A 144,179-nucleotide genomic window follows, 5' to 3' on the forward strand; every position below is an offset into this window, starting at 1 on the left:
AGGCAGCCCTTGCCCACACTGTGTAGGCGGTTTGCAAACCACTTAGAACAGGACGACCTACGACTCCTCCACTTCCCACTCCCTGGCAGTGCCACTGGCTCCTTTCCCGCTCCCAGGTGGATACCTCTCAGAGCCCACCTCTCCCAGCACCTGGCACCCCACCAGTTCAGCCAGCTCAGGGAACCCCTCCCCTCTACCTAGAATCGCCCTCCCTGCCTGCAGGCCAGTCATACTTAGCCTAGTCAGAGATGCTCAGGCCAATCTGGAAAACAGCTAGCAAACCTCTTAACCCAACTGACCCCACAGCCAGGAGGATGGGCAGCTTCAGATTGCTCAGCCTCCAACCATTAGGGGACTGTTCCAACCATTAGGGGACTGGACCGGGCCAGCAGGTGGGGGCCCTGACATGATGACTCAGAGGTCCCCAGGCCTCGATGAACCCAAGCTGGACCTTTCCACTAGGCCAGTCCAGGCGTTGGAGCCCGGCTCCTCTGACTAGGGGAGACTGAGGGCAGAGAGGCCAGCTTATCAGCTTCCATGGTCAGACTCTGCCACAGCAAAGCTGGCTTTCAGATAACAATGGAGGAGATAGGCAGAGGCAGAGAGAGGCTGACAGAGTCCACAGGGGAAGAGAAGGCAGAGAGAGACTGAAAGTCAGAGACTGGGGGTTGGGGAGAAACAAAGTGGGGAGGAACGGGCAAGAGAGAAAGGGAAAGAGGGCACACAGGCAGGGTGGCTGTACACGTTCCACACTGGCAAGGCTTAGGAGTTGCAATTTGGTTAGTGGGGGACTTGGGGTTTTTCAATTTTCTTTTAGGTTGAATGTTTGGGCCAGCTCCATGGGTCACACCACACCTGGGCCTAACGACCTGGAAATATCAAAGAGTGCTGGCTGCCCCCTCAGCTGAGCCCGTTCTGCTCCCCTCAACTCCGGGGGAGGGTGCATGTGTTTGGAGCCAAGGCAGAGAGGCTGGAGGGGCGGAAAGGAGAGGTATCCCCCTGGGAGCGGGACAGGAGCTCCGAACGGCTTCGGTCCCCAGTGGTTCTATTACACAGCTCCAAGAGAACAGGAGACTTCACGTTCCGTGACTCCCTGTTCAAAAGTAAGTTTCTACCCAGTTTTTTCACACTCTGAAGTAGAAGGTAATAACAGTAGGACTCCAGGACTTCAGGCTGCACCCTGACCCCACTCCTCCATTTAGCAGCCTCAGCCTCTCCTAGTACCTCAGTTTCCCCATGCCTGCTCTGCCTTCCACCATTGCCACCACCTTCAGAATTGTCATGAGAATCCAACAAAGTGAATGTATATGAAACACTTGCCACACCATCAGGCCATATGTGAATGTCCAGGGTGATTATCACCATCGCTGGAACCTCTCCAGGTCCAAAGAAGCCGCATGCCCTGCAAGCAAGCGTGCGGATTGGATTGACTTTGAACAACACCATTTCAAAAGCACTCGGCCACCTGGCACTGTTTTCAGGCACCCAGCTGGGAAATAAGTGACCATAAATCTTTTTCTAGAGGCAGCCTGGCTCTGCGCACTAACACACAAAGTGGCATACACTTCCACCGACAATTACATCTCGACAAGACAAGTGAAAAAAAAAAAAAAAAAGTCTGGTAGGTGTGTTTGTGCTCTGGCTCCTCTAGGCAGGCAGGCCAAGTCTGTGAAGTGGTGTCCCTGTCTGCAGACTTCGCCCTGCCCGCCCCGCCCCTCCCCCTTCCCGGCTCTTGCCTTTCCCCGGCCTGTGCTCCTGCAGCCATTTCTTGTCACCGCTGAACAATAGGCCTTGCTAGCAGCTGGCAGCTTGACCGCCCTGCCCAGGGAGGGGAAGGAGGGAGGAAGGGAGGGAGGCCCCCAGGCGGGCTGTGGGCTGGGGCAGCCAGCCTGCTGCAAGGAGGTTCCCAGCTTCAGGGACAATGCCAGCGTGTTGCCTCCTGGGTCGTGCACACGGCTGCGCCATACCAGAAGCCCCAAAGGCTGGCACTGGAAACCTTAGAGCAGCCCTCAAAGAGAGCCAGGATCTCAAGCATATAGCGTGTATGTAGTCCTTCCTCATTTTGCCACTGAGCCAGCTAGTCCCCGAGAGGGATAGTGACTTGACCTAGAGTCGCTCAGAGCCAGGATGAGAGAACCTAGGGGGTATTTGGCCCTATAGGGCTCTCCCAACTCCTGGCTCACTGTGGCCCCACTGGGACATCTTCCTCCACTTGTCCCTCAGGGTAATGCCTGTGTTCTGAGAGGGATCCACACACCCATAAAGAAGAGGAGACATGAAAAGACTTGTCCAGGGTCAGGCAAGTGAAAGAGGTAAAGCTTGGATTGGGACACAGTCTCCTGACTTTCTCAACTTGCTCAGCCTCCAGGTATCAGCTTGCCTATGGAGCCCTATGACACCAGGAGCAATGACAGGTGAAAACAAGAGAGTGTGCTGACGTGATCGTAAGAGTCAGCCTGCCCCACAGCCCCAGCTGTGTGACCTTTGGGAAGCTGCTTAAGCTCTCTGAACCTGGACTCCCTCCTCTGTAAAGTAGGGGTGGTAAGATAAACATCAAAGGGCTGGGGCAAAGAGTTCATGGGATCATGCACACCAACACTTAGCAGTGCCTGGCACATGTGAATTGCTCAGCAAGTAGTAACCCTGGGGACTATTATTACTGATTCCTTTCCAGGAAGAGCAAAAGGATATTAAAAGTAAAGATGTAAGGGACACTAGGTTGTCACACAAACTCAGAACACAGTGTCTTTAGTAGATAAATAGTTGACTACCATGACAGGAAGTGTGGTGTTAGGAAATGGTGCCCCGACAAAACATGCCTTCAGCATTAAGATGCCTCAGCTTTACTTTAAAGCCCAACCAACCTGAAACACCATTTTCACCTTGCCCACTTCTTCTTTGTTTTAATGTCCTAGAGCTGTTCTAAGTGCTTTAAATGTATATAGACTTAATCCCCACCATTGCATAAAATCAGCTCAATCTTACCCCCATTTTATAGATTGAAAAGTTAAGGCACAGAGAGGTTTGGGAACTTGCCCTTGGTTACAGGATATAAATGGTGGAGCCAGCATTCGAACTCAGGCGGTCTGGCTGCAGAGCAAACTCTGAACCTCAAAACTATAAACTGTGTCTTTCCTTAGATGATAATCACCTCTCCTCTCTGTCTCAGCTTTCACATTTATAAAATGGGGGCCTTTGACCAGAAGATCCATGTCTCAGCCTCCTCCCAGGTCTTAAGTTCTCTGAAGATGTGCACACTGGTGTGACTTTTCTGACTACTCTGCTCTCTCTGGCCTTTGCACCCTCACTCATCTTCTCTCATGCCCTAGAGGGTTTTTTTTTTTTTATTTTAATTCAACAAATGTTTTGAGTGCCTGTTATATGCTAGGCGCAGTTGCAGGTAAGAGGATAAACAGTCATGACATACATTTTTATTGCATTGTCAGCATTTTCAAAAAGATTTAGGAACTGTGACTTTATCTTGTCCTCACAAGCACAGAGAGACTGAGCAAGTCGCCAAAGTTTTATGTCGAATTAATAGCAGATGCTCATAGTCCAGAGACAAACCACTCTACTGAGCAACAGACTCTTATTTCTAGCTGCTTAATGAGTATCTCCACTGGGATGTCTGGAAAAACTCATCCTGTTCTCCCCGTATTAGTTTGCTAGGGCTGCTGTAACGATCTGAGTGGCTTAAACCAGTGGTCTCTAACCTTTTTGGCACCAGAGACCGGTGCTCCTATGAGAATCTAATGCCTGATGATCTGAGGTGGAGCTGAGGAGGTGATGCTAGTGCTGGGGAGCGGCTGCAAGTACAGAGGAAGCTTCACCCACTCTCCTGCTGCTCACCTCCTGCTGTGTGGTCCGGTTCCTAACAGGCGACAGACTGGTACTGGTACCTGGGAGTTGGGGACCCCTGGCTTAAACAACGGAAATTTATTGTTCTGGAGGCTACAAGTCAGAGCTGAAGGTGTCAGCAGAGCTGGTTCCTTCTGAGGGCTGTGAATGTTCCTTGCTGCTCTCCTAGATCTCTGCCTTCATCTTCGCAGGCTATTCTCCCTGTGTACTTGTCTGTGTTGAAATCTTGTCATTTTTTTTAAAGGACACTAGTCATATTAGATTAAGGTGCACCCTAATAACTTCATTTCAATTTGATTATCTCTGTAAAGACCCTATATCCAAATTAATGTCACATTCTGAGGCATTGGGGCTCAGGACTTACACAAGTCATCCCATGACACCTTTCCAACACCCCTACCCCTGATATTCCATTGCTGATTGAATGGAACCGTCACTTCCCAGGTCCCTCTTAACCAGGCCATTCCTTCACCAGCTGGTGTGATGGCCCAGAATCACCTGGGCGAGGCGAGGCTGGCTCCCATGAACCCATAAAAGATGGCCAAGCTGCCAAGGACCTCTTCTGTTAACCTCTGGAAGATGGTAGGGGATAAGTCAGGCGGCGCAGTTGAAAGATGTGCAACGAATTCGTGAATCACTGGTGCTTTGAGATGTCAACTCTAGCGTCAAGGATGTTAGAGGAACAACTGGGCAGTTATAGTAGTTAGGAAGCAGGTGCAATAACCAGAGGCTAGCAGGGAAGAGGGCCTGAGTAGCATAAGCAGTGGTAGAGATGGAGAGGGGGTGGTGGGGATCGACGGCATTTGGGAACAGAGGGGCTTGGAGTGGAGGTGGCATGAGAGGAGGGTGATGAGGCTGAGAGGCCCAACGAGGAAGGATCAGCCTCGTGAGGAAATGAGGCTATTTAGATGCACAAATCTTGGTAGATACTGAAGTCTAGAGTTCAGAAGAGAGGCAGGACCTTGACACAAGTTTTCAGAGACCTGAGTGGATTAGATTTCCTCAGGAAAGCAAGCAGTAGAAGTGGAGGCTCAGCAAAATATCTGGTCACTGACCAAACCCTGGAAAAAAACAATGTTTAGAGAGAGTTGAAGGAGAGAAGTGAGAATGAGGTCAAGAAGGACCCAGGACAGGGGGAGAACCAGATGCTCCTGAGACCAAGGTGGTGGTGGTGAGAGGAGGTCAACAGCGCCAACTCCGGCAGAGGCCATGGGTGGACTGTTCTGTAAAATGAGCAAATTGTGACATATGAGCAGGCTATGCTCTCTGGTCAGAATGAAACTGCAACACGCCACTCTCATCTTTTAACTGTTTATTGTATAATATAAAACTACAAAAGTAAGACTGCTCATTTCCATGTACATTTAATCTGTTCAATTGTTTAGATTACAGCCCAAACCTACATGTGAATACAGCCATCTGGGTTCCAATGTAATGTCTGTAATATTGCATAGAAAAGGCACAGCTCTCAGGTCTGTGGGGAAAAGGTTATACCTCCTTTTTTTTATTTTTATTTATTTTATTTTTTGACAAAAGCCCTCCTCAAAAACCATGCATCAACTATGTACAACTTTTGCAAAATCTTAAGTTGTTTGCTCCTATGGATTACACTTCTCTTCCAAACTTGTTATCCCCAAAAGATGTCCAAAATTTTTATTCACTTTGCCTGCAATAACATTTCCTCCTGGCTAATTTTCAAGAACCATTTAGACTCATTCTTAGAAGCACTGAAAATAATTGTACACAAGCAGGATGCACACACCTCACTGTCGTAGGCAATTACAGGAAGTTAACCATTTATAGCCAGAACAGGTTAAATAAGCTCTTTTCAATATTTTCAGAAAATGTATAAAGGCCCAATTTGTAACAGCAAGGTTTTGAAATTAAGACAATTGATGTAGAGAATAACAATCGCTGTACAAAGTAGAGTCTCTTAGTTTTTTTCTTTTTACATCTGTCACTTAAGAAGGCTGCCCTGCAGTATTCATAATTCATTGTTTACCACAAAGGTGGTTAATAAATTTAAGCTTTAAAAATGATCCGTAAGTTGATACTTTGGCTCTTTGGAGCTTGTTTATTTAAGAAATTTTCCTTGATTGACCTCAGGGCAGCTGGGACACTCCAAGGGACTATGGCAATAAAAAGCTCAATTGATAAAGACACTCGAGGTGTATCGGAGGCTCTGGCTAGTGGTCACCCTTTGGTGTGAACAAGGGTGTCAGTGTGGTTGCCCCTTCTGTCATAAAGAGAAAGTGCTACTTAAAAACATTTAAAAATATCAACCCTTTGATGCTTGATTTTCTTAAAAATTTGGAGGTATTAAAACATTCCTCATCCATACCTTTTGCATATTTCAAATAGACCCATATTAGAGAAGAGAGTAAAAATGAATGTGGACTGTGCATACGATGAGAAGACCCCGGGGTCTGGCTTGGACCCCCTTTTAATACAGATTGACATTCCTACAAGAGAATACATTCCTACCATACATTCTGCACATGTTACGATCCAGATGTTGTTAGAGCTCCACAGTAAAATAAATATATTTACACAGAAAAAAAGGAATAAATAACTTATGAAAAAAAAAATCACTTCAAATTCAAAGCTCTTATTATTCTGCTCTCATCTTGTCACTTCATTGCACATCACTGTCAATAATTGTCCTCTCCCAGCCCCACCCAGCCCGTCTTTCTCATAAAGGCACCTCAAACTGCCTGCCTGACTCTGAATGACACATGATGTCCTTTACAAAGGGGAAGGCACTGCTGCCAGGTGGTATCCGGAAGCACGTCCCACGCTCAAACTGGGAAGTGGAGCTTGCACACAGGCTCACATTCTTCCCTGTTGGGACATCACTTTGTAAAAATAAGACACAAGATAACTTGAACACTTGATGGTTTTGTTCTTTTTAAAATGGGCCACTAATTTCCCATGTCTTCCTCACTACTTGAACATCAAGAATTTATGGCAAGGGTGTCCAGCATTAACAAGCATTTGCCTGCTGTTGGCGGGGCAGGGGGGCTGTTGTTTTGATTTTGAAGCCCAGCCTTAAAAATATGAGAGAGTCAGAGAACCACGTTTGGGCAACACTTCGCCGTGCTTATTTGAACTGTTGCCCAACATATGGGATTTGTTTAAACACACGATTTGCTAATCCAACCAAAGTACAGTTGTTCTAAGTTACTGTAAATCAGTTTTTAACAATGGCAAATCAACTGCCTTACCCTGTTATTGTTCGGAATAATCAACACTATTGTGTATGTATACATATGTATAAGTGTGCAGCATGTGGTGAGTTTGCCAGGTCCTCCAGTTATCAAAAGCATGGCGTCTGAGTGGACTTGTTCTCCACAGAAAAAGGAAGCTCTTAAAAAGGAGAGGCACAGTGACACCAGAAGCATCTACAACAATCCTCACCTTAACTATATGGTCCCTGGTCCTACCAAAGGAAATGACACATCTGCAGTGGTAAGAGGTGTCCTGGTGGAGGCTGCTTGTAGAGAACAAGTACAATTTGATCTGTTTCTCACTGCTCTACTGAGTTGATAGCCTTTAAAAACACATTCAAGTGTGTGTGTGTGGGGAATTAGAATGTAGAAAGATTTAATCATCATACACGAATATTTTGATTAGATGAGCAGTTCCTTCATCATAAATCTATTTGTTTTGCCATGTGTATTATAAAAATAAAACTATCTGTGGCTTGCTTAAAGTGCCATTTTATAAAGCTGTCTTTTTTAATTGGCCAGAAAGACTCAATTTTATCCATGGCAAGAAGTGAGCAGAATTGGTGACTGAATATTGACAAATGACTAACAACAAAGACAACGACGACAACACAAATCCCATAATTTAAAAATTCTTAAATAAATATAAAAGTTATTCCTAAAGAAGCCATCTGCATTTCAACAATATAGGTTGTAACCAGCTAAAGTACCATTGGGAGAAAGAAAAAAAACCAAAAGGAAAAAGGCCATAAACAATTTCGGCAACAAGCATGATACATTGCAAACGTTTTAAAATTAAATGTACACCACTAGGAATAAAAAGCTACTTCCAAGTGCCCAAGGGCAGGGGACAGGGGGGTGGCAAGGGGGAAAAAGAAACATGCATAGTAAGTCCTGTCTGCGTATTTGGATAAAACAGCCTTGTAAAGTGTAGTTAAAGCAGTTGATTACAGAAAGCAACCAGATTGGAAGCCATGATGTAATGGGACCAACTCCAGGTTCAAGAGCTACAGATGTTACAAGAGTGCATCCCAGGCTGGGCCGAGGTGAGCAGAGCTCACTGTGGTGATCACAAAAGATGCCATTTTCAGCACTTAGCAACAGAGGGAACGAAAGCTCTAGGGAAGGAAGCTGGAAAAGACAATTGAGCAACATGATAGGTGCCTTCCGGGGGAGATTTTTTTCTTTATGAGCCCTAAGCACTGCATCAGGGTTTAGTTCCATGAAGAGATTGGTTGCTTTTCATAAAATTTTGTTCGCATGTAAAATTTCAGGTCATAAAAACTATGCCAAAAAGGAAAGATGTGAGTTTTTGTTTAAAAAAATAAAAACAATTAAAAGCACGAACTTGGCATAAATAGTATTCGGTAGCCTTCCCCTCGAGAGAGGGAACTAAAGAGAACCATCATTTAAACCCCGAGCTCCACAGCCACCTCCCGCCAACTGCTTAATGCAAGTTTGATGAGCAGACATGGCTCCAGGTTCTAGCTTTGGAAGTCACAGTGCTGGCGGGTGTTCATGCCAGGGGGTCAGTGCTTGTGAAATTGGGGTGTGATATCGCCTGGCCCTTTCTTAAAGCGGGGTGTGTGTGTGTGTGTGTGTGTGTGTGTGTGTGTGTGTGTGTGTCTGCATTTGGGGACATCGACTGCGGATTTGATCCAATTTTCTCTTTGCACCAAACACTTATAAAACATTACAATGCTATAAAAGTACAAGTGCAACTTGTACATCTGAAGTTTGCAGGAACTATGTGAGCAAATCCTATCAAAATAGCTATCTCATATGTATAAACAGCATTTGTTTTTAGAAAAACAATATCATAAACTGCAGAATCTGTACAAAAATATAAAATAAATTTGGGCAGCAGTTTCTAAACAGCCATGTAAATGCAACACTTACGAGGAGTAGTTAATGCCTCTAAAAAGGCTGAATTGCCAAGTCAACCTATACAGGGCAAAAATGCCAGAAAAAGTACTGAGATTATCTAAATAATATATATATTTTTCTTTTTTTTTTACCTCTTGCAATAAAACTTATAGAAAAAATAGACAAATATGCACATGCAATTTACAGCTTTCCCAACTTATTCCTTGTGCTTCACTTGAACTGTTAATTTTTGCCATTTGATATAGCAATATTGTCTTCAAAGGTATTCCCTCCTACTCCAGGGTAGGTCTCTGAGAAACCACTCAAAAAAGCATATTAAAAGTGGTCATACTTGGATGAAGGCACTCCAACTCTGCTCAAAGCAAAAACTAGTGTGATCCTTTTGTAAAATGTTCTTTTTTTCTGAAAAAGGCAAGCAAGGGTGCATGCACAGTGCGGAGAGCTGTCAGGGCGCAGGGACACTCGCAGAGCCTGGGTGGGCACAGTCACCGGGTCCCTAGCTCTTAGGACCCGACGAGCACCTCCATGATGTGGTCCAGCTCTGTGAGGTCCATTTTGAAAGGCTGACTCGGGGTGACGGGCTGGCTGCTGTAGGGAGCGAGAGTCTTGAGGAGGTCGTCCGCCGACACGGGGGCCATTTTGGAGGCTGTCCCCGACGCGGATGTGCAGGGGTCGAAATCATACATCGACGTATCTATGTCGGCAAACAGGATGTCGTCCAAGGTCAAGTCCGTCAGAAACCCCGTGGACGTAGTGATTTCGAAATTCCCAGGCAGAGAGTCCATCAGTTTCGGGTCGTCCGGGCGGCCCTCTGGGAGCCCCTCGGGTTTCTGAACGCTGGGCTCGCCGGCGCCCCCTTTCGCGCTGTCAGTCGCTGCCACTGCGGCCTCTGTGGAGGTAGATGTGGGACAGAGCTCCTCGATCTCGTCCAAGGCGGAGGAGAAGCTGTCCTTCTCCGGTGGGAGCGCTGGAGGTGAGAGTTTAGTAGGAGCCGCAGGCGGCAGGGCCGGGGAAGTGCAAAAAGTGTCATCGTCGTCCTCGAGCAGCGAGGCCGGGGTGAGGCAGGCCTCCAGGGGCGTAGTGCTTCCGAGGTCGCAGGGGTGGGCCGGCGGGGGCGCGGCGGGGCTGAAGGCGGGCGGGGCCTCTCGGTAGCTGTCGCTCAGCGAGTCGCTGGGCTGGGAGGAGGGGGTGAACACCGGCCTCAGGCTGCCTTCCTGTTTGAGTTCCTCCTGGATCCTCCGCAACATGTTGTTGATTAAGACGGTCTTTTGCAAGCTGGGCTCTGTGAGGGGCCTGTGGTTGTAGAGTTTCATAAGGGAAATGTTGAAGATAGTCTGGCGCTGTAAGGTGTAAGACACCTTGGATGGACCGTCGGAGGGAGACAGGATTTTGCCTTCCAGCCCATCTTCATGCTCATCAAACTTCCGTTTTCCTCCTTTACCCAACATATATCTGCAAAGGAGAAAGGAAGGAAATGGAATTAATCACAGGAAAACTAACTGCTATCGTAAAAAAGTTGCTGATTCCGAGTTCAGGACGTGGACTTCCATTAGTTCCTTGCCCAGGCTTAGTTAGAATTGATGAATTAATTGGGGGAAGACCTTTTAGAATGAGAGAATGGGGAAATACACCTTTGTATGCCTGTGGAGCAGTTTTTCTCACTAGGTAGTCTGGTGAATGTATTTCTTGAGAAATGTGTACGACCCAGACAAGTTAAACGTTACCATGGAAACTGTGATTTTGACTTTCTCAGCTCCTGTGCTTGCTTAATATCACCATGCAGGTTCAATTTCCCTCCCTCAAAGAGATTTATTTTTAAAGCCCAAGAAAACACTTACAATGCTATGACCTAGACAAAGGTGTCATAGATTAGAGCTTTAACATATCTTGAATGTTTAAAAGAACCAAGTTGGAGAAGGGAGAACATGTATAATTTTGGTAGAACGGTGTGTGCTTTCAAAATGTCTCTTCCTTCCTCATTATGCATAGAGCCTTTCTGCCTGTTTGGTGACATGTGGTCAAGTATTTGGCCTGCGTTAAATGACCACAGTGACTGAGCTGCCACCACATTTCAGTATGGAATCCAGAGGAGGAATTTGGATTTCCCAGCCCAAGTTTTTCCATGGCTCAATTTCATCATATACAGTTAGGTCTGGATGCAACTGGACTAATTTGAAAGTAATTTACTCTGATTATAAACATTGCTGTTTGGGTACTTGAAAATATTTTTTCATAACAACATACTTATTGTGACTCCAGACATATATATGTATTTCAAAGAAATGACAAACTCAGATCTCAGATCTTGAGCATTTGGGAACGAGTTGAATTTTAACTCCTGCCCCACATTGCCTGATGCTCATAGCCTAGGCGGCCTCCTCGCCTTCTGTCACCTTAGTGAAAACTTTATTCTCCACTGGTTGTACCTTCTGGAGAGTGGTCCTTCCTTTTGGAACATCCACTGTCTAAACAGAACAATTCCAAGCCATCGCCCTTTACCTCGTAGACCTCACTTTCTAAATGTTTAATCAAGATAGTTGTCCTTATGTTGTCCAGACCAGGAGACAAGGGCTCTAACTAAGCCAAGCCGGTGCTTGGCTCTCTCACTCCCTCTACAACACCCACGGATGCGTGGCAATCTTCTCCCCGATGCCCCGCACTCTTCCTGATCTCTTTATGTACAAGCAGGTGCTTTGTAGTTATTCAATTTTTCTTCTAAAAATGACTTACTTCCCTTTTACCGAATTACTTCAGTTGATTTTGACAGCACCTCATTCAATCCCTTATTAACTCATTCCACATCTATATTGCCTTGGGCACTCTGCCAGGCAGTGGGAGCCCCGCAGAGGAATAAAGCCTGGTCTTCAAGGGGCTCAGTAACTTCTACAAATTATTATTTTCAATGATGAGTTTTATCTCTTCCTAAAGCTAACTGTAATGAAACTTCACAGAACTTCCTTCCAATGCTGTGTGTGTGTGTGTGTGTGTGTGTGTCTGTGTGTGTGTGTTTTGTAGGGGAGAACCAACACTTGGTTAAAGAAGGCCACTCTGCCCCTCAAGGCACAGAGCCTGGCACACAAGTGGTCACAGAGCCTGGCACACAAGTCCCACGTGGAGTGACTACCTTCATGTACCTCGATCTCCAGCAGAGAAAGACAAAGACAGCTGCAACCCATCAATGTCAGAATCAGCTTGAGAATTTGTTAATGCTTATAAAAATGTGGAGTTACTTGTATGAAACACCTTCTCTCATTTTGTAAATATTAAGAATATGGCTGTCAATCACTAGGACCAAAGACCAACCCCATAATTAACTGTGCTTTGAGGCAAGGAAGGTATGATATAGTAACAACTTGCTTATCTAATACTTCACATAAGAGAAATATTTCCTACTGCTTAGTGCTAAAAGTCTCATTTGTATATACACTTTGCACATAACATTTCCTATCTAAAATACCTGTGCCCATTTAAACTTGAGTGTGAATCAGAGAGGAAGTGATTCCATTTCACATTACAAAACACTTTCTACTTTATGCATTTAGACGTTACCGGGACAACTGTGTTTTGAAACAGGTAACCGTACTCACAATTATACTATTTGTATTTGCTTACAATTTAAGTGTTTAAATACTCACGTCCAGAAAAATTACACTTCTTGCCAAAGAGCTCATTAACTGCATTTAATTCACATCGAAAGCTGTTAGAAGATCTATGTTACACGCGTTCTATGATCAGACCCAGTACATTTAAACGTGTGAGAGAGAGTACACAAATGCATGCATGTGACAGAATGAAATGCTTGGCCTCTCTGACTCCATCTTGTTCAAGCCTGCTTTGTTCCCATGCCCTTCAGGCTAATAGCTTCTCCTTGGTCTTGCATATAGACATGTTCATCATTAGAGGAATTCTGCTTTTGGCTTGAGTTTAACAAAAATAGCCCCTTACCAAAAAGTGTCACTCCTGAGGAGACGAGGAAATTATGTACTTTTTATCATAAATTTGCACTAACCTCCTGACTGGACTCATATCAACTACGGTCAACAGACTAAGCACAGTCTCCCTCAGATACGTACTGCGGCCCAGATGACTGCCGTCCTCAATCACCTCCTGCCCCTCCAAATTCCAATTTCCTCTTCCCCGATGTAAAAGAAGCCTGAACTCTGTGCTTTCTTAAGATGGATCTGACGCACCACTAGGTGTCCCATCCTCTCAGTTGGCACCTTTTGGATCAATAAACCTGTCCTTACTCCAAACTGACATTTTGAATTCTGGCCTTTCAAAGTGTCACACACATGGACTTTGGAGGGTCTCTCTCTCTCTCTCTCTCTCTCTCTTTCTCTCACACACACACACACTCTCTCTCTCTCTCTCTCTCTCTCTCTCTCTCTCTTACTCTAAAGCAGTGTTTCTAAAAATGTAGTCCATAGATGATGGTGCCAGTCTATGAACTGTTACCGGTCCATGATGAGGAAGCAGATACTCTATCATTTAGAAACTTTTATAGCAAATTTACAGAGCAATTATATGTCTGTAAATCTAATAAAAATGAGGCTTCTATTTTTACATCTTTCTACTTTTATTTCATTTCTCTGGGTATTTAGTCAATGAAGGAGGACTAAAACAAACAAGATGCTCCTTCACAGAAAGTTTTAGAAGCACTGTCTTAAAATGTAAACCAAATACACTAAAAACAAATTAGTAATAAGCTCATCGCCACTTTGAATTTTATCGGTTTTCTTGAGGAGAGGTAACACTTGGGTAAAACAGTGTAGACTTTTCCTTTTGTTGATATAAAATTGTCTTTTAAAGTCTTATTGCCAGAATGAACAACAGGCCTTAATAACTCACATTTCTCTAGAAATAATCACTGCATCTGTAGGACTCAAATATTTAAAAAGCATGCAGTACTATATGCGTTTATCAGAATTCCCATAGCTGAAAGAGATCTGTGGAGATGCTTTCAGAAAGATTTCAATGTGAAAAGCACCTAATTTCCAATTAGAATGATCCAGCTGGTCATAGCTGTGTGATAACCCTAATGATTTAGGAAAAACCTGATTCAGACACTTGTAATGCTGTCTGGATGGGGAAGGAGGAGGGCCCATGTAAGCAAAATCTGTGAGCAGGAATAGCTAGACAAATCAAATCTTGGATGCTTTTCAAATGTGTAAATAAAGACCCATGACAGAGTATGTTTCAAAGCAGGTTTGCCTTCATTTCTTTATTTCATTTTATGAGGCAAAACTGGCTCCACATACCCATTAAGATTGCAAAATGCACACAATCCTGATTTGTAATCCTATTTCTATCTAAATTTTTACAGAAAGGAATAAAATGCAACATATTAAAATCCAGTCCACATTTTTACTTAAAAATTAAAAAAACTTCAAAAAAATTTTTAAAAAGTTAGTTTTCCTAAAGTTTGCTTACACACTATTTAGCATCAAGTCTTCCCACTGACTGTTTTTGGAAGAGGCCTCCAATTCCTAGAAGTGGGAGGCAGTGAGAAGAACTCACTCTCAGTTCAAATAAGAAAAGACAAGCCTCTCAAGAACCTGAGGGCAAGAAGCCAAACGGTGTCTCTGGGCCGGGAGCTCAGGCTGGCCACAGCCAGGGTGGCAGGTTCCTCAGAAGGCTCTTTCCTCAGGCACTCTAATGAAATAACAACAGCTCTTTAAGCAAGCTATTGGAGAGGCACGTGACCTTTTAAAAGGCCTTACTAGGCTGCAGCTAGAAGATGAAGCAGGAGCTGGAGCTCATTACTGACTTCCAGGTAACACAGGGAAGGGGGTGCTCTGCTGTTCCCGTCTGAAAGGCCCCGCGGCTGTGAACGACAGCCTGGTTTCCAGGCCACCCGCAGGCTTGATGCCCCACTTTGTCTCCTCCCTCAGCCTGTGAAGACTCAAGGCAGAAGCCCATGTTTTCTACCTAATTTGTCAAAGACCCAAAAGGGACCCTGAGATTCAGGGCTGATTAGAGACCCCCAACTGGAGGAGAGAGGTGGGTGCTCCTTCCCTTTTCTGCCCATCCAAATGAAAGGGGCCTAAAACTAACCACAGGCGCTCTTGCGTTCAATATTCACTGACTCTTAATATAAGGTTCATGATAAGACATCCTCCTTTCCCCATTAAATTGTTAGAAACAAGCTCAGAATTCTGATTTTCTTAACATAACTTTTTGCAACTATTAACTACAGCGAATAAAGTTTTGAAGGTAAAGAACAAAACCCATGGGTATTAATAAAAATGAAAATTTCTCTTCCGGAGTTTTCCATGGAGTTTAATACCGAATGAAATTCTATATACCAAACCTGGCTTTCAGTTGTGCAGCTTTCATTAAGAAGGACCCAGCTGCCCTCAAAAGCTACAATCCCCCTTGGGCAGATGATCAAAAGTAACAAATGTCACTAGCAGAGTTCTCAGAAGAGAAAGGACCAGAGGAACAGGAGATGGCATTACCTGACTATTTGGGGGTTTGCAGTTTCTGAGTGTCTCCCACGGTGAGGAATCTGAGAGGCTGTTATGGACTTGGGTGATCAAGACACTTCTGGAGTTAAGATTTGAGATTTATATTTAAGGTGGGATTGTCTCTCAATGTCTGTTTCCCACCCCAGATAAGCCCCAGGAGGGCACAGCCGATCTTTTTTGTGTACCTCTGTGTCCTCAGGACAGGGCAGCCTCTGACACACTGAAGATGCTCCTTAAACAATCGCTGAGTAAGTGAATGGTAAATTGGAAAGAATGAGAAAACACAGAGAAGGGGCGGCTAGAGAAGAACTGTAAACAAAGAGATGCATGTGTCTTTGACCCTGTGTGGGAACTGTGTATAGGAGGGAGGGTATGAGAAAGGGGAGAGGCGACAGCTGTACAGGGCAGACCTGGCTAAGGAAAAGCACTAGGGCCTGGGGCACAAAGGGTGAGCAGGGGAGCTCTGCTCAGAAAGCTCCTGTGAATGTCTCTCTCTTTAGTTCTTGAATATGGGCGAGCATCGCTCACCTGGAGAGCATGTTAACGCAGAATGCTGCCCCCCACCCCAAGACGCTCATTCAGCAGGTCTGGTGTGGGGCTCAACACACTGCATTTCTGATTGAGTTTCCAGGTGATGCTGGTCTAGGGACCTAACTTCTGTGAACCGTGACTTCCTCTTTTCCCCATGAGGCCATTTCACGTTTAAGCCTGAGAATATCTTTACTCAATTAAACTTGAGCCCTAAGTGTCTAAGCAAGTGAGGGGGGGGGGGGAGGTGGTGGTGGTGGTGGGAAGAACAGCGTTTCTGTGATGGCAACTGACAAGTGACATTAAAAGAAAGACTACACAGAATAAAGATGTCTTCAACTAAATTTGAATAAAGCTCAGCTTCTAAGACTGATATTGGATCTCATAGGCTCAGTGGGGCCTAAATTCTTCTTGCTGTGATCTTAAGAGTGAATGAATGGCAGTGAGTCCTTATCCCAAGGTCCAGAAACGAAATGAAATCATAACTATGTTAAAAAAAGTCACATTTCACAGCTTTTATATTTTAAAGGCATAAGGAAAAAAAATGCTACCATTAAAAAAAAAAAGCGGTCAAAAAAGTTTTCTTTTAATGTTTTAACTAATTAAGATGTCTTTAAAAAATTTTTAAACCCCTCTCCTTTAATGTTATTTGAAATGCCAAAATATGTTATAATTTAAAATTAAGAATAGTAAATCTACTTGTGCAAACTACCACTTCTGTCATCCCCACTGTGCTAACCTGCCGGCTCGCCACAGCCCTTGGTGGCCGCTAGTGCTTCCCAGAGGCCCAGAGCCTGGTGGCCACTGACTGACAGTCCCTTGGAGGAGCTGCGATGCCCCTGTGGGCAGCATCACTGCTGGGGCTTGTGAGAGGCCTGGACTGGGAGCCCCTTCAGCCCACCACCAAGGCTGCCTTTCTGGCTTTCTGACTCCGTGCTGGTCCAAAAAAGATGTAAATATTGTTCTATGCTTTAATTCAATTCATCGCAAACAACAGTCATTACCCCAGACAGAAAGAAAAACCCTCCATCTCCTCCTACTCAGTATCCAGAGAATTCATGCTATGAAGTCTTTGAAAAGGGGTAGAAATTGATAGCTTTCTCCCAAAAGGAATCCAGTAAGTTATGACTTCAAAACTCCTCAAGGCCCAACTGTTTCCTATCTGTGCACATATTCAAGAGCTTGTTCCAACTTTCTTTTGGACTAGTAAACGCCAACTAGAAATCCAGTGTCTTCTCTTCTCAAGAGTGTAGCAAGCTTCACAATTAGGTGACAGGTTATTTTAAAAGTCACTTAATATGGCAGAAGTAAGCCATGGTGTCTAGAGCCAGGGAAGGGTGGTTACTAGTAGAGCACGAGGCTTCTGGAAAGCTAGTCACATTCTATGTCTTTACCTGGGTGTTGAAGACAGTGGGGTTTACTTTGGGTTAAATCATTGGCCTGTACACTTAGGATCTGTATGCTATACTTCAAAAAAAAAAAAAAACATTTTAAAACACTGGTAAATAGCTCTCAAGAAAAAGGCTCCTAAGTCAAGGGGAGCTTTAAGAAGCCACGTCCCTATCTCTTCAACTGCACTGTCCAATGGGTGACCATGGGTGTGATCACTGGTGGAAGAGTCCAGAAATGCCAACAATTCAGAACAACGATTTGTCGCCATGGATCTACCTCATCTGAAGAAAAAAGAAGCTAGGAAAAGACGTGTGACGAATGTCTTCAAAGAGGCTAGCAGAGGCTATTTCCTCACTCTGACATCCTGTGCTGCCAAACCCACAGCCCTTTAAGTGGAAACACACGCACTCTTTCAGTTTCTTTTGGGGGCAGTAGTAGGAGAAAGGAGTGCCCCTGGCAAAATTATTGTATGTGTGACACACTTCTAAGACCAAAAGACAGAAGCTGGCCAGAAATGGTTTTGTGACAACTTCTGAAACACAGTTTCATTCTCATTTCTCCTCTCTTCACCCCATACACTTGCCTTAAGATGCATTTTGGATCATGCTTTTGAGGTAGTCCAAAGCAGAGCCTGTGTTTCTAACAAAAGACACCTCATAGCAGCCACCAGCAAAGCTCTGAAAAATGATTCTTCTACTTGTTACACTGTCACACAGCAACTCCCAAGCAGGAAGGAAAAGCCTACTTCAATGGGGGGAAGTCACGTTTGCTTAGACAACTTTCTACACTGTTAAAATAGTACACCTTAAACAACAAACAGGACTCAGAAATCTGATAACGTCTATGCTTTTAACACCCTCCCTCCTAACACTAGGAAAACAAGAAGGCCACCCCTAAAATGACGTTGTGGGGGTGGTGCTGGCAGGATCAGAGAGAAAGCTAAGAAACAGGCCAGTCCTCCAAGGGTTTGCTATGCAGGGGCGCAGTAGGAGTGCATCCCCCCAAGCGCCTGGGTGTCGATTTGGTGAGCCTCCAACAGAAGGGGGCGGGGGAGCCAGCCCTCCCAAAGGCTACCTTCAGACCCCAAAGTGACTGCCTCTGGCCTAGGGGAATGGCAGGAACAGGGACAAAAATTCCATTGGGGGAAAGCCTCTCTGCTTATTTACAGACAAGGGTAAGGACTCCCAGAAGACAAGGGGATGTTAGTAAAAGAACCCCTAAAGCTGCGTGGATCCAGGAAGCTTTTTTTTAAAAAAAAGAAAAAAAAAAACGAAAACGAAAACAAACAAACAAAAAACACCAAAGCTAAAGCTCATTCAGGATGAGGTCCCAGCAGCAACATCCATGCTAATTGGTAAGTAAGACAAAGCCTTCCCTAACAAATCAGCAATGTCATTATGAAGCCAGTCACTAGATGAAGCCAGTTAGACGCGCCCGGGCGCTATTCTGCAGCTGTAACCCGACACCACTGTTGGCGGCGGCGCCTCCTCCGGCCTTCCCCCTGCGCAGGGGGCGCGGGGCCGCGGGGCACTGCGCTGGCTGCTTATTAATCATCAGACAATGACTTTCGGAGGAGACCGACGGGAACAATCCTTTTTGCTTTTTTGACAGCATCTTGAAGCCTGGAGATAAACTGAAATTCAGCCAAAAAGTCGACCTCTAAGTAAACTCAAAACAAAAACAGAACAAAAACAAAACAAAAACTTTCACTGTTTGGGGAAGTCTTCTTAAGTCCTTATTTTAAGAAACTCTAGCTTTCTCCGAATTTTTACATACTTGTATTATATTGAAGACAGTTTCTGACGCTATTGGTTTGTTAAATATAAACTTTTCTCTTAGAAAAAGAAAAAAAAATAACGTTGACACCGAACTGCATTTAGTAATAAGCAAAACAGTCAAATTCTGAGAGATAATGTTTCAAGTAAATATTTCTTTGGGATAAATTATGGCTTGGTTAATAAACATCTGGAAAGAAAAATGGGCTTTTTAGAATGTAACTGTCATGTACTATAAAATGTTTCTAATACCTTGATGATGGTTCCTCCAACAGCTGAGAATTTGGGGTTTTAAAAAACAAACTTTTTACGAAGGTAGGGGACACCAGTCACCATCTTCCAAAAGACAGTGAAAATACTAACAATTTAAAACATTTTACCTAAGGATTCTGGCTGAAAGCACCACACACTTACAGACCGGGCAGAATAATATGCGTTCTGAACTTAAGTTTAATAGAAACATACTCAATGTGGCATAATGCCTGGAATTTGCTTTAAAATACTCAAGGAAAAAACCTGGCTGTGTATATGAAACAGGATTGACAAAATGCTGATAACTGTCGACACTGGTTGATGAGTACAAAAGGGTGCACCGTACACTTTGCTTTTGAGTATATCTGGAATTTTCCATAATAAAAATTTAAAAAAATACGACACGCCAATACATAAATTTAAAAAAATCAAATAAGCACAAGAAATAATTTACATTCTCATCGAAAACTGTTTTGTTAACTTGAAAGGTTATTTTACACACAAGAAAACTATTAATGCTCTATGTAAACAAGCATGCCCAGTAGGAATCGGAACTCCTTTTAAGCTCTGAAAGACGGCACTCCACGTCCAGCCACAAGAGGGCGCAGCGGAGCAACAAGGCATCCTGATGTCTGATTATTCACTGCAATTTCTACCTACCAATCTTTCAGAGTATACACATTTCCTACACTGTTTCCAAATTCCGGTCTCCTCAGGACACTGCTAACCAAGCCAAGAGCCTTGCCAAGACCAAACTAAATTATATTATGCCATGGTTCAAATTCTGGAAATATTATGTGTAGAAAAGCTTGTTGAAGACTAATGTTTCAAAAACCATGGTTAAAATTCCTGGAGGATTTCTGAAGTGAGGGCATACACATAACAACAAACATACAAACCCTAAGTTATAAGATGTGGACTTGGAGAGGCCAACAGTTCAGAATTTCTACTGGGGGTCCTAAAGTGGATTCCCAGCCACACAATGAATCTTAAGGTAAGCACTAAGAATTTTCTAGTATAGAGGAGCCTTCAATAATCCTACTTGTTTCTTAATAACCGGAAATTACCTCCATGCTGAACAGATATGGCTTCAGTCAGTTATTTGGGAAACTTCATAAAGACTATTGGGAAGGAGCCATTTAATAATAAAATGCAACACAGTTAAATTGAGATAATGAAGCAAGTTACTGTTTAACTACTCGCTGGAATTCTTTCTATTCAAATTATAAATTCAGGTTCTATGATGTTGTATGTTTAGTGATAACGTTCATAAGAGATGAACTACTGTCACCAGACTTTCCATTTGAAACTTGGTATATATGCACATATTTTATTATTTTATAAGTAATATACTATATAATCAGTTAAATGAAGATGCTACTTCATATTAATTTGATGTCACGAACACATCTTTAGCTGAATCTAAAGCATCATTAACATTAAGGAAAGAAACTTGGATTTTAATTTCTTTCCCTCAAGATTATGGACCTATAAAGACTAGCCAGCCTCACCCCACCCCCATACCTGTGCATAATGAAAATATTTTTTCTCCAGCATTCATAATTGCTTGGATGGGATTCTAGTTCAACCCTCCTGTAGCATCTTTTCCCCAAAGATACCTTGTTTTTCCCCTCACACTACAGAGACCTTTAATAAACAATGCCAGGGCGTGTGGGGTGGGGGGAATGGCTTAAGGTACAAATCAAATGCTTTGCCAAAAGTTTGTGAGCTTTTTTTTTTTTATAGGGGGCTATCTGATATCTAAAAAAGTCACATTGAAACAGGTAACTGTAATTTGTTAAAGCAAATCTGTAAAAAAAAAAAAAAAATGCATATTAGTTAAAACAAAAGGTTTCCTTTTAGGTTTTGTTAGCCAGAACCTACTGGCCCCTGAATAACAAATAAAAAGTATGTTACATCAGAACTGTTTTTTTATGGAAGTGTTTCTTAAAGGTTATATATGATTAGTTTTTAATCGTTGCTTTCAAATTTTGAATGCTTTATTACTGTGAAAGATCACTTAAAAGAAGACATATTATAAAATATTCCTCACAAACACAGACTATATTTCGTCTTTTAACTTCCACAGTCAGTCTAAAGAGGAAAACCAGAGAAATGTTATTTATTTACTTACTGAGTGAAACTAAACATTGAATTATATGCTCTAAATCTGGGTTCCTTAAAAGAAAACTATATGTATGTCTATAATATGACATACAAATATAAAAATTTAAGGTATGGGATAATAGACATACTTAAGAGACTTTAAAGGGGAGGAAATAAGCTTCTATTTTGTAAATACTTGTTTCATTAAGCAACATACATATTCAGAATGCGTATTTTGGTTACTCCTAAGAATTAGGCAGGTTAGTGATCAGGTTTTACAAAGCCAATTTAAACTTCATATCATACACTTGAATAATCCACAAAATAGAAAAAGGAAATGAGGATACAAACTGAACTTGAGGGCTTAGTGAATGATACTTTTCAAATGTGGTAGCCATTTGTTTTTATTTACTTTGGGGCTATTTTGAGGTCAAATGTATTTCTTCTAGAGTACTTCTATATATTGATAATTAATGACCCATAGAACTTTACAAAAAGTCATTTAGTCAAATACAATAAAAAGTCAGAGCACCACACTAAATGTAATAAATATATATTTTCTAAGGAAGCTACCTCTTAATACTTCGACTTCAATGACCTTCAAAGATCTTTAAAGAGTCTGCCTCCAATCCACCCCACTAGCCACCCACTAAGATTCCATTCATCCTGCCTATCTTACTTGAGGAATCTACATTTTGCAACAATGATCACCAGGTGAAATCTATTTTATATTTCCGGGGAAGGTAAAAATATTTTTAAAAATCAATCTGTTTTAATAACTGCTCAGAAAAGACCATTACCAGGTTCATAACTAATAGAGAGGCAGTGCAAAAATTTTTTCTTCGGCTGCAGACCAGGGCATTCAAATTCTTCTGCCAGTTCAGTTCTCTGTGACAGCAGGGAAGACACAGAAGTACACACGTACATGGAGGGTCCCTCCTCAAAAAAGGAAAGAAATCTGAAAAGCAAATCTGGATCATGTGTTATTATAAAATGGGATAACCACTCAGGGAGGATCAGTTTAAAACAGTCGCCACTTTGTTATCTTGTTAGTGTGGCTAGAATTTTATGCAAACCTGTTCTGGTGTAGAGACGACCTTGGGACTTTCAGATTCCCCGAGTTTAACTCAGGCAACACTTCTAAACACCAGGGTGGGGTACCTCAGCAGACCTGCCCCAAGCCTCAGGAGTGTGCTGTGGAATGATAAGCAGCTAGAGAGGACAGGAGAGCAAGGGGCTAAAGGTTGATCTGCAGAAAGTGACGTTTCAATATTTAATTTTTTGATTATGGCATTTTCAAGTAGAACTTTTTACTTTTGTTCCAACGGGTTCACATAGCCAACTATAAACATTAGTGTGAGTTTGCATGCACATACGTGTCTGTGTGCATAAAATGTCCTTAAGAGCCAGAAACCCTTCCTCTTCACTGTTTTATGTGAAACTCCTCAAAACCGAAATGCTTGCTTTAGCATCTTCTTTTCAGTTAACTGCTTATGAAGGTTTTTACAGGAAAAAAAGCTTAGAATTAAATAGTAACTCTGCAAAGCTACAGGTTTTTGCAGAGAGACAAAAAGATAATAATACAGACATGAATTCATTCTAAGAACTTAGGTTTGCTGCTACCCGGAGTTACTAGAGAAACAAAGCTGCCTTTGGGCACCTAAAACTAGTCAGACCTGCTGTAGCAGTTGCACAGTCGGCTCCAGATCTGTGCTCCACTCTCCTCCCTCCAGCCCCCACCCCACGCATCCGCATAGCTCACTCCACTCAGGGCGGTGCCGAGCGGGGCACACTCACCCCTCATTCTGCCGTCCCTGCTCAGAGGCAGGGCCAGCTCCGGACACGCAGTGTGCAAGTGTGAGTGGAGGCCAGACAAGAATGCAGCAGATGCCAACTCCATTCTAAACTGAAAGCTGCAGTGGGTGCAGAATACAGCTTATGTGATACTTGGTTTCTAAAATAGATAAATCAAATGTGGTGTTTGCTTCAGTGACTCCTGGCAGGTATTTCCAATTAAGTTCAGATGAGGGACAGAAGATCTTGAGAGGAGACAAATGAGCCCTTCCAGCATTAGGAGCCCTCAGACCACAAAGAGCAGAATTTCCAACAAGGAGTTTGCATTGTGGGTATGCAGTGCTTGTTTAAATGATAAGCATCTGTTTTGTCCTATTAGAAATCATTTGTTTTTAAAGACATTGTGTTTTTATTTTTCAATTTTTATTTGTATTTCAAAGAAAATTTTTTGACAGCCAAGTATGTTTTGTTTGTCTTGTGATCTTCAAGAAACAAACAAACAAACAAAATGACTTGTCTATTTATTACCCAGAATAGGAATGTTGTCTTATTGGCCTGACATATGCCATTCACAGATTCATACAAAGAATGAACTGCCACACAGTGCTCATGGAGAAAGACACTGCTCTACACAATGAGTGATGGGCGCTCCAGGGGACAGTTCTGTTCACAGGGTTTTCCAGCATCTGCACGGAGGGCAGAAGTTTGCCTTTAACACCAATTGTACTGGCCATTGGAGACAACACTTCTTTTTAAAAAGACTTGCCAACTTTGGTTAGTAGCTGTTTCCTTCAAGAATATTAAAACTAAATTAAATATCCACACACTTCAGCAGGAGTCCGAGCTTGTGGGTTTCTGACAATTGTTTAAGGAATGATTAATAGTGGGTAGAAAATATATTATTTGTGCATATGCAGTGGCCATAGCATTTTTAGATTTTCACATTCTGCTGGTCAGTATTAATTAATGGAAAGATCTATAAAGATGGCTGTTCCCCTTACTGCAAAACCATTTTCACTTAAAACTGGAGTTTGTCTTATGGTGTCTTTAGCATACACCTGATCTTTGGACTCAGTAATCAGAGAGGGAGTAAGTCAGTTTCTTTCTCTCTCCACTCCCGCACCCTCTCTCCCCCTCACCCTTGCCAAAAAACTAATGCAACTATAGCTATCTCCTATAGAATATGGCATAACAGTAAAACTTTGCTGTAGCAGTTTTAAAAATTCTACCAGTGAATTAAAAGTTCACATTCCTAAATACCATATTTATCTATACATATTTTTAATTCATAGATAATATTGGCAAAGTCACCTTAATTTTTTCTGACATAAACAAAATACAAGATAGAGCTTCATGATTTTATTAGTGATTGTGAACAAGAAATCACAGAAAAAGAGACCTCTAAAAGTTTCTAATGTAGCTTTTACCTTTGTTAGCTATTAAAGTGTAAAATGTTTTGGTTGAGAGTAAACTTTTAGTATAATTTAATACTGATATTTTGTAATCTGCTACTTTATTGACAGAAAAAAAAATTTAAGTATTTGTATGTATATATGTACGTATCCTCAACCTCCCCTAATACCTTTTTTGATCTGTTTTGTGTTTGTGTGCGCATGCACACTCATGTTCTGAAGCAGTATTGTAACTTTTATTCCGCCGTTGGAGCACTGTTTAAAAAACTGAATGCCAAAAGCTATCAGTTGCTATATAAATTTAAATGAGTTTCAAAATAGCATAACATATACTATTTTATTATGCTCATTATTAATAATCGGAGCATGGCAACTGAGTAAAATTTATATTTTAGCTTCTGAATTAAACAAAATAGGTTTCAAGGAGGACGATTCAGCAAACAGGAGTCTAAAGATTTTCTAAATCTGAGTTAATATTCTTCTCTTAGTTCTTAAAGGGAAACAAGCTTGAGCAGCTGTTACCTAAGAAGCTGTGACACTCGCCTGACAATAAAACTGTTCCCTAGGCCACCTCTTGTCTATACTTGGTTGGTTTTACAAAATGTGAGTCCACTCTCCTACCTATGGTAATAAAGCAAGGAACAGAGCAGAATATTTAAAACAAACAAAAACGCTGTCAAATCCATTTCAAAAAATTTCTCATTTGAGAGCAACATGGTTATACACATTTTAATTAGGAGGAGGGGAAAGAAGTAAAAATTATTTTAAAGGGTGTCAAACTTGATGAATGACGTAAACAACTTTACATTAACATATAATACCTCTAAGTCAATTAATGAAGCTAAAGAAAAACCTGCTAACATTTCTTTTTTTTTCCCCACACAAAGAAATTGATAAAATGAAGAGGAAAGCAGAGGTCCATGAACAAGCTATTCTTGCTCCTGCCAGGAGCTGGGATCTTAGAATGGGTATTTTCATCCTCCTGCACACCCTAGCACACTCAAATCAGAATAGACTGCTATAAAAAGGGGGAGGAGTAGGAGGAGCTCTTGGGGTGAGACATGCCTTCTGGTTAGCTGAGCAACTATTCCCCACCCCCAAGAGCAAAACAACCCGGAGCTCTCTCAGGTGGACTGTCCTCCAGGAGTTGAGTGGAGCCACGAGCCCACTTCACTCTTGTCAGAGGTAGGTCCCTAATTATAAAAGGCTGCTTTGAACACTTAAGGCCTCAGGGATCCCTATTGGCTACTACGACTTCTAGGCTCTTTACGCACGTTATGGATATTTCTTAACATACATTGGGAAATTAAAAAGCATAGTTCATGAACAAAGCTTGAAAACATTTACGTACTATCTTTCTTAAGACTAACTGCTCAATTTGATTCAAATAAAAACTGCTATAGTTTGAGGCTGGATGTCTCACCCTGCTGATTGCCCTTTCCCATTCAGTGCCTGTAAAAACTTACTTTCCACCACCTGAAACATCCGGAAACTAAACCAGCTTTAAAGCAAAAAAGTTATTCTATGGCAAACTATATCTAATCTTTTCATGAAACTTGAGACTAAACCCAAAACTCTACTCTCATCTCAATCTATTATTATCATTACTTCTGTTAAAAGATAGCTCATGACCAAGGAAAAAAAATAAGAATAATTTGTAATTTTCTCTCGATGCAATGGCCCTCTGACAGCACCCTGTCTTAATGGTACAAAGTCCAGGGTTTGAGAAAGCTGGCTCCCCTCAGCCCCCTCCCTTTCATAGGCGGTCACCAACAAGATGACTCGTAGATTTCTAACTTAAAAACCAATGAGACATTAAGCTTAGTATACATATATATTCAAAATCAATTCACTTGCGCACCGGCGAAAAGAGGGTGGAGAGGGATGTTTTTAAGCCCAAAATACAGAAAAACTCATAGAAACACATTAGAGCAAGTTGGATGGAAACCCGGCCACGGAACTCAAAAGTGAAGCAGCCTTCGCGGCAGCAACCCGAGCCATAAAAAAAAAAAAAAGTCTCGCACATTCACAACAACACAACCGCCACAACACGCACACACATCCCAGCTGTAAAAGCGACAGCTCCAAGCTCCCTCGGCCCCACGGCTAGGCTCCGGTTAGCTCCCGACCCCCTCCTGACCCCGTCCGTGACTGCCCGTCCCTTGCCCTTCCCCCAGCAGATTTGCCCTCTTACGCTGGGGGGGGGGGGGGGTCCCCGGCCCTCGCCCCAGTGGTCCAAGGACGCCGGGCCGGGAAGCAGTGGGAAGGAGCACTCCTCCGGGTACCTGCTCCAGCCCAGGTCCCTCTCGCGGAGGCGCCCGCGACCCTCACAGCCGCCCAGGGCCCTCCTCCGCCCTCCCGGTTCTCCCGGCCCTTGGCCGAGTCCCAACGCCGCCCCCCCACCCATCCGGAGCCCAGCGCATCCGAGGATCCCCTCCAGCCTGGTGCAGGGAGAACTTACCACATGCAGCTCCACCTGGGAACTAACGCATCAGGAGGGGTTTCTGCCCACTCCTCAAGCTACTCCCGCTCCATGCGGAGTCCCCCGCTCCGGGGGCCCGAGGGTGGCGCCGGGGAGCGGGCAGGAGGCGAGACCGAAGCTAAGAGTCCGCCGTCCTCTGCCTGTGCGCTCCGAGCATTATACAATGGTGGAGGCGGCGGCGGCAGGCAGCGGAGGAGGAAGCTGGAGGCGAGCGGAGGGGGCGCCCTGACCGAGCGAGCGGCAGCTCGTGCTCCAGCACTCGCCGTGCAGGAGTGACGTGCGGCCACCGAGCCTCCCGCGAGCTCCGGGCCCCGGGCACAGCAGGCCCCGCCCCCGCCGGCCCCGCCCCCTCCCCCGGCGGTCCCGGGAGGCGTGATAAACGCGGAGCCGGGCCTCGGCAGCCAGAGGAGCAGGAAGGGGCAGGCGGAGCACGCGAGCCGGCGGGTGGCAGCGCGGCCCACGGTTCCCTCTCCCGCCGGCGTGCCCTTTATTTTTTCTTAAGGTTTAAAGGGACGGAGAGAGGAAAGGAGTCACTCCGGCCAGGGAACCACTACTGACCACCAATAATCCCCCCTCTAGAAAATACTCATGCAAATGACGGAGCGGCTAGTGACAAAGGCGGCGGCGAGTGCAGCGCGCGCACAGCCTGCTGAGTCGCGCGACCGCAAATATGACAAGCATCTGAGCTATTCGGCAACTTGGGGCCGGTCAGCAGGGCGGACAGGGTCCTACGGGGGCGTGGTGGGGGCAAAAATACGACCCCGGGGCGCAGCGTCCACGTTACCCGCGGGGCTTTTGAGACTGGAATCCCGGGAGGGCGCGGGGGGCAGCGTCTGCGACTGGGACACTCCCATATACCCCCGTCTCAGGTCTCACGAGTGACCCACAAAGACATCCGATGGCAGGATGCGGGCTCCAGCTGGAGCCTGGGATAGAAAATGCCCCATGCGCACGGTGGCCACGGCTCAGCACTCGAAATGGGTCACCGAGTCAACAGTACTTTCCGAGCAAGACAGAAGTAACCGAGTTGCATCCCTCGGTAGCAGGCGCCGCCGCGGCGTAGACCCGGCACCGGACCGTGCGCCCTGAAAGAGCTCACGCAGGTAGCGAAGCCAGGCCAGAGGGTCCACCCGCTGCCCATAAATTTCAGGTTGATAGCTTTCCCCTTCTCCTTAAGAAAACTTCTACTCTAAACTACTTACATTTAGCAGGGAAATTTATACTAGCTGGGACAGGCTTTGTGTATGCCTAAATGGTGAAAATTTAAAAGCACTAGGAAAAGAAAGACAGCTCCCCTGGAAAATAAAAATTCTATTTTAAAAATTACATGAGCGTTCAGTGTAAAGATGTTATAGAAAGTAATTCAGACACCTTAAGAATTTGGCTGTCACACCAATCAATATCATCTCAGATCATTCGGCATTTAATGGTCCACTCTACTAGCTACACTTAAGTATAATAAAGCTTTAAGACCTAACATAAAGGCGATTATAAGTCGTTAACATCAAGACAAGTTTAGACCTATTTGAACAGTTCTGTAATGATTTATCAAATTGATGATCTTATTGAAATTAAACCTGTGCTAAACGTTGGTAGAAGAGGCCATGTTTCTTGTTTTATCTTTGAGGGGAATGATGTGTTTTTACTGGACCCTCCGTATAATTAAAATCTTATAAAGATTTTTCTTTAAGAATAACCAATGCCAAAAGCTAATTATTTGTAGATATTTTTGGAAAGTCTCATTATAATAGTGTTCCACATAACACATATGGAAGTAGCACTTAGGACTGTCTGCAGGTCCTGCTCAGTTTGTGCCTGGGTGGCATAGCATTCAAACATTTTGCCGGGAAGCCAAGATATTTCTCATTTTCAGAGTTCTGACTTTCAGAGAGACACTAACTACTAACAGTTTCCTAAACCACACACTCACTTATACTTTCCCCGCTCAATTTAAGGAAAAGCCATTGTAACAGGAGCTGCAATAATTTCTTCCTGTGATATCTTTGTAGTGGAGGCCAGAGGCTCTGTTAACTTTAAAATGAATTTAAACTGTTATTCATGAAATGAAGTTAGCAAGTTAGTTGCAGAATTTTTGTGACACAGACATTTTTTTTCCACAAGGATTCTCACATACAGTGTTCCTGTACAAAAGATTGAACAGCAAAGTGACAATATTTGTGTCTACAGAGTGAACACGTAATTCTGCTAAAGCACATATTTCGTTCATGCTTAGTCAAGGTCTGAGTTCTTAGGAAGCAACGTATGTTTTGGGGTGAAATGATTTTCACCTTTCCACACTTCTGAAGGTTGTAACATCCCATCAATGCATATGTTACACATGAGTCCCACTCTCCCCACTTTTAGATTCTGGCGTCTTTCACCAAGAAGTCAAGCATGAAGTGGCAGCTTCAACAGCTGCTGATGTGGTCTAACACCAGGTGGTTAACGCCCTCCCCCTCTCCCCACCCTCGTGCCCAAGTCCCCACAGGGTAACATAGGAATCCCTGCCTGGCCCCAGGGATCCAAGTCCACGGGGATAAGGAAAGGCCCCGCCAGAACTTTTGAAGTCAACCCCTCTTCAGTATGCAATGGCATGATTAAATATATATATATATATATATATATATATATATATATATATATTCAATGGTATGATTTAGTATTCATATTTGCTCATATATATATATATATATACACACACACACATGAGCAAACGAGCAAGAAATGTTTAGTGAACATGTAAGTGTGATTTTCACTTTCATTCTTTGGGACATTTAAAAGCTCTATTAGAATAGTCCTACTTTAGGATTTAGAGTTAGAGTTTCTCCCTCTCACTTTCACATATAAGAAATTAGGCCAGCCATCCACATTTAACTATGAGGAACATACCTGTTTAGGGAAAAAAGAAACATTGCTTTTCTAAGTATAGAATGGTGCCGGTAATTTTTAAAAATATTCATAAGTTTAATTTCAGAGAGGCACTTCTCAACACTGCTTTGTAGTTCTGGGTACTAGTTTGCACTTCAGTGCTTCTCTTGAAAGTTTCTGTGCCTTCACATCTTGCAAACTACTAGGCTGCTGCACTAACTGAGGGCCACTTTTAGCACTTAATTAGCATGCACCAAAGAAATGACACAAGGACAAGCTGGCTATATAAACTGAGAAACAAAGATTTTAAAAGTTTTCAAACTTTAATTTTTCTTTCTCCTTTATTATATTTTATCTTTCTGGTTCCACTCGAAATATTGGTAATAATCATCCATCTATATACTTAGAAAATATTGGTCTTATGGCAAAAAAATGTAAACATTTCAGTTATGAAATACATTGCATACAGCTGGCTGGGCTAAATAACCTTATCATGGAAAATATAGAGATCCTAACTCAGTGTGTACTTTCCATTTACTGATAACTAAAAACTGTGAATAAATCTTCAATATAAAATTCTGGAAGTCACATCACCTAACTGATTATCAAGGAGTTGATACAGGATACAATGATTTGGAAAACTAAATACTCTCACGGACAGGTTCAGTACTTTTTAGCCACAAGCAAGTTAAGACTTCGCTATACCACCAGTTAATTCATCTGCTTCTGCAAACTCTTCTCTATTTCTTCTTCCACTTGCTTTTGTCAGGTTTTTTCCACCTGCTTCTCTCTGAAGCCATGCTTCACACAGTAGAACTTCAGCTTCAGCGAAGGGCTGCTTTTGCAAAGTTTCCTTTATTGTTACTGGACTGCTTTGCAATGATGCCTCTGATTTTCTGAGACAGGGTCATTCTTCTGTTAGAGATACACTTTTTTCTCTTTTAAAAATCTGACAATATTTAAATTCTAATTTGGAACAGAATCTTAACGATATTATTTGAAGAAAATGCTTTTAAAATCATTTTCTTTTTTCTAGCATTTTTGATTAGTCCCTTCTAACCATTACTTAGAGAAGATGGCTTCTATTGGGCATTAGTTTCCTTCTAATTCTGTTGGCCACTATTTTCCGTTAAAATCCTCAGATAAATTTTGAGGTCCAATTTGGAGCAGCCCTCCTTAAAAGACTCTAGCTTTTGCTTTCACCCTCTCCTCAGCTGGAAAGCCAAGGCCTTTCCTGGCGACAATTCCAGTGTTTCCTTCCTTCCAGGTGCCACTCCACAAAGACTGCTGATCGCTTCTCAGAAACAACTCTTCTTGTCCCCAATTTCCCACACAGCACTACCTTCCTGGTATCCTCTGCATGTTGACTTTGCATTTCCTGTCTATAAACCATCTTCCCTTCTTGAGGAGTTCATTTTCTTCTGAAACACTCGGCACTCCTGGTTTCCACAGAAAACTTCAGTGGTGTTAGCAATCGCACAGCTTCCAGGTCTTCCTTGTCCCTGGGAACCAGCTTGGTGAGATGAAGAGGCCTAGAGTAGGAGTTTAAAGATCCTGTACAACTAGATCACTTAACTAGGGTTAGTTGTTGACGTTTTGGTTTCTTAATCTGCTGTGTCACAGATTAAGGGTCAGCACTGGTTACAGTAAAGAGAGCATATGCTTTTGGTCAGAAGGTTTTGGATCTAGTGCCTCAGCTACAGCTAGCAGTGAGGCTGAATCAGACCCTGGACATCACAGGGGCTGCTTCTATACCCCACAAGAGGAGGAGCTTGGAGTCTATGAAAAGTGACTACGACGGGGACTACCTTCTTCACGGAGGAGTTTTAGGGTTCAAATGAGAGCATCTGTTCATATTGGAAGAATATAAAACCAACTTCACATTTATGCATTCCTAAGAGAAAGGAGTAGTAATAATGATAGTAGAAATAATGATAATATGCTCTCTTCAATAGGATATGTTCTTTGAATTGTTTTTCATTGAATTATTTTTTATATCCTGAAGACAGGTTTGAGCAGTCCTATCCATATTCTCTTGGGTTTGTTACTCATTATGGTTCAAGTCACCTAGCTGTGACATCGGCAATACCTCTGGCCCCGACATTTGTACAGAAGTAGGACGGTTTACAAGGCATTTTCATATGGATTCACTTGTTTGCTCTTCATAACACCTTCCCTGTGACATTGGCAGGACAAGTACTACTTCCCATGTGTTACGGTGAGTAAACAGAGGCTTGGAGAAGGACCTGCCAATTGCACTCTTTATTAAGCTGACTCCAGGGAGGCCTGGAAACAGTGAGATTTTTAACATTCATAAATATATTATGTGGAGTCCAGGAAGGTCTCAAACTGAATGTCTTGAGAAGAGTATGAACTCCTCAAAAAGGGGAGGATGATTTATAGACAGGAAGGAGAGAGTCAACATGCAGAGGCCAACAGGACGGTAGTGCTGTGTTGGAATATGTTACCCCTTTGCTTCAAACCCCACCTATACTAGAGTCATGAAATAACAATGATCCTATTTCTTACACAAAGAATTCTAAGCCTGCCTGTCCTTGGCTTTGTTAGCATCACATTTTAAGCCACAGAATTAATAACCCACAACCACCACAGCAAAAAAAGAAATAAAACTCCTCACACCTTCTAGCACCTCACTCATCTCCAATATGCTTCATGAAACTGTCATTCTTGTCACCACTCTATCTCTAGCCTCTAGAACAGTACCTGAACACAGTAGCATTTGGTAAATATTCACTGAATGAATAAATGAAGGAATGTTAAAAAGTTTATAACAGCTTCCAAAACTCAAAGGGTTAATCTTTCCTGCAAAAAGTTTCCTCTCCTTACCTTTTCACTAAGCTCTGCGTGTGTGTATACATATGAATAACTATTCAGTATTTGGGAACTTTCCTAAAGAGAGAGTTCACTGTGAGTGATATAATATTGTACTTATAACTGCTTTTCAGCATTTCTAAAACATGCCTTTTGGGTTTAACATAGTTAAAAGAACTAATGGGCACTTGCAAAGTACTTAGTGTTAAGAGTTAATAATCTATACAGCCTCACTATTGGGGGAACAACTTTGCAGATAAACAAATCATTACCATAATTCCACTATCCCATACTTCTTTATGAAGATTTTCTCTTCCTACTTAAAGAAATGAAAGTTTCAGTTAAATTATATTTAAATACAGAGCAGCATTTGATAATTACATGTAAAAAAAAAAAAAAAAAAAAGATTTGCCTGTCCAACTTTTCAAGTGATTACCTGAACGGTTCAAATGACCAGTTATCACCTTTGTCACCTTCATGCCTTCTTGGTCACGGAATATAAAAATATGTCAATAATCAAACATGTTCTGAATATCATCAACCGATATTAATTTCCAGAAAAACTTTGCAAAATGATGTCAGAAAAAATAATTTTTAAAAGTATTGTTCTAATGCCAACTATCTTTTATGTTTCAAAACCAAGCAAATGTATATGCTGGCTAGACTAAATTCTATTTTCTGCTGTGTATTCTCATGTCCATTATAGAAACTATCTAGGATTGTGTACCTTTAAATCACCTATGAGTAAAAAGGTCATTTAAGAGAAGAATGGTGATTTAGGGAATGCAAATTACATATTTCGACCAAATTTTTTTACAGTCCTAGCTCTAAAAATTTGACTTTGAGAAATTAAAAAAATTTAAAGCTATTAATGCGTATGAATGCTCAGAAAATGCATCAAACTTCAGGCTATGAGGGATCATTAGAAAATAAATATGTGGAGAGAGAACACAGTTTACATGTCAACATAGTATACAATTAAAAATGAATCAGCTCTTCGCCACTATGAATTTTCACTGGTTTTCTGAAGGAGAGGGTGACACTTAAGTAAGATGGTGTAGGCTTTTATCTTTTCTTTTAGTCACCCGTGTGGAACTGTTTTTTACAAACCTGTTGCCAGAATAAACAAGACTTTTCCAAAATAATCCAACTGACCAATAATACTAGTCCCGTGTTTAGTGTTGAAAATATATATGTATATTTTAAATAAAGTAATTTTATATTTAAAATTTCAGAAATATACAGAGTCAAGTCAAGTAGGGAAAAACTAAAGCAAGCATCTTAGATGAACACCAACGCCAATTAGATATGCACTTGTGTATCCAGTCAATTGTTTTTCTAAATATGTTTAAATATTAAACAAAAGATTTAATCTTGCTAAGTGATATTTCTTTCAAAACTGATGACTTAGCGAAGTCTTGTTTGAATTATATGAAACTCCTTAAATGGGCAATTATCAGAGAAACTGGCTTTTAAGGAGAAAATAATAGTGTGAATGAGCTATATGTAACTTCCCTTTTTAAAAACAGAAGTTAAATCTGTAACACCAAATTTAGAAAGGAGAGTGGATGGCACAAACACCACAAAATATCATCTATAGCATAGACGCCCACCGCCATTCTGTTCTGTTACAAATAAATATACACTTTATGATCTTCTGTTTGCTCAAACAGTGAATGTATTTAATCATCCTTAAAGATGATTCTTTTCAAAGAAAACATACATGTAAAAGAGTCACATCAAATAAAAAATCTCACTTAAAAAGAGCCAGCTTTCCTGACTTTGACTACTGCGATTCATTTGGCCTCATTACACACAACACAGCACAGTCCGTCCTGGGGCTGTGGATAAATAGCTTTTGTGGGAATAATACTGATAATTTCAACACCATTTATATTGCCATTTACCTCCCTTTAAGAAATTAAAGCCCAAATTACGAAAAGGTAGAAAAAAATTTTAATAAAGTAGATATTATTGTCAACTCACTTTGATTTGTTACCACTTTAGAACTGTTAGATATCGGGCTTTTAGTTTTAGTGATAAAAATTAACAGCTATAAAGAGAAAGACTCCAGAATTACTATTTTCATGTTACAGCCAAAAATGAAAAGTGAGAAAATAGAAACCTTTCTAAAAGTTCATGAGATGAAATGATCAGAATTAATGGGGACCCATATCAATTATGGACAAGAAGAATACTTAATACTATATCAATACCAATCCCCCTGCCCCTAAATCATTAATAAATTAAATGCAATTCCAACTTAAATCTCATTTTTTTCCCTGTGGAACCTGGTAAAGCAAATCCAAAAATTCACCTGGTATAGCCAAGGGCAAAAGATAGCTGTAATAAGTTTAAAGAACAAGGTAGAGATGTGTGCTTTCGGATATCAAGGCTTATTATAAAGCTCTTGTAATTAAAACAGAATGGTGTTGGCATAAGGATAAATAAATAGTACCACAGAACAGAATTGAGAGTACAGAAATAGATCCACATATATATGGAAGAGTAAAATATGACAGGTGAGATTACAGATCACTGAGAAAGAATACACTTTTCAATAAATGGCTAAAGGTCACCTAGTTACCTGTATGAAAAAAAAAAAATAGGAACCTAATAGTTTTTCCAAAAAACACATTTTAGGTGGACTGATGTTAAAATGTTTATGGCCTCAGGATAAAGAATGTGTGATTCTTGTTTGTCTCCTAAGATTCATTCTCTACTTGCCTCTCCTTTACCCTGTGCCTTGAAATGTTGACCCCTCCTCTGCCAAGTAGCTTCCAACTGGATTCAGCAAAAGGAAGACACCAGAAAGAGATTAGTGGGTCAGAGGAGAGAGAGGCTGGGTGTTCTTCCGTGCTCCTTCCTGCTTCGGACTTGTTATGGCAGTACCCACCCCTCTACAACCACAGCTCCTGCAGGTGGCCCCTTCTCCAGGGCATCCACTCTCAAAGACTCTAGAAACACCTTTCTCCCCTTTCCTCTTTTAGGCCTAAGGATAGTAACAGCTTCTTACTATTATTGGTCTTCCATGCATCAACTTTTGTCACATCTCTGTAGAAAGCCCCTTTATTAAAGTCCCTTTAGTTGAATCATTTAGTGGAATTCTGATACCTGCTGAGACTTTGACTATGAAGAAGAAGACACCCAATGCACAAACCATGAAAAGGTCAATAACTCTGATTACACTAAAAATAAACATCTACTAAACAAAGAAAATATAAAAAAGATAAAGGCAAGCTAAAGACTGTTGAATGGTATATGTGATTCACGTAATCAACAAGATTAGTAGTATTCGGAATTAATAAAGAACTCTGAATCAATTTTTTATAAGCTATATAAACCCAACAGAAACATGGGTAAAAGAGGAAACTTAAACGTTCAACATGTGAAAAGATACTCAATCTCATCAGTAAAAAAAAAAAAAAAAAAAGAACTACAAATTATAAAGAGATCATTCACAGCTGCTAGAATGGCCACTTTGGAGATAATCTGGCATCATTTAGTAAAGCTGGAGATGCATACACCCTGCCCACATACACGCAGCCTTTCTCATTGGGGTTCCATAAGAAAGTAAGCCCTACAGAAAATGATTCTAGTGACTATTTCCTTAATCCTCTCAAGGATGATATGAAGTTAAAAACTGGTGGTGTGCTAGTAAATGATTAACAAGCAGCTGAGGGATGGGGAAAGGAGCACTTATCTGTAGCTTTTGTTGATTTCTGTGGTGTAACTACCCCCACCAAGGCTGATTTTAAGCCTCTCAACTGAACTCAAGAATTAGAAAGAGATTCACACAATCCCTATGAGGAGCAAACAAGCATGGGTCTCTAGCTCCAGCCCAACATGTGAACCATTCTAGACTTACAGGACAGAAATTAACTCATTATATACAACGGAAGCCATAGGGTAGCGAGGTTTAATTCTCTGAGAATTCTGGATGAGAAGGGATAAGTCTAGAATTTAGAGAAACTTCTGTTTTTATCTGCCATGGAGTCATAGAACAATGTATATGGCAGCTTTGCTTATAATAGCTAAAAACTAGAAACAACCTTAGTGTTCATCAAGATGAGAATCAGCTGATACACTTGAAAACTAAAGAGTGAGAAGTACTAAAAGTATCATATAGTACAAACATGGTTAAATATCAAAAACATAATGTCAAGTAAAATAAAGCAAGCTGTAAAATATGTACTGTATAATATCATTATATAAAATATTTTAAAACATGCAAAACATGCTATATCTTGTTTATAGATACATATGCATGCAATTATAGAATAAAAATATCAGAGATAAAAAACTTCAGGAAAGTGGTTCCCTCTGGTAAATGGAGAAGGGTACTAGAATCAGGGAGAATCACACAGGTGGTTATCTATTTTACCTACAATGTTTAATTTCTTAAAAAAAGAAAAGTAAATAAACATGTTGTAATAAATAATTTGAATTTGTTGTTTTAGATTTCATCAGGTTAAAAAAATGTTTTTTCTTTCTTCCGATAGTTCCCATTATATAGGACTTTATAAAGTTTTTTACTACAATTTCTAGTATCTGTTAATAAAGCATTGGGTAATATTTGTATTTCATGCATTTATTTCTCATTATTTCAATAATAACTTATTCCTTTCACTCATGTTGATATATTGTCTTCCCCCTGTCTCTCTCCCTCTCAACAGGAGACTATAAAATTCAATGATAATGCTAAAAAGCCCAGCTGATAGGGCAAGTATTAGAAAATAACTGGTTTAAAGTCTGTTTGGGGCATATTTCTCACCTGCCAGGCTAACTTCTACCTTGCTAGAAAGGATAAAATCTTCCTCACAAAATATGGAAGGCTTCTTGTTACTTCCTTAAAATACCAAATATCACATTTAGCACTAAAAAGTGAAATTTTGTTGTTGATTAAAAGAAAGAAAGAAAGAAAGAAAGAAAGAAAGAAAGAAAGAAAGAAAGAAAGAAAGAGAAAGAAAGAAAGAGAAAGAAAGAAAGAAAGAAAGAAAGAAAGAAAGAAAGAAAGAAAGAAAGAAAGAAAGGAAAGAAAGAAAGAAAGAAAGAAAGGAAAGAAAGAAAGAAAGAAAGAAACAGAAACACACTTTCCCCATGAAATATCTTTCACTTGGTGTTCAGGTGACCCCTGACTGCTATACCAAATACATTTTGATTCTTTCTTATTTCATGTCTCTTGATACAGGGATCATAGGAATAAAGCCCACATCGATCTTCCCTCTCTTGACCTCTGGGAACATGATGTCTCAATGCATGGGTAGTGTGACTTTTTTCAGAAACTGTCTTGAAGAAAGCCTATGTTTTAAATACACACTTTTCTGCGCTAGCAGGCATTCTAGCTAGGTGGTTCTAAATAAAGAACGCTAGTCAACAACAGGAAATAACTCCCACAGAAAAAAGGGGCAGAATACAAACTCTCACCAACTCTTGTACACAGTTCACAACGGCCTTTTGTTCCCTGCACATTAAGCCTGAAATCTTTACTTTTCAGAGCATGTTTGGGCCTTTGCAGAGCAATTAAACCTCTTTCCCTTTTGCTGGTATCCTTGCCTTCTCTCTCTTAGAAATAGTTAACCTTACCATTAACTTCTTACTATGAAGTAGCAGATCATAAAACAGAAGTTTCTATTCCAAAACTTAACATTTTTTTCTTTTTGATATTTTTTTTCCTTAACAGAGTTTCTCAAGGGAAAACAAATTAATTCTCAATTTAAAACTCACTTTTCCCTTCTAATACATATAATACCATGTAAACACATTCATATATGTTCTAAAGGAATATGTTCATTTGCAGTATATGTTTCTAAATCTATCAACAAAGATATATCATATCAACCCGCAAATCTAGACTGATGGGTTATCAATACCTTACCAGTGACATGTCAGCAAATCAATGCAACCAGAAGATAAATTTATATTCTACTCAAAGGCTCCCATCTTGAATCTGTAGTGAGAAAGAAGGCAGGGGGGATCTAGACCTCAAGTTATCCAAATAGAAAGACACCTGAATGATGGTTTTCAAAGTCAAAGTGACTCCTACTGAAACAAACTAATGGCATTCAACTACAGTACAATGACAAGAAAAGGGGGCTGGGAAATCAGTCTCAACCTGACTGCAGCCTGGTATTTCTTTTCTCTCCTATATACTCAGCCTCGTCCTCTCTACTGGCTCCTTCTTTCTGTCAATACGTTACAGACTCAACTGTCTTCACTTTTAAAACAAGAAACAATCTTCCCAGACTTCAACACTGCAGGAATGCTGGAGGCTACTCCTGTTTTTACCTTTCACAGCTTCAGTCCCTCCAACTTTCTCTGACTTTTGCAGAACAACTACACTGACCACCCCCAGGGAAGAGCGCCAGTGTCCCCTAAATGCCAAAGCCAGTGGACACTTCTCAGTTCCTCATCTTACTGAGCCTCTCTTCAGCATTTCACATTGATTGACATCACTGACCACCCCCAACCATTTCTTTCAGTAATTTTGGTTGAACTCTATAGTCTACTCATTCTTACCTGTCTGGCCACTTTGTTTTGGTTTGTTTGTTTGTTTGTTTGTTTGCTGGCTTTTTTTCCTCTACCCACCCTATAAGCCTATAGTTCTTGACTTTAAAAAATCACCTCCAGTTGCAATTTGTTGCCAGAGAAGGTTACAGAGGTGAGTAGAGGATGGGGAGGGTTGGTTAGGATATCAGAATCTTCAGGAAAATCTGGAAACACAAGTGCCAGTTGATAATCACTATCTAAATGTTTGTGCTCCTGCGGCTTTGTTTTTGCTCCCTCTCCTCTTCTGCTCATCCTATAAACTCTCCCTAGGCAACCTCACCCACTCTCAGGGCATCTATATGCTAATGATTCACAAATCATTAACCACTTTCTAGACTATTCTCTTTAAGCTTCATATCTGACCTTTATATGGAAGGAGACCATATATCCCAGTTTGTCAGGGTCATTCCTAGTTTATGTTTGTCCTGGCATAATTGTTACTACTACCTTGTTTCAATCTCAAAATGTCCCCTTCTCCTGAATGCTTAAATACAGTTGTGGCACCAATAAGGTACCCCTGGTGTCTAAGGTGGAAATATAAGATTCAAAGTATCATCCTTCTCCTCTTCCCTCATATTTAATGAGACATAAAGTCCTGTCAATTTTCTCTCTCTTAAATGTCTTTCAGAAATGCCCCAACTTCTCCATTTTTCTCATCACTGTCCTAGTCAAAACTCTAATCATCTTTGCTTTGATTATTACAACAATCCATCTCCCTACTTCCAGTTGTGGATATTCTCCTCTAATCCAGCTACATCGCCTACTGTGTGACAGGTAGCAGAAAAACAAAATGAACAAGAGATGCTCCCACCAACTTCACATGAAAGACTAATTCATCATTGAGATGCAGTGGGGTTACATGGTGATTTAGGGACATGTGCTAGGTGACAATGGACACATATAGAGCCTGGTCAGTATGAAAGTAGTCAGGGAAGTAGTAATGGATCTTAGGGTAAATGGAAGTTGGTCAAGGTCATTAAAAGCAAAAGCAGCAGCAGAGATGGGGAGGTGAGAAATAGCACTGGACATGGGTACAGATATGAAGTGTAAATCACAGGCAGGGAATAGCACTACATAAGACTAGAGAGTTTGACTTGGCATGTCTAGGAAAGGCCTTGTATCCCACATTAAGGGGTCTCGCTTTTATATTCTGAAGGCAGTAAGGAGGCACTAAACCATTTTTCATGGGGAGTGACATGATCTGATTTTTACTTTATGATGTTAACTCCACACCTACTCCTGACAAAATAATCTTAAAATCTATTTAAAAGAAGACATTAAAAAGTTATAATAATTAAATAGTTGGGTTCTGGCAAAAGAAGAACATAAACGTATCTGCATTGAAACACTTGAAATAGACCTTGGTATAAAAATTTAGTATATTCTTAATATGGCATCTTGACAATCTGAAAGAAAGGTATTTGCAATTTTTTACTATTTAAGGAGGAAGTGGATTTTTGATTCTTGCCTCATACAATATGATAAAACACTAGAGATTAACTAAAGAGTAACCTACCTTTTTAAAAAATATAAGAACTAGAAATGACAGATGAATAAATGATCTTAGAGGTAGACAAGACCTTTCCAAACAAAAAGCAAAAAACCATAAAGTTAAAACACATTACACTAAAAAACTATATATTAAGAAACACCATAAGCAAAATGAAAAGAAAAATGACAAACTAGTAAAAATTTTTGCAACACAGATAACAAAGATTTAGTAATCTTACAACCTAAAGAGGTCTAATAAATCAATTAGGAAAAAAACAATACAAACTTAGAAAACAGTGAAACTAAATTAGAAAAGTGGGCAAAGGGCATAAGCTGATGATCATCAAAGGAAGAAATGCTTGAAATTACAAATACAAATTCATCTCATCATAGCAATACAAATTAAAAAGAAACGTAACTGCCGCATATTAAGCTGACTACAGATATGTTAAAGCTGGTAACACAGTGGATTGGGTTGTGTCATAGCCACTGATGAAGAGAGTACAGGTGACCCTTGAACAACACGACACAGGTTTGAACTGCGCTGCTCCACTTATACTCAGGTTTTCGTTAAATAAATATGTCCAGTGGTGTAAATAAATTTTTCTCTTCCTCATATGATTTTCTTAGTAATATTTCATTTTTTTCTCTTATTTTTATTGTTAGACTACTGTATATAATATATAATGTGTGTGTGTTTGTATATATGTGTGTGTGTGTGTGTGTGTGTGTGTGTGTGTGTGTGTATACACAACCTAGAAAATATGTTTTAATCAACCGTATATTATCAGTAAGGTTTTCAGTCAACAGTAGTCTATTGGGGGGTGGCTCCATTGTGTAGTGGTTAGCACGTCTGCTTTAGACGCAGAAGGTCCTGGGTTCACACTCCAGGTGGAGCCACGGACCGGACCGTTCCCCAGGTGCAGGCCCAGAGCATGTGGGAGGGGACATCCCGCCTTCAGAGATCCAGCTCCTAAGAGGAAAAGACAACCTCTATAGGTCAGGGGTGGAATTGGCAGGGGGAGGAATTAAAGAGGGGGAAAAAAAACCAGTAGGGTATTAGTAGTTAAGTTTTGGGGGAGTTAAAATTTATATGCAGATTTTCGACCACGGGGTGGGGGGGGGGGGTGGTCCCCCCTAACACTTTGTTCAAGGGTCAACTGCAAATGGATTCAAACTTGAGAAGGCAAGTTTTAGTTATGTGTATTAAAATTTTTTAAAATATCCATATCCTGTAATGTGGTCCTTTCATTTGTAGAACTTTATTCCACAGAGCTAATCAGAGCTGTGCATAAAAAATATATTTATTTAACAAATATTTATTGAATGCCTTCTGTGTCCTAGGTTCTAGAAGTTGGGAATGTGGCAGCAAACAAAACACACAAAAATCTCTGTTGTCATCACTCTTATGTTCTAGTGAAGGGAAAGAGAGAAAATAGAATAAATTAGTAAATTATATGGCATATTAGCAATTAAGCACTATTGGGAAAAATAAAAGAGGGAAGGAGGATAGGGAATATGTGCTCAGGCGGTTATGTATGGGGTGGGGTGCATTTTTAAAGAAGTGGTTAGCAAAAACCTCACTGAGAAGACATTTGAGAAAAAAGACCTGAAGGAGGTGAGGACTCAAGACAAGCAGAAAAGTTTTCAGGGCACGGGGAACAGAAAAGGCAAGCAGGCTCTGAGCAGGGAGCACGCCCGAGGGCTCAAGGATGTCTATGGAGGGAAGGAGTGGGTGAGGGGGGGAATGGCAGAAGAGGAAGCATGGGGAGGGGCAGGGCAGGTGGATGCAATGACTTTGACTCTTACCTTGAGTCAGATGGGAAATGATTAGCGCAATACTCTTGATCTTGAATTGTATGTTCAAGATGGTGGCCAGTGATCATTTTAAAAAAACAAAAGTAAGATCATGTCACCCCTTCCTCCAATGATGGTGACTGTGTTGTAATGATTGATTTGTTTCATGTTGCTTGAATTTTTAAACTCTTCCAATGTGTCAAAAATTCTAATATTATTTGAAAATGTGCTGCTAACACTAAAATGTGCTGCTAACACTACTGGGCTGGTGTAATAGTTAAGAGCTTGAGCTTCACAGTTAAGGCAGATCTGCCACTCAGGAGCTTTCCACTTGTGAATCTTGGGTGTTTCTCAATCTCTGATTCTTAACTGTAAAAAGGGGGAAATACTATCCATCCCACAGTTTATAAAGATTAAATAAGATAATGCATTTCTGTTTTCCAAAGTGAAGGGTACTACTGGTAGTACATGCAGTGATTTTAGAAGGTACAAGGATCTGGCACTGAAGTATCATCTTGGAGAAGGAAGTGTTGTTTGAGGAGATGCAAAGGCTTCTCAGGAGGAAGAGGAAAACAGGATAATGTTTTGGTTTGAGACATTACTTGAGGTTTCTTGCTGTCTAGCCTTCTGTGCTGCTGGAGATGGCCAGGTAATGCAGTTCTGGCGAACTGGGTGTGAGGAGAAGCCTGCTAGAAGCCCTGGGAAAGAATTTTTTCTCCCTGATTAATAATTGAGGGACATATAGGCATGCAGGGAGGGCTCTCTTTCTTCTTCTTGCCGCGAGAATGTGGTACCTGCAGGTATGGTAGCCATCTTGTAGGCATGATGTAGGAAGACTAAGACAGAAGTCCAACATGCTGAATGAAATTGGTGGGGTAAAGGCTGAGGTGGAGCCTGGATCCTTGGCAACATCACTGAGCTGTAGGCTGATGAAAACAGCTGACACTAAGACCACTCATATCTAGACTTCCGAAGGAAAAAAATAAATGGCCTTATGGGTCTGTTTGTAACTATAGGTGAGGTCCAAAAATGACAGGCCACTGAATCACCTAGGGACTAGTTTGACCCTACATCCTTGAACCCCACCCAGCTCTGCATAAACATTATCTCTGTGGGTGGGTCTTAAGAATCTGCATTTTATACTTCCTGGTTGTATTGGTTTCCTATTCTGCTGTAACAAATTACCAAAAACTCAGCAGCTTAAAATGATACCAATTTACTCTCTTATAGTTCTGGAGGTCAAAAGTCTAAAATCACAGTGTTGACAGGGCTGCATTACTTCTGGAGTCTTCAAGGAGAATACATTTCCTTATCTTTTCCAGCTTCTAGAGGCTACGTGCACTCTGGCTTGTAGTCCTTTTTTCATTTTCAAAATACATTCCAACCTCTGCTTCTGTCCTCCCATTTCCTTCTTCTGCCTTTGACCATCTTGCTTTCCTCTTATAGAGACCCTTGTAATTACATGGAGCCCAGGATAATAATTCAGGACAACCTCCCCATCTCAAGAGCCTTAATCTAATTGCATTCACAAAGTCTCTTTTACCATGTAGAGTAACATGGGGGTGGGAGGGGGGGAGACTACTCTGACCACCACATCAGCTGATTATAGGACCAGTAATAATCATACATTTAAGCCACTGTTTGTTGGTTTTTCTGCAACCTGCAAGTAAAAGCATCTTAATAAATCACTTACTGGTCAGAAGAACTTAACCCAGTAGTTCTCAATGGGAGCAGGGGTGGTGGAAGGATGGAGTACAGGGAAAGGGCAGGGAAATGCTATGTACATTATAATTGTCTGGAATCTTGTTTTCAAAATATAGATACCTTGGTCTTGCCCCAGACCTATGGAATTAGGATATCATATATGGGTGAACAAACCTTTCTGAAAGATTCAGCGGCAACCCCTGGCTAAAATCCACTGACTAACCCCCCAATATGCATTAGTCTTCTTATCTGTAAAATACTATATATATATATCTCTCTTTCCTATTTCTCATGATCATGTAGATAAAGGGAGGCAATGTATGTGGAAGCATTTTATAATTGGCAACGAGCTATTTAAGTATTGCTGGTGATTATTAGAGGAAACTAATATAGACAGTAAATGGTGGTGTTGGGCAAAACGATTAATCCAGAGAGACTCCAGTTATTGGGAACTAACAAAGCAAGTAAAAATAAACCCTTAAGGAAAAAGAGGAAATCACAAAGACCGTGCTCCAAAACACATGTATTATCATGTATTTCCTGTTTATCTTAAAGATGATTTAAAGTAATTTTGTGCCAAATCATAAATTGTAAATGGAAATCAGAGGAAAGAATGAATTAAAAGAGGCAAGTCATGATACTGGGGGGAAAAAAGCTATCAACTAGAAAGGGAGGTGGGAAGAAAACATATTGGTATAATTCATAAATATCTGCACTCCTATGTTCATGGTAGTGCTATTCACAATAGCCAAGATGTGGAAACAACCTAAATGCCCATCAACGGACGACTAAATAAATATGTTATGGTTCATATATACAATAGAATATTACTCTGCCATAAAAAATGAGATCCTACCATTTGCAATGACATAGATGGACCTAGAGGTTATTATGCTGAGTGAACTAAGTCAAACAGAGAAAGAGAAATACCATATGACTTCACTTATATGTGGAATCTAAGGAACAAAAAAGAACAAACTAATCAAAAACAGACTCACAAATATAGAGGACAATCTGGTGATGGCTAGAGGGAGGGGAGTCTGGGGGGCTGGGAGAATTGGATGAAGGGTTAAAGAAGTACAAATTAGTAGTTGATAGATGGTCACAGGGATAGGGAGCACGACATAGGGAATGCAGCCAGCAGTAACAAAATGGCTATGTGTACAGCCAGAGGGGTGACAGAGTAATTGAGGGGATCATTTCATAAATTATATAAATGTCTAACCAATATACTATATACTTGAAACTAATAAAAAAACAAAATAAAGTGCTTAAAAGAGAAAAAAAGAATTCAAAAAACTGGTGCTGTGATATCATTTAAAGTAGGGGCAAATACCACCATGCCCTTCACCTGCCCTGCCCTAAGACTCTGTGTTCCAGCAGAATACCTCAGCAATCTAAACGATCCTGAATCATGAAGAAAAGGTAACATTATGTTCAGTGCTCTCTGTGGGAAAAATGTAATACCAATAACAACCATGACCATATAGGAAAAAATTTGTATCAAACAAGTTTACATCAAACAAAGTTGGGTGCTTCAAGAGAAACTTCAAGTATCTTTAAATTGCACATGTACAGAATGCCTGTATGCCTATATGTTACACACATAATATGTAACCGTATAAACTATAGCTGTTGTAAATCTACACATAAGGTCTGCTGATGTGAAAGAAATCCTTACCCATCATAAGAGCTCAATAAATCTATGTTGTTTGGGAAATCGAAATTGACATTGTTGCCTTCATGGATAGAGGATGGTGTTAGATTGGTCCATCAGCTGGCTGTGGAGCATATGCTAGCAATACCACAGCTTTAAGTCTGTATAATTATTTATTTACACATTACACAGCACGTCAACATCATCATCTTATTTGCTCCCCACTCCCTAAAGCCCCAAGAGCCGGCTACTACTATTCTGTTTTACAATTAAGGAATTGAGGTTCAGAGAAAACTTTCTCAGGATGCCACAATGACTAAGCAGTAAAACCTAGATTCAAGATCCAGTTTCCATTTTCAAATTTATATTATTGTAAATACCACACTTCACTTAACCAGTTAATGAAGACTCTCTGCCAAAGTACGCTGCTGAAAACAAACTCACATGGGAGCTTCCAGTATGGATGGTGATCTATCCATCCATCCATCCATCCATCCATCCATCCATCCATCCATCCATCCATCTATCTATCTATCTATCTATCTATCTAATCAATTGTCCACCTACCTATTTACAAAGCAGCATGAATCAGAAAAATTTTAATATACCTTTTTAAATATATCTTCTCTCTCTCTTTTTAATATGCCCACACATGGACTAAGTTTCTATAAAGAGCTTTAGCTCAGAGTTAAATTTTATGACTGAATCTTAAATACTTAAATAAATAGAAAATGCTATGACAAAAGCTAGTAAACAAAATCGTTTGCTCTAAAAACAAAAAGCTCAACGTGTACAGATTTACTAAGTACTTGGTTGCCATATGAAATGGTGCAGTTATTTTACTGGCGTATTTTACTTTTATTTATACTTCTAGCGGACTACTGTGCAGAGCTGAGAATGCCATGATTCATCAAGGCTTCCATACTCGGGCAGCTCGATGATGTGCCCATCAGATGTGAAGCTGCACTCTGCGTGATGCACATTCTCACCCTTCTGCCTCCACCACGTACTGTGTGTGACTCCAGCAAAGCATATTCATCCACCTCCGACCCACCCTCCCACCTGAAGGAGAGGCATGCCACGAAACTGAGGTAAATAAAAATGGATTACATAAAGGCACTCTTAGTCAGAAACCATCTTTCTTTCATTAACAGTAAGAAAGTCTTCACTATGAGCTAGTCCATTTTTATACCATTACCTTTTGTTCTTACAGAGAAACCAAAGTACAAAATACAGAGTATTTTGAGATTATTTAACATGTAATTAAGCAAACTACCGTCAACATTTTCTGACATACCTAAGAACACTAACTTTGGAGTCAAACAGTCCTGGGACGGACAGGGTTTCAAGTTCCAACTTGCCCATGTGTTGGCTATCTGACCTTAGGCAACTTGCTTGAGCTTCAATTTCCTCAACTGTAAAAAGAGACTAGAATCAGAACCCGGGGCATGGTGATATTGTGAGGGTTAAATGAGATTATGTACGTAAAGGAATTAGCATGGTCTCTGAAAATGACAGACAGAGTAGCTGTTTTTGTTATTAATAATAATTTCTTAATTATATAATGCTGATTATGTTCAATACTGTGCTGGTGTTCACTGGTGTTGGAAGGAGAGCTCCCTTGTTCACCTCAACAGGTCCAGTCATTGCTGCCAACTGTGATGAATCTTATGTAAGGGCTTGGGGTACACATTATAGCACACTGGAGGCTGGATGGCGCTCCTCTCATTTAAGGCATTAGGTCAGACCGGAGTAAAGGAAAAAGACGTTTTTACTGAATAAATCTCATCATTTGACTAGCATTCAAAACGTACCTCTGTTCCTGCAGTTCAATATAAAACCAACTGCACTTTTTTTCCTTTGCCTAACATTTACTGATTGTTCAGTGTGCCCTAGACAAGGCTTAAGAAAAGATTCTCACAAATAACTGAGAGTGTCAAACCTCTGGATTCTTAATTATTTGTGATTCCTTCCTCCTTGTCTCTTTGCTTTAATTATGTTCTGATGGGAAAATGTGTACATAACATAATATAATAAAGACTAGGAAGGATCAGCTACTTTCTTCAATGGCTTTAAAATTTAACAGGAGCAACTAGCATGGCTCTTCCTACAATACTTGCTTTTTCTGCCTAAAAAATGCCGGTAATGTTTGGCATGTGAACCCAAAGAAATGGAAAATGTATACAAAAATGTAAAAAGCTTTAAGCCTCATTAGAAGCAGACACATCCATCTTTCTTTAATATCCACTGTACTTCTGTGCAGCCGAACCTCAGATCTCAAATCTCAACCTCTTGAGTGGCTCTGAAAAATATTAGTACTCATCACAGACACAAATATCTCCATTGGTCCATGCTTCTACCCTCAAGGTTGGTGGATTATGGGTTTGAATTGTATATGAGGATTCACATTTGGCTGCGAGTAAAGACATAGTGACTAACAGAGATGCTGAATGACCAAAGGTTTATTTTTTTCCTCAAAGTTAACAGTCTGGGATTAGGCTGTCCAGGACTGAAAAGACAGTTGAAAGATACCTGTTGTACCAAACTTTTGGTCCTCAGGGTCATAAGAAGGCTGCTATCCAGCAGTTATTCATCCTCATTCCAGGTAAGAATAAAGTCAAAAGCCTTGTGTTCATGAGGCTTTATCCTTTTATTCAAGAATGAGATCTTCCCCAGGGAGATCTCATAGGCCATAACTGAGCTAGACCGTAGCCGCCTCATCTATAAGTATGTTGGAACATTAACTATTTGAGCATGGCACAGAACTATCCCAAATAAAATCAGGGTTCCCTTAAGAAAGAATGAGTGGGAGAGAATTCTGGGAAGATGGCAGAGTAGAAAGCACCAGGAATCTGTCTCTCCACCTAGACAACAATTGCGCTGGCGGACTCTGTCTGATGTAATTATTTCAGGACTACGAAATCTGTTGAAAGCTTGCAACTTCTGGAAGGTGGGGCTGAGACTTGTATGGTAAATTGCAGTAAAAATTAATTATTTTCAGTTCTTAGTACATTAGCGGCTACCCATTCCCCACCCCCAGCTGTGCACATGTTCCTGAAGCAGCTTGCAAGAACCTTGTGGGAGCTGGGGGGAGGGGAGGGGGTCAGGACAGAGCAAAAAGACCCTGTCCTCCAAATATGTGGATCTGTGTCCTGACTGTTGCTTCTGCTCATAGGGGAAGAGGTGGGCAGCATTGTTGTTGCATCTCCCCCATTTTTGCAAGCCCACCTCACCTGAAGTGACTTCTAGGTGATGTAAAGGGCCAGCCTATCTCCCCACTCCCTTTTGTTTTTCACTTTTCCCCTTTGTAGAAACCAGATATCAAAGACTAGGACATTAAAAAATAACTTCATTATCCAGGAAAAATAAGAACGTGACCAAGCATGCCAAGAGAAAAGCTCAGAAAAGACCCGAGAAGACTTTAAGTTTACATCTCAGGCTGAGACAGAGACATACTACAACAATTTTAAAAAAATAAAAACAATAAACAAAATCTTACAAAAAACCCAGCAAACCCTGAGGGAGGGGGAAAATATGATTTTGAGAGTTACCACATTATTCGATTTAAATGTCCGGTATTCAAAACAACAACAACAACAAAATAGTTAAGAAACAAGTATAACCTGTTCAAAAGGAAAAAAAATCAATAGAAACTGTTCTTGAAAAAGACCTAATGGAGATATACCAGATAAAGATTTTAAAATAGTTGTTTTAAAGATGCTCAAAGAACTAAAGGAAGATGAGAAAGTAAAAAAATAAATAAAATAAAATAAAATGAAATGAAATAAAATAAAATATGTGTGAACAAAATGGAAATATCAATAAAGAGATAGAAAACCTAAAAAGAAACCAAAAAGTTCTGGAGCTGAAAAGTGTAATAACTAAAATGAAAAAATTCACTAGAAGGAGTCAAAGGCATATTTGAGCAGAAGAAAGAATTGGCAAACTTGAAGATCAGACAATGGAAATTATCAAGTCCGAGGAACAGAAAGGAAAACAACTGAAGAGCCTAAAGGAACTATGGGACAAGTGAACCAACATACCCCTCATGTCAGTCCCAGAAGAAGAGAGAAAGGGGCAGCGAGACTATTTTAAAAAACGATGGCTGAAAATGTCCCAAATTTGAGGAAAGGCATGAATATGAACATTCAAGAAGCTCAACGAACTCCATGTAAGATGAACTCAAAGAGATCCACATCGAGACACATTATAATAAAACTCTCAAGAGACAAAGAGAAAATCTTGAAGGCAGCAAGATGGAAGTGCATTGACACATACAAGGAATCTTCGGTAAGATTATAAGCAGATTTCTTATGAGAAACTTTGGAGGTCCTAAGACAGTGGGCTGATATATTCGAAGTACTACAAGAAAGAAACTGTCAATCAAGAATCCTATATCTGGCAAAAGTGAGGACAAATTAAGACATCCCCAAATAGTTTTCTTCAAGGAGGTGGCTAAGCAGTCTCCTCAGCAGACGCGGAGATGCGGATCTTCATGAAGACCCTGACAGGCAAGACCATCACACTCGACGGCCAGCCCAGTGACGCCCCTGAAAAGGCCAAAACTAAAATCCAAGACAAGGCGGGCATCCCACCTGACTAGCAGCATCTGACTTTTGCAAGCAAACAGCTGGAGGATGGCCACATTCTCGCAGACTACACCATGCAGAAAGGGTGCACCCTCCACTTGGTGCTTCGTCTGGTTGAAGCATCACTGAGTCATCACTCTGTCAGCTTGCTGGGAAGTGCAACTGAAACAAGATGATCTGCCGCAAGTGCTATTCGCACCTGCGTCCCTGTGCTGTCAAACACCTCAAGAAGTGTGGCCATACCAACAGCCAATGCTCCAAGTAGGTGGTCAAATAAGGCCCCTCCACCGCCTCCTCAGCCAGCAGGGTGGCCACCTGCCCAAACTCCTTGGCCCGGGGGCCTCAGTAAAGTTTTCCCTTTCATTGATTGGAGCAGTAAAAAAACCCACAAGACATTCTTAAATAAACAAAAGCTGAGGGAGTTCAAGATGATTAGGCCTGTCCTGCAAGAAGTGCCCAACGGAGTCCTGAAAGATGAAAGAAAAGGACACTAAACAGAAACATAAAGTCATATGGAGAAATTAAGAATTCAATAAAGGTAAACACATAGACAATTATAAAAGCTAGTATTATTATAAAAATGGTTTTTAACTGCACTTTTGTTTTCTACATGATTTAAGAGACTAATAGATTTAAAGAAAAAAATTATTATTGGTGTAAAAGCTAGTTATTATTGTAATTTTGGTTTATAGTCCAAATCTTGTTTTCTATAAAACTGAAAGAGACTAATACATTTAAAAAGATTATTAGTTTATGTTTTGGGGCACACAAAGTATAAAGGTGTAATTCTGTCATATCAACCACCAAAAGGATTTGGGATAGAGCTGTAAAGGAGCAGAGTTTTTATATGTTATTGAAGTTAGACTGGTATAAATTCAAATAGAGTATTATACCTTTAGGATGTTTAATGTAATCCCTATGTTAACCACAAAGAAAATAGCTATAGAATATGCACAAAAAGAAATGAGAAGGGAATTTAAACATTTCATTATGAAAAATCAACACAGAAGAAAACAGTAATACAGGATATGAGGGACAAAACAGCTCTTAAGTCATATAGAAAACAAATAGCACAATGGCAGAAATGATTTCCTTCCTAGCAGTAATTATTTTAAATTTGTTGCATTTCTATACAGTAACAATGCACAATCTGAAAAAAAATTATAAAAACAATTCCACTTACAATAACATCAGAAAAAATATAATACCTAGGAATTAACTTAATCAAGGAGGTAAAATACTTGCACAATGAAAGCTATGTAACATTGCTGACAAAAATTAAAGAGGATATAAATAAATGGAAATACATCCCATGCTCATGGATTGGAAGAATTAATACTGTTAAAATGTCAATACTGCTCAAAGTGATCTACTGATAAAATGCAATTCCTATCAAATCACAATGATGTTTTCTTGCAAAAATAAAAAAGCCATCCTAAAATTCATATGGAATCTCAAAGGATTCTGAATAGCCAATGCGATCTTGAAAAAGAACAAAACTAAAGGACTTATACTTCTGGATTTGAAAATTTACTACAAAGCTACATGAATCAAAACTGCAGCATTGGCATAAAGACAGACATTGAATAGAATAAAATAGAGAGCCCAGAAATAAACCCTTGCATATATGATCAAATGATTTTTTACAAGAGTGTCAAGACCCTTCAGTGGGGGAAAGGACAGTCTTTTTTTCAAGAAATGGTGCTGGGAAAACTGGATTTCCACATGCAAAAGAATGAAGTTGGAGCCTTATCTAACACCATATATAAAAATTAAGTCATAATGAGCCAAGGTCCTAAATGTTAAGACCTAAAACAATGAAACTCTTAGATGAAAACATAGAGGACAAAAGCCTCACAAAACTGGGTTTGGCATTGATTTCTTAGACATAACACCAAATGCACAAGTAGCAAAAGAAAAAATAGACAAATTGGACTTTATGAAAATTTTAAAATTCTATGCATCAAAAGACACTATCAACAGAGTAAAAAAGCAACCAACAGAATGGGAGAGAATATTTGCAAATCATATATCTGATAACAGATTAATATCCAGAATATTTAGAGAACTCTGAAAGTTCAACAACAAAAACAGATGACTTAATTCAAAAATTGACCAAGGACTTGAACAGACATTAGTCCAAAGAAGATATATAAATGGCCAACAAGCACATGAAAAGATGCTCAACATCACTAACCATTAGGGTAACCCAAATCGAAACTACAGAAGGATACCATCTCATACTCATTAGAATGGCTACTATCAAAACAATAGAAAACAGCAAGTGCTGACAAGGATGTGAAGATATTGGAATGCTTGTGCACTGTTGGTGAGAATGTAAAATGGTACAGCCACTGTGAAAAACGGTATAGTGGTTCTTCAAAAAATTAAAAGCAGAAATATAATATAATCCAACAATTTCAGTTCTGAGTATATAACCCCCAAGAACTGAATGCAGGGTCTCAAAGAGATTTCTGTGCATCCACGTTCATAGCAGCATTATTCACAATAGCTAAAATGTGGAAGCAACGCAAGTATTCATCCACAGGTGAATGGATAAGCATATACATATTCATATATATACACATATACATATAATGGAAAATTAGCCTTAAAAAGGAAGGAAATTTTGTAGTATGCTACATCATGGATGCTAACTGAAATAAGGCAATCATAAAAAGACCAATACTATATGATTTCACTTATATGAAGTACTTAAGAGTAATCAGCATCATAAAGGAAGAAAGTAAAATGGTAGCTGCCAGTCAGTGGAGATAGCGGACGATGGGGAGTTATTGTTTAATAGTATAGCATTTCAGGTTTATAAGATGAAAAGAATTATGAGGATAGATGGTAATGATGGTTGCACAACAGTATAAATGTATTTAATACCACTGCACTGTACACTTAAAGATGGTTGAGATGTTAAATGCTATGTTACATGTATTTTAACACCAAAATAACACAAAAATAAACCAAAAAAACACAGTGAGAGAATAGGGGGAATAGATATAGCATAAATATAGCATAAATAGATAAAGCATAAATAAAAAAAATAGCTACATCAGTAGAACTTGCCATAAGTGGTTAAGAGACTACAGCTTAAATTTATGATTTCATTGTAGGAAAAATGAATTAAAATGTTGATTGATTATTAACAACTGAAATGGTTTTATATTGATTGGTAATTGATATAATAACTATAATTGCATCTTGGACTTATTCACATAGCACTTTTCTCTGAGAATCTTCATGTTTTCGACACATATTAACTATTCCATCAAGTTAAATGATGAATTTTCCAGAGAAAATATGCATGAGGTAAAGGAAAGAAACATAAAATGTAAAACTACAGAATGAGCCCTGTGCCAAGTACTATGCTACATGTGTTGATTATGCTGCCTCATTTTCTTTCTCTTTCCAGAGACCCTGCGAGGGATTCAGAAAGGTTAGGTAGGCTTTTAAAGGCTATTCATGAGAAATGCAGTCTGAGTCTGGTTAGGTTCACCAAAACTGAGTGTGCTAGACCAAACAGACTCTTCATTAAGCCGATACTCACCCTTTATCAACGAGGTTTGCAAGCATACCTCTTGTGAGTAGTATGTACAGTGAAACAAACAAACGAAAAGCTCAATGCTTAGGTCAATGTATTCAAGCTGTCAGTGCCAGACTAAAGGAGTAAGGGAGGGAAAAAAGAGGGAAGGGAGTAAGAGGAGAAGCTTTAACCACTATGAAACAACTCCCAAAGAGTTAGGTGAACTAAAACCGTGTCGCCTAAAATATTATTCCCTTTAATTCAAATAGAAGTTTACAGATGGAAAGCTTTGTCCCCAGAAAATTAAACTCTCAGAGAACAAGTATGCAACATATTCAAGCTCAGACTATATTAAAACTCTGGAGGGTATCATCTAGCTATTAATTAACAGTATAATTTGCTCCTGAACGTACAGAATTTCTAACGCAATCAGAGCTTTTTTCTAAATCTTTAATCATTCTGTAGACTAAAAAAAAAGGTAGTATTACAACATTACTAAGCAAAATACTAAAAATACTAAGACACAATGAAAGCTATTCTTCTCTGAGTACATATACAACTCCCATTGTTATTAAGAGAGTTAAGCACACACTCATTTGGAGAAAAAAAGAAAAATACACTGTAATGCCTCAGAGCTATTATAAGTGATGCATTAGCTTCCTAAGACTAAAGAAGAAAAGCAGAGACTGGTTAGATTTATAGGTTTCAAATACGTACATTTATTTATTTTGTGTTAATTTTAATTTAAATAATTACCCCATATAAAATGGTTTATATCACTGAAGGGTTAGATCATTACATTCTTTTCAAAAAAGCAAAGATAAGTTTAGGAAGTTTAAATAATATACTAAATAAAGGTTCCCTTTTCTCAAACGAGAAAACACGTGAGTTGAAATCAAGTATGGGGAGTTCTGGAGTCAGTTTCGTAATTACTATGACCCCACAAATAGTTAGAGTAAAAATTCTTTGTAGGAAATTTTTTGTTTGTTTGTTTTTTGTAATTCACAATTATTTGGTTGGGTACATATTCATCACTAGCTATGCAGATCATAAGGTCTCAAAAGTAAGTAAATTACACCCTGTTTTGAGACCTTGGTCTTTCTTTGAAGAAGAATGGGTGTGGTAGTGGGGGGAAGGGAGGCCTTAAAGCTAGAAGAGGCCTGGGAAGCTCATCCAAGACTCATTTTAAGTAAGATAGATAAATGAACCAACATTGGTCCATTTACTGGAATATTTGCCTAGTGGCAATAATGAATACATTTCTTTTACTGTGATGTGTGTGTGCTGAGGAGGTTGACATGATTTTCAGTTGTATATTACCAAAATGGGTTTACAACACTTTTTATTTTAAAACCAATAAAAAATTTTTTCAGTAAAACTTCTTTCCCTCAATGGACAAAGACCTGGGCCCTCTAATGGCTTCATAGGAGTTGGTTTTTAAAAATTGCAAACTGATTGCTGGGTGACATTTAATCTCTGAGATTAAAATCACTTAGTGAATATTGTATTGTTCCACTGTTCTCACTGTCATTTTGGCATTTGGGGCCTCACTCTGCGGCTTCTGCTGGTGCACTTACCAGCTAATGAAACCTAGCCCAGGAGCAGCTGCCTGAATCTATGTCAAACTGCATCTGGCAGCCATCTATCTTCCAGCCATCTAAATTCACCTCTGAAATCATACAAAAGCAGCGCAGAGCTCCCTGCAGCCACACCAACACTCCCGTCTTTGTTTCATCAAGGCTGTAAAGCAATTTTAGACTTTTTTTTTTTTTTTTAATTTGCCACATATTTTAGAGTGGCAGCTTTTGAAAGGAATGGGGGAAAGTTTTTTTTAAAATAATGAGAATATCAAGTCTTAAAAATATCCTGTTAAAATTTGGTAGACCATCATTAGTACAGTTTTGGCTGAAATAGTAAATTTAAGGGCTTGCCAGTAGAGACACACTGGTGCCGACAGATCCCAGACAAGGAGGCGAGTCTGCTTAAAATTCTTGAGTTGTCACGGTTATTAAATATGCTGTGCCACAAAACCTGCCAGTACTCAAGGTTTTCTCCATATCAGCTCTGCTAAATTATCAAGAATGCTGGTTTTAGCAGGAAAATTATTTACATGTGCATTCAAGAAATATTTTAAAGGGCCCTTACATGAGAGAGAAAAGTTTTCTTGAAAGAGAAGAGACAGGTAGACACAACAGATTTTTTTTAAGTGAACTTTTTTCCAAAAATTATAATTAGTTGGATCACTCTGTAACAACCGACTCTCCTCCTACCCTTCTAATGATAATGACCTACACAAGAGAATACTTTTTTTTTTTTTTTTTTCACTGCAAAGGCTAAGGTTTGAGCCATTAAGAAAGGAGTGTAACAAACATGTACTAAAGCAGAGGTCCTCAACTCCCAGGCTGCAGACCTGTACAGGTCCCTGGCCTTTTGGGAACCTGGTCACACAGCAGGAGGCAAGCAGCAGAGAGAGCGTGAAGCTTCATCTGTATTTGCAGCCGCTCCCCAGCCTAGCATCACCGCCTCAGCTCCACCTCAGATCCACCTCAGATCATCAGACATTAGATTCCCATAGGAGCACTGGTCCCTGGTGCCAAAAGGTTGGGGTCCATTGTACTAAAGGATCTACAAGGAAAGCCAAGTCATAAATGATGCCTAAAGCACACTTAGTTCTTAGATCAGAAATAAGTAAAAAAGAAAAAAAAAAAAAGCTTTTTTCCTCATTCATTTCATTTTATTAATATATATCATCAATTTCATTTTAGACAGTATTTTGCCTGCATCCTATACTTTCTTTTTATTGCAGAATTTGCATTTACTATTCCAACCTTTTTAGACTGTGTGATTCAATAGCATTAAGTATATTAATATTGTTGTTCAACCACCACCACTATCCATTTCCAGAACTTTTTATCATCCCAAAGAGAAATTCTGTACCCATCAAACAGTAACTCTTCATTCCTCCCTGCCCCTTGCCTCTGATAACCTCTGTTCTACATTCTGTCTTTATGAATTCGACTCTTAGGTAACTTCTGTAAGTTGAATCATATAATATTTGTTCTTTTGTGTCTGACTTACTTCATTTAGTATGTTTTCCAGGTTCACCTACGTGTAGTATGTATTAGAAATCGTTTCTCCTTAAGTCTGAATAATATTCTTTTGTAGGTATACACCACATTTTGTTTATCCATTCATCTGGTGATGGACATTTGGGTTGCTACGACCTTTTAGCTACTATAGATAATGTTGCTATAAACACTGGCATACAAATATCTGTTTGAGTTCCTGCTTTCAATTCTTTTGGGTATGTACCCAAAAGAAGTGGAATTGCTGAATCAAAATTCTATAACTTTTTGAGGAACTAAAGAGTTGATTTTTAAAACAAATCTAATTTTGTTCTTGTAATGAGCCACAGATTAGTTTAACAACTAAAATTCTTCCTCTCTGATGTATAAAGGTCATCAGTTCTCTCCATATTGCTAAATTCAGTAGCCAATCTGTCCTTATCTTACCTGACTTGCAAAGTGGATCAGCTGATTACTTCCTCTTCCTTCAAAACACACTTTGTTCACTTGGCTGCCAGGATCCTACATTCTTGGGTTTTTTTTCTCTGTCACTGGTCATATCTTCTCAGCCTCTGTCAGCTGGTTCCTCTCCCTGTCCCTGACCTCTAAAGGGTCCCTGGGTGTCAGTCTTTGGACTTCTTCACTATATGTACTCCTCCCTTGGAGAGCTCCTCTAGTTTCATGGCTTTAAATATCATACAAATGCTGACACTTGTAAATGTGTATCTCCACTCTGTATACCTTGCCTCTGAACTCCAGACTGGAACATCTATCTAACTGCCTATTCAACATCTCCACTTAGATGTCTCAAATTCAACATGTGCTCCTCACCTTCTCCCCAAAGCTGCCCTGTCCCTGCAATTTCTCAATTTCAGTTAATGATAACACCATTTGTCAAAGTCCTCAGCTCCAAAGCCTTGGAGTCATCATTGATTCCTCTTCCCTTCATACCCAACATCCAATCTGGCAGCAAATCCTGTTGGCTCTGTATTCAAAATCTAAATACAAATTGATCATGTCTCATGACTCTACTGCTACCACCCCGGACCAAATCACCATCACTTCCTGCCTGGAGTACTGAAATAGCTTCTGAAGTACTATTCCTCGCTTTTACCCTATTCCTCTACTGTATTCTCAACACAGTAGTCAGAGTGACCTTTTTAAAATAAGTCAGGTCATGTCCCTCCTCCACTCAAAATCCCCCAACGCCTCCCCATTTCACTCAAAGCAGGACCCAAAGACTTTACAACACCCTAAAAAGCTCTACTTATTCTGGACTCTGGTTGTCCCTCTAACTTCATCACCACCACTGGCTTCACTTCCTTACTAGCCTGTGACCATGCTAGACGGCTTTGTACCTCAAAGCCTTTGCACTGGCTGTTCCTTCTGTCTGGAGCTCTCTTCCTTCATCCTCCCACTTCCTTCAAGACTTTGCTCAAATGACACTGTCTCTTTGTCTTTAAACCTTGTTTAAAATTGTGAATTCTAACCCACTCACTCCTGCAGCCTTTTTCATATCCTCAACCCCTAAACACGGCTTTAAAAAATTTTTCGATAGCACTTACCACCTCCTAAAATACTGCATAATTTATGCATCATGTTTATTATCTTCTGCCCCAGTTAAACCGTAGGCACCATGAAAGCAGGGATTCCTCCACCTCGATTTTGTTCACTGTTCATTTTCAGCACTTAAGAGTAATGCTCAATAGTTTTTAAGCGAATGGCTCAGGAAAAAAATACCCTTTATTTTGGGATGTATTGTCAGTTATGTGTGCTTGATACAGTTACACTCGAATGTTCAGCCTCTCTCACACATGGCAACCCACAAACATTTTGAAAGCAACTTCTATATGAGTCTGGCACTGTACTGGTTGCTGGTGAAATACAGATATCCCTTCACTCGTGGAGTTCAAAGTCCAGTGGCGTTCTAAGGAGCCCACAATTTTTAAATTAAACTTTTCATTTTGAAATAATTGTATTTTCACATGCAGTTGTCAAAAACAATACCAAGAGATCCTATGCACCCTTCACTCAGTATCCCCCAAAGGTAACACCTTACAAAACTAGCACAGGATATTGACATTGATAAAGTCAAGATACAAAGTTTTTCCATCACCAGACAGATCCCTGTGTTGCCTTTTTATAGCCTTACCCACTTCTCTCCTACTCCTCTCCTCTCCCTTAAACCCCAAGAACCGTTCATCTCTTCTCAATTTCTATAATTTTATCGCGTCCAGAATGCTATATACTTGAAATCATACAGTATACGACCTTTTGGGATCAGCTTTCTTCACTCAGCATAATTCAGCTAGGTTGTGGCTTGAATCATTAGTTCCATGTCACTGCTGAGTAGTGCTGAACATACCACAGTTAGTTTAACTATTCACTCATTGAAGGACCTGAGTTGTTTCCAGTTTGAGGTGATTACAAATAAAGGTGCTATATACATGTGTGTACAGGTTTTTGTATGAACTTAAGTTTTCATTTTTCAGGGATAAATGCCCAGGTGTGTACTTGGTGAGTCATGTGGCAGTGGGATATTTAGTTTTTAAAGAATCTGCCAAGCTGTTTTTCAGTGTCTATAATATTTTACATTCCTATAAGCAATGTATCTGTGACCCATTTTCTCACCATCCTCATCAGCATTTGGTGTTACTATTTTTTATTTTAGCCATTCTGATAGGTGTGTGTTTATCTCACTGCCCCTTTAATTCACATTTCCCTAATCTAATTATGTTGGACATCATTTTGTTATCCGTATATCCTATTTGGTGAAATGTCTCTTCATGTCTTTTACTGTTTAGTTTTGAGAGTTCTTTATATATTCTAATTACTAGCCATTTGTCAGATAAGTGATTTGCAAATATTTTCTCTAAGTCTTTTCATCTTTTCAAGATAAGTCTTGCATAGAGCTAAATTTTCAACTTTGATGGTCTAATTTGTCAATTCTTCCTTTTATGGATCATGCTTTTTGTGTGTAATACTATGTATTACTTATTTATTTATTCTTTATTTTTAGGCGAGGCAACTTTTGGTTGACCTCACAGATTGCAAGGACCTTATCAGCTTACAATCCCTTATTTTTAAATTTTTTATGCCTACAGCACCTGGTCTTCCTAGGTGGTCTCCCATCCGAGTACTAACCAGGCCCGACCGTGCTTAGCTTCCGAGATCAGACGGAATTGGGCTTGTTCAGAGTAGCATGGCCATAGACAGCTATTTATTTTTTTATGGGCCTAGGTCTTAAATGAGTAAAAGTTTGCTAGGTTGAGAAACGGGAAAGAATATTCAAGGCTAACGTATCAGAATGGCAACACTAGCTATGATGGCAGTTGACTTAAAAATAAGAGAATTGAAGAACCGTTTGACAATCCTATACTTACAATAATACTCTATGTGTATGTAACCATAAGTTCTGTACTTTTTATAGGAAAGTGGGAATGAAGAGAAACTGTTCTATGGTTATAATTTTAAATATCTGGGGATTAGTTAATACATTTTCTTTAAAAACGAAGAAATTATAAATGCCAACCACTCCGAGACAATATATTATTTCAGATACCAGAAATGGAACTCAGAAAGAATTTTCCTATACAAATAATGCGGTGGTAATTAGAGAAAGGTGAAGGGTATTGTGAATAGAGGAGCCTCTCCTTTATTTGACAGGATCATTTTTTATGGACGGTTCTACTTAAATTAATTTTCCAGATAATTGATGAAGACTACCTCTTTCAGAGTGCCAAAATGTTTTAACTTTTAACCACAATGGAGGACTCAGGATCATCATTACTAAATCTAAGTATTTTACTATGTGGTAATGTTATTAAATGAGCAGTGCCTTGGGGCTACTAAAGTTCACATGATTGGTTGCCCCTATATCAAATTCCTCCGAACTGCCAGCTTAGCTTTTGCCTCAGCCTTTTATATGTCCATATTTGTTACTGGACAGTCTGCTCTCAATTTTTGCAGCTGTCAAGAGGCCTGTTTCTCACTACACTTCTTCCTAATCTGCAGTGGTTTGGGAAGACCTATAACTAAGCCAGTAAGGGTTCTGTCTAAATTAAGAGTAACAGACGCCGAATGGGGACATGATTTTACTCACCTCTGAGCAGAATGCATGAGTGCGTGGCCATGTGATACCAATTTAATGCTGCTGAAAGGTTTGCACAGAGACTTCCATCTTCTTTAGTAATAATATATATCCCTCTTTTTTTTAGTAATGATTTTTAGTTGAGTCCATGAGTACCCAACCAAAAACTAAATCTCTTATCTTTATTTGTAGCTTGGTGGCCATGTTACTATATTCTGGCAGATAGAATATGAGCTGAATGTTGTTTTCATGCCTGCTAACACAACATGCATTCTTTAGTCCATGGATCAAGGAATAATTTTGACTTTCAGGTCTTATTATTTCAGAAATACATTTCATAAGGCTATATCTGTCATAGACAGTGATTCTTCTGACGAACCTGGGCAAGGTAAATTAAAAACCTTCTAGAAAGGATTCGCCATTCTAGACGCCATTAAGAACATTCACGACTCATGGGAAGAGGTCAAAATATCAGTGTTAAGAGGAGTTTGGAAGAAGTTGATTCCAATCCTCATGGATGATTTTGAGGGGTTCAAGACTTCAGTGGAGGAAGTAAATGCAGATGTAGCAGAAGTAACAAGAGAACTGGAATTAGAAGTGAAGCCTGAAGATGTGACTGGACTGCTGCAATCTCATACTAAAACTCAAACAGATGAGTTGCTTCTTATGAATGAGTAGACGATTGTTTCTTGAGATGGAATCTATTCTTGGTGAAGATGCTGTGAAAATTATTGAAACAACAACAAAGGATTTAGAATATTACATCAACTTAGTTGATAAAGCAGCAGCAGGATTGAGATGACTTCAATTCTGAAGGAACGTCTACTGTGGGTAAGGTGTTATCAAACAACACTGCATGCTACAGAGAAATCATTTGTGATTTGTGAAGAGTCAATTGATATGGCAAACTTCACTGTTGTTTTAAGAATTGCCACAGCTACCCCCAACTTTCAGCAATCGTCACTCTGATCAGTCAGCAGTCATCAACATAGAGGCAAGACCCTCCACCGGCAAAAAGATTATGTCTCACTAAAGGCTCCGATGATGGTTAGCAGTTTTTAGAATAAAATATTTTTTAATCAAGGTATATACATTGTTTTTTTAGACAAAATGCTATTGCACACTTAATAGATACAGTATAGTGTAGACATAAGTTTTACGTGCACTGGGAAACCAAAAAATTCATATGACTTGCTTTATTGTGATACTTGCTATATTGTGTTGGTCTGAAATGGAACCCACAGGATCTCTGAGATATATCTGTATTTACAATATACAGTGATATGAGCTCCAAGGTAATGGTGTAACTAAATGAAACAACAAAAGCTCCTAGACCTGATCTGAGAACCAAAAGAGAAGAGAAAAGGGAAAGCAAGTAAGAAATAGCTACCACTATCTAAGGAACCGCCTTCTCGGGGAACCTGGAAGGTTTATCACCATATTCCAGCACTAGCAAAGTACTTTATTATCTGGCTTATTCCAGGTAATAAAAAGTGAATGAAGAGAGGTCACTCCTCTTCTTATGCAATGCGACCCAATAACTAAGGGTTCACTTTTGTCTGCGTAATTGCAAAACCACTGGATGTGATTATTGTCTTTAGTCTCTGGGATTAATTGATCCTTTTCTGGGGATTCTCATGATCTGATATTTCTTAATTCTGCATTAAATGTAAGCATAAAAATTCATTTAATTTAATTCAACAAATAATTGAGTGCCTACAATGATAGAAAGCTATTTTACTGGAAAATTTATAGATTTCACAAGACTCATTTTTTAAAAAACTCTATCAAATAAACCTTGTAAGAAAGGCTAGGCTCTAGGAAGGTGTGGGTCTCTTTGTTTTGTTTTGTTTTTAACATATAGGAAAGAAGTCCTGAGAAGAAATAATCAAGAACTGCCTTGCCTAGGATGAGACACCTAGGAATAATAATAAGAAAGAAGGACAGTATAGATAGAGAACTTGAACCTAGGACAGAAAAAACACTCATTAAAACAAATAAAAAAGAAAAGTGAATTGAGTATGGAGAGTCGCATTCATTTTATATCTCTCCGGTAATTTATGATGGCTTTATATATCATCCCCTGCAACATTAAATCTTAGAATTCCAATTTGCTTGGTGTTTATTTCTCACTACTTTATAAATACAGCACCCCCCACCCCAAACACACACACAAACCCGCCTACTAGAGATTCAAAAAGAGAAAAAATACGAAGTTACAGCTATAACACATTCACTTACAGCATTTTGAACTATAAAAATACCACTGATGCACAGCTGTCAACTACAGCAAACTCTAAAAATGTAGAAGGCAAGCATGCATACAGGAAACAAGAGTGCAAACAATTCTCAACCATAATGGGTGTAACTATTACTCTGTCACGCTTAATCCCTGGGATTCACAGCACTTAAAGAATTCCTGGTAGCTGAAACCGTACAACAGGCAGGAAGAACAATACTCTTGTCCTTACAACTGGCTCTTCTCTGGGCCAGTCAAAAAGTCTCCTACAATTCTGAGCATCATACCCTATCTAATTAAACCATCTTAATTCCCTCAGAAAAGGAATCTTTAAAAAGTTTTTCTTAAGTCTGCCCTATCAGTCTATTAACTCCAAGTCTTTTGCCTGGGATAAAAATTCATACTTCAGAAGGAAGATTACCCAAACAGAAAGAAAGCATTCTTTATCCAAACAGAAAGAAACAACAAGCATATTACAAACTATGAAATGACTAAATACAGATAGAAATTAGAATTCGAAATTGAAGTCCATCTATAATCTTGAAATCCTAATTTTGGTCGTTTTATCATTGCACATCTTTCCTCCATCCCCACCGCCTACACCAAGGAACCTTTTAAAATTACTATTAGAATGTAGGAGAACTGACTGGTTTGGCTCATAAACAGTGAGGTAGGTGTGTCAAAAGGTGAAGAGCAAAAAGAAACTGAAGAAGGTGGCTGGATTATGTCATTTGATTCTAAGATTTTATAAGTAAAACAGAAAACCTGTATAATCCATAAACAAAATAATCCGATAATGAATTATAATCTAGAAAAGATGTAAATTTACCAAATATCTAGTGATTACAAGAATTATACTTGATTTTAATTATTACTTGGGCTTCTATTCAGTATTTGCTGAATTGAAAATTAAGTAGTTCATCTTACAATTTGGATAAAAATCAGAATTTTAAGATCACTTTCTTTAAGGACAAAATTATTCCTTATACATTTTTACCTTCCTTCGTCATTTTCCTTCATCAAAATTCTGTCATTAACTAACACTACAAATAGTGGCACAGCTTATTTATCCATGGGTTTGATAACTGTTAAAATTATACATCATCCTTTGGTAGGTTTGTGATTTGGTCTCTGTATAGTTTTATTTATTTTGGCAGATATTTGTTTTTAACCTACAATACTGAATGATACTTCCCAGTAAATGTGTACTATGAAAAGATGCTTCTAGCAAATGAAACCTACAAATGTCCAATGTATGTTTTCAACACATTTAACTGACTTTTCCTGAAACTTATGTTATTGGTCTTGATCTCAAACTTTTCAATGCTGGCTTCATATATCTCTTTTGTTCAAAACTGAAAACAAACTACAGCACTTAACGTAGAAATTGTGGAGGTTTTTTTTCCAAATACTATTTTTCTGTAAGTATAACTAATTATCTTTCACAGGAACCTTTGTAAAATAGTTGATTATGCCTAAACGTGTAACTAACACTTGTTTAAATAAGTTTTATTGTAGCTCAATACTAGATCTCTAAACAAGGCTATGTATCTCAAATAGAGGACAATTATGGAGTTAGCTTTTTAGTTTTTTTAGTTTTTGAAAATCCATTTTAACAGTGTACTATATAGTGTGTTTAAATTTCTTTTTTTTTTTGGTGACATTGGTTAACAAAATCCAATGTTTCAGCTGTACACTTTAACAGTAAAGCATATATATATATATATATTTACACTGTGTGTTTACCTCCCATAGTTAGACTTCTTTCTGTAACCACATATTCGACCCCCTTTACCCTGTCTACCTCTCCCATCTCCCTTTATCCCTACCCTCTGGTAACCACTAGTCATTGTCCATGTCCATGAGTCTCTGTTTGTTTGTCTTGTTCATTTGTTGCTTTTAGATTTATATCCCACATGTAAGTGATATCATGGGATTTTTTTCTGCCCGGCTTATTTTGCTCAACACGATCATATCTTGAGGTCCATCCACGTTGTCACAAATGGCAGTAATTCATCTCTTCTTATGGCTGAGTAACATTCCATTGTATATATGTATCACAGCCTCTTTATCCAGTCATTTGTCATAGGACACTATAGTGTGTTTTAAAGAGGCAAAAATGAATCAGACTCACAATACATTTAATCGATTGTATTGTTCTTTAAAAAAAAACAAACAGTTTTTGTTTCATGGATTTGTTTTTTTTTTTTTAATATTCTTTGCCCTTTTCCTATTTTATAGATTGATTTCTCTATATTATTTCCTTCCTTCTACTCAATTTGGGTTTAATTTGCCCTTCTTTTTCTAGTTTATCTAGGCAGAAACTTAAGTCATTGATTTTGGACCTTTTTTCTTTTCTAGTGTAAGCAATCACTTTCCCCCACACACTGCTTTAACTGCATCTCACAAATTTTGATATGTTATAACTTCATTTTCATTCAGTCAAAACCACATATCCAATGTCTTTTGGATATATGAAAAAGAATGCTATTGAATATGCTTAGAGAAATATGAAGTTGGAGAGAAAGTAGAAGGGTTAGAAGGAGTTGAAGTAAAAATTACCAAAGTTTTAGAAAAGGTGACAAGTACAACTTCCGATGTACCCTAAAAACAGTTTTCAAAACTTAAGGTAACAGGTGGTAGCAAAACAACTCCAATTACTAGGTGTTAGGGAAAGCAGAATGCAATTGTACAACACCGGAATCTGACCAGGTCATTAGGGTCAAATAGTTAAATGTAAAAGGTGCTTCTGATTGCCTAGTGCATAAAGATATCTGTTTTTCAATGCATTTAAACTAAACTTCTAATCACCCTGACTTCAGTTTTCTTTTTTCTTAATTCTCAAAGTAATGAATCACACTTAGATAAGCGGTACAACTGGAAAAGAGAAAATATCCCAAAAAAGTATACATGAGAAAAATCTTTTGATTAGTAATTTTGAAGTAGCTTAATGTATGTATTAATAACTGTAGTTCTCTATAAAGAAATCATGTGGAGAATATACCAACATTTAGTTTGTTTTCACAAGTATATGCTGACTATCTCATAATTAAGTACACAGAGCTCAAAACTGCCAACACTATAGAGAGCTTACACTGTTAACCATTATAGAAGAGGTTGAGAGATATTTGCTAATGACTACCATAAAAGGGACATATGACTAAGAACAGAGAGGATGTGTGACTAAAAAGTCCCACTACAGTTCTTTGAAAATTCCCTGAATAACTAGGCATGCCAAATGTGGTTTGTCATAAAATTATCTGATGCTAAAGTCTGTAGTCAGACAACAAATACATGCTCTGCCCAAAGGATAAAGTACCAAAACAAGACCATCAATAAGTAAAAGTGCTGATCAAATTAAAGTGTAACCCAGGGTTCAAATTGCTACTGTGCCTGACTAAAACAACTCTGCAGATAATTCATTCATTTCCTAGGGTGCTAGACCACAGCACGGTGACCAGGACCTCTGGGCCACTGCTATCCTTTCCCGCACTTAAAAAAGTACAGAAAGTTTCTCACAGATCCTCAAATACTAGAATAATCCAAGTCAGCACACCATAGTCTACCTTTGGTAAACCGACTTTTTCACCCCAAAGGATTACCACAACTATACCTAAACTGAAGAAATTGAAAGAAAATTATAGTACACATTTGGAAATACATCATACTTCTTTCATATGCACAACTGTCTCTGATATGCTGACCCAACACAACTGATTTTCCAAAAGAATGTTACTTTACCCTCAAATAATAATTCCAAATTATAATAGTAATAGTTACCACTGTTATATAAAACAATGGCATTTTATCCTTTAATTCTGAGTTTACATTACATAATTTTTCAGATGGGGATACAAGCTCAAGGTCACATCATTTAAGGTCAGATTGAAACCCAACTTTGGCTGATGCCAAAACCCATGTTTATTTCACTACACTTCACTTTTTCTTGATAGTTTTCTATTTGCTACCCACACTTGTGCGAGAAAATACATGGAGCAAGTACTGACTCAAATAGGGAAGTAGTTTTGAATGACTGCAGAAATGTAACGCAGCAGTGACTTTTCATGCCATTTAATTGAGGGTGTATATTTTTTTCTTCTCAGTTTTAATATTTTTGGTCTTCCCAGTATATGCTGCTATCTGTATCTCTAAACATGTTTATAACACTATATCAGATGTCAGTGTATATGGGTTTTTAGTAAAATGTACAACTCCACCATGTATATCTTGCATCTTTAAGAACCCATGTTCTGTGTATACAATAAAAAAAGGCAGTTCTTTATTCTGCTATACAGCTGCCTTTCATTTAATATAATTGATTCAAAAATGAAGGAACTTACTTTCCTCATTAGTATTTAAATATTTCCTCTGCCTAGTGATGACCGATGTACAGTGAGAAAACTCATTTAATAAAAAGACATTTTAATTTTCTGAAACAATAAATTACAAAGTGGAATTTTGCTCGACTGAAAGAATGTAGAATCTAGCATAATTAAAAACATCAAGTATCATGATTACAGAGGACACCTGTTGCCTTTGTTGCATCTATTTCTTTTATTCCATAATAGCGGCCCACTTTCCTTTGAGAAACCCTGTCTCCTTTCTCTCAGTCCACCAGCTGATTCTACCTGCAATACCAAGGATGGACACATGACGTAGGCCTGGCCAATCAAAGCATTCCATTCCCCCATGCCACACTGATTGGTTCACAGATACAGACATGTCCCAAGATAGGCCAAGGAGATTTAATGCCAAGACTTTTGCACAAAGTGCCCTCTTTTTGCTAAAGATGCTGAGGAGACGGTTGCTTCTGGCTGTCTTTATTATCTCCTGGGGACAATATAATTCAGAATGAAGATACCACAGGAGAAAACAATGAAAAAAATAAAATATTACATATTCCTGATGCTATTATTTGAGTAGGTTCAGGATGAGAAGGTTGGTCTTACCAGCCTGTCCCTGTCATATGGTCTTACTCTGCTGCAGGCCATCTAGCTCCTCTTGACTCCTTGTTTCCAGTCTTCTTGATAATTCTGTGAATACCTGATAGATACCATTTTTGGCTTAAGTAGAGTACAGTCAGTTTCTGTTTTTGCAACCAAGAACTCTAACTAGCCCAACGGGCAAACAATTTTAAGATCTTGGAGTGGAAAAGGCCTGCCTAGAAAGATGGATCTGATAACATAACAATCTAAAAATGGTAATATGATAAGGAAAAATAAGTATGTGAATATGCAATTCACAAAAGAATAGTAGTTAATATATACATTTAAGAATATTTAAATTAATGGGAAGAAAAAAATGAAAAGAAAGTATTGGTCTCCCAAAACTACAAATCCTGAAAAGGCAAAAAACATTTCTGTGCTGTTTATTACTGAAACTTTAGCATACACTGGCAAATAGTACACACTCAGGTATTTATTAAATAAACAAATGAATCAGTTTAGAAAACAAAGCAATTCGGTATAATAAACAGACCTCGGCACTGTAGTAGAAGCACATACTGGTACACAGATATTGGAGAGCAAGTTGGCAACATCATAAAAGGTTTTAATGTACATTCTGCTAGACTCAGCAAGCCCATACTTACAAATTTACCTTACTGAAAAAATTTTTAAAAAGTATGCAAGATATAAGTGATGTTCCCAGCAGTACACTGCTTCCAAGAGGACTGATAAAAAACAGTACAAATGTCTGGCAATAAAGGTTTATTAAATAAATTACTTTATATCCATTCACATTGAAATACTATGCTGCTGTTTAAAAAGATTATATATTTTGACATGGAAAGAGGTCCATGACTGAAAACAACAGAAAGCAAAACAGCATCTACACTATGACTTTATTTAATAAAGTTATTTATTTCTATATATCTCCTGGGGAAGTCTAGAAGCTTATTCATTGAAATGATGCCAGTGGATTCTGAATGCAGGGCTTAGGGAAGTTTATACTTTAATGGTTTGGATCTTTTGAACAAATACATATTATCTTTATAAACATACCAAAAATAATAATAAATGACACACACATACACACAAGCACACAGAATTAGTGCAATTTCCCAATGAATTACATTGAACATGTAGTCAGATAAAACATGAGAGAATCTTAACCTTTTCATTATGGCAATGTAAGACTAAAACTTTACCAAATTAATAGGGAATAAAATCCCTCCTTTTCATTCTAGAGATGTAAGATCCCAGGGAAAGACATAGGCTAGAGCAGCTACCAGATAAAGCACCCTGAGAAGAGAACTTGTTTAAATCTTATAAAAGTTGCTCTTCTAAGTTAACACAAAAAGCAAAGAAAGAGAAAAAACTATGAAGGAACAAACCAAGGCCATCAGTTGTTCACATATTCATTACATCAATTCTGACCGTTCAGAAAACTATACTTGAAAACACATCCAAACTGCAATGAATTTTGTCCAACACCACCAGAATGTCTCTTATTTTGCTACAAATTCTAACATATTCACTCACTACTTATACCCAAATCCTCAAACATATAATCAATTTTAAAAGTTGGAAGTAAATACATATATATTGGCAGGTATGGAAGGCAAGACTGATGTCACGAAGAGGTAATGCAATACAAACTGTCAGTCTAGTAAACAGTACAACCAGAGCATCTGAAAATCTTGTTTTAATGGCCTGTAGTATTCTGAAGCACTGAACAGGAATTCTACGTTTGAAACAGAAACTTCTTGGCAGGATACCACAACTTGTACAATAAATCGAAGTTAATATTGTGAATGCTTCTTCACTCCTTTAAAAATTAAGGTCTATAGGGAATTCAGGCATGCTAAACTCCATCTCAGAATTTACGTATTCAAGTAAAGGCAGTCTGTACAGTGGTTAAAGCCCTGGGGCAAACGGTGTGAGCACAAGTCTTGGGCCTGCCACATTCTACCTATGAAATCCTGAGCAAAATAAGACCTGCATCAGAGCTGTGATGATTAATTGAGTTAATACACACAAAGCACTTAGAACAGTTCCTGACACTGAGAATGCTCAAAAAATATTAGCTATTATATGATTATGAGGCATAAAAATGATTCTAGTACTCTAATGCTGTGAGACAGCCATGGAACTAATGAAGTAAATTTAAGTTTTAAGACATTTTATAATTCAGCTCATTATGGTTCTGACTTTTTAAGGAAGTGGTTAATAATTAATTTTAATTATTTGAGGTGCTTTAAAACTCTGCATTAACTAAATCTTATTCATAAGATTATAGAGCATGAGAGTTTCAAAGAGCTCAGAGGCTTAATCTAATTATTTATTTTCTGAATCAAAATGAGATAATTTTTTTCAAATAGATAATTTTTTTAAAGTGAATGTGCTCATTGGTTACAGGTTTTACTCTGAAAAAAAAAAAAAAACCTCTGCAAACATGACACATACACTTCAAAGAAGTGGTAATGAGGCGTTTATGCTAGTAATTACTATAAATTAGAAAGGGACCATTGCAAAATCCAACTATATGAAAAGCATAGTACTAAAAAATGGCTAGTCCTAGATGTACTCCGTCCCCTCCCATTCTAGCAAAATGAAGCTTCTTTCTTTTTACTTCTTTATCACTCCATTATTACCCATCCCTTAATTTCAATAACACATCATTAGATTTCACTTCATTCTTCCATTTCAATAGGGATGCTCTTTTAAAATAAATATCTCTTCATTTTTTGCAAAAACTCGTGAAGCCTAAATACTGGCCAATTCATCAGATCATTTCACCTAAATACAGCACTGCTGGTTTAGGTAGAGACAATCTATAAGACTCACACTACTAGAAATCCACTATATCTCAAGTATTTACCATTTATCTTAGTGCAAAGACCGTGATTTTGTGTCTTGATTGGTGTTATTTGTTTTCTTCTGAGATTTGACAGAGACCTCTTTGTGGCAGGTTCAACTGTTTAAAAGTCATGAATATAACCCCCTTTTTTGGTAGAGAAGTGTCTGAATTTTGCCAGCAGCTCTTTCACTTGGTCCTTGATTTGAAAAAAAGAACAAAAAGATGGTCTACTGGGCCACGGCATAAGCTCTAGCAAAAGTCTGATCTTGTGGGGTAAATTATAGTCTAACTTCAAATCACACTTATGAATCAGCACATGCCACTGTCACTAAAATTAACAATAATTTCTAACAGTCTTGAGTGTCTTCCATGTACCAATTTACGTAGTCCTCACAATAAACCGAAGAGGTAGATATTATTTTCATGATGATTTAAATATGGGAAATCTGAGGAAAAGAGAGATTAAGTAACATGACCAAAGTCACAAATGTTATGAGTGATGGTGACATGATTCGAACTCAGGTGGTCTGAGCCATGCTCTTAACCATTCTCAAAGACACTTTTGGGCAAGCAAGAAATAAAAATATAGTGCTGTGAGCTGTGTCATCATGCATTTAATTTACCCAAATTCAACTACATATGTTCAGTTAAAAAAAAAAACAACTGGAAAATGACAATCTAGGTAGTATAGTCAATTACCCTGTTCTACTCATCACATGCTCAGGACATAGACAGGACACTAATGCTTTTGTAAGCTTAGTCCATTTCAGTACTTCTCCATAATGACAGTATTTAATTAAGCTGAGTGTGGTTTTAGTGTAATGAGACATTTTTCATGTAGTATTAGTTATAGGCAAGTAGACTATTTCATCTGGTACTGAAGAAACAGTTGATTATTCCATTGCTGCTCGGGAAAACCGGCTCTCTGGGGATATGGCATGTCAGTCCTCGCTGTGCACCTTTCTGAGGGATTAACAAGAGCAATTTTGACCAAATGGAATTTTGTAACTTCAAAACTTATCTCCTGCCTCAGATGCAATCCCACTATATGCATCAGCACTGTATGCGTTACTTCAATAACAGTGAGTAACAGAGGCCCGATAATTACAGATGCAATGCATGCTCATCTAAGCCATTACTAGGGCTTTGCAGTCTCTTATATTCCTCAGAGCATCTTTTCAGCTTTTTTCCTACTTTCTACATAGTCAGATAAATCCACACCCCACTTAGTTAGTAGCTGACAACACTTACTTTATAAGAAGATGGGGGCCATGCAGCATTAATTCTCTCCATTTACTTTACTTTCACCACAAAACTGTATCCTCATCCAGCCCCTCCTGCTACAAACTAGAATCTAGTCTCCCCACTTTACTGAAACTGTTCTTTTAAGAGCCACTGATGACTTGGTGCCAAGTCCAATCATGTCTCAGACTTCATCATTCTCTCTCTATAGCAGTGATTCTCAACCCTGGCTACAAATTAGAAGCACAAAGAAAATACTGATGCCAGAGCCCCGACTCACAGATTCCAATTTAATTGGTCTTGGGTTGGCAGAGGGCTGGGCAGTTGCTTAGAGCTCCTCAGGAGACCCTAATGTGCAGCCAGGGTCAAGAAGCACAGCTCTACAACACTGGCTCAATTCACTAGCTCAACTCTTCCACTTGCAACACCTGATTCCCTAAACACCTTACCATCAAGTTCTCTCTACTTCTCTGGCCACTTAGTCTCTTCTGGAGGCTCTTCTCCCAAAAGGTATTCTTAGGGATGCTGTCCCTACCTGTTCACTTATATCCTCTCCCTGTACATTCTCAATTATCCTACAACATCGATTTTGCACTATCTGCTGACGCCACGTATTTCTCCACCCAGATAGTCAATGAGATTCAAAGCTACAAATTCAAGTGCCAAACTCTACTTCTCCTCTGAGAAGTCTTATCCTCTTCTCATGATGCCACGCCTCAACCCTGCTGTTCTTCCTCTTTCTCAGTGAAAGGCGTCATCATCACCATCCAGTTTCCCGAGCCAGAAACCTGGGCATCACCTTCATCTCCTCCTCTTTTTAAACCAACCACAATCCAGCAAGCACCAAGTTCTACCCATTCTGCCCCAACTGTTTCAGTTCAAGTCAAAAGCTGAGACTACCTCTTGCTTGAATTTTGTGAACAAAATCCTAACTGTTCAATGTGATCTCTCTACAAATGCATATTTGATCACGTCACTCTGTTGCTTAGGACCATTCACTGTGGTGCATTTTATATAGGCATGGGAATACTCAGACAGATTTATGGGATAAAATAAATTAAGAAACAAACACAGAAAAATAATTTTATATATGATAACATTTAAAACAGCATTTAAAATCAGTGGAAGAAGATTCAATTAATGGGATTGGGATACTGACTATTTAGTTAGGAATAGTGAAAGTTGTATCCTTACCTTATATAATGAATGGGTATAAATTTGACATAAATTAAAGATCTAAATGTAATAAAATAAACCATAAAAGAACACAAAAAAAATATATGAGACTGTTTTAATGAATCCGGGGCTAAGTAAGGCACTTGAATAGAAGGTCCAAACTCTTCAGAAGAACATACAAGGGCCCTTGCTTATAACTTTCTCAACATCATTTCTCTCTATTGCTCCTACCCCTCCCTCTCTCCAGTCATGGGAATTTCTAGCTTCAGGAGATGCACCATGCATGTTCTCGCACCTGAGGACCTTTGCAATGTTCTCTTTGTCTTTCCTCTCTAATTTACTGAACAGTCCATCCTCTTCCCTCTGATTGTAAATGCTATAATTATCATATATTAAATTTGGCTTTATTGTCCCCCTCCCACCCCGCCCCTAGATTCTATTCCATTCTACTGATTTGTTGGTCTCTTCTTGTGTCGATGTCATAATGCTTTAATTACTCAAGATTTAAGGTAGATGTTTATGCCTGCTGTGATTATTCCTTTCATTCTTCTTTATTTGAATTTTGAGAAACACTGGAATCAGCTTATCAAATTCTATTAAAACCTCCATTAGGACTTTTGATTGTAATTGCACTGAATCTACAGATCGCTTTGGGAAGACCTGGCATCTTTTCATCTAGGAATATGTTTATATATTTAGTCTTTCAGCAAAAAAATTTTTTATAACATGTCTTATGGAATTATTATTCAAAATTTTCCTGGGTACTTTACAGTTTTAATTAATATGATTGGGGCTCTGGGTTTTTTTTTATATTTTCAAAGAGATCACTGATGATATGTTTGTGCAAACTTGCTTTGCATCTTGGCACCTTACCATTTTTCCCTTATTTTATTAAGCTAGCTCTCCAGGAGAGTGAGAGTATTAGGTTCCATGGCAAAGAAAAAGACAGGTAGTTGAAGCAAATATGAGAGGTTGTGTTTAAAGTGACAATGTTATACTTACCTGGAGACGTCCTAAAAGTATACAGAAATACAGAACTGGAGAAGAGGGGAGAGGTGAGGGCTGAACAGATGTAGAAGTCATGTGCATACAGAAAATGTTCCTCAATTTTCTACAAAGGAATCAAAAACATACAATGGAGAAAGAAAGCCTCCTCAATAAACTGTGCTTGGAAAATTGGGAAGCCACATACAAAAGAATGAAAACAGATTGCTGTCACCATACACGAAAATTATTCAAAATGAATCTAAAAATAAGACCTAAAATAATAAAATCATAGAAGAAAACATAGGTACTAAACTTATGGACTTTAGTCTCAGAGAGGATTTTATGAATTTGACCTCAAAGGCAAGAGAAGTAAAAGTGAAAATAAATAAATGGGATTATATCAAACTATAAAGCTTCTGCACAGCAAAAGAAACCATTAGTAAAATAAAAAGGCAACTGAACAAATGGGAGAAGATATTTGCAAACGAAACTTCTGATAAAGGGTTAATATCCAAAATAAAGAACTTATGCAACTCAACAACAAAAAACAAACAATCCAATTAAAAAATGGGCAGAGGACCCGAACAGACCCTTCTTCAAAGAAGATATACAAACAGCCAACAGATATATGAAAAGATACTCAACCTCACTAGCTATTAGTCAAACGTGAATCAATGAGATACCACCTCACACCTGTTACAATGGCTATCATCAACAGGACAGATATGCACTACTGATGGGAATGTAAATTGGTACAGCTGCTGTGGAAAATAGTAGAGAGGGTTCTCAAAAAATTATGAATAGAGTTACCATATGATCCAGCAATCTTTCTTCTGTGTATCTACCTCCAATATTTGAAAACATTTATTCATAAAAATATGTACCCCTATGCTCATTGCAGCATTATTTGTAATGGCCAAGACATGGAAACAACTGAAGAGTCCTTCGACAGATGATTGGATAAAGACGTGGTACATATATACAATGGAATACTACTCAGCCATAAGAAAAGATGAAATCTGCCACTTGCAACAACATGGATGGATCCTGAGAATATCATGCTAAGTGAAATAAGTCAAATGGAAAATGTCGAGAACCATACGATTTCACTCATATGTCACATATAAAATTGAAAGCAACAAATGAACAAGACAGACAAACGAATGAAAACTCACACACACAGATAACAGTATAGAAGGAAGGGGGGTGGAAGATAACAAGGGTACATGGGGTCAAATATATGGTGACAGAAGATTTGACTTTGGATGGTAAATACACAAAGCAATATGCAGATGATATATCATATAAATGTACACCTGAAACCTATATAACTTATAAGGAAGAAAAAACATCTTTGTATATTCCAGAATTCACTATTAAAAATAGAATGAAAAAGAAAGTGTTAAAAATTGTGTAGTGGTTTCATATTACAATTATTGAGTATAGACCTATACAACGTACTTTTCCAAAAAGAATTTCAGGAGACTAAGGGCGGGTCTGACTGTAGGTCTGACGATTACAGTACTACCATGGGATTCGTGTAAAAAAGAACAAATCCTAGTGATCAAAAGTAAAGGCAGGAAACGGGTGGAGGGAAGGGGAAATGCTGAACTACAAGGTCATGGTCAGGAAACCAATTTGGCAAGGCATGTGGAAAACTAAGGCACATAGAATCAAGTACCACATACGGTGGTGCACAGTCCAAAGACAGCTTTGCTTTCAGTAATGGGACTCAAATGGCAGGGTGAAGGCCAGTGTCTGTGACACACAAAGGGAACCACCTCAAAAGTCCCTGTCAAGCTCATTTCCTTTTAGCAACTCTCACTACTGGGACACACTTCCAAATAGAGCTCGGACAAAGGCTGCCTAGGTCCTAAGAAATGCGTTGGTAATAAATGTCTAATGTTAATTGTCAACAATGTACACAAAGTCCCCCTTTCCTTCATTTCCATTATTTTTAAACAAGTGGAGGAACAATATTTGTAAATCATATAATAAAATTAAGATATAGTACATACATGCAAATATATATATTTGTAATATATATATTTGTGTATATATATTACATACATATGTATGTTCATATTGTGTTGTGTCTATTCATTGTAAAAACAGAAAAGCATTTGTCAAATTGTTAAAAGTAAATATCACTAAATACCAGAATGTAGCACAGTTTTTATTTTTAACTTATTCTTTTCTGTATTTTTACAGTTTTCAACAATGAATATATAATGATTTTGTAATAAGAAAAAAATCGAAGATCCTGATAACATTTTAACATTAAACCTTCTTCAAATTTTCAGACTATAAGTAAAAAATAAAGGAAGATGTACACCTGAATTTCTCTTTTGGAGAAAGCTTAAATAAAAGGGTCTTTTAAGGACTAAGTGTGACATCCACAGAAGTGTAGCAGCATGAAAAGTAATGTAACTGATCCTCTCATTATGTTCACAGAATGAGAAAGAGGTTAGAGAAGACGAGACAATCATTTCAGAAATGACCCCTTTAAAAGGGCAAGTGAAAACAGGATCATACTTTTGGAAAATGAACGCATCATCTCAAATCAATGTGGTGCGCAGCGCTAACTACAGGAGGAAGCTTCTTCCCAGGGCACTCACAGAGGAAGGGCAACATGGAAGCAGCTAAACCTGCCTTCCCTCTGACAGCTGTTTCCTGCTGGCCTCTTACCTTCCAGCCTTCCAGGTGCCTGGTCCTTCTAGAGGTCCTCTACCAAATCCTATCACCTATCCTCCCCTCCTGCCCTCCTCAGGACTCTTAAGGCTGGGAAAGCTGCTAAGTGGCCAAATTAGAGTCCTGTGATTTGAGGCTGGAAGTGGGTCTGCCAGAAGACAGCTGCCTAAAGCCAAGAGTAGTTTCCTTGCGACCAGATGTGAGAAATGGGTATGTTTATTTGCTCAACTGAACACATACTTAAGTGTCTTCTATTGATGAGGCACATGTTAGGTGCTGTAGGGTATATAAAGAAAAACTACTTTCCTAAGGGAGCTAGTGTTAGCAGAGGTGGTGGTAGGCAAATAAAGTTAAGTCATGAATTATGCAATACAATAATGAGAAGAAACACTGCATGGTGGGTGACAGTCGGCTCTTGGAGTTAGAGGACTGAGTCCAAATCCCTGGCTTCCTAGCTGCGTGATCTTGAGCAAGTTACTTAACTTCTCTGTGTCTTAGTTTCTTCACCTGTAAAATAATGATAATAGTGGTATCACCTCATAGGGTTCATGGGAAGAGTAGTTAAAGCATCAGGAGTGCAGAGCAGTACCCAGCACAAAATAAAACATACACTATAATTTTGTGCCAACTATGTAACAATGTGCTAATATCTTATATTTTATACTAAATAAGAGAGACATTATTAGCCCTGTTTGTAGATGAGGAAACTGAGGGCCAGAGAATTAGGTAACCTAGATAAGATCTAGAAAGAGGAAGCATACAGTTGTAATTTGAGTCCTCATCTGCCTGAATGCAAAACTTAGGACTTTTATTACTACTATTATTACTATAAAACAGCAGCACCCAATATGTGTTTAGTATTTACCCCATACCAATTATCTTATGCATAACTGCAATTGTTCTCATTAAGATAGTATTTGACCTGTTTTACAGAAAGAAGAAAGCCTGAGTGTAGAGAGGCCTGCACCCATGCTGGAAATCACTGAGCTGGTAAGTGGCAACGACCTGTGTCTCTCTCTGCCCTTTTCCAGTGGCAGAGCTCATCGCCGCCCCTGCTTAGCGGTGCTTCAACTGGGGAGCTTTAAAAAGAGAGAGAGATTTCAGCGGGTCCTACCCCTAGAGGTTTCTGACTAAATCTGGGATGGGGAGCCAAGGCAGCACTCTAACTTCCTTACCAATGGTTCTCATAAATAAGCCTGCAAAGGCATGTTTTGTCGTAGGTCTTTAATGCTGAGGTGAAAAGTTTATACTCAGTTCATCTAAAAATGAGGAGTCAGTTAAGGTTTTTCAGTGAGGTTTTTCAGTAAGCAGTGTTTTAGGAAAATTAATATGGGAGTAATGAATAGGATGGGCTGGAGGGGAAAGAAAAGTGTGGCAAGGACTGACTGGCGAGGAGACTATTCTAAGCCACAAAGCTTTTTTTAGTCTTAACACAGCTATATACCAGACGCAGAAAATAAGTCCCTGAAAAAAGACTCACCTGAACACAAAATGACTTGCAGCTTGCAAAAAAACACATTTTAATATTCCAGATCTATATGTAATAACTCCAATAAAAGTTGGGTTTTTCTTTTTTAAAATAAACAAAAGAAATATACACACGATTATGCATAAGTATCAATTTTTAAAAAATAAACTCTAAGACATACTAAGTATGTAAATATGATTGAATTGACTTAGCATATTATGGAAAAAAGAAAAATTAGGATTTTTTTAGGGATTTATAGTTTTTTAAAAAACAGTGACAAGTTTTCTGGAAATATTGAAAAAAAGAGAAAATAATGTGTGGGATTTATTTTGTATAATAAAGAATATAGCTTATTTAGATAATTATAAATTCAGGAACTGGACTTACCTTTAATTTATATTACAGATGTAAATGTATTTATGAGATGCTAAATATAAGGGAATTATAGTTTTTGTCAATTTGAGATTAAAAACTAAAATTGTGGTAAAATAGGAAAGTTTTACAGTTTCTAGGTTTATTATGCATGTTGAGCAGATACAGAAAGTACTCATTTTCAGAAAGGAACTGAAACGAGCACCAAACAGCTATCATACCCTTGACTAAATAAATCTACTCCTAGGAATCTATTGTAGGGAAATAACTGGATAAAAGCAAAAAGGCATCTATAGAAGATACACAATGAAATTTCTCCAATCCCTAAAAACAAGAAACAATTTAATAATGTGGCATTAAAGAACTGCATGATAAATTATTTATAAACAGAATATTTACAATATTAAACACGATATAGAAATGCAAGAAAATGATTGTTATAGTTTAACTGCATATTCCAGACATATCATTTTATAGATATTATTGAAAACTATATAAAAACATATATACATGGAATAAGGCAAATGTCAAAAGTAGAAACAGTAGTTTGAGGGTTGTGATTAGGTGTCTTTCTTAAAACTTTTAATATTGTTCTATTGCCTTTTTATTGCCTTCCTATCCATATCAATTTTTCAATTTCTTTTCAGTGGAGGAAACTTCCCAAAGGAAAGCCACTTATCCCTAATCTCACTACTTTTATATATACATATATACACACATATATATGTGTATATATCTATATATACATATATACACACATATATGTGTATCTATCTATATATACATATATACACACATATATGTGTATCTATCTATATATACATATATACACACATATATACACATATATACACACATGTGTATATATATACATATATACACATATATATGTGTGTATATATGTATATATAGATATATATGTGTGTATATATGTGTATATATCTATATATAATATATATATATATAACTTCTCCTATGTATGGTTTTGCCTAATTAGTCTTATTTCTAAGGCAACACTAACAATAGCCTTCGTCTCATTCTTAATATTTACATTAAGTAAAAATAACATAAATCACTATCCTTTCTCAAGAGTCTGAGTACAGACCCTCTAGGCAAATCCAAGAGAGGCGCTGCCACACCCATGTCCTTCCTTAATTTTTAGATAGAAGTTCTGCAGCCACATGGGTTGACTTACAACAAGACCCTTCCTACTTCTAAATAAAAAATTTCTCTGTGCTCATAAGCGAAAATGCACTCAGATTCTCCCAAAGAGTTCATTTTATCTGGGACATTAGGTAAATAATGCCTAACAAAGGAAGAATGAGAGTCGGGGAACTGAGAGTTGCAGATGGTTTTCCAGAGAAGTCTTTCTACTGCCAGGTTTTAGAAATAATTTGGGAGGAACCAACAGTTATGAGCAGGTTGCAACAGAAACATCTTATCTTACTTTTTCCAGTCTTCTACATTCAATCTCGGGGAGGAAAAGAAAAAAAAAACTCAGAGGAAAAAAAGGTAGTTTAAAAATTTTTTTTCAGCTTTTGTCTGTACGTTTGCATCGCCAGGAATAATCCAAACGGTGGTTTGAAATGGGCCGACATAGATTTTGCAGAATAATATACAGACATTTGGCAACAGTGGGTCAAGTAAAAGAATGAGTTTCTTCTCCTCTGATCTGGCCACCTCCTCCTCCATTTCCCATTCTCTCCAGGTCACCCCACCACCACTGTTCATTGTTCAGCACGTGCTATTCCCTCACTCCTTCACATAGCCTCTTTTCTTCAGAAAAGACATATGTCTATGAAAACACATCTGCTTCCAGTCCTCTCCCATCAGTGTACCATCAGATTCAGCTTCCTAAGAGACAACTCTATCCACATCACCCTTCTCTTTGAAACCTGCACTAACTTGCCAAATTCAGTCACATGAACTCCAACTCTCTCCTCAGCTGGTCTATTGTTCCTATGTGTCTTGAGCTTTCCATCTCCGAGTTTTTGCTCCTAACATTCCCTCTCTCTGAAATGCCTTTCCTCTCTTCACCCTCATTGTCCAAAGCCCTCCCCATCCTTTACGATTCAGTTCAGATTGCACTTCTTTCAAAAAGCCTTTCCTGCTGGCATTCATGAGATACTTTGTTCTTCCTCTGAACTGTCATCCCAATTTATGCCTCCGTGATGGCATTCATGAGATCTTGAAAATTTTATAATTACTTATGGATAAAGCTTATTTCCCCACCTTAATAGCATTGACAACAGCATCTCTTCTACACCCCTCATGACTGTTGAATCAATGAAGGACCAAGTTTTGATGAAGTTAAGACTGTGTATGCACATACATGTGTGCATTGTGTATAAAAAGTTCCCACTTATTTAGAACTTGGAATAGGAAGATTTCCAGGCTAACCTCCGCAAGTGTACTTAACCCACATGAGGTGCTGCTGGGTATTACCTCCTAAGAGATCCAGATTTAAGGGACTGAGGCAGAGCCCAAGCATGGGCACATTTTTAAGCTTTGCAGGTGATTCAATGTGCAGCCAGAGGGCAGGTACATTATTAACAGTGCCTACCTGAGTTTGAGGTGCTAGCAGCAATGTGTATGTGATTCAATAGGGAGGAGGAATAATAATAATTCTCCCCCTTTTCTGGAGGAAGAATGCACCAGTCTCACTTTTTAGTCTTCCTCTCCCCATTTCCCAGGACCTTATGATGCTCTAAATCACCTTGACCTGCCCTTTTCCCTAGGACCACCCTGCCAAGAGTTCCCTACTGTCCTACCCTGTCAAAATGTCAGCTCCTCCAGGGAGTAAAGTTCAATTAGATATCTGGAATAAAGCACTGTCATAAAAATAATTTGCACTGTAGGGATCATTAATGAATCTTTTAGTTGTCTGTATGTGTGATGAGAGCTACCGTCTACTGAGAGCTTACTATATCCCAGGTGTGGAGCAGCCACGTACACTGTATAGGGGTATTAACTTGATGCTAGAGTAACCCTGAGAGGCAGGTACGATTATTCCCATTCACAGAAGACAAAACAGACTTGACAGGCAAGGTAAAGCAACCTGCTCAAAGGACACAGAGCTAGGAGGTGGTAATGCCCAGTTTTAAGTCTGAAGTGTCCAACTCCAAACTCATGTTCTTATCCTCCTTGCAATATGTTAAAGACTCTTGCTGCCCTGCACTTGTTACTCTGTTCAATGGCACTTGACAAGGATGAAAAAGAAAAGGCACTTTGGTGGTGGGCAAAGGACATAAAACCACTACAGTATGGCCAGATGGGCTCTGTTTCTGGGGTCCACATCCCTGGTCACTATTTCCATAAACTTTTCCTCCTTCCTCCACTCTGACCCTCAGATTCTCCCTGAGCACTGACAACATTTCCCATGGCAGCAACATCTGGGCCTGGTTAGAAGGGGGAAATTGGGAAAGAGCAGAAGCTATTTGTGTGTAGGGGTTGCTTATAATTAGACTGCCCTATTTGAAATGTACCAGGAAAAATGCAATTAGTAGACTTATTTCTTAGATTTCTGTTATATTTCACTTGTGAAAATATTTAAGAGTCAAATTTTATAAATAAGATACTGGTAGGAGCTAATGAGAAAAATACTGGATCCTGGTTGTGAAATATAGGATTTATAATATCAAAAAAAAAAAAGTTTTTATTTACTCAGGGACACTAACATCCAACAAAGGTAAGTATTACTTAAAAAAAAAAGAAAAGAAAAGAAAAAGATTAGCCCAGACAAACTATAAAAAGAGCCCTAATTTATTTCTAATTACCTCACTCTGCTGCCACAGATTCTTAGTCACGGTCATGAAGATTTCGCACGTCCATTTAAATCAGAGCTGGTTCTATGAGCAAGTCACTTCACGCATCCTGCAGAGTCCAGGCAATCTTTGCCTGATCTGTTGCAATCAACCTGGATAATTCTTTTTTCTTAGTGCGTACACCCTTCCACACACAAATCCTGAGTGTGTGAACCTCTGCCAAGGAACAAAAGGACAGTCCTGTTGGGAGATCGGGTACACCTGAAAGTGAATCAGTTTTATCTGCAGTCCAGCTCTGCCACTTTCTGGGTGTCCTGACAGCTAATACCTGGAGGATAAATACTCCTCTTGCTTACATGGCACATGGGTTCACGTTGAAGGCTTTGATTAGTAGCATTGAAAACACATCTCGGTGGACTCAGTTTCTAAGAGACAAAATTGACATTGAGTCTTTGTGGTTTTTTAAAGGTTCTCATTCCATCTCAGAACATCAGGAAGCACAGTAGATGGTGCTCATGTCTCTTCAGAACACTGACGTTCCCCATCCAAAGTACGAGAGCTCGGCTTATGGTAGGAGGGCCAATGAGGCAAAGAAAAATGTCTATCTTGAATCCCTTACAATTAAACTTAGCTTCATGGGAAAAGCAAATTCTGGGAATCATGAAATCAAGACTACTCCTGGCTTTGCTACTGAATTCCTGATCTTTTCTGTGCCTTGGTTTTCTTATCTATGAAATAGAATTATGAGTACACATTGTGCTTAATTCAGTGTTATAGAGATAAAATTAGACAACTAAAGTGATAAATGTTCTAAAAGCATGACCATAAGATAATTCAGTAATGCCAAAATCTTATTGCTATTTTTTATTTCATTTACAGTCACCATAGTCTTAAAATTTAATAGCGGCAAAAATTAGAAATGGTTTATTCTCCATTTGTGTCCTTATTTAAGTCACTTTTCATATTGTTTCCCCCTTCCAAAAAAATAAGGAAAATAAGGATATGGGAACAGCTTCGATGGTAAGTTTCCTAAGTCTCAAATAACTAAGTGCTATGTAAAGTTTTGAATTAAAAAAAAAAAGTTTCCCATTAATTTTCACTGCTTCCCATGTTAGTAACTGTGAGCAGGGAAATGCGCTGGAAGTAACTGAATTTCTACCTTAACCAAAGCAACCACGGCCCAAAAAGCAGAAAAGGTTGGAGCTACATCCTGCACACAATACAAAGAGGCAAGCACAAAGAAGGGTTCCTGCCTTCTCAACACTCTTTATCTCTCTAAACCAGAAACAACGCTAATGAAATTAAGAGAATTGAACTTTTAAGTAATAGAGATACAGAAAAGTACATAAACATAAAAGGAACAAATTCTCATATTATGGAACAAACATCCCACCCAGGCCAAGAAACAGAACACCGTTAGCCTCCCAAAAGCACCCTCCCTGCCATGTGCCCCTCCTTGATCATATGCCCGTCCCCCGGCCCTGCTCACATACATTTATCCTGATGCATCCGGGTGTACCGTGGAGCACAGAGCTGTGCATTCTCTAGGGCAGTAGTTCTCAAGCATGGTCCAACTCCTGGAGCGGGGAGGGGTCCTAGAACCCCTGGGGAACTCTAGACCTCTTCAGAAGGCCCACAAAGTTCAAATTATTCTTATAATAGTTCTTAGATATTATTTGACGCTTCACTGTTGGACAGGTTCAGAACAACATGAACAAAGGCAGTAGAACCAAACTGCACCAGTCCTTGTATTCCTCACCTCTACATTCTGAACAAAATATGCCAGGTTCATGTTAAAATGTCCTTGGTAAAGCAGTAAAAGTATTAATTTTGTTAAATCTCTGCCCCTTTAAAATGTACAAATTACCACATATAAATACAATTATGAAAATATAAAGTACGGCACGGGAATATAGTCAACAATATCGTAATAACTATGTGTAGTGTCAGATGTGTACTAGACTTATCAGAGTGATCACTTCGGAAGTTTCAGAAATGTCTAATCGCTGTATTATACACCTGAAACTAATATTACCTGCCAATTGTAATTGAAAAATAAAAAAGATTTAAAAAACTCTCTACCCTTGAGTACATGTCTTTTAAATATTCTGTGTGATGAAATGAGAGAGTACACATAAAGCACTTCTGCTACATACCAAGGTACAAAGGTTGCCTGGAGAAAGGCACTTGAGCAATTGTTTGCTTTGAGCTGGGTGACCATAGCTGCCTTTTTTAATGGGACACCATTTTTACTGAAGGAGTGACAGTCAGACAAACTATGGTTATTCAGACTTGAGTATCTGGCAGACAAGTCAGACTATCACTTCAAGAAAAACAACTGACAGTTTGGGTGCCAGTGATAAAATCTGAGCTTTCAAGTGAAAATTAGAATTTTAGAAAACTTGTATCTTCCACTAAGTGCTTGACAGCTTCCCAATACTTAAACACTTTTCTGATGAGATCAGTAGTGAAGTTAAAGAATGTGACATTTTAATATTGTATAATGAAATGTGTCAACAATGAAAAGATTCGCATAACTGAGTAAACCAATATTTTCCATATTATCAATGTAAGATGTTACAAAGTCATGGATGAGTAAAAATCTATTCAACATGCACAGTAAACTAAAAGATTTTAACGTAACAAAATAAATAAAAGTTTATTGATATGGTTTCAGATCATAATTTTACATTGCTACCAACTTTTAAGAAACTACCATCTGCATTTTTAGTTGAGTATCAAGAAAGAAAATCTACTATTGTTTGAAAAGGTTTTTAAAATAATCCTCCTTTTTCCAACAATAAATCTGTGAGGCCACATTTTCTTTGTATACTTCAACCAAAACAATATACCGCAACTAAAGCAGATACCAGAATCCACCTGTTTTCCATTAAGGTAGTTATCAAATAGATTTGCAAAACTGTAAAACGACGCCACTCTTCCCTCTAATTTTTTGTTTTGATAAAATTTACTTTTCATAAAAGTAAGTTATTTTAACACATATTGAGGTTTTTAATGACTATTTCAAAACTTCTCTATTTTTAATATGGTAGATATCAATAGATAGGATCCACAAACAAAAACTCTTTAAGGGCCTCAACAATTTTTAAAAGTGTACAGCGGGATTGAAAGGTTTGAAGAACTGCTACTCTAAGCTATAAATCTAGGAGTGAACATACTGGATCGTAGGTTATCTTATCTTCAGTGTCACTAGATACTGCCAAACTTTTTCCTAACATGGTTGTACCAATTTACACTTGAACAATGGTTCTTTATATATTCTGAAGTCCTTTGTCAACTAAATGTCTTCTAAATATCTTTCCCAATCTACTGTTTCCAATCTTTAGTGAACGAAAGTTCATCAAGAGTAGTCAGATTGACTGTTGTTTCCCCCCCCCCCTTTATGGTCAGTACTTCTTGGGTCTTGTTTATGAAATCTTTCTGGATTCCTAACTCTATATTCTCCAATATATTCTTCTAAACATTCTATTGCTTTGCTTTTCACAGTGAGATCCATTGCCCTATAGATGTATGAGTTATTTAGGAGCTCTACGGGCTTTTGACTGTTTGCAGCAAGGAACTCAACCACTCTTTTCTGCATCTTCTTATGTCTCATTCAGGAGTCATCCTACACTACCGCTGTCAAGTTTCCATCTGAATTTCTCAGTTCAACTTAAGAGATAGAAGCCTGAGGATTCAAATGTTTCAATAGAAGATCAAAAATAAGAGACCTTACGTTTTCGATTGACTCTTAGATAAGTAAAGCTATTATCCAACCCTTTATGGTATTATGGTGATCAGAAAAGCCACCCTTCAAGCTGCCACAATAAAGTTTTCAAGAAAGTAGTGCCAATGTTTTGTTTTAAGACAGAACTGAAAGCACTTTGGGGAATTTTCTAGGTCCACAGGATTTCAGTATTTCTCAGCAAAAGGTAAATCCAAAACAAAGTAGAGTACACTGATTGCATTTGTTTTACTTACTTTACAAAGGGCTGGGAAGTAGCTCTAGAATACTCCTCAGTAGAAAAAGCACAGTCATGTCTACCGGGGGAACTGGAAAGGGCATTTCTGTCACATATCTGTCACCCTCTGAGACTCCAGCATCTTTCTAGAATGTAAGTTATTTCTTCAACAAAAATGAATAAATATCCATGCCCAAATGTCTATTTATACATGAAGTTACCTACCTGCTACTTTTAATGTCTAATTTATTATTTTTCAAACTATAGACCATTATCCATTGAGTTATACAATTAGGTGGATTATAATCAGTATTTTTTTTTAATGAACTCCAATAGGATATAATAAAAAATATCAAAATGCCTCCACATAGTGAAGGTGAGTATTGTTTCATGAAATTGTTTTTTTCAATTAACCGCGCATGTATATGTGTGCCTCAATGTAAAATGTATTTTTTATTATAAGTTTCCATCAAAATATTTAAAAGGCACTCGTCTGACATGTAGTAGGCATACATGCTGGGGAAGTTTCTTCCCAGCAACCATCTCTTATTCTGGGAAGGAGCCACCCATTTCCAGTTGTATGGCTAAACACACATGCTGCCATGTTTCTACATGATGCCACCTCCCTGAGCCCTACCAAGTGACCCAGGGATTAACACATGTTCCATATTGATCTCATAAGTTCCTTGCCTATAATTTTCTTTTTAAATCTGACATCAAGAGAACTTTTCAGGGACAGAAGCTGTAAGACAAACTGTTGGTGGCCATGTTTCCAGTCATGTGGAAAAATGGTCTGCCATGTGAAGGAATGAAGCAAACATACAGATAGAAGCTGAGATGAAAGATGGCAAGTTCTCGCCACATTTAGGCCAAATGCAATACTGTCCACAGTTTGGTGGTCCAAGCCTTTATTAGCTTCTGTTAAGTCAGTAAGTCTTTGTTTGCTAAGTTAGTCTTGATAGGTTTCTGACACTTTCAATCAAACCAATACACATGTGATGCCTGTTTTTCTCCTAAAGTGATGAATTATAAAATTTAAATCCCAATGAATAATGAATTGGGTTCTTGCCCTAAACTTGATGGAACTAACCCCGGCTCCACCATTTATCATCTAACAGGGAAAACTGGCACAACTCATAAAAAGCCACAAATATGAAAAGACTGTTATTGAAATTCAACTTTGGTCCTCACTATCAAAATGAAATAAAGGACACTTTGGGGTAATCATGGTAAGTGGAGGTCAGACCCTCAAAGCTTCTTCAGTGGAGTTCACATATGCTCCATTTATAATACTCTGCTTCTGTCTTTAGCCTGAAATAAAAGCAGTGAGACACATTACGGTAGAAGGTACGGCACAGACATTAGTCAATAGGGTATCTGTTTCTTTTTTTTTTTTTAAAGCTAATCCAAAACCATTCCGTTAAGTTCTTAAGCCCTGAAGAACAGATGAGGGCAAGATCACTTCATTATAACCAAGTATATGCTGAGTATGATTCAAGGACTTAGAGACAGAAACGTGAGAGAATAAACAGAGTTTGACCGAAGAGCACAACCTGGAGATGACAGAGGTGGGCACAATCCAAGCCAAGAGACTAGGAAAATGGAATGCAGTTTTTAAATTTCAGAGAAACCTCCCTTCTTCTAAAAATATAAATACAGCTTCCTCTTGGATCTGCTTTCCTGGAGGCTTGCTTGCCCTTGAAATTTATAATTCAACTGCCTCTGTGTGTACCTTTGTGAATATTTCATGCAGAACACTGCAGAAACTGACCCATTTACACAATGTAGCTTGTTCAGCTTTAGTGGTAACTACTGAGAAAGACAAATTTAATTCTGGTGCAAGTTAGGTCTGTAAAGGCATTCCATGAGTGTTTTTGCTGGCAAAGTGATCTCATTATATAAAATGGAACTTGTAATTATTCTGATCAATTATTCTGCATTCCCTATCAAGTCAGCTCAACTTGGAGACTGTCCAAATTATTAGGGGTTTCAAAAAGGCTTTCCAGGTTGTAGACTGAACAGCTCTTACAGAAGGCCAGCATGCATGTGACTTGCTTGCCACCAGTTCTCTGAAAATTTACACCAAGGAGTTAAAAGTTATTAGCAGAACTTTTATAACAAGGCATAAGTAATACGTGATTTTCTCATTCAAAACTTCTAGGGACAATGCCTAAAGAGAAAGTTGGTGTTAACAATTACAATTTAATTTGCTTTTAATCTTTATACTTCAGCTTCTCAGAGACGGGCAGCATTATTCTGAAAAGTTCCAAAATGGTCACAGGTGTCATTTTTCTTACAAATAGAAGGTCAGATGAGAAAAGGCTTCTTCATACATGTTTCCAGAAGACTAAGACCAAATCTGGGTTATCCGTGAATCTATCTATGATTTTCTTAGCCTTTTAAATGGCTGAACACTTGGCACTGGTGCTTTTTACCCTGGATTAAGTCTCCCCTAGATCTTAAACTCCTGCAGGGCTGCTTCCAGCACAGGGCTTTGCAAAGGGTAGACGCTCAGGAATGTCTTCTGAAAGCTCAAGTCAAATTAGCTCCTGGGATGAGAACTGTGGCCTCTCTTTAAACAGGTGTCTTTTTCAAAAGAAAGAGCACATTGGTCTGAGTCTGGGGAAACGGGCCTTAGTCACTGCATTGACTAGAGTTTCACTTTCCTTATGAAGGGCTTACAGTCTAGATTTTTTTTAAAAGGTACATTGAAACTAAATGGTCCTTAATTTTCATTCTGTGCTACTATTCTGATTCTAAATAAGAAATAAGGCTCCTCTTTTTTTTATTGGATTATTAATGTCAAAGTCAATCAAGAAGCTGCTCTTCGATGATGTAAAAGTGTTTACTGTGAGTAACATGACTGGTCACTAAACTGTATTTGCCGACTGTGGTTTTCTGTGTAGCTATGAGCGAGAATGCAGAAGACCATAACGCCAGACGTTATCAACGTGCTCCTTCCTAGCTCGATGAACGGAATAGCGGAGCAGAAGTCAAAAATCAGGGATTGCAGTTGCAGCTCTAGTTATGAAATGCTTACTAGTTGCATGCCATTCGACAAGTCAGAATTCTGTTTCCTCATTTATCAAGGGGAAGGGCAATATTTCACAAGGTGGCTGCAGTTGGGGCTATTAAATAAAATAATGGCCCTGAGAATGTTTATCCATTGCAACGCACCATACAAATCCAGGTGGTATGCCTATTTGTAACATATCCGCCAAAATGGTATTGTTCAAACTCTGAAGAGTTAAAATAAAGGGCTAATGCTTTTATGAAGAGTTAAAGTTAAAATTCTACTTTGTTTTCTGCTCATATTATATCCCGTGGAAGAGACAGCAAAATGATTACTTAAGAATTAAAATCTAAGCCCGACTTGGCTCTCCCAAGGCTCTACCGCTGACTTCAGTTATCTCACATCTGTCCTCTGCCCTCCCTACTATTTGTTCACAATTACAAACAGCCTCTTGCAGTAGCGAGAAACTCCACTGCTGTTAAATGATAAACGGAGACACTTTAGGCCTCAGTTTTTTAACTTAATGTAGGGTTGGGCAGATCTCCTGCAGCCATTCCTGTAAGAAGTGGGTGTGGGCTTCCCCCAAGGGCAGTGCTGGGGAAGCCCGGGGTACACCGCAGGGGCAGCGCACTGCAAAGGGCTGCTCCCTCCTGCAGACTGCAGCCTGCAGCCGACCCAGACGTTGAGACTTCCCTGAACAACAGAAGTGAGAGGCTTGGACTGGCAGCTGTTCCTTGTTGCCTTATTCTTTGTCACTCACTGAAAGAAGCGAAAGATGGTGGGGGAAGGTCGTGACTTGTTTTCTTTGTTAAAGCAGATTTTTATGAATTTCACCTCTCTAGTCCTTCAACCTGTTGTAATTTTAAAAATCAGCATTATTGTCCTTTAAAGACAAAAGTATTTTTTTTCCATTTAATGAAATAAAATAAAAAAGAAACAGCTCTTTTGGTTAATTTTAAGTTACGCAATAAAATGTTTCTTTCAACCCCAGTGCACTTTTTCCTTGGGTATATTTTAGTCAACTATTGTATGGATGCTAGCTTATTGAGGTTGCTAATATGATCAACTTCTGATTAGCACGGGTTTGTTTAAAATTCATTTGTGAGCGCTCACTGTGTGCCAAAATGCAGTTTTAGAAGGTAGTCTATTTTTCATTATGTTTCCCTTTATAATACTTAAAGTTTTAACACATTTGCTGTCAAGGGTAAGCTAAAATCAACATTAATTTGCATTCTCTAAACATAAACCTCAAAATCAGGGGAGCTGGCTGAAGTTGGGGCACTGAGCAGAGAAATTAAGGTCTGGGTAATTTACTATGGATAGTCCACACATACCTAAATGTTTACCCTCCTACTCAAGGTCACATTGAAAAACCAACTTAGAGTCACAAACAGAAAATCAAGAGTTATCTACAATTTGAAGTATTCCTGAACCATACATACAACTATAAATCATGGAAGGTAAATGTTTGTTTTCACTTTTTATAATTGCCAGAAAATAAACCAGAAGTAGGCATGTGAGAACGACAACTATTTTATACAATAAATTAAGTTATATTTCAACCAGTGGCTCAACTCCTCCCTCCTTCCAAATAAAATTCTGATTTCTAACTAATAGAACAGTCCTTTCATGTTGATTTTGTCTCTTCCAGTTAGCAACACAAAAGAATTACGATCACTAATCCTCCCAATTTTATGTCGCTTTCAGAGGCCAAATGAAGAACAGGATCATCTTGTTAATAAATCTTTCCCATTAAGCTTATGACTGTAGACTTAGGCTAGATTTTTCAAAAGGCACTCTATGAGCCGAAGGAGTGGGTTACCTTATTGTCTAGGAGTTCCCAAATGCAGTAGGACTATATCTGATTTTAAAGCACAGATGTCTTGACTGGGGGGGGGGGGGACTCAAAGATCATAACCCCACACATTTCAGATGGAAGAGGAACACTTACTAAAGAAGTTATTTCATATAATGAAGAGACACAAAACAGTGTTTAGAAGGCCTGAATTTCAGTCATTCCACCACGTGCTGACTTTTTAATTCTCTGGAAGAACTACAATTCTCCTGCTCATCACACAGGTTTCTTGCTAGGATTATATGTGAAAATTCAAGGGTAAGTACTTTACAAATAGTTTTAAAGGGCTACACCAATATTCCTGACATGAATGAATTACTCTGCATTGCGTTTGTTCAAGTGTGACTGAAGATGATCAAAGCCAGTGACAGGCCTTCAGCAGCTCTGCCAGTTGAGAATCTCTAAAGTGGGTCTGCTATCATTGCTGCAGGGAGTGACGTCAAGCTGTTGTTTACAGAAGAAGAAAGAGCTGCCAATTTCCACTGAGCAGAGAAGACCGCAGTGGCCAGCCTCCTTCGGCTGCTGTGAGCAAGAATGGACTCTTTATGTGTGGCATGTGTGTACATGCAATGGTTCACATGCGGGGGCACCGAAACAAGAAAACCGTTTTGTGTATATGCACCAGCACACACTCTGGGGCTTATGTTTTCACTAAGAAAACTAATCAAAATTGATCGAAATGCAACTTTCACTTTTGTTACTCTGAGGGAGAAAGAAAAAAAGTCACTCTCAGAAACTTCATTCTCAGTTTGAATTTTTGAAAGCATTTTTAAGGTGGAACAGTCAATTCTTCTAGTTTTTACAGACTCCTCCTCAAGTTCTACAAACATTCACTAACAAAAAGAATATGGGAGATGTATTTCAAAGCACAAAATATCTTCAGACTGCAGTAGCCAAGTTTTATAGGAATGACTTCATTTTCAGAGTGGTTGGAGTTGCTTCCTCCTATAAGTTCAGGAAGTACTCACTCTAATATTAACACACTCTAACTGAAGCCACTTTGGGGAGATATTTTGTTAATTTTATGGCTATGAAGGAAACAGAATCTGGCTTATTAACATATGCCCACTCATGAAATCTCCTGGGTGAAAGGAACCTTATAATGAATCAAATTTAAAAAGGCAAAAGGAAAATAGGGGTTGTATTCATTATTCTTTTCTTTCTACTATCTATCATCTCATAGTAGTCAAATCGGGAATAATATGGGAACAGATAATATTCATAACTGGCACTGAAACTTTACTTCAGACAATAAACCTAGAGTAAATCCTAATACTGGAACACTGAAGAAGAGAGATAGGGAATATTTTTGGTACCTGGAAATATACTTTCTTCCATCCTGCTGTAAGTATATCTGAAAAGGAGAGAAACTACGGCTCAGTAATAAAATGAAGTTGAGGAAGAATCCTGAGTTCTGTTTTTGGTTCTATAGCTGATTACAGTATAATCCTAGGTCAAATACTTAGCCAAGATGTGCCTTATTCTTAGTATCTGAGAAATGGGGTATTAATAGCAAAGACTATTTTCCAATTTTTAGGAGAACATAAGAAAAAATAGTAAGTGAAAAGTCTTTAGGCAATATTACATTAGAGAAATTAGAAAATAATAGAAACGTGGGCTGAGAATCTAGCCTGATATTGACCAACTCTTTTGAGAGCTGGGAAGGAAAATGTGCTAAACAAGTAGGAAGTGTTATTAACACTTCCTACATTTTATAGTGAGACAAAACAGCAACGTGACAAATATGGCACCAATTCGACTTTTCCAGGGCCAGTTCCAGCAAGTAACATTGGCCCCATCTTCTTAAACACATCAAGAGACTTGAAGGGCCATCTTGCCTCCTTCTTACCATGAATACTCAAAATGGACACCAGATAGAAAAATATGAAAATAATTTTAGGTTGTACTTAAAAATGGCTATTATCAGCTTCATTCCTTCATGTGGTGAAGGACACCTGAACACACAAGTCAATGATGATGCAAAATAATGATAACAAAATGGCAGCAGGGAGAAACATTAATAATCTGACAGTCAAGAATGTTTTAAAAGTGCAGGAATTTTATTGACTGAACAGAGCAGTGACTAGAGCAAACTTTCACATATCCCGACTCAGTAAAGTTCATGAACTTTATTTTTAATTTAAAAGAAATAAAAATTTACATAAAGCAGTAAACTTGTCAGTCAAAGCAATCAGCAAGAGGAATAGTAAAAAAAACCAAATTGATGATAATCGTCATATTTAATACGTTCTCCTAGCCAGCTTACTTAAAATTCTAAAATCGAGTATTTGGACCTTATTTTCGTTACCCTTCCTGGCTGTCTAATTGACAGGATCACTATAAAGCAATTATAAATGGATGCCAAGAAAATGAGGGCATATGAAGAGTAGAAATTTATAACTGGATTAACCAAGTGCCTGAGTTTCCACTTAACACATCATGGCTTACCAGCTGCACTCCAGTATACCAATACATCTGCTCTAAGGTATGCTACTTCGAAAAGTCATAATATACTTGCTCGCTATGCATTTGCTTCACAACTGCCTCCTTGGGAGCACAAATTGCTCTAAGAACTCACTACACTAACACTCATAAGTGACTACTGAATCATTTCAACTTCAAAGACATACCTAATTAAAAAGAAAAAAAAAAACTCAGTTCCATTTCAATGACTTGCTGAACAGGACAGAACTTCTCTTTGCCAAGAACTTTTTCTTGGTCATAAACATTTTTTTTTTTTCCTCATCACATAATGGTGTGCTGAGTTTGCACTAATATCTACATCCAGTATTCAGAAGTTGAAGGATAGATAGATACTCCAAAGTACATCTCATTTGTTTTACTAAGATAAGAAGCAAGGATACTGCTAGCTGGAATGTCAACAACTTGGACCAAAAAACAACCTGAAAGCTTTCAAAAGAGTAACTCTCACACCAACAATGTCTTCAAGTGTACAACTGGCTAATATAAGATGAAGTAGAAGAACCAAAGAAAAGACTTCCACTTCATTTTAGGAAATTAAAAAAAGAAAAATCCATTTAAAAAAAACCTTTTTTATTCCTATAATCATTCAAAAATAAGTCACGGTTTCTCCAAAAGAAGTGAAACGTAAGTCACCAGAACACTCACCAGTTACCATATGAAATGATTAGTAGATTCCACAGATCAACCAAAAGGGGTAGCAACAAGCACCTCTCCTCTATCACCCTTCAATATAGATACTTTGCCCACTTCCCTGTCCAGTCATCACATAAAAGCAAAACAAATAAATACTAGTCAAATGCCTTTATGTCTCTATTAGTGATCCTAAGTTAGCCCAAATATAAAATGCTTCATTTTCATCATATTGTTCTTATAATGCATAAGTGCTGCAAAAAACAAAACCAAAAATTCATGACTCATGTCAATCGAGTGCACTTACCAGTCAGAAATCAGTATATCAGTGATAACATGAGAAATGAGCTGCATTGGAATGCAACAGCAATGCTGAGAAGACAGGAGCGTTCCTGTACCACTAGTTTTTCACACTAAATTAGGAAAGATGAATTGTATCACTAGCAGAGTCCATGACTTCGTCCATAATAAAACTACATTTATGGCTAATTACAGACAAATTTTCTATCCAATTTTTCAACCATAATACAATTCTAATAATATCCTCAAACTACCCTTTGCTTTTGTCCAGTTGCAAATTTTTTAAAAAATTACTTCTCAAAACTCACGTTGACTAGTAAATGTCCCCAAATACTTCATGACTCAGTCACACAGCATATAGTTAAAGATGCACAAATTGAATAGCACAATTATTAATATGGCAAAATGGGACTTATGGCCCTAAAATTTCCCCATGGTATTTGAGTCTTTCGGAAATAACAAAAATCATTCTCCAAGTATAATCTCGTTTCCAAATAATTTTTTTAAAGCTACCATATTTTTCTTAGCTAGCCAGCAATTGTTCACTGGTTATGATGCAATTTTTAGTCACAATAAGAACTCCTTATGAAAAATGTAACCAAAAAATGACCTGGGACAAAAGCAGTTTGCCCTTAGAATCCATTCCACAGAATTTTAGACCCTGTTCATTAGCTCTAAGATGGAACACAAAAATGATCGAACCAAGGAAGAAACAAACAAAGCTCTGGCAATTAGTCTATCCTTAGAGTCTAAGTCCTGGCTAACGAGAGACAGATAATACACTGCTCTCCAACCCATTGTCACTAGGATTTCTTTCCATTCTCTCAGGGAGACTGAAAAGTAGGAGAAAGAAACACAGTTGAAACATTTCTCTGTAGGAAGATAAAAAAGAAACTGAATCAGTCCCAACTGCTTAGCCCTGATTGGTTGTTACCTGCCTAATTGTCTGTAGACAGGAATGCATCCCCAACCCAACTGCTAATCCCAGCCAGCAATCAGTAAGGCCAACTGTATAGCTATGTACAAATGTTTCTTACACATGACTTTTCACATCACAGCAAAGCCAGCCTTATTCTAGTTAGGAAATTAAATTTTAGTGTGAGCTTTTGGATCTTGATCTTTGCTTTCTTTTCATTTCTTTTTTTAACATTGGTTAGTGGAAATAAAAATAAAATCTGGTATTAGATGGGAAACAACAGCCATTTCATTTTTCATTACAGCCTCTGAACCACTAGTGGCAAACTTTAGCTAAACAGTAAAAGCGTTTGTTACACAGCAAAGGGAATCTTGTCCAAGAAACTTTTCTGCAAGGTATTAAAATAAAAAAAAAAATTTGCCCAAACGAAACCAAACTTCGCAAGTTATAACTATATGCCATCACTTCAAAAAGTAACCAATAGCAATTCGAGGAAATGCAATATAAGTTTCAAACTCCCCCTAATACTTTTAACTAAAATTAGAGCCACAATGTCCCTTCTCTGGCTTCTTTAATAAAATTACAACTTATTTCAGAGTTCTGCTTTCACTGTGTTGCTTCATAATTTAACATGTACAGAACCTTCATTTGAGAAGTGTAAAAGACATCAATACACACCTAAATGGTTCCTTAAAAAGTATCCCTCTGGAAAATAAATAAATAAATAAATAAGTATCCCTCTGCTTGAAATGATTCATGCCAGCAGAAACTCTGAATTACAGATGGAACCATTCAAAATCTGAGTATTTTCAATGTTCAAGAAGCTTAACAGCTCAATAGATAGCTCATCAACATCAGATCTAAAAATTAAAGAAAAAGGAAAAAAAAATGTAATTGAAAAGGGACAAGCCAGTCAGCATCTTCCAGGTCTAGAGAGACACCAGACTTTTCACCCTTCTATTCTCCTGCCATGGAGCTTGGCGAGAATGAAATATTTTACTTCAGGGGCCAAGAAGGTTGATAACTCTCCTTTAAGAACAACCTTGTTGTTCAGGTATAAATTTTTTTAAAAAGTGAAGCTCTTCCCATGTGATTGGGTTGCGACAATTTTGCAGGACTTCACAGGTATTTCCGGAGTGTCTAAGAAATCCGATAAGGGGAAAAAAATGACAATCCTTCTTTACATATTTTGAAAAGGGCGTGCCTGAACAAATATCCTCCAGTGTTCATACATATTGGAAAACACATCTTTAGCGGATGATTTTCTCATGGTGAGTGAGAGAGGGTTCAAGAATAAACAATACAAAAGAGACTTGCTGGTAAAATTAAACACAATTCTTTTAAGAAACTAAGTTTTGGAGAAATCAGAGCAGCTGAACTACCACAGTAAGCCTAACTTTTCCCAAAGTATCAAAGGCCTGCTCTAACCTAGGCAAATAAGATACTGTATTTCAAATATAACACTTTATTTTGCTGACTTTTTCCTAGGTTATGGTGTATTTCTTTTAATAAAAAGAAGAAATCTATTTTAACTCTTGTTGTTTTTATGGATAGTGAAATTAAGGAGATTTTTGTTCACATTTGATCTGGAGCTAGATAAATATGCACACACTGCCGACAGTATTCTTCCGCGGATTTGGAATAATGTAAAGTGACATTGAAATATATAAGAAAAAAATAGAGATGAGCCTAGACAGGTTAATGGAGGTTATCTGACCAATTTGCAAAGTATACATAAAATGCTATGTCCTAGATACTGAGGTAAGAGGACAGGTAAGAGCCCATTTAGGGGAGCCACTTATATATATGCTTAATAGTATGAAGTGTGGTAGTAGCAAAGGAATACAGAATTTTCTATAAGATGGAAAGGAGAGAAGAAAAATAGGGATTAGTATTTATTCAATATCAGCTGTGTGTTTGTTGCTTTATCTACTGTATATTAATAATCATAGCAGTAGATAACACTGTTGCCATTTTACAGCTAAGAAAACCAATGCTTAGAAAGGAGTAATGAATAGTTAGTGGTAAACCCAACAACCATTCCTCTTTGCCTCTCCTTAAGAGAACCCCATCCCCAAGTTACTGGTCCAGACAGGGCAGAAATGCCCAATGAGGCAGAAAGACTGACAGTCCATGTCTGTGAAGACACTTCTTGACTTCCTCGGAATACCATATGAGTGTGAATCAGCTTTTAAAAAGAGCCAAAACAGAGGTTGGAAGCCAGTAAGGAGTCTGGCACAGTATAAGATGCTAAGAATTGCATTTGAGCTACAGAACTGACCAACTCTGAAACCTGTCCTAACTCTGGATTTGCTGTGAAATAATAAATTTCCTGATGATTCCTGTGAGTTTAAGGGTGGTTTCTCAAAAAATCCTAACTGACATTAAGAATTTAACTTCTCCAAGGTCACCTGCAATAAGTGGCCAAGCAAGTGTTTGAACCAACATTGTTCTAGCTCAAAAATGAGCTTTGTTCCACTAAGCCACACTGTGGCATGAACTTTGATAAATGTTTTCTCTAATGATATCTCATGCGATGTTAGAGCTAGAAAGGATCTTACCTCACCATAACAATAAAATGCATTTACCTCATAAAAATGTTTGAAATAGTGGCTTTATTGCTAACACAAAGAAACATATCTTTAACAAAAATTCCCAGAATTTCACATTCTACAGACCTTCTCACTTCATATGCATTTAATTTTTAGTAGAATACGAATTCATATGTCTTTAATAAATGGAATTGAGCTCTTGAAAAGCATTCTAAGTTATTAATTTTCTTAGGTGAGATAATGGTATTGTGGTTACGTAGGAGAATGTTCTTATTCTCAGGAGATGCATAGTGAAGTACTTAATGGTAAAGAGTCATGATATGTGAAACTTACTTTCACATGGTACAAAAAAGTATACATACAGAGAAAGGGAGAGTCATAAAGCAAATAAAGCAAAAGGCTAACAATTACTGAATCTAGGTAGAGGGAATATAGGTATTCATTGTGTTACTCTTTCGAGTTTTCTACACGTTTGAAAAGTTTTACAACAGAAAGTTTGGGTGTAGGGGTATCTGGTGTGGGAGACAGCACTGCAGATTACAATGTGGCTATACATTAGAATAACCTGGCGACTTTTAAAATACTGAAGCCAGGGCCTCACCTGGGGTTGTGGCCTGCGCATGGGTAATTCTAAGGTGTCCCACTGATATGGCAGAAAGAGCCTTAAAGCCACAACTCTTTAATACTCTCATAGTCTCAGTCCCCTAAAGATAACTGTGAAAAGTTTTCTAGACTATTTTTAATTCATGAAAAATTGCCAGTGTTTTCAACTTAACATAAACATTAATTCCAACGATGAAGAAACTTCCCTGAAACATACATTAGGTGACATAAGGAATATTCGATTAATATTAAAGCATCACTTTAGCAAACCTATATTAAGTGTCCTGTGCTGTGCTCAAGATGATAGGGCAAGAAGAATGGAGCGGACATAGTTTTTCCCTAAACAAATCTATTCATAGATTCTATGGTCCGATATGCCAAAATTAAAAATAAATAAATAAATTAAATTAAATTCAAAAAAAGAAAGAAAAAGGAACAATATTTAAGTAGCATTAAACCATATAATCTCCTGAAAAAAAGAAGTTTTACTAAATCATGCTCTTTACTCCATGCCAAAGATGAGTCACAATCTGTTAAACTATAAGGAAAGGAGGATTCCTTGAAAAATACACAACTCCAATTCTCCAAATTCAAATTTGTGCAAATTACTTAAAGATACTCCAGTGAGCTTTACATATGGAAAAAAGCTCTCTAAGGTCCTATATCTAAATTTCAACTGGCGTATGGGCCTCCTCAGTTCTATTTGTCTTTCTTAATATATGTGTGTCTGGGGTATGAAATGGAGGTGAATAAATGGTTGATAAAATAAAATAAAAAATAAATGACAAACTTTAAAAATATAATTCTTATAATAGAGATTTTATCTTGAAAATATATCTTACAACCTAAGTTTTTTTTTTTTTAAAAAAAAAAAAAGTTTTTTATGTACAATAAATGGACATATTTAAAATGTATATTTTGGTATGTTTTGACATACGTATACACTTTTGAAAAAAATCACAGCAATCAAGATAATGTAATGACCATACTATCCTAGGTGGACCTTTGAATCAAACAGATATGTATAGCACAGATACAGTTTTCAGGAAAAGAAACTCTTAAAAGAAATTGTTATTTAAACAAAAAAAGACATCTAAGGCCATGTCACCCTGAACAGGCCCAATCCCATCTGATCTCAGAAGCTAAGCAGGGTCAGGCCTGGTTAGTACCTGGATAGGAGACCACCTAGGAAGATCAGATGCTGTAGGTGTAAAATAAATAGATAAATAAATATAAATAAATAAAAATAATAATAATAATAAAATTAAAAAAGAAGAAAGTAGCCATATAACAGTCCAAATACTTTCACCAGCAGATAAAACAAACATTGAGGCTTTGGATTTTTTCCCTCTAATTTAAATCTAATAGACAAGCATATATTGTGTTATTCTGTGTTAGACTTAGGTCCAAATAAACAAACAAATGCACTCTGGAAACAAAGGGAGTCTTAATATTTTCAAATATCCAGAAAAGTCAAAACAAAAGCCACAGTTACAGGGAATTATGTTTGATAATTTAAACATTCACACATCAGGAATTCTGGCTAATTCCAAGTCAAAAAATTTAGAAAGATTATACCTATGTATTATAGCAATACATACAGACTTACTAAATTTGGTATACTAGGCCCAGAGGTCTCCCATTTCACAAGCAGGGCTGCTCCAGGCAAATTGAGGAAGAAAGAGTATGTCCTCACAGCTGTCAGAGCCTCCATCTCCACTTCTTCCCTTCGCTCTCAGTGTTTCTTCCATATTTCAGTGAACTCCCTTTGTCCACAGGGCCTCACTGATGTACCACACTTCCCAAAGCTATGGAGTAACTTCTGTTCTCAAGAATCTAAAGCATATCCACGGTGCGTCCATACATCCTATTCTCGGGCTCAGAGTCTTTGCTTTCCACGGGTATAGCTAGCTAGGGAATGCAATACATGACGAAGATGTGTGCTCCATCCTCTTTCCCTTCCCATCCTTGCTGAGCAGTTGCAGCAGCTGGAAGAGAGACTATCCTACCCTGTGGTGCCTCAGGCATAAAGAAGACCTGCTAACCATCTTTGCCCGAACTTGAAAGAAAGGATGGACCTCCAGAAGGCAAGTCCATTTGATCTATGACTAAGTTTACTGTAGTGGCCTACACCAGACTTCCCATCAAACCAAATCCGATATTGCTTAATATAAGAGATTTCATTTTCACATGGGGATCTTTTGCCTTTGCAACTAGGCTGTGAAAACCATTATGGACAGGTGCCATGTCTTATTAGTCTCTGATAACATTAAGCACATGGGACATGTATTAAATATTTATAAATAAAAAGAAAATTAATAAAAACACCCCATTAGATTATATTATATTGTATGACTGTTGTTTTACTGCAAAGATACTTAGATATATCTACTTTAATATTTGAGATGAAAATGTACACTTAGGGTTTTATTTGTTTGTTTAGAAAATTACATAGTTTTTACAATCATAGGAACAAAATATTAGTTCTTTATATATACTAGACAAAGCAAACTGAAGATTTTCTTGCTAATTGTGCAATATTGAGATGACTCCATTTCCATTGTGAAATTTTCAGTATTACAAATTTTTTTCAGGCTCTGTTACAAAGAAAACAAAACAAAGGAAAAAAACAACTTTAAAAAGTATAAAGAAATTTCAGACCATGTCCACTGTCAGGTTCTGCAAGATTCACAAATGAGGATAATTTCGAATTTCATTACATTACATTATAGGTTTTTAATCTGAACTCAAACTCAAATGTCCATTCAAATGGAGTTTTGTTTCAGGATTTAGGATTCCTTTTATACCAAGTCTAAGGGCATCAAATCCATACAAAGAAATCTTTTTTTTTTTCGGATCATTACACAATGTGTAGTTATGACTACTTTGAATAATAGATAACAAGCTCAGTACACACCAATTTGTTTGAAATATAATTTCTACAAGGATGGGAATAGTTGTCTCTTTTCTTCACTGCTGTAATGTATGTGCCTAGTAAGAGTGGCTGGCACACAATAAGTGCTCAATAAATACCTGTCATATGAACTGTAAGAATATATGAATGAATGGAAGCCAGAAATGGGATACAGTTATGGGAAAAAAAAAAAAAAAAAAAAGGAAAGAAAGCTCAAATTTCTTCTATGAAGCACAAATTTTATAAAGTACAATTTCTGGAAAATATCTTATTTAATAGACTCCTAAATTCATATAATCTTATATTCGGATTGTATAAACTAAAAGTAACAATGGACAGTTTTTTAAATCAAAAAAAGGATTCATTTTGTTTAATCAAATTGAAAGTTTTCCTACTACTGATGGTTGAATAATGTCAGGTATCTTGAGAAAGTATTAAACATTCTCTCCCAATCAATGGATTTTGGTGTTTAGGAACACTTTTTCCTCGAAGGACTTTTATGTAAACCTTTTATGTTTAATAATACATATTCATTTTCATACCCTTTCATTTCCTAGGTGAAAAGAACCCTTAAAATCAAAACAAAAGTTAACTCAAAGGGATACATTTCATTTGTGTTTAAGCCATGGAAGACAATAAAGCTGATGGTTACTTCACCAGGAATCATTAATCATTCAACAATGGTAAACCCTGGAAAACCTCACAGTGGACTTGGTCTGGTGTTAAGTCTGGTTTTAAGGAGTTCAAAACAAAACAAAACAAAGAAGCTGCTCTTCATGTCTAATGTGATGTTCTCAGGCCAGCCACCCCCAGTTAGGTAGCTACGGTCATTGCTAAAACAGCCCCTGGAGCTCGCCAGATTACTGGATATAAAGTAAAACAAAGCTTTGATGTTTGAGATGTTTCAAGGTAGCATAACTAGAAAAAAATTCTGTGGGTATCCCATCATAAAAGAGGTTAATAGAAAAGCAGTAAATAAACATCTATCTCACAGTTTTCCCTTTCACCACCTCATTTAAGGTAACACTTGGTTTTAGGTTTACAAAAAGGCCCCTTAAGTTTTGTGTAGATTAGATGATCACAGAGCTCGTCTTTCTGAAATAATGCAAAGCAAATTTTCTATATAGAAAGCCTTGGCCTCAGTCTCATAAAAGCAGACTAAAATAAATTAAAACTACTATCATCATTCCTTATACAGAGACAGAGGCAAAAGACAGTTTAAAAAAAAAAAACCTGCTATAATCAAGAAAAAAGAATACCAACGTCAAAAGAAGGTAAAATAAGAAGGATGTTGTGTAAAAAAAAAAGACTCATGTGCAAGTATTAAGAAAACTGAAAAACAATGGTAGAACAAAGAGAAGAGCATTGTGAAAAACAGAAAAAAATTAAAAGTGGGCTGTTTGGGTCATTTTATTTAATATGGTAAAAGTAAACATTAAATACTAAAGAGTTATATATACCACCACACAAGACATAAACATCAATGTGGATTTTAATTCAAAAGTAGAGAAGAAACCTGATCATTCTAAGTTTCTGTCAGCTGGATGAACAATAAGGATAAAAGGACGGTATAGTTTTAATGTTGCTTTCTGCTTAGCAATCTCACATTAGAGGATTAATGTTCACTATACTTAATATTAGTAGGAATAAATAATATTTCTTTGTATGCCCACTTGTTTTGATAAGTCTTATTCTGAGTACACTAGAACTTCATTTCCACTGAAAAAAGTGAGTAGCATCACGAGGTTGTGACAATTCTGCTAGTAACCAGAAAGAGATAAAGCTGAATTCAAGAAACTTACATAACGTGCAAACTCTGGGATTTTGACTTTTAAAGACTTCTCATGTTTAGGGACAAAAGAAAAAAAGACTAGTTTCTTAATATACAGCCTTTCCACAGATGTCTTTACTCACCTTCCCAAATAAAAGATTAGCTGTAACAAATGAAATCCCCGAGCCGCTATATTAGAAAATCTGCACATTTTCATTGCATTCAAGGTACAAAATAAATGAGAATAAGCAGGGGTCATATAGTCAAATAATCCTTTTGAAATTTGAAATTGAATAATATGATTCATTTTTTCCCTTTAATATACTTCTAATGGAATTTGCTATATATGAATATTTTTTTCCTGCAATACACATGCATTTTCTTTTAGATACATAAAGTTTGTTCTTACAACATCAACCTGTTACAACCCAGGATGTACCAAAACTCAGTGTTAACAGTTAAAATCCCATTCAATTAAACCAAAGTTCCTTGCCTCTGTAAAAGGTACCATATACATTCTTGTCAACATACAAGAAAGAAGTCTCTTCAAACATAGTTAAAAGGAAAAAATGTCCTTCGGACAAAAGATCTAAAAGGTCACAATTTTTAAATAAGGATAAACAAATAACCATTTCTTAATGCTAATGTATACTTTTATTTGCTTGCATTTTGTCCTCCAATGCTTTTAAAAAGCACTAATACAATGTCATCTGTGAATGAGGGTAGGTAATTGCCCTTGCCTCTTCCCACTGAAAGGATATGATCATGGAAAGTCATGGAAATTAAGCGTAATGCTCAAGGTCACGTGCCAATAAGTAGCACCGCTCAGTCTAGAATTCCATGGACCTTAATGCTAAGTTTCTGTCAATAGATAACAAATATATTATTTTCAACTCTTTTTGATTACTGGCAGAGTACAGCAACTCCTCAAATAATGTTGTGTTTATTTCGTCATTCCATTTCAACGTTGATGAGATGCCATAGGAAATTAACTCTTGTTTATATCAATTAGCCTATGGTAAAACTGATTTCATTTTACATTATTTTCCTTAAAGTCGCAGAACCTATCAATGATGTTAAGTGAGGTATTACTGTATAGTTATCCATTTCCTAATGTTAGAAGACAGAATAGAAATCACAAGCCCTAAAAGTTATATCTATCTATCTTGCTTTCTTCTTATTTCCAAACAATTCTTCATCAGAAACATTGCTTTCTTAAAAGTTGGAGACATCATATATGTCTGTAAAATACTAATGTCTTCACAAAAATGTCTTCACAAAAATGTTAAATAAAAAAAGAGATAAGAGATGTGAGCTACAGAAATAATGTCATGCTAAACTGTGTCAAGCGAAAAATAAGTGACCTATCGTGCAGACCAGACGCTTAAGTGTAGTTTCTAAATAATTATAAATTAATTTTTAAAGTTTCATTTTAGATTGGCTGCTTTAAGGGTATATGAACATAAAAGAACAAGTTTTCTAAATTCATTGTTTTAGCTGATAAAAATGCAGTATATCAGACTAAACGGGGTAACCAGGTTAAACAAAGGATTATATATACAAAATTATCTACATTATAATACAGTTTACATATTTGAAAAGTTTTAACAGTGTTATAGAACACTGTAACACTTCTGAGTAAGTTAATACTCAGATCATTACTAGGGATATCTCTTCCATATAAGATTCTTGGATTTTATACTTTCTGGGGGCATGATAATTAAACTGAATTTTATTGACAGGTAAAACAGTGATTCTATAAATGAAGCAAATGGTAGGCCCCATCAATTTTGCTTATTTATAAAATATAGATACCCCAATTATGTAAAGCCTATTAAGTGTATATGAAGTTTAAAGTGCTTTCTTTACTAATTACATATACCTCCTTTATGATTCCTATTACACTATTTACTACAGCTATTTCAAAAGCTAATTATTTATTAAGACGACTCAAGAGTAAGTTTCATTCTTGAATGGAAATAAAGCTTTGATCCTTAAGGAAAGGATGCTGTTTTGTTTACATGATGTTAGTTTGATAATTTTCCTAGTGTTAGTTTGATAAATTCTCTTCATTATTATTATATTCTGAAGCCGATAACATCACAGCATCATTTGAGACATTCGAAATCTAACTTGTAAAATTCATATTAATTATAATAACACTCAACTTAGTGACAGAAAGTTTGGGAGTCAGAATATGATTAAAATGGACATGTCAGGTATCAAAGGAAGATATTTGATATGTACTTTTGAGACTATTTTAAGTTAAATCTTCAAAATAAAAAATATTTTCTTAATGAAATATAAGTTATACTGTAATTCCCCTCATTTATCCTCTATTTACAAAAATAACAGAAAATATAAAAATTCAACTCAGTAATACAAATAGTGTTCTCCACAATATCACTTATAATGTCATTCGGCTACTCATAAATAACTTGAAAATGACATTATTTATAAATAACTTGAGAATAACATTATTTAATTCATTCCACAGCATTCACTAAACTTGTTTTTTTATTAAGCTTCTTTATGTACCAGACACTCTGCTAGGCACTGGAGAGTAAATTACGAATAAAACACTATTCTTATACTCAAAGAGCTTTCTGTTTAGTAGAGAAGAAATTATAGATAACAGTAAATGTGATAGGTATCATTATAGTAGAGGTATGTATAACCTATTATGCAAGTTTAAATAAAAGAGTAACCAACCCATCAAATAACTAATTTCATAAAGAACCATATAAATTCTAGTTTAAAATTATAAATCCCATAGAACATCATGCATATTGACAAGAATTCTGCTTATTTTGACAGTGATAATTCTTTATCTTTACAAAAATTTTACCCACATTTCAAGACATACAAGAAGTGTAACTGAGAATTAAACTTTAAGAGAGGTACCAAATGGTAGTCAAGATCTTTGCATATGTTAATTCATTCCGCCCTCACAATAACCCTGTGAAGTTAAGTGCTTCTGTTATCCCCATTTTACAGATGAAGGATCAGAAAGACCTTAACAGGAAATGCGGGGACTTGAACCTACAGAATCTGATTCTAGAGTGTCCACTCTTAATTACTACACTAAACATCTTCTCTAAGAGTGGTGATGATGATGGAGCAGCTAATACCGAGTGCTCTGTAACATGCATTCTCATTTCCCTTTACAGCAGCTCTTTAAGGAAAAGTCATTCTTCCCATTTACAGGAGAAAACCAGCACAGGCCAGGTTTGAAACTGCCCAATGTCAGACAGCCATCTAAGCATGGTGGCAAGATTCAAACTCAGGCATACTGGCTCCTGTGTATGAGGCCTCTCTCAGTGATTCAGTCTTACACTCATGAAAAAGGCCACATGATAAAATTTATTAAATAATTCAAAAAAGCTTTGTATAAGTCTTCTTCAAACACTTTGCAAGGTTTGGGAGCTTATGACAAACATTTCCTTACAACAGCATTTACATTTGATTCAACTTTACTACTTTGGGCTGATCATAAACACATTTCTGCTCTTTAAAAAGAAATCTTTCTGAGGAAACTTGGCAGATTTCAGAACAGGAAGAGTCTATTCTTTAAAATTAAATTTAGCAACAACTTATTCAGATTAGTCTGAAAGAGGAGAGAATGAACTACTAAGAGGCCTTTCCTATACTTTAATATTTCAAAACACGTTTGGTTTGGCCTAATTTGAATCTGTGGACAACTAGACCAGAACTTGATTCAAAAAGGTTAATACCATTGTAAATAGACTGAATTCTACAAAGTGACCTCTGAAGCCAATTCAGAGTAACTACCTCTTCATATTTTTTACTTAATCTCAAATTAAATATTAAAGATACATAAAGCAAGAGTCTCATAAAAACATATATGGACAAGTATGTGTACTTTTGAGCTACCAATGATCAAGAAACCAAATTAAAATTTTACAAAATTCTTAGCATGACATTGTTTAAGAGCAATCAAGAATACAAGAGGGATATCAAAAGAAAAAAAAATCCATATTTATCCTTAACACACTCCACTGTGCCTAGTGACTGAGAAATAAATTCTGTGTTGTAGTTTCTTGTTAGAATAGAGGTGAACTAAAGATGAAGAGTCAAGCTGGATTTTCATCTTAGCTTGCTTTCCTCCAACAGGTTCAGAGACTTCAAAAACCTTTACTTAAATACTAAATTCATCTTTTTTTCAAAAGGAAATATGTAAAACTATTTTAAAATAAAAATAGTGAGCCATGCCACTAGGCAACCTATCTTCCCTTGCTCTATCACCACACATTCAAATTAGAAATATCTTTTGTTTTGCCTTTATTGAATAAAAGTTTAACTTTGATTTGAAGGAAAATTTACCCATTAGCCGTTTTACACTTTATGCTGGTCATAGAATCTATCAGATCCCATTGCCGACCATTACCATTCACTAAGCATCCTAAAGACAGAAAGCTTGTCATTACCGCTCATTTTATAAGCGTTATAATGTCCCGATGGTGGAAGTCTGGCAATACCTAGAAATACACCAGGGCTGGTGAATAAGGCGTCCAGGGGCGGGGGAAGAGGGAGCGAGGGAAGGAGGCAGTCGCCACCTCAAATCCACACCGGACCAGGAGCCTTCTCCCCACAATGTGATCCCTGCCCTCCCCAAAGTGGACCGGCTACATTTTCCCAGATCCCTCCCCCCAAACCCCACACGGTACTCACCCTTCTACGAAGAAGTCGCCACCGGGTCCAGCTCCGAGACGGGTCCGGGTGGCAGCGAGGGAGGGGACGTCTGGGCTGTGGGCGGGGGGTGCCGGTGCGTCACTCGAGTGCAGGACGGTGAGTTCGAGGGGTGGGAGCGGAGAGGAGCAGGGAAATCAAGTCACGATCGAAAAAGAGAAATGCGGGGAGGTGGAGAGCCCCCTCCCTAAAATAAACTCCCGGCCCCTACGAACCCCTGCACCAGGAGGGAAAATAAATCAGGGGAAATAACAAACTGATAAATAAATCTCTAAAACGACGAGGACCAGGGAACAGACTTTAATTTAAAGGGGGGAAATTGAGCGAGGGCTGGAAGGGAGACAGAGAGAAGTGGCTCTGGGTCTATCCCATGCCTTTGCAGTCCTCAAGCAGAGGAGGCTGGCTGAGGGGAAGTTGCAGCGGCTCCTGAGGAGGAGGAGGAGTAGGAGGAGGTTACACCGTAACAAGTACAGACAGACAGCCATGGATCAGAGGGGCGCTGTGAGCAGGGGCGGCCGCGGCGAAGCGAGCGGCGGTGGCGGCAGTACCGCCTGCTCAGCTCGCTCAAGACATTTAATTGGATTGATGGGTTGTGCAGTGACTCACAGACTTTACAGAGTCGTACAGCAGTCCCCGCCCAGCTGGACAGGGGAGATGCAGCGGGGACGGGCGGGGAAAGGGGGCCGTGGAAGAGCGAGGAGGGGAGGAGGCGACTGAGAGGGCGAGGCGTTAGGGGGCGGGGAGTTGAGTGGAACCACCCAATGGCGGAGCCCTCGGTTACGACGGGCGTGGGCGTCGGCCAATGGCAGCGCGGCTCTATAGACGGCTGGCTTCGCCCCTAGCCCAATGTGTCTACTAAGGACACTGCCGCGAACGGGGCGGGGGAAGTGGAGTGGGGGGTGGGGAGAGGTGGGTGGACGTTGAAGTGGGGGGTGGAGGGAAAGATGAGGCGCCGGAGACCGGCGGAGTCACTCTGCCTTCCTTGCTCCAGAAGTGCGCCTTCCGCCAATCCAAGGGCCGCGTGGGGGTGATGGACGCAAGTGTTTGACCAATGAGGAGGAGAAAGTGCCGCAGCGAGCCAGAGGGGAAGGAGTAGGCGGGCCAATGCTCCCCCTCCCTCAAGCAGCCGGGTCCTCCCTCCCGCGCGGCTCGGGTCGGTCACGCAAATAACAGTGTGAGGGCTGGGGCCGCGCGGGGGGGCGGTGAAGGGGCCGCGCTGTTGGCGGCGTGACAGCGATATGGACTGGCGGTGGTGCGGACTTCGCGCCGGCAGGAGGAGGCGGCTGTGGAGGTTGGCTCTTTACTCAGCCTGCAGGCTGCTGCTGCTGCCGCCGCTGCCGCCGCTCCTAGTCTCTCTTACTCTGCTGAGGAGTTCCTGCTGCCAAACCCCACACCCGAGGGGCAGCCACATTAAGAGTGAATCAGATCCAAACTTTGCCCACGTTCATGCAGTGCCTACTCCTGAAGACAGCTCTGTGTGACGTCCTATGGAGCTGTGCTCTGCGATGTGAGGAAGCTGGAAGCCAAAGACCGGAGTCTTGGCAATAGCATTTGCCTCCTTGCTTTCCTGTCTTCTGAGGAAGTCAGGGTAGGGTGTGGACAGGTTGAAACAGCTCCTGAATACATACCATTTCTTTACTGAGTTCCAGGAAAAGGCGCTTCTTAACCTGGCATGAACGAAGCTGGGTGGGCTTTGCTTTTTAAATGCACGAATAGACCTTGGCTTCCTCCAACCATCTCTTCCGCACAACGTTGACTTCTCTGCCCACCCTCCTCACCTACAACCCGGTGGCAATGCTGGGGAACATTCACTATTAGATCTCATTGCTTATTCTCAGGAGCTATGGCTTTTCTCAATGTCTTGTCTACTGTCCAGTAATCATTTTATGAACCTTAACTCTTTCCACGTACGCATTTGTCCGTGGAAGTAGCCGCAGTTACCAATAAACCTGATATGCCCACAAAAGCAGTTACACTGGCAAAATCCACCTTCTTTCCCACAAGGTGCATTTCTGCACATTATTTGAAATTTACGTCAATTGCTTCCAATCAAGAAACGAAGGAAAGTCAAATCATATATCGCCATTCCCACAAAAAGATTTTCAACACTACGTAGAATACTCACTATCCATTTTCCATAGACAAGTTAGCTAGAGAGACCTAGAGTTGATCTAGGGTCTTGAAGTGAACATGATATTTTTTTCATAATTACAAAACCTATAGTGGTGTGGAAATCAGGAGAGAGAATATGGTTATCGTCATTTTAGGGTATGATTCTTCCCCTAAGCTGTAATTTTAACACTCAGCCTGACACCTTTCTCTTTCCTTTCTCCATGATTTCAGCCTGTAGTCCTGAGTCTACCTAAGAAAATGAGCTATGCTGCAAACTTTGTGTAATACCGAGCTCATGTATGCACTGCCCCTCTGTGTGTTGAAATTCCTTTGGCTTTCAGCAGTGCAAGGCCATGCAAGGCCGGTGTCCTCACCCCAGGACATAGTGATCCACAGAAGGTAGACGGTGTTCCCTTAGTCAGGTCACCCTGTGATAATATAGACAAACTAAATCCCTCATTTGAGAAAAATACCTCCACTTCTAATGTGGGCTGTTGTACTACATTTAAGAATGTGCTAATGATGCATTTTTGAAAGCCCTTTTCTTATTTTTCCCTTTGTGAGGTCATTTTGTGGCTTAGGTAAATATAATTGGTTAGAGTGTTATCTTACAGAAACTTACTTGTAAGTTGTAAGTATTGTAAGAGTACTTATAATATAGAAGATTTGTAGTCTAGACACAAACTAGTATCTTTCAGAGGATCTCTGAATACTCGGGATTAGCATCCTGTGGCAGATGTTGCCCTCTGGTCAGTTGTTATTGGCACACCTCCAGTCCCCACCATGTGTCATTTTCTACTTCTGTGCTCTCTCTAGTCCAGTATTTCTTAAATGGTTGTCCAAGGCGCACCCAGATTCCTGGATTTGCTCTTAGATATATTGAATCATCATCTCTGTAGGCTGGACATAGACATCTGTTTTTTAAACAAACACTGCAAGTGACTTGAATACATATTAAAATAAATATTTGATTTGAGAACCCCTGTTTACTTCTTCCTTCTTTTTCTTTTCCTTTCTCACATATCTGTTTCCTTTCTCCCACATTTACTTCCTTTATTCTAAACATTTTCTATTTCTCATTTTTTTTATCATTTCCCTTTCTACCTTTCTTATAGGTAGGCCTATGTTACATACTAGCAGTGTGAGCCCTCCAAGAGAGGATGAAGCTGGAAAATTGTCTTTCATAAATACCCAAGGCATACTTTATAACTACAATTCTTAGAAGTACAGGAAAATCAATTAATTTTATAAGCTTAAAAATATCATTGTAGTTGATGTTACATATGAATTTATAATATATAGCAAATGTACTAGTTTATGATTTCAAAATACACACAGATAGTATTTTTCATATTTGAGAACCATACTTCTAAATGCAGATTTCACCATACAAATAATACAATTTTGTATTGTTAGTGTCATTTTTCTTCTAAACGGAGTAGTGAGACTGATGATAGACAAAGAACTACTATGATTACAAAAAAAGTACTGCTGGGATTTTTTTTTTTTTTTTGGTCTCAAAGAGCTTACAATCTACTTGAGAGGCTCAAAAGTACACACACACAATATTTAAGTAGGAACTTGAGGAAAAGTGTAGGAAGATTTTAAGCAAGTTTTCAGAGATAGGTAGGATTTAGTTTATTTTTATCTTCATTTTGCATTATCTGTACTTTCTAATCTGTTATGATTACGAGTGACACATATAACTTTTTAAAATCTAAACTAAAAAATTTACAAGCAATATGTGATAATAAAATATTTCCTTTTTGCTATTCTTTCGATATTTATATGATTATAGCTAATCTTCTCAATTAGATTATAAGCTTTTTATAAACATGTTTGAATATATACTATATACATGGACCAGGAAGCAAAAGCAAATCCTTTATTGAGGATAGAATATTCAACCCAGGCTCCATTAGGATTCCCAAACATAAATCCTAGATAAATGTGAGCTCACAATCCAAATTAGAAAACAAATGAAAAAAGCCATCACTTTCAAGAGGAAGCAGAGGTAGGGGACAAAACAAAACAAAACAAAAAACCAGCAGAATTGGATTCTAAATCTGAAAAATGATAGTTAAGAAAAAATTGGCCCATTTCGCTTATGAATATAATAAATATAAAAATTCTAAGTAAAATATTAGCTAACTGAATCCAACATACTTACTCTGGTGAGCTAAGAAAAATGTTGAGACTCATTTCCCTGTCTTTAGTATACATCTATCTAGCTACCTGTCTAGTCATCTATCATGTAAACATGATAAATCAAGTAAGGTTTGTTCCAGAAATTCAAATATGATTTAACATCATAAAGCACCAATTTGATTCATCTTAAAAAAGACTAAGAGAGAAAAAGCACTAGAGAAAATACATCACTTATTAATAATAAAACTTTCAGAAAATTAAGAAGAAGAAATTTACTTAACTTTATCAAGAACCAAAATGTACGGGATAAATATTACTTAATGGATTAACTTTAAACACATTCCATTTAACTGTGGGACCAAGACAAGTTTAACATGATACTGTTTAACATGATACTGAAAGTCCTGGCTAACAAAATAAGATTTGTAAAAGGAAGAAAAAACCAAATAGAAGAACCAGAAGGGAAGAGATAAAACTGGGATTGTTTGCAATAATATGATCAACCACAAATACATGCAGTAGAAACAACGAGCTATTAAAAATAATAAGAGAATTCAGCAAGGTGACAGAGATGCTTTTCTCCCCTTCTCCATGGTTCGGTACTAGTTTTTGTTTTTGTTTTTGTTTTTAACAAGGCATACAGCCAACCAGACTAAACACAACATTTGCCAGCCTCCCTTGTAGGTAAGTATTGCCATGTTCCAGGTAATGGGTTAAAAACAGAATTGGTGAGCAGTTCCTTAAAGAAAGAGATGTGCCTCATCCTTGAAATGAAGACATATGTCTGGAGCTTCAGCAGTCATCTTAGACCATGAGAGGACCTTTGGTATGGAAGTAGCAAGACAGAAGGCACCTTTTGTACCAGTCCCAACCCTAAAGTATCTACCTCCAATCTTCTTGAACTTTTTGAATAAAACCTCTACATTATTTATGCTATGATTATTTTAATTTTTGTCTGTGTGTATGTTTGTTTGTTGTTAGTTATGGCCACACCTAATCCTTACTGCTACAGCAAGATTATTAAATACAAAATTAACTCAAGAAAACCAAAACTATTCTTATATACTAGTACTAACAAACTAGAAAATACAATGAAACTATAAGGTCTTCAGGAATTGATCTAAGAAAGAATGCACAAAACCTTTATGGAAAAAATATTAACTCTATTGAGACTTCAAAGAAGACCTAACTAGTGTTTGTGGATAGGATGATATGAAATTATTAAGCTATAAATGATCTCTAAACTTATTTATAAAATTCAGTGTAAACCATTATAACTTGTAGCAGGATTTGAGGAATTTAAACATTCTAAAATGTATATGGAAAACTAAATTCCATTATAATTTGGTCATTTTTGAAAAAGAAAATCAGAGAGAGGGGAAATTTACCCTCCTAGATAATAAGACATATTATAAGTTATAGTAACAGACATGTAGAACATTAGAACAGAAGAGTAGACTCAGAAACAACCGTCTTACCTCTGAGAACTTGACATATGATAATCGTAATATCACACACAAATCTATGAGGAAATGATGCCGAGATAGTCAACTATTGTTGCATTAATAACACTAAATAACAAACAACTTCCAAATATTTGTGGCTTATAACAGCCATTGTTTTTACTCCCTCATGGGTCTGTGTGCGAACCAGGATTCTGCTGATCTCATCTGGCTCATCAAGTCTTGTTTGGGCTCAGCCAAATTCAGCTGGGCTTGGCTCCAGGACACAGGTTAAATTCAGGTCTTTATCACATGTCTTATTCTGACAATGACAGAAGCTCAAGAGGTGAAGCCAAAGCACTCAAATACATTTAACACCTCACTCCCATCACATCTTCTAACATATCATTGGCCAAATAAGTCACATGGCCAAGTCTAATATCAATAGTAGAAGATGCTGCAAAATCATATGGCAAAAGGGCTTGGGTATATAATTCTACAGCAGAAAGGATATGAAGGATTGAGAACAATAACCCAGTCTAACACAGAGGTTTTGTTTCATAGATAATGTTGGAAAAATTGGTTCATCATGGAGAAAAATAAACTGGCATTCATATATGATACCATATGCAAAGGTGAGCTCTCAATGAATTTTTTAAAAGAACTTAAAGTGAAAGGGAAAACTATTAAGTCAATAGAAATTAAAAGTAGAAGAGCAGTCTTCAGAAAAGACTTCTTAAATAAGACTCTAAAACATAAACTATAAAATCAAAACAATGATGAACTTAACTACACCAAAATTAAAGTTTTCTGTTTAACAGAGAACATTATAGACAAAGCAAGAGAAAGTTGATAGATTGAGAAGTATTTCCAAAGACTAAAATCAACAAGAGATTAATATCTAGAATATTCTAGGAATTCCTGCAAATCATTGAGAAAATAAAACAAAACAAAAACAGGAAACACGATAGAAAAATAGCCAAAGGATACGAAAGGGCTCATTCACAAAAGGGAAACTTGAGGGAATAGCAAGTTGGTAAAGAGATATACAACCTCACTTATAACCAGATAAATATATATTAAAACAGGATATTCTTTATATTTATTCAATAGGCCAAAACATGAAAGTTGGATAACACAAAGTGTTGCCTACGATGGGAAGAAGCATGGACCCTCATGCGCTGCTGCTAGGAGTTAAGCCCTGGTACAGTCATTTTGGAGTATTCTGACAACACTTAATGAAATGTAGCATGTGCTTTCCTGATGGCCCAGCAGTTTCACTCCTGAGAGCATATACTGCTAAGAAACTCTTGCACAAGTCCATAAGAGGGCACGATTGAGGATATTCGTCCCAGCAGCACTTGAGGTAGCAACATACTATAGGCAAACTTAGTATACATCACCTGTAAAATGGTAAGTAAAACAGCAGATGCTCTGGAATAATACACAGCTGTTGGAAGTAATGCACTAAATATATATTTTGCAACATGGATAAACCTTTAAAAGATTTTACAGTGAAAAAGGGTAAGAAATGGAACAGATCATATAAGCCCCAGGCCTTGGGATGTTTTTCATTATAGGGTGCATCAATATGTTTTTCATTTCTGCTTTTAGCTGGGGCACTTAGAGGGAAAGATAAGGAAGGTGCTATTACAACTCACTTCTGACTCAAATATTTCCTTCCAGTTTTCACATGAAGTTGTGGCAGGTTTTCATGCAGGCCCTCCCCTCACACCCGTGACTCCTTTCTGCAGGCACCACAACTTCTACCACGATGGCATCCCCCTTCCTGCTCCCCGATACATTTATCTGGTTATAAGCTTCCTTCCCAGGCTGGGTGGGAGATGAATGATGACTCTCAAGCAGTGGGTCAGTCAGAGATGTAGAATACAATCTTGCCCCTGTGCTATTCACACCTGCCTACGTCCCCATCTCCAAGTGAGAAACATGCAAACATTACTGGATTTTAGAAAGCTTTATTTCAAGACTGACTTAAATATGTGTTTGCTTATGTATTTTTATATACCTCCTAGGGTGCTGTCAGTGCTAATAAACCATAAAGATGAAACAATAACAGTAACTGTAATATTAGCTTTATGTCAATAAGCAGGAGAAACAGAGGCCTTTTAAAGTTGAACGAGAGGGATAAGATGAAAAAAGATAATTAGCTCTAGAGATTTAGGTTAGATATCAGAAATAGATCCTTGAAATCAGGGTTGATAAATAGGAGAAGGAGTTACCAGAAGGTGTTGAGATAAATGGGTAGCATTCTGAAAATATTTAGGGGTTTTCTAACCTGAAGACGAGGGAATGGTTATGATGGCCTTGGAATTTCTGCCAGCCCTGTCAGGTTATGAATCTCCCTACAGGAAGCATGTTAGAAAGGCAAATGTTTCCCACAAAGGTACACTGAGAATAGCCCCTGCTTATATTATACTGCCTTAAAAGCCTGCCTCTGCCCAAAGCTTTCCTTAATGGCTCATTACTAGCATATGAAATTCTGACCCTTAGTAATGGCTATGATTTCATGGCCCTCAAATTCCCCTATGCAAGAGCTCTTTCTGTAGGGTGGTAAACAAGGCCCAGCTGCCCACATCCCTTCCTGGTGGACCGAACGACAGTTGCAGGTTTCTCTTAAACTAGCTTTGGGTCCCTTATTTCTGCAGAAGCCAGAATGTGATCCTGTAGAGATGACTATTGTCAAGATTACTTATTTTATGATTCCCATTTAGGGTCTGTAATATTCATCACTGGCTTCCAAAATTGGGGCATTGATGGTAGCTTGCATCTATTACATAAACCTAACCCTAAAAGGTATAATGATTTATCCATTTGCAGTTTCTGTAACTCCTAGGAGCTGCGTAATCACATCATTCCATATTTGTTCAACAATTACTTACTGAATTCTAGGCAGACTTGGGAGATGTAATTGGAAAAGTTGATTGGGCTCAGATTATAGAACCTTAAATGCCTGGTTAGGAGTTTCAATTTATAGGATAAGGCAATAGGAAGCTTTGAAGATGTTTTGAGAACTGGAATAGCATGATGAAAAGAGTTTTTAAATTTAATTGAGCACTTATTGGGGAAAAAACATACGGCTATTAAGTCCTATTATAGGAAAGTGCTATGGTAAGCACAGGAAAAAGAAACACCTTGCCTTCAAGGAATTTATAGTTTCTAGGTGGTAGGTGTTGTTCTGTTTCTTTTTTTAATATCGGGGGTAGCATTTTGAGGTATTAGCCAATGTAGTTTCCCTGCATTTTTTATACCCTAGTCTATTCCTTCAGGGTATGTATATTGCACGGCAGAGATTTAGATAGAAAGGGGGGTCAGCTCTTTACTTCCAGGTCTTGAAATGGATTTTTAAGAATTCAGAGCAGAGACAAGAGTTTTAGAGAAAAGGGCTGGGTTTTCCTAGCTGCAAGGCAATGTAAGTCACAGATTTGGAAGCATAATTTGTGGGGCCCAGAAAAAAGTGCTGTTAAAGGCACTAGAATATAAATGTTTCCCCTTTCTTCCACAGTCTCTCTCAACTTGTCACATTAGGTTTTTTATTTGTTATTTAATGTCATTCTAAGCAAGCAAAAATTGAAATTATTAGCCTAAGTTTTATTATTCATTTTTATACCATGCAATATCTGTTTTAAGTGCAAACATAAGAGCATCTAACTTATAAGCAAAATCACTGAAATTATCCAATTCATATTCTGTAGCTGGTACGTGCATTGTATTTTATAGTTACCTCAGTGGAACACTGGAAATGCTGCATAAAACTAACTCAATTGTTTTTCTTTTTCGCTTCTCGATTTGTGCACATTCTACCAACACTCTACCTTCACCTTATTGATGAGTAAGGAATGACTAAAAGGAAAAGGAACTATGAGGTGCCTTATAATTCTCTTTCTTTCTATGTCTTCATTTTCAGCGTATGTGTTTGGCTAATACAAAGAAGTATCAAAAGCAAGAAAGGATATAAGATTCCTTGGTTGTTGATGTTTTTAGAATGCCATTGCCCTTTTTCTGCGTTCAAACAAGTCCTGGACTGAATGGAAAGCGTGACCTCTCAGGGCTGTCAGCTCCCTCAACCCACTTACGACTTGCTGAACTCCCCAGCCTGAGAGACAACCAGAATTCTACGCTCACGCGGCAGCAAGAAGAGCAGACATATTTCGCATGCATAACCCTCGGTTCATGCTCCACTGTCCCATTGGATTTCACATACAAAACATAGGTTCAGAAATAGAATAGAGATTTTGAAGACAGCACAGCAGCAGAGTGATACTCTAAGTATGGGTCCTATGCAGCTATCCAGGTGGCCCTGATTGAAAGAAGGGCCAGGATGTCCTGCCATAGACAAGTTAATGATGCCCTGAACTAAGGGTGGAAGGGAGAGCCAGAGACTCTACATATGAATGTGTCACTGAGGAAGGCGGCTGTGTCCTACTCTTCTGTGTCCCACGCCCACTTCCTCACCAGGTAACACCCCAGGAACTACTGGGAGGTGGGAAAATAAAAGCAAGGAAGACCTGAACCTTGCTTCCAAGGCCTTGAAAACTTGAAAAATATAGAAAATCACAAAAGAAAAAAATTAAACTATCTACAATTCTGCTGTTCAGGAAGAGCCACTGTTAAAACTTCGGTCTATATATGATTTGTAATATACATGTACAAAGTTTATAAATGTATAGCAATATATGGTAAACATTTCTCATGCCATTGAATATGTAAACAGAGAGTCTGGTCAGGAAATAAATGCAAGAATCCAAAAGAGGATTTGGGCTGGAGGCTTGCAATGGGGAGAGAAAGGAAGGGACTGGATGAGACTCAAAATAGAATGTAGAGTGAAAAAAGCAAGTCATCAAAGATTCCACCTATTTATAGTTCGAAAGGCGGAGAAAACGAAATGCTCTGTTATCCAGGAATACATACATAACCATTACAACTATAAACAAAACACAACTCAGAAAGGTAGTTCCTGAGGAGAGGCCAGAGTTGAGAATGGGTTTAGAAATAGGCTCTCGGGGGCTTCTAAGGCACTGGTGCTGTTCTATTTCTTAAGCTGGATGGTAGGCACACATTTGTCCAATTTATTATTTTTTTAAAATGGTACACTTTCATCTGATATATTCTTTTGTATGATATAATATAGGCCAGCATATTTTAGGCCTATTCCAAAAGATAAGGTTTTCTCCAACCTCACTTCCATATCCTGAGGCTTTGCCAGACAGGCTATACAAACTGGGCTCTTCCCCCGAAACATCCCCACCCTCCCTAACTACTCACATAATTTAATCTTGTCGTTCTTAAATAGTCGACTGGAGTATATTTATCTAAAAGTGTTATTTCTGAGCTTAGACCAGCAGCAATGCAAGCATATACCAGAATATACACAGACTCGCACACGAATATATGCAGGTCTAATCATGCATGGCCACAAGCAGGAAAAGCTTTCTGCTCTGAAAGTGTCTGCTTTGCAACATGAGTAGCAGGTGCATATCATGCTTTTCCAGCTTCCAGGGCAGCCACCCCCAACCAAATCTAAGATGTTGAAGGGCAGAAGTAGCTGCCAAGTGTCTCACAGTGTCCTCTTAAGGTTATGGCAAGATTGTCAAAGACAAACAATTATGTGGTGACCTCTCCTTTCCTGCATCCCAACTGGTAGACATGCTACATAAGGTACTTTCAGCAGGTTCACAGACAGTTTTTATTCTATTATTATATACATAATATATTTTATTCTAATATTATATGCATATTATATATATTACTGACACCTAAAAGCAATGATTACTGTTTAGAGCAAAGATAAACTAAAGGAGAGAGCAAAGTTAGCTTGAATTAATGTTTTAAAAAACTCTATGAATAGTGGTGTAGCTGGTGCTTAAAGACAGTATGAATCATGGATGTAGTTAAAGGTGGGCAACATTGTACAGGGACTTCTTGATTCATAAGAAAGTGGGCTGTGGGCTGCCTTATCCTGTGACCTCAAACACAACTTATGACCTGAGAGACTATTGTAAACCTTCCATTACAATAATAAGTCAATTTTGAGCCCTTTTTATCTTCCAGACTCTGGAAAAGTGCTCTATGTATATTAGCTCATATACATGTAAATTTGCAATATTTCTGTTTGTTCAAAGATTCTCCTCCCCCTTGTCTCCATCAACATCTCATCACAAGGCATTGTTGCTGGGTCCTCTGACGAAAACCACCCTGGCAACACCAATCCTGCACGCGTTCCTATTGTTATACTGAAGAATAACAACATACACGGATATGAACTTATGTAATAAATACCTACATCATTTTGCAATACATACGTGTACTAAATCAACACATTGTACACCTTAAACTTACACAATATTATATGTCAATTACATATCAATTAAGCTGGAAAGAAAAAGAAAGGTGAACCTATAATGGAATTAAAAATATAAATAATTTGGCTCACTTCTGGTATTACCCCCATAATGGACACCCCTTGTCTATCTCAATGGCTCTGTTTTTAAACTTTTGTAACAGAGGCAGAAGCACTCTGTGCACATTATGCCACTAGAATATTTTAAAATCTAATCCCTTGATCTCTAGTATAGAAAGTCATTGTAGGAAATATGAATTCTGATAAACAGGACTTTGTTTTAAGTGATAGAATGGTGCAAAATAAAATGGATGAGTTATAAATCTCTTTAATTATTTTATAAGAAGTATTCAATAGACTTTTAACTCTGCCACTACTCCCATTCGTAACATGCCATAAGCATAGAGAAAAAAAATCAAAAACAGACTACCTTCTTTAAAAATACTGGTAATAGAGTTCTAGCAACCTTTGGGCAATGCATTTATATGATGATTCACAGATAAGGTAGAGCAAGGCTAAAAGAATGCCGCGGATAAACTCTTAGCTTAGTTTTTTTGTTCTGTTTTGTTTCATCATAGTAAACCTCTCTAAAATGACAATAATCCCAAATACAGAACTTCTACAAATAAAAGAGAGATCTATTACATGTGGGTAAATGTAGAAATTTAAAGGTATTTTTAATTTAATTTTTTAACTAAATGCTGCAAGCTCATAGAATAAAATTCAAAGATAAAAAAGGTTAGATAATACAAAATAAGTTTCTTTCCCATCCTAGCCTCCCAGTTATCTCCCAGGAGGTAAACATTGTTACCAGTTTCGTAAATAGTTCCATATATATGATAAATATAAAAGTTAATATATACATGTATATTTATTTTTATAATGTAAATGATAATGTTTTATATTGTTTCTACATCTTTCTTTTTTCACTTGTCAGTACACCTTGGAGATACTTCCCTAATCAGTACAAATTTAATCTTCTTCAAGGGTATGTAATAGTTCATTATATAGATGCATCATAATTGTAGAACATTTATATTGTTTCTAACCTTTTGTTAGTACAAAGACTGAGACAGCCAATGACTTTACATGTGTGTACAGCATAACCTCCCAAGAGTGGAATTACTGGGTTCAAGGGCATGTGCATTTTATAATGTAATGGTTATTGCCAAATTGTCTTTCACCAGGGGTCTTAATATCAAATGGCATTTTATTCTGCACTGTAACAATTACTACTATCATCATTCTTTAACTTTATTAAGTACTTCTACAGTACTAGAGCATAGCACTCTCCACAGCAAAATCATGTTATAATATTGTTATTACAGACACCCCCTCACTTGATAGACTAGGTATTAGCAAGAATGCTTGCCTTGCGTGGCCTTAGAATTACTTGCATGGTGACCATTCATGGTTTAGCTCAGCCTTCAAAAACAGGCCTACACAGAGTTCAAAGGATTTTTAGGGCAGTGAAAATACTTTGAATGATATTATAAAGATAAACATATCATACATCTGTCCAAATCCATACAATGTACAACACCAAGAGTGACCCCTTAGGTAAACCATAAACTTTGGTGATTATGATGTCGGTGTAGGCACATCCTTGGTAAAATATGTACCATTCTGGTGAGTGATGCTGATAATGGGGGAGGAGACTATATTTCCCATATACCCTCTGCCCTCACACATGCATAGCCGCCTCCCCCATTGCACATTCCTCAGTTTTGTTGTAAACCTAAACTTGCTCCAAAAATTAGCCTTTTTAAAAAGTCCTATACCTACATATGGATTTTCCTTTTTAAATAAATCTAAAAGGGCACTAGTTCTTTGGTTGGCTCTGGAGTTTAGAAAGTGAAACTGAATAGAAACCAAGATGAAAGATAATCATCAGGCTTCCTCTTTAGCGTTGATTGTAGCACAAACAACCGAATTATGAGAAATAAATTAGTTTTAAGAAATTCCCTGTTTTAATTACTGCAAATGTTAATGTGACTAGGTAAGAATTATTTTTAATCACCTATAATTACATGAATAGTGTACATCTAAAAGCTTAGCCAGAATCCAAAATCCTAAGACAAACTTTGCTTTTGTTTGAAATTTGCTGTATTTTCCATTTATGTGCTCTTTTGCTCAAATAAATTGTACAGGTTAGAAATGCTGATTTTTAGCAAATACACAAAGCCAGTTAGAAACAGTCTTTCCCCGAATTCAGTGGGTTTGCATCTTACCCAGTTTGAGCAAATTCTTAGCGAATATTTCATGAACTCACAAGTGACGAATTTATTTGATATGTTCGGGAGATATAAAATAAGTTGAGTAGGTTTTCAAGCTTCAGAAAATTAGGGAATTCCCTGTGCCAGAGAGGGCTCGTCAGACCTGCAATTAATACAGTAGTCGAAATTATAATGGAAGGCACAGAATAGAATTCCTCCTTCTCATAGTGTATTAGGATCTTCCATTCTAGGAAGGATTTTTCGTTCTCTCCTTCACAATAAAGGGAAGGAGAGCGAGGGCGAGCTAGGTCTGCGGTCGAGGAGTGTCTATAAATAGAAAGTGAAGTGTTCTAATACCGAGAGGGTGCGTCATAGCGTCTCTCTCCCGAGCTGAAAGCGCCCTGGCGGCCGGGGTAGCCACAGCGCGGCACGGGGACACCCGCACCCGGTCCGGCCCGTGTCCCGCTGCCTCCCGGGAACTGGAAACCTGCAGGAAGGTCAGGGAATGGGCCAGGGAAGGTATCTGGAGGCCCCCACATCACCCTAGCCTCAGGTCATGTTGCATCAGACCCACTGCCGGGCGCATGGTCGCCAGCGGAGAGGCGGGGCGCCCAGCGAACGGGCGCCCCTGCTCGGGTGGCAGCCGCGCGCCGCCGCCGTCGTCCTCCTCCAGGCCGCTTCCCCCACCCGATGCCACTCCGCCTCCCTGCCGGTGACCGGAGAACAATAACCCGAGCGCGCCAGGGAAGCAGAGACTGCTCCGCAAACATACAATGCAAGGGGAGTTCCAAGGGGGCGGCCCCCGCGTCCGCCACCCCACCTCCTCAACGCCCGCCCGCTTTCCCGCCGGTCGGCCCCCGACGCACAGTAGGACGCCACGTGGAAGACGATTTCAAAGTGTCTGTTCAAGGCTGGGGAGAATTTCCTCCAGGCTGCATAGAACATCAGCAGTTGGTTAAAATGCAGACAGACAGCGTGCGTATTTGGGTCCTTTTCTATTTCGGATTTGAATCTCTAAACTCACTTGTGGAATTTCCACAGGCCTGTCTTTTTGTAAACAGATTGTTTTGGGATTCCCCACCCAGTCTCCTGTCTTACTCTGCCTGGTCTTCCACCTTGACCCTGTCTAGTCTCTATCTCTCTCGCTCTCTCTTTAATGTGTTTGTGTGAGTGAGTGAGTGAGCGAGTGTGTTTTCTGTAGTTCTTTCTCCCTTCTGATTGGCGCTTCTCTTAGGTTCTCCTGCTCTTTCCTGTGTGTCCGATTTTATTTCAATCTCTCTCACAATTAGCTCCCTCCAATTCCTTCTTTCCTTTGTTTTTCTTTCGCAGGAAACTTTACATTTGCATAGTTTTTCTCCCCCTTCCTGTTGCCTTAAGTTCTGTCACCTTAAGGCCTCAAAGTTTCCTGGGGGGGGGGGGGGGGAGGGGAAGAAGAGGATTTCATGGCATTTTATCTTGGGTACTGTGATACAGTTCCACTCTCAGAGAGTCTGGGCTAGCTTGAAGGTTTATACTTATTTATAGGTCAAGTCATCTTAGTTAAAGAAATCACAAACCTCTGTAATGTCTTGGGTGCTAGGCCGCTTGCTTACAATAAAAAAGTATGCAGGAAAAGGGGAAAAAGTATTTTCAAATTTAGGTCCCTAAATATGGATTTTACACACACACACACACACACACACACACACACTTATTTTAAAGCAAAATTTTTATCATACAGTATTTGAAAGTCAGGATGCTGGGATCTTTCATTCAGCCTTGACGTGCCATCTCTTTTTGCACTCATTCATTTCTTATGTGTAATATCTGACCACTTGGCTCTTTCCTCTGAGTCTGGTCTGGAGTACAAAGTACAACCCTTTATCAACCGCACAAATCAGCAATAGCTCCTAGACTTGGGACCTGGAAAAAGCTAAGCAAAAGAATGATTAAAGGTTTGAGGTGTTTTGTTTTAAGCATACCTTGTGTGGCTAAAACATTGGGCGGTGAGAATGGATGTGAGTGGTGGAGGCGAGGGAGGGGTGGTGCAATCACTTCTCAGCCCCAGGAAGCGTTTGCTTCACTGACCCTCAGATTGAGTGGGACCTGAACTTAGCACAGATCACATTTCTCTGCAGGTGATATGGAAATAAACTTGGTGCAGCTGTGAGAGGGGAATACAAACAAACAAACAAACAAACAAACAAACAAACAAACATCAACATCTAGAGGAGAAGAGTCACCTGAATAAGGAGAGGGAAGTGGAGGGAAACTGGCAGGTTTGCCTTTGTCAGCACCAGCTATGGATGGGGGCCTCTCCTCTGCCCCGTCACCACTTTTGCCTGCCTTTCTGAGTTACCAAACCCACTTTCTTCCAACCAGGGCCTAGACCGAAGGTGAATCATGAGCAAGCTATAGGTCATGAGCAATCCTGTTCGAATAAGCCACCCTCATACTCTTCAAAGAATTGTTGGGGATTTTGAGGCCCAAAGGTCAGGCTCAGCCACCTGGGTTAAGACTCAAAAATAGTATCATCATTTACCGAAATTTATTTTATGCTAGGCACTCTGCTATGAGCTTTAACATTGTCTCTTGTTTGTTCTTTATAAGGCTTTGAGGCAGATATTACTATCCTCATTTTATATGTAAAAAAATCAAGACACAGAGTAGTGGCTAAGAGCTTATTTGTCCAAAGTCATAAAGCTTGTGAGTGGTAGACCAGGACTCAAACCCTTGTCTAATTCCAAAGCCTAAACTATAATCCCCTCTCAACAAGGGGAAGAGATAAAGGCTGTTCCCAACTATGAGGTCCTGGGAACTCATCCCAAGGTGGGGGGAGAATTGTGGTATCTTTCCCTGAGTGCCACTTAGGGGCCTACATCCGTATTTATGGGTGTTTGCACAAATATGTACAGGGAGCACTATGACAATCACCTTGTCCCTTTGAAACTCAATTGTGGTACTTCTAAGGAAAACCTGTCAATGTGGAAGAGCAAGGCTTCCTCCCTCAACCTTGCTGTCAAGGATGGGGAGCAAACCTCATCCACTGGGGTCAGAAGAGTTGGCTCTTGACAACAGCAAAAGGACAGGCCCATTGCCAGAAACAGCCACAGAAGCAGCATCTGTCAGCAGTGATGAGGCAGGCCTGGGGCAGGAAAGGACAGCATGGGCAGCAATGGTAAAAGAGAAAGGTCAGAGGGCAGTAGAGTTGCAATGGGAAGGATCTTGATCAGAAACAGACTGACAACAGAGATGAGCCAACTATAGGTCAATGGACATCTGCAGAATCCCAAACACTAACAGGGCTTAGTGCAGGCGGCCACAGACTGAAGGTGTTTGTCTGGGAGGGAGTGAATTACAGAGTTTTAGAGAAAGGGCTCTGAAGCCAAACTGCCTGGATTCAAATTCTGCCTCCATCCCCTCCCAACACTTTAACTTAAGATGCGTCAATTAACTTTTCTGTCCCTCAGTTTTCTTATCTGTAAAATGGGATGATAATGCTATTAATGTTTCTCTCATAGGGCCGTTGCAAGGATTGAATAAGACAAAGTATACAGAGCACTTAGAACAATCTCTGGCACATTGTAAGTCTTCTCTCAGTGTAAGCCGTTATGATAATCATCCCACTTGACACACAGAGTGAGCCCCCTGAGACAGACAGGGGCAGAAGGCAACAGGGGAATTCCCATGTCAGGTATACATTACCCCAAAAAGAAAATGAAGCAAAACCAGACAACAAAAAGACTGGTGGTGATATAACTCCAGCAAAAGAACTGAAAGAAGTTTAAGCATAGCTCATGACCCTTAATTCCATCCCACTCCACCCCTATCCCCCTGCCTTCCCCGATGAAAGAGCTTGAAATGAGGACTCCACAGAATGAGCAGCAGTGTGGGGCAGTGTGCGAAGCCTCTGACTGGGTGCTAGATGAGTTGAGTTTAAGCACAGTTGTAACCTTGAATAAGTCATTTAATTTCTCTGAGCCAAAATATCCACATCTGTAAAATTAGTCAGGGTGGATTTTTTTTTTTCTTTGTTTTGGGGGTGGGGCGGGTCTTCTTATCGTCTTCCTCTTTCTTCTGGGAACTGTGTCTCTCACAGGCCTCAACTATTAAGACCTCCGTCTTCTTACATGATTCCACCTCCCTAGCCATAGTTGATTGGTCCAGGAGTTGTTATGTTACCCAAGCTGGGCCAATCAGAGTGCTTTCCTGAGATTTTTGATTGTTGCTGTTGTACTGGAACTGGGAATAGAGTCAGCACCTCTGGGTGGAATGTGTGGAGTGGCACCACTTGGCAGTCCTATTTCCACCAGATGTAGTCGCAGAAGCTTACAGGCAGTAGAAAGCAGAGATAAGAAACAAACCATTCTGGCAGCATTTGGATCAGGTGTCTCTGAAGCCCATGTGTACCCCTGTCTTGCTTGCAGTTAAATGAGATACTTAAATTGATTCCAGTTGATTTTTTTGTGTGTATAAGCTGGTTCGAGTTTGTTTTCGATTACTTAACAACCCCCAATACCTGATTGATACAGATTAAGATCCCTTTAACTCTAAATGTCTATGCCTTCATACAAAAAATAAATAAATAAATAAATGGTGTTCAAATTATGTCTCTAAACCATGGATAACTGTTAAAAAAAAAGAGAACCCTCATTTAACTCACTTAAAAGTGTAGGGTAGGTTCAAGACTCTTTGTAATCTTTTATTATACCTAAATGAAAGCAATAAATAGGTCAAGAGTTGGTGTTTTGGTGAACTGTGAGGAAATCAGCCATAAAATTATAAAAAATTGATTTCAAATCTGTTGACGTGGTGACCTGGTTTTGAAATTGAATCCATTTTCCCCTGCCCTATGCCCAGTATAACACGAGAGGAAGATTAGTAACTTTGGTTTGATGAAGATCAAGAATTTAGAAAGACTTAGTCATAGTGTGGCTATTTTAGCCTAATTCCCTAATATGTCTATGCTACCTACTTAGCAATAAGTGAGTGAAATCTTTTCTTTCTTTTGATTTATGCAGATAATGTAAATAGCTACTACCTGAGTCTCTCTCACATCTGATTTCTGCTTTAATCCATCCGTCTGTCTGTGTATTATTAAAAATAACTTAAATTTTAGCTGCCAACAAATAAAATATTTTTTTATATTTTGGTTTCCTGAGCATTAAAGGATTTCAATTTATAAAATTGTGTAATTTTGCCCATGGTAAAATAACTCAGAAATATCTGGTAATAATAAATCTTTCTCTTTCTAATGATATCTTCTCAATACTAAATTTGACTTGTTTGCATATGTTTCTATATATGTTTCATTCTTCTCATTCTACTATAGTTAATTCTTGATCATTAATGTTATGAGACATGGTGCTTTCATGGATAATGTTAATTGAAATCAAATCTACAGAAACTTATGAGCTCTCATTTTTTTCCCTAATATTGTTATTTTTATCACCTCCCCAGGAAAAAAAAAAATCTTAAATCAGAGCTTACATGTATAGCTTACATGATTGAAGACCTTATAAGATGTAAAATCATAGGTAAGCGAGAACTGAGAAGAGGTAGGGAAGGCTGGAGCTTGTATGAATCACTACTGATATTAATACATTTGGATTATAAAAGATTGCTGATAAACCTAGAATATCAGTGGTGCTGACTCTGAGATCACCATCAGGAGCCCAGCAGGAACCTTGCTATCAAGATTACTCCCAATGAGAGGTTGCAGCCATGTGTCTGAAAGACTTCCACTTTATTCCCACTTGATAACCCTTGTGTAATCTTTCCTATCAGGAAACTCCAAACCAGTGGCCCACTGAATTCGGTGATGAGGTGTGTGGTCTAACCCAAGTGCACTGTGACCCGGTCGTCCTCTTCTTTGTCCAGTGTGCTTTCCTGTTCAGGCACCTTCTTGCTCTGCCCTCCTGTCTACCATGTCTTAAATACAGAATATCTTGCCTCAGTTGATTATTTCCTTCCTTACTTCTTGGTACCACCTCATTATAATTAGAGGTCTACTGAGGATCAGTTTTCTAGGAGACAGCAGGTAGGTAGAGTCTGATCTTGGCTTTTAATCTTCTTTGACTCTGATTATTGTGTGTGGTCACTGGTGCCAATCAGTTGTGCCTTTTCTTGGTATAGTTCCTGCTTTGGCCAGGGCCAATTTGGCTCACTCTCAGTTCCCTTTATCCACCCTTTCCTCCTCACAAAGCCGGAGAGAGATATCCAGCTCTGTCTGACGGAAATATACTCCATAGATGACCTGAAATCACTGTACACCTCAACAGAATTATATACTTCACTTTATAGATATATATGTATCTAAATGTATCAATATGTATCAAGATCATATCAATAGTGGCTCTCTTGCATTTCGTTCAAGCCAAGCATCAGAAGACTGACCATCAATAGACTAGTATCAGTGCCATGCAAGTGATGAGCTGCTAACCTGCACAGGTAGATGCATTCAGAATAAGGTGTAAAATGTATTTTTGCTACAACATAACATACAACCACTACGACAATGTTATCAATGAGTATTGCCACTTGGTATAGACCTCTGCACAACTTGCTGGAAATGTGTTAAATACTAAAGAAGTTATATCAAGTGCTAGAATGTAAATAGGTAGATGTATGGTCAGGTAAGTAAACTGATGGATGATACCACTGTGGGAATTGTAGATAATTTTATAGTTACTATGGGACATTGCTTTGTAATCATTTTTCACTTCTTTAGTCCTACTTCGTATCTTTTAATCTTTTCAAGTGCACAACCGAATTTTCAGGAATTTTAAAGTGTGCCATTAGTACAAAGAAAATAAATTATTAGAACAACCATAATGAACCATATGGTATGGACTAAAACCAAGAGAAATCATGTTAGGGTTGATGTAGAGGAACAGGGAAAGTGGAGACTGGCAGGTATTAGGTAAATATCACTGCAGATCTAGTTTCCACAGTGAGAACAGACACGCAGACGAAGTCCCAGGCCCATCGGGGTAGGCTCCCAAACCTATGATATGAGTAAGGACTGTGTCTGAGAAATTATTCATTCACACATTTAAAAAATGCAATCGATAAATATTTACTGGGCACCTAGGTTGTGTCACATAATGTGTCCTGGGAGATAGACATGCAAATACATTGTCTCTGCCCTCACCGAGCTGTTATTCTAGTCAAAGAGAATGACCAAAATGAAGCAAACAGAGAAAATGACAAGTGCTGATGATATGTTATGAACAAAGCCAACAGGGGCTGAGACAGACGATGGTATGTTTGGGAGGAGAGACCCTCTTTACAGAGTGATCTGGAAAGTCCTCTCTGAGAACAATAAGACTTTCAGCTCTTAGCAGCCAGCAATGAAGCCTCCGAAGTTACACGGAGACTTCAGGGAAAGCAGCTCTGTGTGTTGCCCTGTATGAAGTAAGCTCTTTATAGTTTTCAAATGAATAAAGAATGGTATGGAATTGCAATTGAAGTATAGAATAACTTAATGAGCAGAGCTCAAAGTCTCTCAGAGATGAAAGAAAGTTTATTGCTCAAGAGAACCAGGAGTGGGCAATGTCAAAGAGGAAAAGGAAGGGATTTCAAAGATTATCACAAAGTAGAACATGTTATGGGGCATACAGGAGGATAAAAATTTAGCAGATATTCACTGAGCATCTACTAGTTGCCAGGCATTGTTGAAGATTATATACCATTGAAGCCTGAAGTGCCCCCCCCAACCTGTTGACAGGGGTCAGACCTGAGCACCATGAATGCAACTGGATACCCGAAGCCCAGGGTGGGCACCCCAACAGTGTACCCAGCACTTATTCATTTGCTAATATGGTACAGAGATAATGAGCGGGTTTGGGGATTTTAAAAATGTGCTTTGTTTTTCCTCCCTTAACCTCATCCCCCATAGCCCAGATTCTGTGATGGATTAGGCTCTCTTGGCAGAGAAAAAAATTTCCATTCAGTGCTCAATCTCTAGGGTCTTGGTTTTGTTTTTCTTGAACACCAACAAGTTTCTAGGCCTCACAGGGCTTATGATCTAGTAAGGGAGACCAACAGGTATGAAGACATTGCACAAAAAGATAAGAGCAAGTTTATTCTAACGCAAACACTGGCTACCACAGGGAGCTGAGGTTAAGGTGACTTTAATTGCCTCTTTGTCCTTGTAGATAATGTTCCAGATTGTTGTGATGAACATGCATTATTTATATAATCAGAACAAAAATAAGTTACATTAAGTATTTTGAAAAAGAAAACAAATAAATTCTATATAACTGTGGGAAGAGTTATGAAAAAGAGGTTCATGTTTGGGAAGGAATCACAGGAAAGGACCTGCTCAGAGAAGTCTGAGAAGGCTTCCTGGAGGAGAAGGTCCTCTGCAAACAAGGACTTGGGAACAAGAGAGGGTTAAAAGCTAAAACCACATATAATAGCTGTAAACAGAGATGTGCACAGTCATCGGCTTAGGGCAGAGATTCTTCATCTGGAAGCCCATGCGTAAAATTCAGGGGCTCAATAAACATGAATAAGGAAAAGTTACATATTTCTTTTCCTTGACATGTAATTGAAGTTTAGCATTCCATCCCATTTTGAATGTAAACAACAAACTACAGTAGTATCGGTATTGACAAGTACCTGTGACTTTGTCAACAATAGAAATCCGATATCTTCAAATCATATTGTTGTTGTTGTTGTATATATCTTGAAATGCCTTTAACACTCATATCTTTTCAAAATTACAATAGTTATTAGACTCACCATTAGCTCATGTTAATTAATGTTTTAATAAAGTGCATACATTACTATATCACAATTTATATGTTGATATCTGCATTTGGTTGCCTTTGTTATTCTATTCATTTTATTTATGCATTTAGAAACACTATTCCATAAAAGGACCCCCAAAAAGGGGGTGTATAGGCTCTACCAGATAACCAAAGAGGCCCATGGCATAAAAATTGTTAAGCAGCTTTGCTTCAAAGAGCAGGAATGGCCCTATGTCTGATTATATATTGTACAGAAAGTAGCAATCAGTGATAGAGTTGATGAAGCTAGGGGAAACTTTGAAAAGAGAGAAGTAACATTACTTTTTCACCTTATAACACCAAAGAGTTGATTTGAGGACAAGGGCCACCAAGACTGATACCAGTTATTAAGAGGTATACAGGTCAGCCTTCCTGTTCTCCAAGCAACCTACTGGTTTTCAGATGGCTTTCCGTGCAGGTTTGCATAGATAGAAATTCAATCAGCAAATATGAGTCTATGGTCAGTTTGTGAAGGATTCAGATTTGTTATTTCAAATTTAAGTTGAACAACACCAAATGCTGGTGAAGATGTGAAGCAACAGAAACTCTTATTCATTGCTGGTGGGAATGCAAAATGGTACAGCCACTTTGGAAGACAGTTTGGCAGTTTCTTATAAAACTAAACATTTTCTTATTATATATAATCCAGCAATCTTGCTCCATGGTATTTATAGAAATGAGTTGAAAATTTACGTCCACATAAAAACTTCACATAAATGTTAATAGCATCTTTATTCGTAATTGCCCAAACTTGGAAGCAACCAAGATGTCTTCTCATGGTGAATGAATAAAAAAATTTTGGTACATCCAGACAATGGAATAATCTATGGTGACAAAAAGAAATGCACTATCAAGCCATGAAAAGATATGGAAGAATTTTAAATGCATATTACTAAGTGAAAAAAGCCAATTTGAAAAGGCTGCAGACTGCATGATCTCAACTACATGACATTCTGGAAAAGGCAGAACTACTGAAAACAGTAAAAGGGTCAATGGTTGCCAGAAGTTGTGAAAAGGGAAGGAGGGATGAGGAAGCAGAACACAGAGACTCATTAGGACAAAAACACTGTCCTGTATGATACTACAATAATGGATATGTGTCCTTATATGTTTGTCAAAACCCAAACAGTGTACAACACCAAGAGTGAATCCTAACGTGAACTATGGACTTTGAGTGATTACAATGGGTCTAGGCAGGTTCATAGATTGTGACAAATGTACCACTCTGATGCAGGATTTTGATAATGGGGGAGGTTGCGTGTGTGTGGGTCCAGGGTATGTGGGAATCCCTGTACCCTCTGCTCAATTTTACTGTGAATCTAAAACTGCTATAAAAATTAGTCTATTTTTCAAAAAATTAAAATGGAAGTGTTTACATCAGTCATTATGAATGGGGCTAATGTGGGTCCACAGCTGAGAGATGAAGCCCCACCTAGAGTGCCAGGAGGGTCAGCCTGTCATCCTGGACTGAAATGAATGAACTCATGTTGTTCTCCCTGCTTCAAATGCTCTTTGTTTCCACTGAAGAACTGCTCCTCATCCATGAAGGCCCAGGCATAATGTAACAGTCTCTAATCTTCCACCCTTGCCTTGCTAAAGGGCTCCTTCTGCACTATCCTTGTGATTAGCAGAGGTTGGGTCCCGACTCTGGAGTGGCACACATTGCCTGGTACCTCAGGTCATTACTTCTCTGTGTCCCTCACTGGACCGTGGGTTCCTCAAGGGCAGGGATCAGCTTTTTTTCATGTTTAAGTCTCACCAGCATCTGGCACATCGACGCTAGAGAAGTGACAGTATCTGACCTGTGTTTTAAAGCAATTACACTAGCAGTGATGTGAAGGAAGGCTTGGGAGTGAGAGATGAGGGACAAGGAGACCCTTCCAAGGAGCTTGGAAATGGTCCCACTGAGAGACGATGAGGTTCTGCAGCAAGTCAGAAGCAGAAAGGATGGCAAGGAGGGAATACAGATAGAATCATTAAAACTTAGCAATGGATTAGATGGTGGGGAAGAAGGGAAGGAGGACTAGAAATCTGGAAGCTTCTCGAGTCTGGTCTTTTGACATTAGCTCTTGCTCTCCTAAGAACTGTAGTTGACCTGGAACAACATGGGTTTGAATTGTGCAGGTCTTTATTTGTATGCAGATTTTTTTTCAATAAATATGTGCACAGTACTATAAATGTATTTTCCTCCTCTTTATGATTTTCTTAATAACAGTTTCTTTCCTCCAGCCTACTTTATTGTAAGAATACAGAATGTAATACACATGACATACAAAATATATGTTAATCAACTACTTATGTTATTAGTAAGGCTTCCAGTCAACAATAGACTATTAGTAGTTAAATTGATGGGGCTGGTATCCTATAAAGAATGAGCACATACAACTCAGTTCAGCAAGAACATCACTCCCGAGGTGCTATGCAGGTTGCACTGAAGAATAAAGTTGCTATGGGGCCAGGATAACCTCTTTGGGAAAAGAAGCAGATGAAGTCTACCTTGCAAAGTTGTAAGAATCAGGCATGATGAACGTGACACATCCAGGGTGATGCATGTGCATAGTATGTGCCCCCAAAATGAGGACTCTTAGATAGTGAGGTGGAGTCACTACTTGGCCGCCTTACCTGTCACAGGTTCTGAGGCCACAGTTGTTTCTTAAGGCCACAAGACCTTGCCAAGACCCACTTAGGCACTTCATGCAGCTTATTCCCTTCCTCGTCCAGCAGCATCAATGACTTTAGACATTAAACATTGGAAGAATGCATCTGGGTCATACTTTAAAACTTATTAGGAATGGGTCCAAAAATAACGTCAAAAGAGTTCCCTAGTTCCTGGGTAACAGCCAGTGCTGTGAATTGTTATATTACCATGGTTAAAACAGGAAGGTGTTGTCATCTTTTCTGGCAGAGTGATTTCTCCTCTTTACATATGGAGAAAATATTGTTGACTCTACCACTGGTGAACTGAGAAAGTGAGCAAACCACTGATCAGCCCCATGAAAGTCTATATTCTGACACTGCCTGACTTTTCCTCTGAAAGTTTTATTTTTCCTTTCCTCCCTTTTGCATTTCCAAATTTCCCCTCCAGTTATTACTTCCATTGGGCTCCTGTCTATCATTCCACTTTCCTGTTTGCCTACTTTTTTCTTTTTTTTCTTCTGTCCTTTTCTTTTCTTCTCTTCTCTTTTCTTTCCATTTTTGTTTCTCTCCTCCTTGCCTTGTGTACTTAGCCTCTGGTGAGTTGCTTCATTTTGTCACCTGCCTTCCCCAAAGTTGTTCCATCTTCCTAAGCTCCTTTCCCCTCCTGCATAATGGCTCATTTGGTTTTTAAGATACAGTCCATGCCATCTTGGCTCAGAAAGTTCCTAACTTCTCTTTTCTACAATATCCATTGAGTTTGAAGAAGCATTGCTTCCTTCTATTTAAAGGCTAAGGGCTTAGAAATAGTGAGACTAGGAAAAAGGCGTATTCAGTGCATACTTGCTCCCTTAGAGCCTGAAAGAGCTACCACACAAATGGCACTTTACAAATACTCAGGAGAGACTGAAAGACGCGGGGAAAGAGAGTGTTCTGAGTGTTGCTGTCTCCCGGAGAACAGTGGTGAGGCCGAGAGCTCAGAAGCCCTGGCTATTGTGGATAACCCACTGGCCACAGGCCACGGGTCTTACCACTCCTCCTCCTGTTGCATCCCGCCACTGTCACCTACCCAAAGTGCCCAACTCACCTGGCCTCTACTTCAACCCCTCAGCGAACCTGGCACACTCAACAGAACTGGACCTTGCGCTCTGCTTCTTAGTTGCCAACCATCTAAGAGAACACCTGCTTTTCATTCTCTTCAGGGGAAGTGTGAATTTTTCCCTTGGGGCTATAACCTGCCTATGCTATAACCCTTCTCCCTGCTTTCTTTTTCAACATCTTCTAGCCTAACTCCGGAAGGTGTCTGAGTAAGCCCCAACATCTGCTCTTCGTGGTCCAGAATCACCCTCGAGGTTCTGCAGTCAGCAAGGGAGGGTCCATGGTAGACAACTTGCCTCTGCGGTTTTATTTTCCTTTGTCCACGTCTGGTTGGCATAAACACTTCTGAAAAATGGGCTGCAGCTGATGTCTGTTAGTTTGGTTCCCTTTAACGAGGGGTTTCTAAAACGACTCTTACTATGCAGAACACATGTTCTAAGTATACAGTTACTTGATGGATTGAATCAGTGCTGAGGGAAGCAGAACACATGTTTAAAAATATTCCTAAAATACATAATTACCCCGTGGACCAATCAGGTATGTAATATATATTTTAATACATCATTTAATTGCTGTTTACCTAGGAGACAGGAACCTTTCTGGTCTCTTGGGTTAAACTACAGATTTTTAGAAACTGCCTAAAGACATATTTACTTGATTCATTCTGGTCTCTAGAGTGAAGAATCCTTTCCAAAGAAATGACTTTACATGCAAAACAACAGAATTAAATGCTCTGAGGTGGTGGCTACTAGTGAAAAGACAAGGCTTTATCTTTCATGATTCAAGGATAATAATCCCAAAGCATAGACCCAAGAGCCCTAAAAATAGCCCATATCAGTAATTCGTCATCACTGAAAGTCACCCCTCTCTATGCCTTAATGTTTTTTTCATCAATACTCTCTGATAGAAAGGCTTAAATTACATCGTAGTAGCTTCTTTAAAAAAGAACATGAAGGAGATGTGGCTAGAGAACTCTGTCTTTCTAACCCACGTCCAAGGGAGAAGTCATTCTCTCCCTCCCCTCAAAACCTGTTTCTCCTCCCATGTTCTCCATCACAAGAAATAGCACCAACATCCATCCAGTACTCGTATCAGAAACCAAAGTGTCCATCCTTTACTCTTTCCTCCCTCCCTCTCTCTCATACATTCAGCCACTCAGAAACCATTTGGGTATGTTACTTAGCTTCTCAATCCCTCAGTTTCCTCATTAGAAAAATGAGGATTATAATAGTAGAGACTTCATAAGGTTGTCATGGTAAGCTTTAAATGTCAAGTGCCTAGAACAGTGCCTAGCACATAGTAAGTGCTATGTGTGTTCTTTTTCCTTTCCCTTCCATATTTAATATCTCTAGAATCTGTCCACTTCTCTCCATCATCACAGCCAATGCCCTAATTCAAGCTGCCATTCTCTCTCACCTTTGTCCCTATCTGGTTTCTGAGAATTTACTCTGTATGACTCCACTCCAATCCGTTCTTTACAAGGAAGCCAGAGCTGTCCTCCTGCATTCAAATTTGATCACTCCTATACTCAAAGCTTTTCATGTCTCCTCCATTGTTCTTCCCATAAAGACCAACTTTTAGAAATGGCTTTCAAGGCCCTTCATGATCTGGCCCCAGGCTTTCACCACAGCCCTGTCTGAGTGTTAGAAGATTGTGGCTACTAGAAGTCTGACTTCAGCATGAGTGGCACAAGACCGTACACTGAACCCCATTGCTTTCTTTGCTTCGTCTGCACTCAGCTTAGTTGGTAAGAGAACTAGGTCAAAAAATAAAAGCCGCAACCTGACAGACCAGGGAGGCCAGCTTCAGTGAGGGAGCGACCATGAGAAGGGCTCATCAGAGTTGCTGCACCAAGGAAGAGCTGAAGCAGATGGGGACTTTTATCCTGGCACCTCAGAGTGATTCATTCTGCCCCAGGCGAAGCCCTTAGTTTCCAGAGGTCTAGGATTGAACCCACCAGCCTTGAATTCTCTGAAGGAAATGTCTCCTTACCCAACTAGGAACAATGAGTATCTCTGTGTGTGTTATTAGCAGGGGCCGCTCACCCTCACATTGGACTCCTATTCTCTGAGAAGAAGACTATGGGTTCAGGGCCCACAGTATCAGCTACTGTCACCTGCACATGCATGAGAGAAGGTTTTAATGGTAGGAAGATAGGCAAGGCAGAAGTAAAGGGACAGAGCCCCCTACAAGGTGAGCGCCTGGGGAATAGGGACAGACAGCGGGGAGATGCCTCCCTTCTGTGGCATCTGTCTCCACGGTGATGGCGCAGAAGGGGAGCAGAGGTCCCACTGGTACCAGGACTGTATTGCCTGTTTCAGGTCAATAGGGAGACCCAGGAGAAAGGTTGACGATGTTGGCCTTGACAATTACAAAGACTTTCTATTTGCTATAACAGCAGAGGGCAGGAGTGCCCATTCAGAGCCCCAGGGAAGAGTTGAAAACCACCATTCATGGCTGTAGATTTTCTGGCAGAAAGTGCCAGGCAAGGCCAGCTTATCTGAGCTGGGGTGACAAATTCTGGGCCAAATCCACTAGGGTTTAGGAGAATGAATTTGGAAGCAGAGAGAAAGTTAGTTAAGGGGTTGAGACGCGGGCAGGTGCAGCCACTAGAAGGGAACTGAGGGCTCCTTCCCAGCACGAGGCAAGTGGGACAGCTGGAGCCACATGCTCTACGAGACAGCCAGCAGTCCAGTAACCAGGGAGGCCACTTCAGTTTCCAGAGAAGTCTAAGAGGTGACGATGCAAAAGTTAAGCTTCTCTGGTGCAACTGCTGACAGGGTTCCCAGTGGAAGAGCTGTATGATCAGACGGACAAGGATGCTGGTAAAGACTGAGGCCCAGGTAGTGGCAATCTAGGTTCAAATCCTAGCTCAGTCACTCACCAGCTGAGTGACCGTGGGCGAGTGACTTAAGTTTTCTGTGACTGTTTGTCATATTTAAGAGAGAAAAATGACAGTACTTACCTAATAAGATGGTTGTAACAAAGACACGACATAAAAATCATGTAAAGTGCTCGGCATCTTGCCTGGTATATCTTGAGCACTAAATTTATTATTATTGTTGTCAAAAAATAACGTCTACGACACAGTATTAAGTGAATAAATAAAACACACGTATAGCACAATCCCATTTATGTTCAAAAGAACCACTGTATTTCCCTGTGTGCGTGTTGACAAATACGTAAAGAAAAGTCAGGAGGGATCAGACCGTGCCGAGCGGCCTAATGCGGACTCCTTGCTTTCTCTTCCAGAATTTGCCTGTTGCCATACCTTTCAGATGCCAGGTTCTACCTGCATTGCCCTTTCAGCTGGCTGTGTCTCGCTGGAGTCTGTCCACTCCAGGAGGATGATTTGCTTCTAGGTCCTGATTCCTCACTGTCTGTTGTGTCCTGCAGCAATTAACTGGAGTGCCTGGCTGTGTTCTGAGATGGAAGAGTTGCCTGGCTCCTGGCAGGAAACACACCACATAAGTGCCACATCTCCCTCGACACCTTGTTTTCACAAACCCCGAAGACGGCAAGAGTTTATGCCTGCAGCGTCAAACCAGTGAATGACTACCTTGGACTTTAATAATACTGAGATAGTCCATTGTTTCATGGCTTACACTTATGTTGATTTTCCTTTGCACAAATTTACAGCAGATAATGCATCCTCAGATTCTGATGTTGGCTTAAGGATGTGCACTGCTTTAGAAACATAAATTTTAAATTTGGAATGCGCACAGGCCTCCTATTAGGTAAAGAATCACCTCAGCTCATGGTGAGAAATGTGTCTGATTAACTCTGAGCTTCAGAAGGAAACTCACCCAGTGTCCTGGATTAGGCAGCTACTATTTATTTATGCAAAACATTAAGACAAAGTCATTAAAGCCCCGATTCCTGATAATTGTCTCAGAAATTGCATTCCCTGGCCTAGCAATTAGTTTTATACAAAGCAAGAAGATATTTAGGTTAATAACCTTGAGTTTTTATGACTCAATCAATATTTTGGTTGCTGCAGGCTGCGTTGCTACTGTAAATTTTGAGTACAGTGCTTTTGGGGGTATATAAATGTTTAGCTAGTCATTGAAGCATCAGTTAATGAAATCATTTCTTCTGTTCTTTAATTTAGAAGATTCCGTTGGCAGTGTTGTGGCGTAAAGTGTTTGTTTTAGCTGTTATCATAGATTGGGAAACTAAATTACTGTTGTGCTGTCTGGTTTATTACCTTGTCACTTTGCATAAATGTACTTGCAAGCATCTCTTTTTAGACTCATCTCCTTCACATAGACCTTGAATAACCTATCACTTGCTTCAGATGGTTTTGACTTGACTTTAACTTTACAACCATGCTTCTCTATCTGTTTCGAGATTCACAGTTGTGTATGCGTGTGTGTGTTAATATCACAGAAGTACCAGGAGTCAAAACCAGGACTCATTACTAAGCCCTTCCTTTAAAATGTGATGACTTGAAAAAAAAAAAAAGAAAGAAAAATCTACACATTTAGAGTGCAAAGCTATAGCCACTAATAGCAAACAGTTAAGTAAAGTGAAGCCTCTTTCTACTGGTTGTTTTGCCTAAATTAAGGTTTCCCAACGTGTGTTCCTCAGACTATATATTTTAGGGATGCTAAAGGATTCTATTTTGTTTCTATTTGGAAAGTCAAGTGAGGAAAAAAAAAAAAAAAAGGTGGTGCAATCTAGTTATCAGGCTCTTAACTAGCCAAGAAACATCTTGGAGATGAAGGACTGAACATACTCTGTTCTGTGTTTTTCAGGCTGAGTTATTAAGAAGGTTTAAACTCTTTAACAATGTTCTAAAAAAACTATGAACTACTGTACATTTTTCTAAAGTGCGATTGCTTGGTACTAGTACTCTGTTATAAAACTAAATTAATATAATAAGCAGAAAATTCCAATGATCTTTGCTTAAAATAGGGACTCTCATTTTTTAGACAACCAGGGACATTGAATATGAACTGGGTATTAAATTATATTTTTAAATATTTTAATCTTGTTAGGCATAATAATGACACTTTATGTAAGAAAATCTCCACCTCCCCCCCTTTTAGGGATATATACTAAAGTATTTAAGGGTAGTATAGCATGCTGTCTGGCATTTCCTTTAAAATACTTTCACAAAAAAAGAAAGGGGAAAAAAATGGGCATAGAGGAAACGAGTAGGGCAGAGTACTGATGGCCGTTGAGGCTGGGTGATGCGTTTATGAGTGTTCTCATCTCCGCTTTTACTTACATTCAACAATTTTTATAATGCGAAATAAAAAATACTTCTGTGGTTTAAAAAGTTTGAAAAATCCTAACTTTAATAAAATTAAATTAAACGTGTTTCTTTAGCACAAGCCTTCTGAGGACCTGATTTATGAGTGTGTATATAGATCTTTTAATGTTTTTTTTTTTCAAATCTCACAGGACTAATACGCTAACACTCTTTAGGAACTACTGGCCTAAATTCCACCTAACAACCAGTTGAAATTGAACTGTCTGCACTGACCACTATTGGACCTTGTGATCAAAGTGAGTGGTGTATGCTTTTCTTCCCATTGCTCCATCCATTTCAGCCCTAGGCAGCTGATCACCAGAGTTGACCTATGATGGGCACAGCAGATGGCCTGAGGTTCAGACCTTGGCTCAACCACTTACTTGCTCTTTAATCTCAGCCAAGTCATTTAATCTCTTTGCCTCGAAGATCCTTCCTCTGTGAAATGGGGATAATTATCGTACCAACCTCACTGAATTGTCATATAGAATAAACGAGATAACGTCTGTAAAGCTTTTCATACATTGCCTGCAACATGGTAAATCCTCAGTAAATCTGAGCTACTATTGTTATAATTTATTCTTTAAAGACCAGCTTAGACTGTATGCTCTTTGTGAAGCCTTCTGGGTTTCCTTCATTCAGAATTAATTCCCTTTTCTTCTGTATTCTGTCAGTTTTTTACCACTAATGAATGATTAATCATAAATGCCTCAAGGACCTCAAGGATAGTGACTGTATCTCCAGCATTCGAACACAGGCCACCAAACCCAAAAGGATGAGAAAGGGGCTTATGCTAGCAGATTCAGCTTACTTTAAATTCTTGAAAGACTCATCAACAATATCATTTACATATTGTTTAGCTACATCTAGCTACAAGAGAGGTGGAGAAATGCAGTCTTCATTCCATGCCTCTCCTTATTTAAGGTAATGCTCTATTTATCTATGTATGTATGTGTGTGTGTGTGTATGTATGTATGTATGTATCTACGTATGTATGTATGTATCTATGTATGTATCTATGTATGTATGTATCTATCTATCTATTTATCTATCTTTCTACCATCTATCTACATATCTAAGATGAGGCCGAAGGGTCATGGCTAGTCCTGCCAAGGGCCCATTGCCCACTCTCTGGTGAGTTAAAAAGACTCTCCCTGCTTTTAATATAGCAATTTCAGGGTAAGAAAACAGCTTCCTGATGTTATACATATCATTGGGCCTTTGTCACACAGAAAACATCCTTTGTATTGACACACTAGAATACTATTTAGAAAAAAAGCCTTCAGATCAAGAAAAAAACAATGTAAGTGCCTCCACAGCAGTAACGTCCCCACTGAGGCACAGCGAGCACACGCATTGAGCATTTTGACAAGAAAACATGCAGATATTTACTTTGACAATAGCCAGATTTTACAGTTATTACTTCCCAGGTCTAAACTATATAGCATATGTCTTTTAAAAGAACTTGCGGGAGGAGAGAAGAAAATAAGAAACCCGAAATTTAATCGAATTATACTTGTTTCTTTAGCATGAGCAAAGCTCTCTGTCATCTCCTAAGCATATTTTCATTTGATTTTCTTTATGTGGTATGTGTGTGAGAAATCAGGTTAACCCAGCCATGAGGACATGCGAATATCAGAGACCTGAACTGAATAAGCTTTGGTCAGACAAACCTTACTGAGTGAGTATCTTTTCTTTTCTTTTCTGCTTAAACTAGAGAGGAGTTAACACAATCAAGAACACACCACTCTTCAGTTCCCCTGGGCATAGCTAACTAATTCATGGAGAAAAACAAAAAATTCACAGATGATCTAAAACCATCATATTGACTGCCGGATTTCACTTTCTCCTTTGATGAAATTTCACTCAATGGCCAATAAGTATAAATGATTATTGATCTATTTTCTCTTTGTCCTCCTTTCCTTTATCACTTAGGATATTTCTTTTTATCGAACTTAAAAAATATTGAGTATTTGCTGAGCAATGTAAGAAAGACAGACCATATAAAGGCACTGCTCTCACTGAGTTTGATTTACAATCCAGGGGTTTTATTTGTAGTTTTTATTTATTTTTAACCCAAATGATGATATACTATATAACTACTATGCATCTGACTTTTTACTTATAGATCGTGGAAAGGGTTCCATATTAGGTCCCTTTGGAATATTCCTACAGCAGGAATATGGAATAGTACAAATATAGGATGTGGAATTCAAAAGAATTGAACTACCTCTTTTTTAACAGCTACATAATATTCCATGGTATGAAAATACCATGATTTACTTCTACAGTCCTTAAATGATACACATTAAATCTTTTGCTAATACAAATATTGCTATAATAAATAACTGTACATTCTCTTTTTCACTTGGGTAAATATATCCACAGAATAAATACTCAAAAGTCGAAATGCTAGAGTGTGCCCTTGTGATTTGGTACCTATTACAATCAAATAACTATTGTCAAACTGTCTTCGATTAAGAAAGACATTTTATATACTCTATAAACATTCATTTATTTGCTATCATATATTTGGCATTTTTTTGTTGAGTGCCTCATTAAGAGAAGAAATTACTGAATTTTGTAAATTTTGCCAATTGGAAAGATTAAAAAGTCATCTCATATTTTAAATTTGCATTTATTTTATTATGAATGAGAGTGAGTACTGTGCATATGTCGAAGCAGGTATTTAAGCCTATTTCTGGATTCTCTATTTTGTTTCATCAATCTGTCTGTTATCTGTCTTTTTTCAGAATTAGGAAGGATGATTCTGAATTTAAAAAGAAGGTAGATGGTACACCTGAGCTCTACTACTGACTTTGAATGAGTCCCTTAATCTTTTTAACCTCAGCTTTTCCATCTATAAAACAAGAATGCTGGATTTGATGAGTTCATTTACTCAGTGTATGTTTGTAGGCTCTGTGCTACAGATGCAAAGGAAAGCCAGAGCAGACGTCCTCTCTGCTCTCATGGAGTTTACAGCCAATGTGGAGAGGGGAAGGACATTATTCAAATCCTGACATAGATCATTGAGAGTCCCTAGCAAAGGAAATTTAGATGTAGGGGAGGAGGGAGCAAGGAGAGAGCTGCAGAGATTTCCTTTGGAAGGAAGTGATGTGGAAACTGAAATCTGGTGGAAAAAGAGTGAGCCAGGGGGTGGTGGAGAGGAAGAGTTTTCCAGATAAACTTTTTGGTATGTGAGGAGTTGTCACAAAAGAACTCTCTACTGTAGCCGGTGATAGAAAAAATGATGGGAAAGTGGTACAAGATGAGACAGGCTAAAGAAGTAAACAGGATACAGCATAGGGAATATAGTCAATAATATTGTAATAAC

At 38.7% G+C, this 144,179-nt stretch overlaps 1 protein-coding gene, 1 non-coding gene and 2 pseudogenes across 3 annotated transcripts; 2 read left to right on the forward strand and 2 right to left on the reverse strand.

Annotated features, from left to right (window-relative positions):
- Positions 1-5,155: 5,155 nt before the first annotated feature.
- SERTAD2 (SERTA domain containing 2) lies at positions 5,156-109,414 on the reverse strand. 2 transcript variants are annotated; one of them, XM_016159830.2, is made up of 2 exons: positions 108,789-109,414; positions 5,156-10,424 (listed from the first exon to the last, which is right to left on the reverse strand). In XM_016159830.2, exon 2 carries the CDS (start codon positions 10,418-10,420, stop codon positions 9,476-9,478), a length of 945 nt encoding a protein of 314 aa, XP_016015316.2. In that variant the 5' UTR covers positions 10,421-10,424; positions 108,789-109,414; the 3' UTR covers positions 5,156-9,475. The 2 variants fall into 2 exon arrangements, with proteins under 2 accessions (XP_016015316.2, XP_016015315.2); XM_016159829.2 differs by lacking the exon at positions 108,789-109,414 and adding an exon at positions 27,160-27,482.
- TRNAL-UAG lies at positions 41,747-41,820 on the forward strand. Its single transcript has one exon. It is a non-coding gene; the product is annotated as a tRNA-Leu (tRNA).
- On the forward strand, positions 50,547-50,932 carry LOC107518310 (annotated as a pseudogene).
- LOC118605953 lies at positions 60,363-60,481 on the reverse strand (annotated as a pseudogene).
- Positions 109,415-144,179: the final 34,765 nt, after the last annotated feature.

This window comes from Rousettus aegyptiacus, unplaced genomic scaffold, assembly GCF_014176215.1.
Source record: "Rousettus aegyptiacus isolate mRouAeg1 unplaced genomic scaffold, mRouAeg1.p scaffold_m13_p_7, whole genome shotgun sequence".
In the NCBI taxonomy this organism is placed as follows: Eukaryota; Metazoa; Chordata; class Mammalia; order Chiroptera; family Pteropodidae; genus Rousettus; species Rousettus aegyptiacus.

Bases quoted from the DNA above. Each gene is read 5' to 3' on its own strand.
- SERTAD2 (XM_016159830.2), bottom strand. From the start codon at position 10,420: ATGTTGGGTAAAGGAGGAAAACGGAAGTTTGATGAGCATGAAGATGGG.